Source organism: Anabrus simplex, chromosome 1, assembly GCF_040414725.1.
Source record: "Anabrus simplex isolate iqAnaSimp1 chromosome 1, ASM4041472v1, whole genome shotgun sequence".
NCBI lineage: Eukaryota > Metazoa > Arthropoda > Insecta > Orthoptera > Tettigoniidae > Anabrus > Anabrus simplex.
In genome coordinates this window covers 1,657,500,893-1,657,645,071 of record NC_090265.1, presented here as the reverse complement: position 1 = coordinate 1,657,645,071, position 144,179 = coordinate 1,657,500,893, and the positions used below count along the sequence as shown (strand labels likewise).

The 144,179-nt window shown below is 40.8% G+C and overlaps 3 protein-coding genes and 1 pseudogene across 3 annotated transcripts; 1 reads left to right on the top strand and 3 right to left on the bottom strand.

Moving 5' to 3' along the window:
- Positions 1-64,934: 64,934 nt before the first annotated feature.
- Positions 64,935-98,624, bottom strand: LOC136858663 (trypsin-1). Its single transcript, XM_067138377.2, has 5 exons — positions 98,172-98,624; positions 94,367-94,461; positions 85,762-85,850; positions 85,530-85,668; positions 64,935-65,376 (listed from the first exon to the last, which is right to left on the bottom strand). The coding sequence occupies exons 1-5, from the start codon at positions 98,215-98,217 to the stop codon at positions 64,972-64,974; spliced, it is 774 nt and encodes a 257-aa protein (XP_066994478.2). The 5' UTR covers positions 98,218-98,624; the 3' UTR covers positions 64,935-64,971.
- A 3,635-nt stretch (positions 98,625-102,259) lies between these two features.
- Positions 102,260-117,355, bottom strand: LOC136863489 (trypsin-2-like). The gene is made up of 5 exons (XM_068229440.1): positions 117,229-117,355; positions 114,741-114,832; positions 106,903-106,991; positions 106,671-106,809; positions 102,260-102,701 (listed from the first exon to the last, which is right to left on the bottom strand). Exons 1-5 carry the CDS (start codon positions 117,272-117,274, stop codon positions 102,297-102,299), a joined length of 771 nt encoding a protein of 256 aa, XP_068085541.1. The 5' UTR covers positions 117,275-117,355; the 3' UTR covers positions 102,260-102,296.
- Positions 117,356-126,803: 9,448 nt separating this feature from the next.
- Positions 126,804-139,837, bottom strand: LOC137498612 (trypsin-7-like). Its single transcript, XM_068226472.1, has 4 exons — positions 139,661-139,837; positions 136,403-136,491; positions 136,175-136,313; positions 126,804-127,208 (listed from the first exon to the last, which is right to left on the bottom strand). The coding sequence occupies exons 1-4, from the start codon at positions 139,835-139,837 to the stop codon at positions 126,804-126,806; spliced, it is 810 nt and encodes a 269-aa protein (XP_068082573.1).
- LOC136858864 (uncharacterized) lies at positions 130,439-135,203 on the top strand (annotated as a pseudogene).
- Positions 139,838-144,179: the final 4,342 nt, after the last annotated feature.

Sequence of the window (144,179 nt, the reverse complement as noted above, 5' to 3'; positions counted from 1 at the left end):
TACCACTTAAGCCTGCTACAGATCAGCGGTAAAGCACTCTTAAATTTAAAACCATTACTAGAGAAGTCTTGCTCGTGATAGCACGACATTTAGATCTGAAATCGTGGAGATAAGTTCTCTTTTGCTTTCTTTCTTAATCCGTTTACCCTCCAGGGTTGGTTTTTTCTCTCCGTCTCAGCGAGGGATCACACCTAGTGCTGGGAAAGGAGCGGTAGGAGCGGAGCAGTTGTTCGCGCAACATGAATCGGTATCTCCGATTACCTCCGTTGCCTCCGCTTCCTCCGATAAAACCGTTATGCAAGGAAAGGAGCGGTAGTACCGGAGTAGTTTGTTTTAGTATGACCTATTTTAAGTAGAGTGTCAACGCGGCCAAGCCGTTGGACTGTTACGTATGGTACCGTTTTTAAGCAACAGATGTAGTAGTGTTGTTTTGAATGACGAAACTACCGTATACTATATAATACCGATACATCATTTAATGTAACAATAATTCATAATTTTTGGTATATTAAAGAGAAGTATGTTATAAAAAGGCAACCTCATAATAAGTACACAAAATTACTTCGGAGCCACAGACATACACCAAATAAATAAATAAATAAATAAATAAATAAATAAATAAATAAATAAATAAATAAATAAATAAATAAATAAACAAGTAAATAAATAAATAAATAAATAAATAAATAAATGTTTCAGTCAAGAAGAAACGAAGTTCAAGGCTACATACGTTACATGAAGAAATATTTAGAGTTTCCATGTAAGAAAAGCAAAGTGTTTGCTCGTTCTGGCGATAAAGCATTTCTTTTTGCTATGATTATTTGCCCGGCAGCAGAAAACATTCTCTCAGCTGGGACAGAGGTAGCTTGAATATAAAGGTAGTATCCAGCTATTTCATGAAGCAGATTACATTGGTTCACCATTTGAGCCCAGTACTTGACAGGGTCAGTCAACCTATGCTCTGGCTCTAATTCCATGTAGTGCCTTAGTAGTATCGTGCTATTCGACGTAGGCGTCGCAGCACGTCGCTTCTGGGCCAGCTTTGCATCCAAAAACGCTAAGAGATTACGTCTGCCTTCGTTTCTTCCTGCCGTAGGCTTTTCTTCCAACGATGTAGAACTTGCTGCTGCTGCTTATAGCCTATCACGCCTTTGGATCGTAGTCCTTAGCTCGACTTCAACCTGAAAAATTGTCATATGCTTGGTTTTGAGAAAGGGATAAGCTATATAGACTGCCAGTTCGATTTTCAGATTATTGCGTACTTCGTAATGTATTTCGCCTAGAATTCCCAAAGAAAAAATTAATATAACATAGGTATCGATCACAGAAATAGCTGGCAATTAATTGTAATACTGTACAATAAATGGTGCAATATGAGTTCATTTTCCACCTACCTCAGACAGAGTTCGGCGACATGGTAGTTCATACCTCGGTTTTAAAACGTTAACAAACTTCCTGAAGCTTTCATCCCGGACAATTTCGGGCGGTTGCATACCTATAGAAACAAACATAGCCACACTCCGATTCAAGCGCTTATGCCCTTGACTGCCTGGGGCGTACACCTCGCTACTTTGTTCAGTTGTTGGTTCCAAACACTGCTTATGACTCATCTTTAACTGATCAAATAAATTAGATGTGCCGCCTCCCGTTGAAAAACTACGTGCACATAATTTGCACTTGGCAGATTTCTTCTGATCGCCTTCTGCATCGAAAAAATTCCGAACAACTGATCATTCTCTTGGCATTAGCTATACAGTGAAGGTAACGGTGCCAGAAAGTTCACCCGTCACACGCAGCAACTGAGAGGAAGGAGTATTTTGTCTGAATGAGCAGAGCACGTTCGCTCCGTTTCCTCCGCTACCCTCCGTATACCTCCGCAATTCTCCGCAGTAGTACCGGAGAATACCGGTGGAGCGCTTCACTTGCTACAACCGATTCAATCACTCGGAGGACTGCCTCCTCTCCCAGCACTAATCACACCTCTACCGCCTCAAAGGGCCTCCAGGGGTTGCAGATAATCACACTAACCACTGTACCATAGAGGCAGACAGCAAAGTTTTTTGCCAAACGTAACGAATTTCACCTTATTTTCTGACACGGCAAAAGCCCAAATGCTCATTATCGTATCTACATTTCACACCTTTTGATCACCCATTGCGATTCCTATAACGAGGAATTTAACATACAACCGTATTCTTACCTTTCCTATCATTTTCGTTTCATTTTACCGGGCGATTTGGCCGTGCGGTGAGTGCTGTTGTGAGCTTACGTCCGGGACATAGTGAGTTCGAAACCCACTGTCGGCAACCCTGAAGATGGGTTTCCATGATTTCCCATTTTCACACCAGGCATATGCTGGTGCTGTACCTTAATTAATTCCACGGCCGATTCCTTCCCACTCCTAGACTTTTCCTCTCCCCATCGTCGCCATTAGATCTATCAGTCTCGGTGGGATGTAAAGCAAGTTGTAGGAAAAAGATGTTCTTTTCACTATAAACCCATAACCACGAAAGTGCAGTACAATGTGTTAGCTTTGCTCACTGCCGGGAGTCAGGTCGACGAAAGAAAACAAGCTACTAAATAATGAACTGTTTGTTTTGGAGAAAATTAAGTTCTAGCATCTCGGTTCAAATCATGTGCTAACTCGCGTAAGTAAACTACGTTATCAGTACCACTCCGAACTTCATACAACTTAAAATTGCCTCAGGTGTTACTTTCGCAAGAAAGTTGCTTGCTGTTAAGATATGTTGATACTGTACCTGGGGCTCCATCAGTCTGACTGACTTTATGCAGAGGAATTGTATTGTTAGCGAATGATACTGTAGTCCAATACAAACAAATTAGAGCGATATCATCATTTCTTACTTGTATTTGCTTCTCGCAGTCGGGCGAAATGGCTCATGCTGTAGAGAGCTGCCTTTTGAAAGAACTCCTGTGAGAGAAAATTCTGAAATCGTGAAATTTAGTGGGACAAAAAAACGAATAAGATGTGTTTATTTTAAATTATTACTAGTGGACCCGTACTGCTCTGTAGCATTCCTCATAAATAGGTCAGAAAACTCTTCTTGATATGCCTGCCGTAGTCATATTGTCCAGTAGTTTTATGAGCATTTAACAGAAATCCACAGCCTGTTTCCAGTCATTCGACCGGGTCAGGAATGGAATGAATGTAGCCCCCATCTAGCGGCGAGGATAGGAACCGTGCCGGCTGCGGAAGCCTGTCGCACTCCTCTGAGGCAAGGATTAATAAATGGCAGATGAAATGAAATGATATTGGAGAGTGTTGCTGGATGAATTATGACAGGGAAAACCGGAGTACCTGGAGAAACACCTGATTTTATAATTTTCATTATTTTAATACTATTTGATTGAAAATGAAAACCTACAACCTGTTTTCTAGTCATTGACGGGTCAGGAATGAAATGAAGGAAGCAGACATAGGCTATTAGTACGATGGGGTCACCACTCCCAAAGTGATTTATTAATGACTGATAGATACTATGAAATGAGAATGGAGAGTGTTGCTGGAATGAAAGATGACAGGGAAAACCGGAGTACCAGGAGTAAAACCTGTCCCGCCTCCGCTCTGTCCAGCACAAATCTCACATGGAGTGACCGGGATTTGAACCACGAAACCCAGCGGTGAGAGGCCGGCGCGCAGCCGCCTGAGCCACGGAGGCTCTAATATTTAATACCGGTACATGATAACTGAATAATTCGTAATTAAGTTTTTTTTTTTTTTTTTTTTTTTTTTTTTGCAACTGGCTTTAGACGACGTAATTTAGTTTATAACACTTCCTCCATACGATATTCTCTATACTTCGACCATTCGGCCGTATCTGGATCTTAATACACTGACTGACAGAGCAAATGCAACACCAAGGAGGAGTGGTTCGAAAGGGATGAAAGTTGGGGAAAAAGCAGAGTCGGCACGGAAGAATAATTGATGTTTATTTCAAACCGATATGCAGGTTACACAATGCGCACGGCATCGACTCAGTAGGATGTAGGACCACCGCGAGCGGCGATGCACGCAGAAACACGTCGAGGTACAGAGTCAATAAGAGTGCGGATGGTGTCCTGAGGAATGGTTCTCCATTCTCTGTCAACCATTTGCCACAGTTGGTCGTCCGTACGAGGCTGGGGCAGAGTTTGCAAACGGCGTCCAATGAGATCCCACACGTGTTCGATTGGTGAGAGATCCGGAGAGTACGCTGGCCACGGAAGCATCTGTACACCTCGTAGAGCCTGTTGGGAGATGCGAGCAGTGTGTGGGCGAACATTATCCTGCTGAAACAGAGCATTGGGCAGCCCCTGAAGGTACGGGAGTGCCACCGGCCGCAGCACATGCTGCACGTAGCGGTGGGCATTTAACGTGCCTTGAATACGCACTAGAGGTGACGTGGAATCATACGCAATAGCGCCCCAAACCATGATGCCGCGTTGTCTAGCGGTAGGGCGCTCCACAGTTACTGCCGGATTTGACCTTTCTCCACGCCGACGCCACACTCGTCTGCGGTGACTATCACTGACAGAACAGAGAACAGAAGCGTGACTCATCGGAGAACACGACGTTCCGCCATTCCCTCATCCAAGTCGCTCTAGCCCGGCACCATGCCAGGCGTGCACGTCTATGCTGTGGAGTCAATGGTAGTCTTCTGAGCGGGCGCCGGGAGTGCAGGCCTCCTTCAACCAATCGACGGGAAATTGTTCTGGTCGATATTGGAACAGCCAGGGTGTCTTGCACATGCTGAAGAATGGCGGTTGACGTGGCGTGCGGGGCTGCCACCGCTTGGCGGCGGATGCGCCGATCCTCGCGTGCTGACGTCACTCGGGCTGCGCCTGGACCCCTCGCACGTGCCACATGTCCCTGCGCCAACCATCTTCGCCACAGGCGCTGCACCGTGGACACATCCCTATGAGTATCGGCTGCGATTTGACGAAGCGACCAACCTGCCCTTCTCAGCCCGATCACCATACCCCTCGTAAAGTCGTCTGTCTGCTGGAAATGCCTCCGTTGACGGCGGCCTGGCATTCTTAGCTATACACGTGTCCTGTGGCACACGACAACACGTTCTACAATGACTGTCGGCTGAGAAATCACGGTACGAAGTGGGCCATTCGCCAACGCCGTGTCCCATTTATCGTTCGCTACGTGCGCAGCACAGCGGCGCATTTCACATCATGAGCATACCTCAGTGACGTCAGTCTACCCTGCAATTGGCATAAAGTTCTGACCACTCCATCTTGGTGTTGCATTTGCTCTGTCAGTCAGTGTATTTTGAACGTACTTGCCCCAGATACTGCAACATACAATTGCTCGTAGCTGAATACTGCTTCGGGTAAGTAGACTACCCCCTTTTTTAAACGTTTGTCCCTGCGCTTTATTAATTTTCATGCAGAAGGCTTGACATCTTTCCGTCTGTACATACATAGACTGTTATCCCTTAGCAGCTACCATCTGCCCTCTGTTGAGTCTATTCAGAAGCTGGAGAAGATCATAGAATCAAAGAGTATCTAGCAGAGAATAGTATATAATAAAAATCGTCCGGGCTATTATGCCGTGGTCCACTCCTCTCGTTTCTTCCAGACGTTTCGACTTCTGTCATCTTCTGTGGCGTCGTGTAGATAATCTCTCCTGTATCCTTCTGGCGTAGTCGAAACGTCTGGAAGAAACGAGAGGAGTGGACCACGGCATAATAGCCCGGGAGATTTTTATTATATTGACACCGGCCGTGAAAGCCTTCATACTTTAATAGAGAATAGTATTCTCCCATCATCAGAGGACGTGAAACATGGCTGCATGCAATGACATTACTAAGGATGAACATTTATATCAGAATATTAATGGAAATATTAGTCGCTTAACAACCTGCTAAGTACAGAATGTATTGCGAGTTAGGGATAGCCTACGCCTGCAATTATTGGAGTGATCGTTTAATAATTTGATTTTATGATTACTCAAAGTTGGCTGAACTTAGACACCTACCAATGTCCCATGATCCACCGGTAGATAATTCCGGAGGGAATAAAGGAGGAATAAAGCAAATCGGTCCAGTAGAACGGACGGACGGATTTACCAAAGCTGTTTTTAGAAAAATCTTTTAATATGTATTATTATTACTATTATTATTATTAGGGAATAAAGAATCTGAACCCTCTTGTATTCCCCTTCAACTTGGTATAGAGGTGATTATGATTTTTGTAAACTTTAAAATTTCCTATTGTAATTTAGAAAGGTTTTCTCCATCTAGTCACCTCCGTAGCATAGCCCTTTCAGACCGAGTACGCACAATTGTGCGGGTTCGTATTTTGTTTATCCCTGACCGTATTTGATGTTTTTTCGGCGCTAGACCGGAATGCAGTGATTGTGCGGGATACGTGGCGTCTATTTCAATTGTTTTTAGTATGCGCTTGACCGCCAGGGCGAAGGAAGAAGAGTTTAAAAAGCACAGTTGATCGGCGAGATGGCGAGAAGCAGTAGTGCCAAAAGTAAGTATTTATTTATTGCGTTTATATTAATCTAGAAGCTTCACTGAATACTGGAATATATTCAATGAAGTGTGTACATTGGTTAGTGAACGTAAATTTTGAAGATACATCATCGTATGTGATACAACGAGGTTTTGAATTTTGATACGCACAATTGTGTGGGTCCTTTTTTTCGGATGTTAGCTTTTATTTTGTAAAATAAACTATCAATATGTGTATTGAGGAGCATTTTAGTCAGTTTTTGACATACAAACAAAAATTCACGCCTCCAGTTTTCTTTCAGGTCTGAAAGGGATAGGCTTTGCATCTGTAACTTCGGGCCCTAAGCCTACATAGGGTCTTTAGAATTTTCAAGTGAACTTCAAAGGAGTATAAGTGTTCGCCTCCTAACGTTTTGGTTTACGGCCGACAATATTAAATATTTTCTTTTTCCACTAAGGCCGTGCCTATGTTAAAAGCGTATCTGTTTAAGATTGTTGAACGGATAAGACAGTGACTACTGTTTGTTTCTTTTGTAAAAGTGAGACTGTGCCTGGGAGAGACTTGAATATTGTGTACCGAGCTCGATAGCTGCAGTCGCTTCAGTGCGGCCAGTATCCAGTATTCGGGAGATAGTAGGTTCGAACCCCACTGTCGGCAGCCCTGAAAATGGTTTTCCGTGGTTCCCCATTTTCACAGCAGGTAAATGCTGGGTCTGTACCTTAATTAAGGCCACGGCCGCTTCCTTCCCACTCCTAGCCCTTCCTTGTCCCATCGTCGCCATAAGACCTATCTGTGTCGGTGCGACGTAAAGCAACTAGCAAGAAAAAAATTGTGAATTTTGGATAATAGTTTTCTATTTAATTGTGTGAGGCTAAGAGGGGTAATTGAATGGAGCAGTAGTGCTCTTGTAAAATTTGTACCTTGGGAGCTTCAAGCTCATGCTATTAAATCGTTGTTGTCTGACTATTCTAGGCTTTTCTAAGATTGTTTCTCGAGATCACGAGATAATCTTTATCTATCTAATTTGTTCTTGTTTAACAAAGTTTAAAATCTGAGAAAAGGAATAAAACTTTTAAAAAATTTAGAATTTTAGAGTTTTAAATTAATATTTTGATATTTTCTACATCCAACCCTTCACGCCTGCACCTTTTTACACCTCTGCGTTCCACAGAATCACCGGAACAATTATATTATTATTATTATTATTATTATTATTATTATTATTATTATTATTATTATTATTATTATTATTATTATTATTATTATTATTATTATTATTATTATTATTATTATTATTATACCACTTTACCATATCTTGTGGGGTCGCTGGTGCGAATTGTGTCACATATGTGGATTTGGCCCTGTTTTACAGCCGGATACCCTTTCTGGCGCCAACTCTATGTTGAGGTATGTAATCACTACTGTGTGTTCCTGTTGTGGTTGGTAGTGTTGTGTGTTGTGTGAATATAAAGAGGAGAATGTTGGTACAAACACAAATAACCAGTCTCCGACCCAGAAGAATTAAACACACGCGACTAAAATCCTCGACTTGGGTGGGAATAGAACAAGAGACCCGAAGACCTCAACACTGACCATTTCAGCCAAGGATTCGGATATTATTATTATTATTATTATTATTATTATTATTATTATTATTATTATTATTATTATTATTATTATTATTATTATTATTATTGTTATTGTTATTATTATTATTATTATTATTATTATTATTATTATTATTATTATTATTATTATTATTATTACGCCAAGAGAAGTAGCGTGGATCGAGTCACTGGACACCAACCTTTAGTCTCCTTGAGATAATTGAGGCACTGGCATGGAAAATGTAGTATGTCATAACAAGTGAATTTACATGAGAAAGAAAAATAGTCTTGCCAGCATTGTGAGGCAGATGATAATGAACACATATCATATAAAATCAAGGGGTTATCCATTTATCAGTTTAACACACAAAGGTATGCTAATTATGATTATGAAAGATCAGTCTAATCAATTTGTCAGTTGACGTGTATGATCAAGCACAAATTTCACACCAAAACGCATGATTTTTTCATAGAAGAAATCCAGCATTGCCAATAAATCCAGCATGGCCAATAAGTCCTTTTCCTTCGGTTCGCTGGTGGTTGGTCTCCTTCCAAGTAGTTGTAAAGGCAATATGTTGTTAATCGCTTGATAGGACCGCCCTCTTTTGAGTATGTGATCCTTCCACGGTTGTAACTCTTTGAATGATTGCCTTATCTTGACTGATGAAAGTCAGCTCTGGAAATCTTGGTGTAACTCACAGTACAGTACTAATCTTGAGGTGTTGAGTATTTAAATACTCTTGCTTTCCATGGCGTTGTCACAAAAATTCCCAGATATCATCATGGTTACATGAAATTGTTGAACATGTTTACCCTCCCTGATCATTTCCGCAACTTCTTCTGAGACCGTTGTTCGACACCCGTAATGCATATTTATAAAATAAAGAACTAGGAGGAACTTGTCATGTCAAGATGCTGGTAATAACGACTTACCATTTTGAATAGAATGGGTTTCGGAGGCATTCTGGCAACAGAAATATAACTATGACGGACTATAATAGCTATAAACAATGTTTGCGTGCAGTTGACGATCAACAAATGGTATAGGTTATACCTAATTCAGCCAGAGGCACGGGATGAGTTACAACCTGCTCCATGCTAAACCTCGTGGACTTAACACAGGTTTCATCTTGCGTCAATCGTAGAAGCAAATCTACTCTATCGGTTGACGTGCTACCTTTTCCACGTCAATGGCATATTGCCAGAAGACAGGAGGCAATGGAAGTACTTATCATAGAGGGAAAAGTCGAAGGCCGAAGTCCTAGAGGACGTGCACCGTTACGATGGATTGACCAGATCAAGAGCTTGACCAAGATGAGCTTACAGCAAGCAAGTCACCATGCCCAAAGCTGAGACTTCTGGAGGAAGATCACCAAAAGGATTGTCGCATGATGCCACTACACCCTTACGAATGGTTGGACTGAAAGAGAGGGCATGAACGTTTAATACTTTCACCATGAAAATACGAAAGTTCGATTTTTTAAATTTATTCTTCTTATTACCTTTCCGATGTTAACGCCTCATAATGTGTAAATTACTTGTAAATGTTCTAAATATTTATCTTTTCATTGCCTCGTAAACACCTGTCGTGTTCCATACGTGTCCACCAATGCTAACCCTGCGGTCTAGGGGTAGCGTGCCTGTCTCTCAACATGAGGCCCCCCGAATCTGATTCACGGCAGATTGGGGATTTTTACGTGGATATGAGGGTTGTTTCTAGGTCCACTCAGCCTGCGTGACGATGAGATGGTGAACTCGGTCAAGAAAAGTTAGAATAATGGTGGAGAGGATTCGTCGCCCTGACCATGGGTCACCTGATAATTTGCAGGTCATTGGGTGGAGCAGCGGTCGCTTTGTAAGTCATGGTCCCTCACGGCTGTAACGCTGTTGGGTTGGGGAAAACTCCACCAAGATTAATCTCATGGCATCAGCCATCTGAAAGTGTAACATATAGACGGCCTTCCTGAAAATTTCGAAATTTCAAATTCCAGGAAAGCCATTTTTTACTTTTTCCGTTCGTCAATCAATCACTTATCACTGATCTGCGTTTAGAGCTGTCACTGAAGTTGTAAATTCCCTATTAACTGTTTACCTAGTATTTTCGTAAATGTTTTCAAGAAGTCGGAAATTTATTAAACATCTACTATGATCGATAGACGTTTCATTCCAGGCTTGGGTCAATGTCATACTTTCATATGTGTGTACACCTGTTATGTTATGTGACCTTCTCAGACTGATTCTGATGGTTCCGTCAGCTTCCGCTTCGAACGCTAGCGCTGTACCGCGCCAAGTGAGCCATCTGGTGACGAATATACGTGCCACTTCCACTTCTGTTATAACGTCTAAATTCAAACCTCACTGTTGGAGAATCCTTTCTCGTGAATATTCGACGTTTTCTTTTGAAAACACACAGTAAAATTATCTACGAAACGTAAAGAATTTCACCTTATTTTTCTTGACGCGGCATAAGTACATCTATACGTACGGGCCGTGAAAACATCAATGGCAACATATACTATGATAAATTGTTCTAATCTCCAATTCATTTTTTCTATAAACAATTATTCCTCTCTCGAATTCCAACTTTATCTTCTCCTCCCTTTTCTTTTTTTGCCTTTCATTGGTTAAAAGAGACACTGGTATTCATTAGCGAGCATTCATTTTTGTTCACGTTCTAATAAATGCCTGATTTTTAATTTGTTTTAAGATCATACATGGGTAAGATATTACACCGCACTGATTTATTCCAGGACAAATGAAAGTGACTGATGAAACTACCAGCAGATACTATAAACATATGCAATTGATATGTTCCTCAGAACAATTCCCTGCATGTGTGTTTTCTTATCTTAACTGGTCTAACGTACCACCAGAGTGTTTTACACGCCTACACTATAATAACGACACGGAGAACCAAGACTTTTGACTTTACTACAACGCAGAACGTAGTACGTAAACAGCCTCACATTCTCTTCATTTCCCACCATAACTGCCACAGTGTTTATAAGAATAATAGAAAATACTAAGATTATCAAACCGTGAGCGACAAGACGGTCGAAAGTACATGGTTTCAAGATACTGAACCCTTGAACTTACCATTCCATCGTTGGTCGGCCACGGCTGCTATAGTAGAACAATTTAGAACTCTTAAATCTTGGGTCGTTGCGGGAATAAATTCGGTCACGATCTTAACCAAACGATGGGGTTCAGAAGAAAGCCTAACTACTTGAAATGAGGAGCAAAAATGTGCTTACTAACTTTTATTTAAACTGAAAGAGCACGATAACATCGTTAATTTAATATGCATTCTTGCCACAAAACATAAAAACATTTAATTATTGATTTTTGAAAAGTTCCTAACACAGTCACATTACATAACGTCACTTCGTTTCTTCCAATGTCGAAGAGTTGCTTCAGAGAAGCTAATATGTTAGTGGACAGCGAAACTGAAAAACTGAAAAAGGGAAGACCTGAAAACCGGGCACCTATCATCCAAACGAGAACTGAGAGTTAATCCACACGATCCGTGGAAAATCTGACTTTCAACAATTAGAACGCCTGATTTTCTCTTAATTAAGGTTATCCACCAGTCAAATACCCTTCACGGATACGGAACATCCGCCGAATGGACCCTTAATCGAACCAAACTGACTATCAGTTGCTTTGGATAGGTTGCGAAATATTATAGGAAAGCATGGTGTTCACTACAAGTTAATGGCATCATTCACAATTGAAATAAAATTCCACCATATATTTGTCATTCATGACACCCTTAAGTGATAAGGTAGTCCCGATGCTAAACGTGCATCACCCCAAACAACTGTTCGGAAGGAACCAACAACAACATGATCCGGGAGGATCTTACGTTAAGTCGTTCTAAAGGAACAAAACTGCGAAATGCAGGAAACACTTACTAATCATGCATTTGGAAGAAATGCCAAACACTGAAGTTAATCAAAAAGTGAAAAGTCACTTGAAAATATTATTATTGAACCGATTTTCAGGTTAGAAATGGGTTTATTATGCTTAATAAATTTACCAGTCCACGCTAAAAATTTACTACAATTTTAAGGAATTCTTTCCCTTGACAACAATGCTACCAGTACAGATCTCTCTATTTACTGTCTGTCCCAACACACTACTGGTAAAGTGATTACTTACTTATTCTAACTATGAATACGAATGAAAATACGACAAGATTAAAATATAAAATAAAATTACTGGCTGACGAATCGAAACCGCATTCGCAACTCAAGTCTCATTCCAAAACACTGAGTGTCAATAATGCACACTATCAATGAAAACGGACGTCAAGACGAGGAAACAATAAAGTCCGTAAAAAAATAAATTAACATCTCGAAGTCATACAGCTTAACACGCACGAAGAAACACAGTAAAAATATAATCTAGATCGGGTCGATGTCCCACACTTGGACAGCCCTCGTTTGTCAACAGCAGTCCCGTTATCTCAATGAGAGCTTCGCATAGACCCTCTACAATAAATCATATCGCACATGTAATGGCTACCTTCAACCAGGCCACTTCACAAAAGAAACAAAAGAAAAAAAAAATCTAAACTGAGACTTGAGTGTGTACAGCTACCATCCCAGACCTATCGTCGGGCTCACTTGAAATCTGTACACCCTAAACCTAATCAGTATATACATGATGCCTTCCAAGTCCTATCGTCGGGCGTGAACTAGGACGTCTCATCATCAATGACTCCAAGAATAAACACGTGACGTCCTAAATCTATCGTCGGGCGTCAAAGTGGGTCGTACTGCGTCTCCCTTAACATATCAGGCGAAATGCAATTCTCAAACAACTCCAACAATATCACTGAATCTGGTCAGACAAAATACGCACGACGGAACCAACGTCTCTATTATCAACTGAATGCAAGTCGAAATACAGCAAGTGTCTACCTCTCGAAAAATACAGTAAGTGTCTACATCATTATAATATGTGAACTCAAAATAAATAGACGTGACGAACGATTCTCCACCTCGAACACAATCTCAGCCTGTGCACTGAAGTATTAGGGAAGCAAATGAAAATTCCCAACACACGGGTACCCTTTTAGTGGACGCCTTCAAAATAATAATCATCACCATCGCATTCGAAATTCTCAGATCGCCTATCATCAATTCCAACCATCTTATCCATGACCTCCCCAATGAACAAATTAAATATAACCCAACCGTGTGTCCAAAGTGCTCTGTGATCCTGGAGATCGTTCATTATCTTATCATCCATGCGGGCTTTTCGTAACAAAAATCACTGGATGTTTACTACCCAGACTTAACATTTACCAGAGTCGTTTTCACTTGGAATCTTTCTATAAATTCACACCATAGTCGTCTCAAATTCGGATTGATTGCGGAAAACAATACAGCCTGTTTCACACAGCCTGTTTCTAAATACTTCCTCTACAAAAATACAACTTGTCTCAACACACTTTCTCCTCGCTTTATTTCAGCGGTACTACTTCTCTCTCATCTCCACGTACATATCAATCCATCGCTCTCAATCCCCTTTCCTTCACGACCCTTTTTCATACTTCGATCCCCTGGTGAAAACGACGACCATCATTAAACACATCTCTTACCTTACTATTATTAAGACTTTCAGACCTCAAGAATCCAAGAGCACACCTCGACCTTTCGCAATTCAAGTATACACGATGTCTCACAATTTTCTTCCCATTAACGACTGTGACTCTAACAAATTTTATTGACATTATCTAAATATGCCTACGATCCTTGTAGAAATAACTGGTTAAATGTAATTTAACAGAGAAGAATTTCCTTATCCCGCGGTAAACATTATTATTATTATTATTATTATTATTATTATTATTATTATTATTATTATTATTATTATTATTATTATTATTATTAACCAGCGTTTCTAAATGCGACTGACACCTGAAATTACAATATTCGCCACGACAAATTTACACTTATAACGTTCACAAATCCGCACTTTGAATGATATCTCATCTCAACACAAAATTTTAAGCGTCGCATTTTACCGTTCTTGACATGAAATTTACACACTGAAATTTTCACACGCTGACCAAAATTTACAACGCCTTTCGCCTGATAATCACGCATATCACCCGACAATCATCTGGAAAATTTGGTTAGGACAGACAGTAACTAACTAGCTAACTACATAATATAAAATAGACAGACCTGCACATTGGTGACATTCTCAGCATTCTGATTACATCATCTCCAGCAACCTCGCACTTAGCCACTCATTTTCACAGATAACATTTTCATTTTTAACATTTCACTCATCCAAACACTACCCTTCACACACACGAGATTAAAATTACCATAAATAATGCACTTTCTTTGTAACTTGCACCACGAACTTCCCTCGTTCTGCAGTCGACTCTAACTGTCTGATGCGCCTCCCAGAGTGGTTTCTCTCCCCGTTGTTTCAACAAGAACAGGTGTTCGGCCGATAAGGGAGTAGAACTATTTTGAATCGCTTCCCCCAGACCTTCTTCACTTACAAGAGTACAGGAAATGATAAAAATAAAATCTGCTGTGTAATTTTCAACCAGCCTACACCTTCCCAGTTCGTCTGCAAACGTTCACAGTTTCTCCAATCACTTTTCTTCTTAACTAATATATGGACTTTAGCCACGAACATGTATTGAATTATTGTCGGTCAATCTGGCGCGAATTTCTAATGACGACGGGCACGAGCTCCCGCGGCTTCAAGTTCCAGATCGACACTGAAAAATCTACGGTGGGGGGTTTCTTTTATAATTTCCGGAAGGACGCTATCCCCTCTATGAGGCTTGGTTGTGAAATCTGCCAAATTTGCTTCTAATAGACCAATTTTGATAAGATTTGTCCCAGAACTCCGGACAGACTTGCACTTATGTTCGATGTTAATTTTATAATTTTCCTACACTCACAACAGGAGGAATAAATTGTTTCTGCCCGTGCGTTTCGCGCGTTTTCTTCTGCCCACGACCTTGGCACGTGTAACTAGCTCGCTGTTCTCACGCTAACACACACTTAGGCTTAACTGCATCTAAAATTGTCCCTGGTGTCACTACCTTCACAGAGGGTGTATGAATAATTTTGCTTATTTATTTCTTCCTTTACTATCTTGTCAAAATCCCTCGTTGTGCAGAATTCATTAATTTAGAAAATTGTCGGGCACTCGAGTTCCACCGAGGTGTCCCGGCAATCCACGAGCTCGCCTTGCGGGAACCTTCCCACGCAACATCGGGCTCTTGGGAGCGCAAAATGGCTGCCCTCAAACATACAGTAGTTTCTGAATACCAAATAAATATTTGTGAAAAATAAAAATTTTTCTCACCGTAGAATTATGGGTTCAATACAGGTTACATATTTGCACATTTCCCAATCTGTATGGGGAATACAGATAAATAACACAATAAAAATTTATTTATTTATTTATTTATTTATGCCCACTCCTACACTTAACCAGAATTTTATTACAATCTAAAATAATTTACAATAGTTGAAACTAAATACATTAATAGAATAAAAAATTAATTTAATAAAATTACAAACTAAATTAATATTAAAAACTGACATAATACAGGTTAAATTTAAGATTTAATATTAGCACGTAATGAAGATCATCAAAGTTGAGTATGAATAATACCGAATCATTAAATTTAAGAAAACTAGAACGTTCTCCATGAGCAAGAATTTACACAATAAATAACTAAATATTGCAATAAATCAAAGTATTAAATTATTGATCCTATTGCATTCTACGAACGAAATCAAAAGATAATAAACAATAATCTAGTATGTTTTCTTACTGCTATTATGAAACAGTATTCCGTAGGTCTTATTATTAAAATGCTCTTAAATGCTCAGTCACATATTCATACTTCAACAGTTCATTCAGCAGTCCTCAGCAGGTAGTCTCGTCAGACGACCATAAATCTTGATAAACAGTTAGTTTCTCTGACGTGAGTTGGCAGAGAATTCCGTAATCTGAGGCCAGTCACCACAAAATATGGTCTATTAACTTTATTTATGTGGCCCGCAGGAATATGAAAGAAACGAACACGAATGGGTATTTAAGTCGTGAAGAGATCACCAGAAAGGTGACTGACAGGGGCTGATTTACAGCCAACAATCTAAACCGTTAATATATGTAGCTTTCCAGGTTTATAATAAAGATAAAGAAAATGAAGAAGAAATCAAAATGAGGTGATGTCGTGTCCTGAACCAGAGACACCCACGTAGAAGTGGGACGCTGTCTACTGGAGCAGTAATGCTACAGGTACTCATACACAAGTTACCAAAAGTTATGCTGGCAATTTAATGGGTTATATTCTCGTTAACCAAGATTCAATGGCAAAATAACTTTGGATACGTACCGTATCTGTTTACTGTTGACGCAGATTAATCTTCCCCAAAGTTTGTACGAAATCGCTGACACCATATCCGTAGCCTCCGCTGGTCAGATAAAAACAATGACGGAAGGCCAGAATTTTTGACTGTCCTATAAAATTTAACTGCACTGTGTAGAGTAGGCTTCGACTTAACAGCTGCTAGTTTTGGCTAGCCTTGCCTTGGGGCTGGTCCCCACCGTCGGCAGTCCTGAGAATGCTTTTCCGTGGTTTCCCATTTACCTGATCTAAGTGATATGCCAGGACATATGTTTATTTAGGCACGGCCACTATCCACCTCACATTCTGCGCAACTCAAATCAACAATACAAATCCCTCTGACTTGAGAGAGAGCGTTATCATCTACGAGGGGCGCCCTACTTATGGGATCGAGACGCGAAATGAAGATCACGATTCAGCTTTCCCTATTTGTGGGTAGAAGTATTTAGACTAGTCATAATGCATTAAGGTAATCGTAGTTGTATGTCTGTCTTTACCCGTATCTACTCTCACTACTTGTCACCGTGTTATCATTGTCTAGTGTAGGTAAATGTGCTGCCAGCAGGTAACAGCAGTATTAATCAATTTCAAGCAGATAGGTCCTTCCATCCGAGAGCTTCACTAAGCCAGTCTTCTCTGGGTTGGCATGCTAATAATTAATCTTACATAATACTGTTTACATCGGCTGACTAATTATCTCGGTCAGCTGAGACTCTCTGTCATCCTTGGAACACTGATTATATCTATGACATGAATAGACACACTGTTCCCCTGTCCGTTATCTGTGTCACGTGTTGCAATTAAGTCGATAAGAATAGATCTGGTCGCTTCATTTGGGCATCAATCTACCACGACAGTTGTGAACGACATAACATTCACCCGGGAATGTATACACAGCCCCTGTCGATACATGCATAATGATTACTGACTCGAATGGCAACCCTCACCTAAACACAAAAATATGGCGAGAAAGAAATTATTTTTAAAAAATATTGTTTTATTTATTTATTTATTTATTTATTTATTTATTTATTTATTTATTTATTTATTTATTTATTTATTTATTTATTTATTTATTTATTCGGATGTACTTGCTTCGGACAAAGGTAACAAATCAGACTCGTAAGCGTGTTAAGGAATACTATAGATTACAGTATAAACGCGTTTATACGGGACTCGATTATCCGAGGCTCCGTGCTAACCAGGACACTCATTTCGGCAATGTCCTTAATTTAACAATAGCATTCGTAACAATGCGCTCTGCAAACTACAACCCTAAAACGGGCCTCTAACGAACAGTATTATTGTTGATCAAAAATGAAGTTCCCGTAATGAAATTTTCATTTATTGCTTTTATGGCTTAGTTTTAATGAATTTAGTCGGTTAAACACCAAATGTGTTACCAGAGTTCTTTTACATGCCTACATCGTAAGACATAGCGTATCAACTGGACTTTTCCGCCCTTAAAAAATGCGACTGCCTCTGCCGGTTTGAAGCCTCTATCTTCAGATCCACAGACCGACACTCTACCACTGCTCCACAGAGCGCCTATGAATCAATGATAGAAGATAGAACCAAGAGAGATGCTTCCATCCGATAGATACAATTAGTTGGTCGGTAGGTCGGTCAGTCAGTCGATCGGTCGGTCGGTTGAACGTATGTGACACACGTGATGATCAGAAGCTAACAGACAAGGCCAATGTTGAAGCTTTCCGTTCGGAAGACTGTGACGACAGCGATAACGAAGGTACTGAATACATTACTCACACAGGTGGCCATCGCGTGATCGAAGACAGCACTGACCTATAAAGGATAGCAAGAACAGTCCTCGGCATACTATTTCTGTTGGTTGAGACGGTGGGACAATGTAGTGGTTAGCAAGGGAACTAACAAGATCAAACAACAATCAATGCAGTATTTTGACGTAGAATCTTCTTCTTCTTCTTCTTTTTCTACCGCTTTTCCCACACCTGTGGGGTCGCGGGTGCGAACTGTGTCGCACATGTGGATTTGGCCCTGTTTTACGGCCGGATGCCCTTCCAGACGCCAACCCTATATGAAGGGATGTAATCACTATTGCGTGTTTCTGTGGTGGTTATTAGTGTAGTGTGTTGTGTGAATATGAAGAGGAAAGTGTTGGGACAAACACAAACACCCAGTCCCCGGGCTAGAAGAATTAATCAGAGACGATTAAAATCCCCGACCCGGCCGGGAATCGAACCCGGGACCCTCTGAACCGAAGGCCAGTACGCTGACCGTTCAGCCAACGAGTCGGACAGTATTTTGACGTAGAATACGTCCATGATTTCGAAACTGTAATTGGGCCGAAAAGCGTTACAAAAACATGAACTATTCTAATTATTTTCTAGAAAATTTGGGTGACGACAATGTTCAGTACCTCATTTTAAATATGAATGACCAATGTATTATTAATATTTGTCTGCCTCGGAATGTCGACGTCGGGTGATGCAATATTGCTGCCGTCTTAAGGAAATAAAACTGCTGTGTGGCGCAGCTAACAATACTAGTGTAACTCTGGACTCCGGTGTTGTAGCGCGTCGTGTGAGGTGTCATTTGATTATTTTCAATGGTTCTACACCTAGTTTATACGCGAAAAATATCAAATAGTGAACATTTGATAACTTTGTAGAGTGAAAATGTGGATAAAATATCTTCCTCTCATTAAATGCAAAACATGTGGATAATCAACGGCTCGAAAATTATTGAAAACATATTCGAGAGAATACAGCTGTTCGTCAGAATTCCAAAACCCACGGACGCTTCCATTCCACTCCTAGCTCTGTCCTTACCCATCGTCGCTTCAAGACCAGTCTGAGTTGGTGCGATGTAAAACAAAGAGCAAATGATCTACTTGCGGTGCCAGAGTACTAATCCTTGTCACACATAGTTGTTCTAATAACAGAAACAAACCATCTTTGTAGTTTAGTTTATAGACCAGGGCCATCCAAACAGCGCTCCCAGAGCGCTAGCGCTCTGGCCGCGCTCCAAGCCAGTGCTCCGAGCGCTTTGGGGAAGGTAGTGGTGGGAGAAGCTTGGCTGGTTGAGAGAGCGGTCTGCCCGCCGCGCCGAAGAGAGCAGTCGATACATCAGTCGTAGTCTAGTCTACAGTGACTCTATACATATAGTGTCACTGTATTCTAGTCCAATGTGCTTTGTTGACACCGTGTAACTAAATAACTAAATCAGTTTCGCAGTTGTCATGACTGAACATCATACAAAAAAGGAGTAGTGACGCAGCAGCCTTTAAAGCAGGATGGAAAATTTCATTTTTCTGTACAGCTTATAAGGGCGTGCCAAATTTTTAGTGTGCCACCGAGATTTAATGTGTTAAAAAAGCACAATTTGGAACGGCACTACAGTGCCAACCACGGGGATGATTATGGTGATTTGACAGACGCCAGTCGCCAATCGAAGTTGGAAGAATTGAAAGAAAATTTCAAGCAGCATTGTTTTGTAAATATTATTGTTTTAATTTTTAAATGCTTGTTTATAAACGGGAAAGAAGAAATGATTGAATTATCTGAAGAATACTAAAATTGTGACTTGCCGTAGTTTTGTCTGACAGATGATTGAGGAGAGTGAGGTTGGTGGACCCATTTTACGAACAAGCTACAAATGTTCGCCGCGAATTGCCAAAGCTGGGAAGCCCTTCACGGAAGGGAATGTAATCAAGGAGTGCCTAATAGATGCGGCGGCATGTATTTGTCCTATGGAGCTAGTTGAGAAATTTGATAAAATCTCTCTTCTCCTCAAACTGTGGCTCGCAGAATAGACGATATGGCCGTTGATATGGAACAGCAATTAATGGCGAAGGCAGCAAATTTTGTATCCTTTTCCATCGCCCTCGACGAATCAACCGACATTGCAGACAAAGCTCAGCTCGTTATTTTCATTCGAGGGGTAGATGACGATCTTCGGGTCACCGAGGATTTCCTAGACTTGGTATCTCTCGAAGACACCACTACCGGTTTCGATATTTTCCAAGCAGTGGAGGGTGTTTTTGAGTCAATGGAATTAAAATGGGATAAGTTGACGAGTGTAACGACGGATGGAGCTCCTGCTTTACGTGGTCTACGCACGGGGTTCCTCGGCTATGTAAAATTAAACATGGCTGAGAGCGGTAGTACCCTAATGGTGGCGATCCAGTGCTTTATACACCAGGAGGCAATCTGTGCAAAAGTCGCCAAGCTTAAAGACATAATGGGAACAGTTGTGCGAATGGTAAATTTTCTTCGCTCCCATGAACTCACGCACCGTCAATTCAAAGAGCACCGGGCGAGTTGTCCGTGCGGTTAGGGGCGCGCAGCTGTGAGCTCGCAATCGCGAGACAATGGGTTCGAACCCCACTGTCGGCAGGCCTGAAGATGGTTTTTGTGGTTTCCCCATTTTCACACCAGGCAAATGCCGGGGTTGTACCTTAATTAAGGCCACGACCGCTTCCTTCCCATTCCCGGGCCTTTCTTGTCCCATCGTCGCCATAAGACCTATCTGTGTCGGCGCGACGTAAAGCAAGTAGCAAGAGAAAAAAAATCAGAGTTCTTGGATGACATCGAACCGGAGTATCCGGATATCCCGCACCATGCAGAAGTAAGATGGCTGAGCAACGCGAAGTGCCTCATCGAGTTTTTTGCTTGCGGAATGCAATAGATACCTGTTATGACATGAAAGGGTGGCTCGAAGTTCTTTTGCGCGATCTTAAGTGGGTGGCGGACTTGACCCCTTGAAGTGACTTTACTGCCCATCTGAATACTTTGAACATTTCGCTTCAGGGCGAAAAGCACATTGTCTCCGATTCGGTGGAAAAAATTTAAGCGTTCGAAAGAAAATTGATTTTATGGGAAAACCAGTTGCGTGCAAGGAACACAGGACATTTTTCATTGCTTGAAACAGTGAAATACGGTGTCGATTTGGATGAGTATTTGCAGGTAATTCGCCAACTACAAGAAGAGTTTAAAAATAGATTTTCAGAATACAGAACTCCAAGCGGTGTTAGATGTATTTCTTCGACCATTTTCTCTTAGTGCAGACAGTGCTCCACAGCTATTTCAATTAGAGTTGCTTAAACTGCAGTGCAATGTTCGTCTTAAAGACAGCTTTCTAATGTCATGAAGTTTAGAAGAATTTTGCAGCGGCTTTCCGCAAGATGTATAAACATGCATGTAAAGTTCTGTCAATGATCGGCTCAACGTTCATTTGTGAGTGTTTCTTTTCGGTTCTTAAGTTTACCAAAAGTAAACATCGTGCAACGATAAGCGATAGAAACTTGCGCAATTGTTTAATAATAGCTGTGTCCAGAAATATTGTAGGCCTACTCAATTTGGAGATGACTGTTTGCTCCAAAAGTAAAAGCTCGTGAAAACGACTGACCAAAAGTCACGTTGTTGAATTTTCCTCTCAGATATGTTCAAATTTCAGTTTTGAATAAATCACATTAATGTATTCTTTACTTAGCACTTGATTTCGTTTCCTGCATATTCCGTACATCGGAGTACCTTTCGATTTGTAGATGCTGTATATTTTTACGGCAAAACAGCCCTATCAATATGATGTCAACAAACCCACAAAAGCCGTCGGACGCAAGACTGTACGTACGCATCTGGTCAGCGCGGTCCGAACATCGTCTGTCTCAGATCTCCTCGCTGCCACACTATAGTGGTGGTAGGGGAAGGAGCGCTAGTCTGACTGCCCAGTGCTCCCCGAGCGCGGGCGCGCTCTCGGAGCGCAATGGCTGGATGGCCCTGTTATAGACTAACGCAAATAGATCATACAGCCTGGAATGTAATGCCCACTTTCAACAAAGAATTATCACGACACCTATGGAATTGAATCAGGACCTATTCACGGGCAGCTCATTGTGCTGGCCACCAAGTTTCCGCAAAACACAACCTACCCGATTGGTTTACGTTGAGGAAAAGCAGGTGTACAGTTCTGGGTAAGCAACTGGAAGATATAAACTATCTTTAGTAACGTAACGAGTGCTCCGGAATTTATCTAGAAAGAATCTGGAGCTCGAGTTGTGTTTACCTTGAATATTTTGCGAAAAGCAAGAAAATTAAATAATTAGTAATAATCAAATAGTGGAGCCTCCGTGGTACAGACGGCAGAGCGTCGGCCTCTCACCGCTGGATATCGTGGTTCATATCCCGGTCACTCCATGTAAGATTTGTGCTGGACAAAGCGGAGGTGGGACAGAATTTTCTCCGGGTACTCCGGTTTTCCCTGTCATCTTTCATTCCTGCAACACTCTCCTTCTCATTTCATAGCATCTATCAGTCATTAATAAATCAATTTGAGAGTGGCGACCCCATCGTGCTAATAGCCTATATCTGCTTCAATCATTCCATTTCTGACCCGTCAATGACTTAGAAAACAGGTTGTAGGTTTTCATTTTCAATCAAATAGTATTAAAATAATGAAAATTATAAAATCAAATATATAGATATTCATAATATGTGAAAAGAACAAGACTTTCTGTATGGAAATAAAATGCTTTCATTTCGCATATTTTAAAGTCATCGGCGACAGTGTCCAAGATTTTGGAGAGCAGTTCAGATCGACGTACCGCGTGATAAAATCATTCAAATCTGTTGGCACAAATTGTTTCCTTTTTATTTTATTTCTTTTTGGCGTGTGAGAAAGTCTGCAAATATGTAAACTTTGAAGAATGCTGAAACGTAGTTGGCTATTTGTTGAAACTTTGGCAAAAAAAACTCAAACCATTGAAATGTGGAAAACTACAAAGCAAGCAGATTGCTTCATTTGTTCAGCGGGAGCAATAAAGGTAAGTTATTAAAATGTGGGGTTTTGTGTGTCTGTGAACACGTAACTGCGAGTATTTTACAGAAAGGCCATATTCTTTGTAACGTTGATTAATCTTTCTAGTAATATCAAATTTCAAGTATTAAATGTTTGTCTTCCCTGGACTGTACTAAAGTGTCTGTCAGAAGCGTATTGTTGAGTACATCATTTCTATTTGACTCCCGTAGTCGACCTGCGCGTCGTGGCTCTAGTCTTAATTTAAACGTATGCAATCAGTATAACAGCGTTCCTTCTGCTTACTTCAGTGTTCTACATTTTTCTCTATTTTGAAGCCACCTGTCCACTTTTCTAGAAATGCCATCTGGTCACCCTGTCCGAAGCTAAGAGACCAGACTAAGAAACAGACAGCCACAATATTACGTCCCTTTCCAGGGTTATGGTAAAGTCTTGAATGGCAACTGTGGCAGAGGTGATCTTCAGAATGACGTAGCTGGCGGAAAAGGCACTAACAAATAGAGGGAGAAGCCCTGTCTTGAGGAGATGAGGAGGGACCCTCAATACTCTCGATTCCCTGTTGACAACAAGGTCAGAACATTACTAATAACATGGACATGATTATATCTGCTTTTCCCTGCTTTTTCTTTAATTTCTAAGGAATTGTTAATATTAAGTACCTTTTATTTTTAAATTATTGTTTATCTTTTACTGTTAATAGTTTATAGTGTTACTCAGTCAGTATAAACAAGAGTATTTCTTAATTGTACCTAATTACTACTGTGTAGCCAACGTCCGTAGCCGTGTTGAAACACCGGATCCCGTGAGATCTCCGAAGTTCAGCAACATTGGGCGTGGTCAGGAGTTGGATGGGTTGCCACGCACTGTTGGTGGGGTGTCAGGGAATGGAGGAGCGGAAAGGAACTGGCCACCCTACCGCACGTAAACTCCGGCTCAGGAACACCTCTGCGGAGGTTCGGACCTGCCTTCGGGCAGAACAGCCCTTACCTACCTACTACTGTGTAAATAAATAAATTTATGAAGCATAGTCAAACTGATGCTAAGTTGAAGACGATGGCCTAAGATCGACAACAGGGAAAGAGTTGGAGAGGGATGAATAGGATCCCAAGCAATTGAGTGAGATAACGGAGCTTTGTGGATGCCCTACGTTCCAGTCGCAACTAAAGGTACGAAGTAGTATGGTTTATATTCTGTTCACTAAGATGGGCGGACAGACCCCTGCCAAATTTCTTCTTGTCGTCATCAATTCCGCATGTCGATTTCCTCAGTCCGCCGCCTCGCGTCCTCATGGTTCATCCCTCGTCATTGTTCACTAACAAACCCAGCTCCTCCGGAGATATCTGCTGGCGATAATGGAAATCGATAACTCGGACGACTTCTTTTCTTTTCCTTCTTGTAGAGATTCTGAACGCCTTCAGATCCTTCTCGAGCGACAAAACCATGCCACTTGTCCTTCTACTTTCAAAGACACTTAACAGATACGGCCTCATTGTGGTCTAGCCGGTTTGTAACATGCGTAGCGCTGGATTGGAATATTCTCCCATTAGTGATAACCAACTACCCGTAGTGTTCTGTAGTTGCTTAACTCAAGAATACTAACATCATTCGCTAGTTGCCCAATACTATCAAACGTAAAATTTACGTGTATGCCCGCATCTACGCTGAAACAACAAGCAAACTCCACATTGTTGCCAGAAATAATATGTATTATTTAGGAAATACGATGTATAGTTTGCATTATGTTGGTAGTAAAGAATAATTCAAAACACTTAAGTGGATCACCTTCTACGTTCGCCGTAAGTCCTGTTCGGAAGTTAACTATGTTCTTGTTTGGCTGTTTTACTGTGTTTTAATCAGCTATTTTCCATATATGCCCATTCCTACCAAAGAGTTTATCTACTTCACAGCCAACCAAAAGCTGTTTTAGAGGTTAAGAGGCTGAAGCTGAGTTGTTTTTAAGTAGTCACTTCTGTTATTTTCTTCCTATTTCCTTTTTGAGATTTCCCTTTCGATGAGAGCCCTATTCACTGAATTTCAACAAAAGCTCATAAATGTGGACCACAGTCGAGATTATCTTCGGAACCATCGGCACTGGGTGAATAGTAAGGATCGTCATCGGAGAGCCTTCGTGCTCAAATTCAGTTTCTAAACAGTTGTCTTACCTGCTCTCTTCTTTATCCAGCTCGTCAAGAACGCGGCAAATGAACTCCACTTATTTCACTCTTTGTTTATCCATTGTGTTCTGGAAAGCCTAATAACCATAAAACAAACATCCGGAATGAGCAACCTGCCCGCATACGACAACATCCAAGTACCTTTCACATACTAATAATACGTTTTAAGTACCAATGATAATGCGTTAATTCTAACAGTAAGTAAAAAAAGGCTCTGTGACTTAGCGAAAAGGAACTTTCCCTCGCTCCTCACACACGCATCTAAACGCTATAGTGACTTCATCCACAATGATTAGTGGAAGCACTCCATGGTCTCTTGGGAGTAAAGCGAGAAAGAGCAGTATGCAGTTATATGACGCATACATGTTAATTTTACGTGTATATTGGTATTCTAGGATTAACCCTCTATAATAGTGGTTTCAACATTTTTTACGCAAAATATAAATTTATACTAGAGAGCAATACAAAAATGGAACCAATTTCGCCTTTGCGAAAATCAAATAATCATCTTATAAATAAAGTTGTTCATGTCTGTCTGTTTGTTTGTTCCACCATCACGTCGAAACGGCTGGATAGATCTCAACCAAACTTCATATTTAGAGTATACTCACCCCGGGGAAGGTTTCGATATGCATATCATTTTAAAATCTTTGAAAAGACTGGGGTTTTATAGGAAAACCACAACAGTTTTATTTTCTCTTGTACTATTATAGGCAAAATATCGAATTTGTCCTATAAGGACGAGACAAAGCTCAATTTAATCCTCTTGACGCAAAGAACAAAACTCGGTAAGCCCGACGGGCCCGAAAACCATATTTTAAGGCCCTAAAACCAACCGTTACGGAGATATTGGCACCACACTACCCCTGCTCTAGGAATCGGATAAAGAAATGAACTGCCGTAACCATGGCAACGTCAGCTCCAGGATTCTAGAGCAGTGAGATTATGCATGTACGTTTGGGCATAGCTGCTAACCAAAATTGGTACAAATAAGACTTAATATCTGGAAAAAAATATACTGTTGTGTAAGGCACTCATAGGACTCCTTTGGGCGGGAATGGACAGGGGGTGAAGTACGAGTGTAAAAATCTTACTATATACAGAAATGGAAGTGTGTGTGTAAATGACACATCTCCAACTAAACCACTGGAGCAATTTCAACCAAACTTGGTACACGTATCACTTACCTGTGGGGGTTAAGCCATCCCTAGCGCCCTTAAGGGAGAGGGTCGGGGGGGGGGTAGTTACAATAATAATCGAGAAGTGTCGAATTCATAGTTTTCGGGGTCGCTGAGTTGAAAAGTAATACTCTAGAATTTTTTAAAGTCCAGCCCCCTTTTAGGTGAGGAGCAAAGGGTGGGGGGTGAGATATAGAAATAATTAAAAACAGTTTCGAATCCATAGATTTCAGGGTGTCTGAGATGAATAGTATTACCCCGGATTTTTTGCAAGTCCAAGTGGGGAGCGAAGGGGGTGAGATATAAAATTAATCGAAAAACTACATATAAAAATATTATCTTCTTCTTCTTACTATATATAAAAATTGATATATGTGTGTGCGTAGGTGTGTGGGTGTGGGTGTGTAAATGACACATCTCCTCCTAAACCACTGGAGCAATTTCACCAAACTTGGTACACTTATCAATTAGTATCAGGAGACAAACCACGTGAGGGTAAGACACCCCTAGCACCCTTATGGGCAGGGGGCGAGGGGGGTGGTATAAAAATAATCTAGAATACTATCGAATATAAAAATTATCGAAAACAGTGTCGAATCTACAGTTTTCTGGGTCACTGAGATGAATGGTGACAATCCAGATTTTATATCTCTTAGTGGTGGAGGGCGGGAGGGGGACCGTCTCATTGACAGTTGAAATCCTGTACATCGTATCTATAGTGCGACGGCTAAATACATATAGTTATCACTTATTAATTTTTGACAGGATCAAATACTTCCCAGTCGATTCGAGCTTCCATAAGGACGATGTCTTACTCGAAAATTAAATAATCTAAAACTTGAAATCAAACACATCTAAATAATTTTAAAACTACATAATAGATCATAACAAAAAGGAATTCTATAAAAATTCACATCACACATAACTAACTGGTAATGCAAATCTTAAAGGTAAATATTCAGAAGCTATCCGGGCAACGCCGGGTACTACAGCTAGTCTTAAATACGTCTATCGGTCATTGACATCCATCAACAGCTGCTAACTTCAGATGGCCACCAGCCATAAGACAAAGCCTGCATGGTTGCTAGGTAACATCGTCTGGTCATCAGTTCATACCTTAGATCACAGCCTGTACGGTCGCTAGGTTTACACTTCCGTCACACATCAAATGAGCCCCAGCCATAAGACATATTAAATTATATCAAAACATGGAATTATTAAAATAGAAATCATATCAAAACAAAACATGCTACGACATTATCCAGTATCTTGTTGTAAATAGCAGGAATCAATGTATCTAGCAGCAGGTGACTGACCTCGGTATGATGTCATCTGGTGTTGCAACAGTGCTGCCATCTCGAGGTGCTAAAATCACCGCACCGCTTGGGTAACAGTTCCTGTAGCTCTGGACTCAAGCCTGCTAGCATATCTTGTAAGGTGCAATTTATCTTTTCTCAGCCAGTTCTACAAATAGGTCTATACGGTGGAAGCAAATTTAGTAATAATTATCTGAGAAAATGTTGGGACTAAGACCCACGAAAACAAATTTTCTTCCGTAAAATGTCACGATTTAAGGAAAATAAACGGCTTCAAAATTATCGCAAACGTATTTGGGAGAGTAGAGCGATATTTCAGAATTCCAGAATGTCCAAATTTATCTATATTAGGTGTCAAAAGGTTTGCAGGGAGCGTCTCAAGGGCAAGGCGGTAAAGCATCCTGATTCGAGTTCCGCGCTGCAGGAGCCCCAGTCGAGTATACAGAATGTAACAACAAGGTAGGGCTAAACTTTCAGGATACATACTGTTGTAGTGTCCTCCGTCTGGAAGCATGCAACCTGCTCACTTATCGAGTCCGGGAATGTGCGTGGTATTTCCAGCCAGCGCACTGACTCAGTGCGTGTGACGTCAGCCACCCAGTATATATAGAAGGCTGGATACGACAGCAGTGGGCAAAAAAAAATAGTGTACAGTAATCATCATAATATCAAGCATGTATGTTCCTCATTGTTTATTGGTATATGTATATGTTTATCTCTAGATTAGAAGTGGCATGAGTGGCCACCACCGCAACGCCGGGACACACCCAAGGGATGAGAAAGGAAGAAGACGTTAAAGAAGACGCTAGCCCCAGCTATACAGCTGGCTTGGCTTATCCCTTCTCCGTAAATGGAGGCTTGGCACCAGGGAACAGTGGCGGCTGGACAATGGGACTCTTCCTGTAGTTCCAAAGCCCAGAAGCCATTGGACCCGCGCATGAAATCCCGCAGTGCCAAGGAGGCTTATCCCCCTATAACAAACAAACATTTCAGGAAAATGGACATGACTTGTGCATGACACATACTCCTCACTAACACAACCTGGAAAAATCCAACCCACATCCTTGCATGTGCTATCTACAAAATGTCAGGTTTTACATGTAGGCATCTTTCTATTTCCGCCTATGTGGTTTTTTCCTGACCCTTACTACCGGATTACACCACTATTGATACCCACCACCACATCTGGCCTAGTAACATGCTGAGCATGGGGACAGGCAGTTACTCCTGTAGTATCACTTCCCACTCTACCCAGCTATCTCTTTTCTTCTTAGAAATTAATAGCATGTCGGAGGCCATGTAGATTGAGTCGATGGTCACGGCGGGGGAGCGGGCTACGGGGGCCCCCCGTATAAAAAAACGACAGCAGTGGGCAGTCAGCTGTTGTCCAACGATCAGCTCTACGCCGTAGGTCAGCCACCGAGGCACCCTCTTGAAAATGTGGACTGAATAGGCGGACTGATCGGGATGTATCACCTCAGGACTGGCTACAGTCTCGTTATATCTCTGCATCCTTATAACTTTGCCAAATTAGATAGCAGTCTGCTATGATAAAACATTGTATAATATTCAAGCTAGGATTATATTCATAAACTGAGAGCTCTTAGCTATCAGTAGTCATATTATTTCGCATTGTGTTCAAACGACTAGAATTTCAGGTATTAGACAGTCATCAGTTATTATAGTCTTTCATATGTTCTTTACATTCAACATTGTTAATGCAAATCAATTTTGTACATACTAGGGTAAATCTGTATAAATGTACATATTTCTCAGTACAGCATCAAGCTTACTCATTGTATAATTTAATGTGTGCTCTGAATAAGAAGCAAGTTAAAAGACAATTTATTCTATTTATCGTGTGAAAGATCTCACAAAGTAAACTTTTAAGTTGTGTTTGTATATAGAAGAAGGACAACCTTTATATTGGATGCCCTAATATAACAGAACATTAAAAGTGAAGGCCTACAATATAGAAATCCCATACAAACAACAGTAGATCGACTTGTGATGTAGTTCTTCTCTTCTGCTGCCATTCATCTCCAACATATGGCATTATTGCTGTCGAGGGCCGCATGTGCTAAGGGAGTTACCTACACGAGTAATATTAATAGTAATATTTTATTTCCATGTAATTGCTTATTCTACTCTTGTTGTTGTTGTTGTTGTTGTTGTTGTTGTTGTTGTTGTTGTTGTTGTTGTTCGGCAAAAATTATTTTACTTCACTTTATCATCGCACTCCTGTGAGTGATCATTGTCACCGGGATATTCCCACTTGCAATGTATTTGTTGAAAATAAAAATCCACAGCCTGTTTCCAGTCATTCGACCGGGTCAGGAATGGAATGAATGAAGCCCCATCTAGCGGATAGGATGGGAATTGTGCCGGCTGCCGAAACCTGTCGCACTCCTCTGGGGCAATGATTAATGAATGTCAGATGGAATGAAATGATATTGGAGAGTGTTGCTGGAATGAAATATGACAAGAAAAACCGGAGTGCCCGGAGAAAACCTGTTCCGCCTCTGCTTTGTCTAGCACAAATCTCACATGAAATGATCGGGATTTGAACCACGCAACCCAGCGGTGCGGTGCCGGGGCGCTGCCACCTGAGCCACGGAGGCTCCAATGTATTTTTGAATAATAGTAATAATAATAATAATAATAGAACAGCCTGCCTGGATACTGGAGGGAAGTTGCATTCCTTTGGTTCATATATTATGTTCTGATAGGTATTCGTACATGACACACAGGCTCATCATATTATTCCAACTTTTTTTTTTTTTTTTTTTGCTAGTTGCTTTACGTCGCACCGACACAGATAGGTCTTATGGCGAAGATGGGACAGGGAAGGGCTAGGAGTTGGAAGGAAGCGGCCGTGGCCTTAATTAAGGTACAGGCCCAGCATTTGCCTGGTGTGAACATGCGAAACCACGGAAAACCATTTTCAGGGCTGCCGACAGTGGGGTTCGAACCTACTATCTCCCGAATACTGGATACTGGCCGCACGTAAGCGACTGCAGCTATCGAGCTCGGTATTCCAACTATTTGATCCCTGCAATGATGCGTTAATAAGATTAGGGAGTGTAGACACTTAGCGAGAAACTGCTACGCAGTGTTGAGCGGTGGTCACGGGTCTGCTATGACTCTACCCCTCTGCATTCGGGAGACGGAGAGGGGCTGGGCATCGGCTGTCCTGAGATTAGTTTTCCGTGGTTTTCCATTCTCCTTCACTAAGGTGCATGCCGAAACAGTTCCTATTATACGCCACGGCCGCCAACACTCTCAACCTCACCGCATATCTCCTTCTTTAAGTGAGATATCCTAGCCTGAGAGAAGGTGGCACCATCTGGGAGGACCGCCTTCCCCTTCAGAGGAGGAATTAAAACATCGAGTAGTAGTAGTAGAGCAATGTTCGCCGCTGTCTGTGGACGGGTAATTGCAGCTCTGGAATTTGGCATTGTTCGAAAAACAGCAGAGTACTGTTCATGAAAATTGAGAACTGTGCCGTTTTTCATTTGATCAAGCATTTTGTACGATAGCATTGCTTTTAACTGGGACATTGCAGCCGGTTAATATTCTATTGTGACAAGAATCCTGACGTCATTGCGATGACCTACTTCGCGTTCACCTAATTGGTCTTAGTTTGTAGCATCAAAGAAAAATGGATAGGAGGATTTTTAATGAAACATGTTTTTTTTTTCAGTTTAGAATAAGGTCGAGTGGCATCTTAGCCGTAAATGTTTCAGCAGGACGGTGTGCTTCAAAGGGGGCATTAAATTCGATGTATCTCTCGTACGGTTGGGTTTGTATAACTCCGCCATTGCCGGTCCAAACCACAGATGAAAAATAAGGATGCAGAAGTCTTCAACGCCATCTAAGGCGGAGGACCAGTGGTCCGGTACTGCGAAGGTGGCGGAAGGAGCAACCTGCAGACGAGGTCAAACAATCGGAACCCACTGGCTTGTGGGGAGAAGAAGAATCTTCAGAAGGCTAAGGGACCTACCCAAACATCAATAGACAGCTATCCAACAAATATGTGAGGGGCGACCCGTCAGAAAGTTGTGCGTAATGTTAGCTACTCTACCATGGAAAAAGGATTTGCTACGAAAATTGCACCAAAAAGGACAATCCGGACTGATTTACTTCATACTAGACCTTGCCTGGAAATGGAAATTAATTTTGGATTGGAACCTGGAGTGTTCTAAGCTTGCACCGAATTTAAGAGAAGTCAAGGGCGACGGAAAAACCGCTGGATGGACTACGTCGAGGAGAATCTCAGGATGCTTGGAGTCAGATATTGGAGAAGGCGGTCGCAGGAGAGGAAGGAACGGAAGACTGTGGGGGAGCAGGCTGCGGTCCTTCATGAACTGTAGCGCCACTGGTTAAGGTAAGTAAGGTTGGTTTTGTATGAAAATATCTCATGGAAACATTTATTTAGATTTGTTATTCTATACCATTTTTCCGATGCAGCGAAACATAAGGGTATCAATTAGAAGCAGTCGTGTGACCATGTTGTTTCTCTTCTGCACAAAATACTGCGAACAGGTAAACCAGATTACCTGAGAATAGATTTTAGCTACCTCTCTCCCTCAGGTAGAACACCCTCTAGGTCATCAATACGATCCCTGCTGTCCATCCCCTCTCACCACAGTAGTATGTATAACAACAATAATTTGAACCTGGGACCATACGTTCCTCGAATTCTCTCCCGGTCGAAATTAGAGACATAAAGCAACCTAAAGCTATTCAGAAGAATGTGCTGGAAATTTTACCTACATTCAGAATAATTTACTCTAAGAAGCTCCCTCCAATGTTAGATGAAGTCAAATGAATAAAATGTAAATGTAAGATTAGTAACACTAAAATTGGCAATTTTCGAGGTATAGTTTTAATAATAGTAAATACTATAAATTAATTTTAAAATGTTAAAAAAATTATGATACTTTACATTTCAGTTAAATTACATTTCACGTTAATTTTAAATTATATTAAACTTATTTTTAATTTTAAGTAGTTATAATGTTCAATTAGGGGCTGCCTGGCCGAGGCGGTAAAGGCGTGCTCGGTTCGCCCGGAAGGACGTGGGTTCGAATTCCCGTCAGGAAGTCGTAAAATTTAAGAAACGAAATTTCCACTTCCGGAGGTGCATATTGTACCAGGAAAGCCTAGGTCCTGGTCCATAGTTATTAAAAGAAATGTTGTTCCAGCATATAAGATCCGTCCGACGTACGAACATCTAAGTAAAAGAATGTTCCAGTATGTACCAGACTCCACGAGTGCGCTAGGCGGAGTCAAGTGACGTCACCTGTCGTTCAAAGCTCACCTCCCCTAGAGATATTTCTCGAAAATATCTTTCTTTTCGCAAGTTTTCAACGCCTGTACCAATTTTAATGGAACAAACGCTAAAATGTAGAGGACGTCATGAAAATTAATCTCTATAAATTCCAAATTAATCCATCCTATGGTTGCTGAGTTACAATGATTTAAAATCTAACAGAAATCACGCACTCACGGTCACATGGCCGAGAGAAACTACCCCTCCCAGCGCCAGCTATATATGCCACTGGGTCAAGGCTAACAGGTAGTTGTGTGTTGAGTTGAGTTCAGTTCATTGCAAGCAGTCCAGTCTAGCAGTGCAGTATGTGTATGAGTAAGAGAGAGGGGAGACTGGCCCTCACATAGTATGTTCGTGCAGTCTCGAAGACAGTACTTTTCGTCATGTTTCGCGGAGACGAAATTACGGACTAGTAAATCGCCATCGTACTTGAAAAAAAAACGTCGCACCGTAAGTAGTCTATTGTGCCGCGACTACGATATAACTTACAGACATTTCGAAGTATAACACGTACGAAATCAGTGAAGTTCGAAGTTATATTGAAACCGACAGGGGCATGATCCAAGGACCTTAGGTTGATATCGATATCCGTAATTACGCACGCAATGCTATTAAAGGGAAAGAACGCTGAAAATGATTAATATTCATATCATTAATAGAGGTCATACCGGAACTAATTAATATTCATACCATTGAGATAGATAAATTGTGTATTTTAAAATTATTTTGCGAGATTTCTTTGTCTGCGACTTATTGCGCAGTATTATCCTTTGTGTAGCGGGGGCCCCGCAGATGAAGCCAAGCCAACTTAGACCCGGGAGGGGTTACGAATGGGGATTCCCTGTGACATCACTCGAGAGAAGACATCCCTCCTCAAGGCTCACAGAATGAGGGGAAACTAACTTTTTCGAAACGGAATATAGGAGCCATCTTGGAATCGGACTGGCCAACTGAATTACCTACGAGATAGAAAATTAATAAAACTCGAATTAGGGGCTCATCTCCCGATTTAAAAGGGATAAATGTTACTGGGACATTTATTTAGAGTGTTTAATGTCCTCTTCCGTGATAACTTTCAGCAGAAGAAAGAATACTGTGTTGTTTCTGCGTGGAAAAGTACTGGGGCCATCTGGTTAGTCTCATGACACGTCCTCGACGGAGGGAATTCACCCCGTGTGGTAGGGGAAGCAGAACATATTTTAATTAATTTAAAGAGATTCACCGAAGGATAATTGAGTGGTTATGTCTCAATCGCACCAACTAGATACTGGTCACCGACCACCCGTACTATTTTACCTCGAGTACGCCGGGAATAGGCGCTACACAAATTAGTGGAAGGGGTATCGCCCCCTAGTAAAAACTACTGCAGGAAGGGAGAAGAGTCAGTCGGGATTTGTGGCTTACAGACGGCGAAGCTACGTGCCGTCGAGCTTCCAGCGATCTTTTGTTTGAGTGAATTTAAATTTAATTTACAAGTGAAATCGCGTACTGTGCGTAAATATTGCAGAGATTGGATAGACGTGATGCTAGTGTCTAAACTTTAAAGATCAGGGACGTGTCGCGAACATTTAATATAATTTGTAATAATATTAATATTATTATTATTACTACGGCGCTACTGTGTCGAGTAGTAACAAAGGTACGCGGAATCCGATACTGAATCGCGGATTGCGGAGTGAGGTCCGATATCGTGGCTGGACGTTCACACTGAATGTAACTAAACAAATCTTGGAATAAATAGTGACGTATTGTGTGCCTCAGGAATACTGCCAGCGGTTTCGTCAACCTAGAACAATGGACTCCCGGTTGGAAAGAAGAATGGTGCCTCCAGTAACTGCTTTGGTGCCTATGGGTCAGCACTAAACCAGCAATGGACTTCCTGAGCTGACAACGGGTCATCGAGATGGAGATGAGTATCAATCATAATTAATATGACGTAATCAGATTGGGCGGGGAACAGTTATCATTACCTGACGCTATAATGTTAAAGATTGTAACTTCAGTAATGTAGATGTGCTACCATGATACACGTAGCTTCTATTTACTTTATTTAATTAGTAACACGTCTGAGCAATCAATTGTAAATAAAGGGGTAATACGATAAGTTTGCATGCAGTCGTATTTTGACTTAATCATTTTATTTGGGGAAACTTGTAATTATTGATGCGTCAGGAGACCAATTTTTTTAGTAATTCAGAGTAATTCAAGTTAGGCTGTAGTTAGTCCAGCGATGATAATGCATGGCTGGTAAATAGTGTAATTTTATTCCGTGAGCACCCAGAACTACGAGATATGACTTCGGAACTGACACCCAGGCCTCCACTGACATATATTTAGATAGGAAGTGTACAATTTTAATTGGCAGGCTTATCACAATTTAAGTGCAAATTGAGGAATATTTAATTCATAATTGTATTACCGTGTGACGATTTTATCAGAAATCACAATTTAGATATGGATTAATTACACCGTTATTACGAGGAAGTTAATTATGATCACGCAGTATGGTCTAATTTCCAGGTAAGTCGTGTAGGGAGATAGTGTAATGATGAACCCAATAACAATAATAATAATAATAATAATAATAATAATAATAATAATAAATTGTAGTTATGGTAATCATGCAAGTATTGGTATCAGAGAAACCGGTGTCGCGTCGCGGGATCATGATATTGTAAACGAATGTGTGTGTTGAATTGAAGTGAAGTATTGAGAGCCGATGTAATTTTGTTTAATGAACAATGAAGTTCAGTTTTTTAGTGAACGATCCCCGAGATGGGGTGTTTTGTTAAGAAAGGGCGTTATGCCTGTGAAGGCCGAGGCCATTGACCACCTGCCGTGCAGGGGCTGGGGGCAGTTGACCTAGTGAGGAGAAGTGTTGGTTTTTTTTGTATGCTCGTCCGCTCGTGTAAGGGGAGCCTTGAGTTGAAGAGAATGAGGGCGGAAGAATCGCCTAATAATGAAATATTCAACACGCCAGAATGATGTAGTCGCTAATAAATGACACGGCGATTGTTACCAGTACTTGTTAGTTTACTGTCATTACACACTTGAGTATAATGTAGCTTAGGGTTTTCAGAGTCCCACTTCCATCCCAAGGGGTGTCAGTTCAGTTCCCGACAGCGGCATTGGTACCCCAATGCTCAACCGAAGGCTGGATGTCTCACGTGTTTACTGTATATAATTTGTGTTCTTTAAGGGTTTATGTATCTTGTTGTGATTATAATTGAGTTGCCGATGGTGGTGATCATCGGGGTGGTGAATTGTATATGAGTGAGGGTCGGTTCAAACCCGGGCGTTTGTTCCACCTTTTATGAGTTCCTTCGTGGTACTTCGTTGGGGAATAGTTCTGTGTTTAGTATAGGGATTGCTCAGATTCGTTGCATGCATGTTAATCCTATTGGTCAATGATATCACATAGCCTCAGTGTCTATGATAAGTGTTTTCCCGTTCGAATCTCGTCATAATGGATCGCTCTGCGATAGATAATACTCGGATCCATCACAAACGACTGAAAGTCGATAACAAACAACAACAATTGATAATAATCCATGTAATTCATTTGTATATAAATGCGTCATTACCATCATCATCATTAAGGCCTAATAAACCACTTGTATTAATCTAAACTTTAACCCGAATGTGTTCTCATTGTAATTAGGTATGATCCGTCTCCTACCCTGTATGCCTTTAAGCTTAGTCTAGTTAAGCGCCTATTTGTTTTATTCCAACCCGTTAACGCCCTGTAGATATCATGCCGGAGCCATTGTGTGTAGGGACGGGTGCAATATATTGGACATTCACAACATGACGTGTGGACTTAATTAATTGCACACAATATTAAATTACCAACAGAAACTGTCGTGTACAGTAACTTTAACTACTCTAGAACTTATTTTCTAACATAGCACATCCTTGGACTGTGTCTTTTTATTTATGTGCCATATTAGGACATGGCGTGTTACAGTGATAAACTTAGTGAAAGTTAAGAACTTTATCTAAAATAATATAGTTCTATCAACATTAGAGAATCAGTGTTATCTGTCAGGACAACGATTCAAAGACTGTGGTTAGAGACGGTAATGAGAAATATTACGTGTTTGCACTGTGTTGGACGTTCTCAGTGACAGTTTAAAATAGTTTTTTTTATTTTTGCAACAAGGACTGTGATCACTCATTTGACGTCCTAAAATTAACATAGCATCTGTAAATACTACTTGCATGTTCCGTGTGTTAAGATCATTTTCACGAGCAGAAGAAATCTTCAGAAAATTCTACAAGATCCAACTACCTTCAACATCATTTCATCTATGACGTCAACGTTGTTTCTTCGTGGAACTTCAAGTTCGAGTCATCATCCGCACCCGCGGAATGTTCCAGATTCTCATCAGTATTCGTAAGCCAAGTTTTTTAATAAGTGAGTAGTCACAAACTTTCTTTTTTTTTCTTTCTTACCAATCGTGAACAGTGGTTTACCCAGTGCTGCGTGTGACGATACTTCGTAGTTTTCCACCATTACTCAAAATTCATCTTTAAATGATAAATCTATTTTTAAAATCTATTTCACATAAGAAAGACTCTAGGAGTTTCAAGTGTTCTATGTTTCAAGGCTCACAAACTGAGAAACTCTCAACAGAAGTTCAAATTCTTATTTTCAATTATAAGTGTGTTCATGTCATGTCATAATACTTAGAAAGACTTTAGGTGAAAAACTGACACTTTATGTTTTCGCAAAAGACTATTGGATTTGTGAGATTTATTTATTTTCACAAATTGCATTCAAGAAGATTTACGTTAACCCTTTTGATTTCAACAAATTATTTGCATTCTATATCGACATTGCAGGGTGGTGAATGATTAACATTATTAATAAATTGTTTGAAAAGGGGTATAACCATCTATTATTCGCCCTGCGAGTCTATCCTGCTCTGTACCGGCTCCAAAAACCAACTTCCACTACCTGAGATCCTTCTCATGCCTTACGCCCCGAACTTTTACTGGTACAATATGGCCCTGAGGTTCACTCAGCCTACACCAAAAATGAGTACCAGGTTAATTCCTGGGGGCAAACGCGGCCGGTCGTAGAGCTAACTACCCTACCCCATCACGTGCCGCGGTTAACAATGGTGGAAGCCTTTACCTTCAACTCCTCCAAGGGCCTTCATGGCCTGTACGGAGGTGTCTTCTTTGTCTATAATGTTCAATAGATTATGTTTGTGCAGGTGTACAATTATACGGTTTGGCATAATAGCAGGCTACATAGCCTGAGCCCGCCATGTACAGAAAGAGATAAATGAATAAATAAATACCGTAAATTAATAGACTGTAAAGAGAGTCGCTATGGAGATCGTTCCGGCAACGTTCTAAAAGCTTTGTACATCTGTCAGTATTTTTTAATATTAACGCGATACGTGGCTTTTTTTAACCGGAAGGATGAAATCAAATGAATATCAGCAATAATGCAAGTAAAAGTGAAACTGCAAAAGGGCCGCAGAGATCAAGGAAATGAGTACGTCCCGACAAGCCGCTGAAAGGGAGAGGCATGGCCACTTATATGCCTCAGAATTTGAGTAACAATATGAGTGTACAAAAATGTAATCATGCACATGCTAAGTGGTTGTCCTGTCATCAACGGGCACTACAGCTAGTAATAACATAAACTAGAGAATAAAAGCATTTTTCCGATTTAGGTTTTTCACCACCAGTAAAGATGTATTGGACCTTAAAGGTAAATACGAATAATACATTACGGAGCTGTGTTAGAGCCACAAAACAACATTATTTCTGCCGGAAGACACCCTCGCTTCCTGAGGAACCTTCATCCCTTAATAACCGTTAAGGAGATTTACTCAGCACCCTGTTAACACCACTTAATGTTAGGCGAAGGAGGCGAAACACGTAAATCTTGCAGCCCTCCTGCAAAGAAGCTATCTGTTTGTGTTAGAGGTTGATCAGGAGGGGGGAAGCAGGCAGTCTGGAGGGGAACAAGAAAAGACCAACGATGGTATTGCGTACTACAGTTTATTTTCTTTCTCATAAGATAGAATGAGTATTTCGAGAAGACACGTTCACATATTCTGGGAATACTGAAATCCAATGAACGGCAAGCAGACATTGTTCCACATTTACCACGTTGATGATTAAGCCACCGTATATTACATGCTATGTTGAATACATACTAGCAAATGTACCCGTGCTTCGCTACGGTATTCTACATTGTATACGGATATCGAAGTAAATTACTGTACATGAAGTGACTAAGATTTTTTAAATTGCATGTCTCTTGACGTTATCCGAGAAGCAGCATAGGAAGATCCGCAGACGTTGTTTCCAATGTAAAGTGAGAGTTGAGGAGTTGTGATGATAATGACAGGTCCACTTGTCTACCGCAATTCACTATGCGTAACATCAGTCACATTTTGATGGGTATTTTTTTTTAATAATCGGTGGCACCCTTGCAGGAGGGCACCTATTTCAAACGATAAAGGGAATCAGCTAAAAGAGCTTTGAAAAATGCACGCTTCCTTGCTCTCTGCTACTCAAATCGAGAAGGGAACCCCCTGTGGGTGGGGGTGGTAGAATAACATCCACGGTATCCCCTGCCTGTCGTAAGAGGCGACTAAAAGCGGCCCCAGGGGCTCTGAACTTTGGAGCGTGGGTTGGCGACCACGGGGCCCTTAGCTGAGTCCCGGTATTGCTTCCACTTACTTGTGCCAGGCTCCTCACTTTCATCTGTCCTATCCGGCCTCCCTTGGTCAACTCTTGTCCTTTTCCTACCCCGACGCTATTAGGTTTGCGAGGGCTAAGGTGTCTTTCATTTTCACGCCCTTCGTGGCCCTTGCCTTACTTTGGCCGATACCTTCATTTTTCGAAGTGTCGGATCCCTTCCATTTTTCTCTCTGATTAGTGTTATATCAGGATGGTTGCCTAGTTGTACTTCCTCTTAAAACGTTAATCATCACCACCACTCACAAATTTACACATTGCAAAGGTGGCGTAGCCTGTACACAACTGGGAAAAATAGAGTCAATAGTTTAGAAAAAGAAGTCGGAGCTTCTATTAAAAATTTCCATCGGACGGGTCGCCAATCCTTTAGTTCAGTTTACAATCACATTAACAAACGCTGTTTACTGGTCAGGGATATTAAGTTCATGGCAGTTGTTTGACACCACGGACACTTGAAGCAGATAAGTTAATACCTTATCAAATAGGGGAGGCACTCCCACTGAAGATTCGAAAGACCGAGAAACATTACAGAGGCAGAAGCCCATACTACACGGCCATAAACAGAACCGAAGAAAAGAGAAAAGTTACACTAGAAAGGCCGATAACAAAATGTGAACAATGAAGCCTGAAACAATTAAGCACTCCAACATGTACGTTTAAAGTAAAACCTTACAGAGCATACGACCCGGTGACGCAGAGGATACGCCATTCTACTTGGTGACTAGGGAAAGCGAATTTAAAGTCCGAAGTAAGGCAGTGGAAAACTAGTCACCCAAAAGCAACAGGAAGAAAGTAAATGACTGCACACACTCGTGCATCCTTATATTTTAAAAAATCCTCATTAGGAGTGAATAATTTTAAGTTCCAAGACTGCCTAGCAGAACCCTACGTCTTAAGTTTAATTTGAAAGGGAAAGACAAATAAATTAAAATAAAGTAAACGCAGGTCGACCTAACTCTTACATACTACTGAGAAATTCTAAAATATTCCCTGTAATCACACGTCATTAGCTATCACGTGATTAGACAATAATTCTGCCTCTACCTTGCGCCTATAATTCCTCACAACAGCCCGCGCCTCATCATCTCTCGAGAGAGGTCTCCTTAGTTCGTTGTAAACTTAAAGTGTCACTGCGGTTAGGCACCTCAACAAAAAGAACCTCTCAATTTTCAGAGAGGGCTGGCAGATAGTTTCAGAACAATGATTTCATATAATTTTTAATTGCAAAAAATGCTTCTGATATCAAAGCACTTTGATACGCGGATACATTTATTAACAGTGATGATAAACAACTGAAGGGTGATTAGTAGGGCTCGGAAGTTGAAGACCAATAAATCGTCTAAAAAGACTTAAAAACGTAAAAATATCAAAAAAAAAAAGAATCTAAAACTTGCAAAAGGATGAAAAAATGCGGTGAGATTTCATTTATAATTTTAGTATTAATTACATATTTAATGAAGCAATATCATGATTTAAAATGCGATATTCTGGTGGTATGCAAATACAGTGCAAAATTATACGAGTGAAATACTACTTCTTCCAGCCAGTCCCCCTGTGGGTGGGGGCGGTAGAATAACACCCATGGTATCCCCTGCCTGTCGTAAGAGGCGACTGAAAGGGGCCCCAGGGGCTCTGAACTTTGGAGCGTGGGTTGGCGTCCACGGGGCCCTCAGCTGATTCCCCCTGTGGGTGGGGGTGGTAGAATAACACCCACGGTATCCCCTGCCTGTCGTAAGAGGCGACTAAAAGGGGCCCCAGGGGCTCTGAACTTTGGAGCGTGGATTGGCAACCACGGGGCCCTTAGCTGAGTCCTGGCATTGCTTCCACTTACTTGTGCCAGGCTCCTCACTTTCAACTTTCCTATCCGACCTCTCTTGGTCACCTCATGTTCTTTTTTGACCCCGACGCTATTAGGTTTGCGAGGGCTAGGGAGTCTTTCATTTTCACGCCCTTCGTGGCCCTTGTCTTCCTTTGGCCGATACCTTCATTTTTCGAAGTGTCGGACCCCTTCCATTTTTCCCTCTGATTAGTGTTATATAGAGGATGGTTGCCTAGTTGTACTTCCTCTTAAAACAATAATCACCACCACCACCACCACCGAGAAGGGAGTTATTCATTACAATTGTACACAGGCGTTGGAGAAGGTCCCCATTCCTACTGCCACTTAAAGTCGATGTGGGGAGTACTGATTACAACAGCAGACGTCCTCCAGCTGACAGTCACTATTGATTTGTAAAGTATTAATTACAATGTCAGACACACCTCCTTCTAGATCGCTACAAATCGACTTCAATGAATAAACGTAGATCGACATACGGAAGTGTATGCATGTTCACGTACATTTAGAGAATATCTGCTGCTAAACGGTGCATGATATCGAAAAGCTGATTGTACGGTAAGACACCTCTGGCCTCATTTAGCAATTTAAATGGCTGGCCCTCTGATATTTCCTCGTATCTCATCTATTTGAAGGTAAGATTGTTGCAGAAAAGTCGAATAGAGTGAAATTTGTGTAAGATTTTCACACAGTGAATTACTTTTCAGATACTTATGCGACAGCTTCAAACATAGAATTTGGCTCACATATGGCTACTGGGTGGGCCAATATTCGTGTAGAATTTGATGATCCCATCTTTCCTGTAAGTGAATCAAACCATCAATTATACGTGTACAAAGTGGAAAATTTAGATAAATCCAGAAATACAGCCAAATTTAACGTACAACAAAGCTATAATGTTGCCAAATTTCAATTTTCTAACTTGTCTGGGAGTTTGTGCCGCCATCTTCATATGGGGGAGCTGGTTAAAAATTAGGACTTTCAGGAACCTTTTAAGCCCATGAAACCTATAAGTTATCGTTCTGGATAAATATCACCGACTGTGTTCTTATGCAGATTTGAAACTCCCAGCGTGTCCCCCTCAGAGAATTTTGAGAATTTTAGATTTTTCTAAGGGATCCTGATGTCATCAGCTTGTCTGGTACCAAGTTTTAAGTTTCTAAGATGCCTAGAATTGTCTCATTGATTCACGTCTGTTTTCATTTTAATGCCTTAATTTATATATATATAGTACAGTATATATAGATCGCTACAAACTGACTTCCATTCATTAATACAGATTATATTTCACCCGCTTCCCTAGCGTATTACTCCCAAAGTATGTTTTCCAGGTAGTAAGTCATACTTGAAAGTCATACTGGAACATACACACGTCCACTATCTCGGTCATTTTTGAAGATTTATTTTCTCACCTTCTCACCCCCTATGCCGAAGGGGGCTGAAGTTGGACTTTAAAAATCCGGAATATTGCTATTCATCACAGCGACCCGGAAAACTATGGATTCGGCAGTATATTCGATTTTTATATCTCACTCCCCCTCCCCCACCCTAAAGGGGCTAAACATTGTTGTTTTTTTTTAAATTGGGTGTGTTAGTATTCATCTCAGCGACCCCGATAACTATGGATTCTACACTATTTTCGATTATCTTCATGTTCAATACCCCTCGCCCCCCATTTATAAAATATCCGGAGTCTCACTATTCATCTCAGTGACCCCGACAACTATGGATTCGACACTATTTTTGATTATTTTTATATATCACTCTCCCATCGCCACTCACCACGAAGGGGGCTGAAATTGAAAAAATGCCGGTGTGACATTATTCATCTCAGCGACCCCGAAAAGTATGGATTCGAGTTACTTTCGATTTTTTTTATATCTCAGCCCCTTCTTCCCCTGTCCGTAAAGCTTCCTGCGGTGTCCTACCCCCACGTGGTTTGTCTCCTGATACTAACAATTCGAAGTGTACAATTCACCCCGGCGACCCCGAATACTATGTCTTCGACACTATTTTCGATTAATTTTGTATATCACACCCCCCACCCCCACCCCAAAGGGGGATGAACTTGGACTTATAAAATATCTGGTTTCTCAATATTCATCTCAGCGACGCCGACAACTATGGATTCAATATTATTTTAGATTATTTTTATGTATCACTCTCCCATCACCACCCACCAAGAAGGGGGCTGAAGTGAGACTTCAAAAAATTCCGGAGTGTCACTATTCATCTCAGCGACTTCGAAAAGTATGGATTCGAAACTACTTTCGATGATTTTTATATCTCAGCCCCCTAGTCCCGCCTGACCCTAAGGGTTCCTGGGGTGTATTACCCCCAAGTGGTTTGTCTCCTGATACTAAAGATCTCTTGTGTCACTATTCATAGCAGTGACCCAGAAAACTATGGATTCGACGCTATTTTCTATTATTTTTATATATTACTCCCCATTGCCCCCACCCGAGGGGGGCTGAACATGGACGTTAAAAAATTCCGGAGTGTCCCTATTCATTTCAGCGAGACCGAAAAGTATGGATTCGACACTACTTTCGATGATTTTTATATATCATTCCCCCTCGCCCCCACCCCAAAGGGGGCTAAACTTGGACTTTAAAAAAATCCGGAGTGTCACTATTCAACTCAACGACCCCGAAAAGTATGGATTCGACACTATTTTCTTTAAATTGTATATCTGACCCCCCCCCCACCCGTAAGGGTTCCTGGGATGTCTTACCCGCACGTGGTTTGTCTCCTGGTACTAAAAATTCGGAGTGTACAATTCAACCTCGGCGACCCCGAAAAATATGTATTCGACACTATTTTCGTTTAATTTTATATATCACTCCCCCCTCGCCCCCTACCCAAAAGGGAGCTGAACTTTGACTTTAAAAAAATCGGGAATGTCACTATTTATCTCAGTGACCCCGAAAACTGTGCATTCGACACTTTTTCAAATATTTTTATACCTTGCCCTCCTGACCACCCACTCCTAAGGGACCTACGGACGGCTTACCCCCACAGTGCTCCTCTCCGGATAGTAAGTCATCAGTGTACCAAGTTTGGTTGAAATTGCTCGAGTGGTTTAGAAGGAGATGTGTCATTTACATACATACATACATACATACATACATACATACATACATACGTACATACGTACGTACATACATACATACATACATACATACATACATACATACATACATACTCACATACATACATACATACATACTGTGCCCTTCTGCTTATGGGTACATACATTTTTATATATAGTAAGATAAGATAAGATTAGAAAATTTCCCTCTAGTGCATAGATATTATTATTATTATTATTATTATTATTATTATTATTATTATTATTATTATTATTATTATTATTATTATTATTATTATTATTATGGAGGTACACCCACTCCGTACATTTAAATGAAGCACCTTGGAGAATGCCATCTAAAATGTAAAACCTGCAACAACTAGCGCAAGAAGTTTCTCAACAGGTGTCACTACTGTAAACTTACGTTATGCCCTCTGGTGTGAAGATGAACTATTAAAATTCTAAAGTAATTTTGTATGTAAAGGTTTCCTAAACTCAATTGGTTATTCTTCGTTTTGGTTTGTTAAAGTTTACAACCCTTCTATCTCTTCCCGCCAACTTAAGATATTGGCCAATAGAAAATTCTGTATAATTATTTTTCATCCAATCAACATTGTCTGGTATTTATTTAATTACCCAATAAGAACTGCGGATGTGTCAGGCCGTAGCCCAGAGTTTTCTGGAACTTTCCCCTCTACTATAAAATCTGGCACATTTTCGGACCAGGTTGTCTTATTGATCGCTTCAGTCTTTGTGTGTGTTCGTAAAGGGGTCCGCAGGCACCTCGTCCACCTTTAGGAGGTCCACCAGCTCAAGACAGCAGATCCAGTCTAAAATCTGATAGTCCTTACAAGTTAGCTCAAGGGGAAGGTTTCAAACCTTTAGTAATGTAACTTCATTTTTCTAGAATGTAACTTTCAATCTCTAAATTAAAATTTCAAACAAGTCGAACGAACTTGGCCGAAATCAGGGATTAGAGAGTGAGATACCCTCTCCCATCTCGAATTCCCTTTCAACTAACTTTTGAGGTGACTATGATTTTGTAATATTTTCTAAGTTGTAATTTCCGTAACTTAGATATTCTTTCCATCTAGTCACCTCAGCAGCATAGGCTTAGCCACTGTAACGTCGGGCCATAAGCCCAAATAAGATTTGATGAATTCTATTTTAAATTTCTAGGAGTGCAAGAGATCGCGTCCTTTCCATTTTGGTTTTTGGGCCTGCAAGTTAACCTTGGGTTTTTACCAAAGGCCTTGTAGAATGGGTACGTGCTACCCCTGTTACAATCAAAGTCATTCCTTTTCATGTTAAAGATATCACATTGTTGAGCATTCCAGGCAGTCAGTACTGTTTGACTTTGTAAAATGTAGGTTGTGCCTTTGACAGGCCTGGACATTTCTGGAAATAGGTTCCTAAGTATAAATTTAAAGACGCTCTTTCTATTAATGTAAAGGTTGAATGGTGCCTTTGGAGGGCTGTAATGTTTTAATGTTCGGAGAGTAATATCCTCGATAATTTTGTGGACCAATAGTGCTCTTTTAAGATTGTGTATTTTGGATACTATATTCTTACTATTGATGTAAAAGAAATTGAGAGAGCCGTCTCCTTGACTGTTTGTTGAAAGGAGCCTCAGCGCTCACGGAGCATTTATAATTATAATCAAGCTCAAATTGGTTAATAGAGTATTTTTCGATTTTCTAAAATTGTTACCCACTCTTACGAACCTTTGTACCTGAATTTGTAAAGTTGAGATTTTGAAAGGATACCAAAAGATAGCAGAGAAAGTAATATAGCTCTAATTTAAAGTTTTAAATTAATTTTCTGACTGTCTTATATCGACCCATGCATGCCAGCACCTTCTTTCACCTCTGTTCACCACGGAATATCCGTAACAATTATTATTATTATTATTATTATTATTATTATTATTATTATTATTATTATTATTATTATTATTGAGGGGCTGCCTGGCCGAGTCGGTAAAGACGTGCTCGGTTCGCCCGGAATGACGTGGGTTCGAATCCCCGTCAGGATGTCGTAAAATTTAAGAAACGAGATTTCCACTTCCGGAGGTGCATATGGCCCTGAGGTTCACTCAGCCTACACCAGAAATGAGTACCAGGTTAATTCCTGGGGGCAAAGGCGGCCGGGCGTAGAGCTAACCACTCTACCCCATCACGTGCCGAGGTTAAGAATGGTGGAAGCCCTTACCTTCCACTCCTCCAAGGGCCTTCATGGCCTGTACGGAGGTGACTTTGCTTTGCTTTGCTATCATTATTATTATTATTATTATTATTATTATTATTATTATTATTATTATTATTATTATTATTATTATTTGCTACTTGTTTAAAGTTGCACTGACACATCAATTTCTTTTCTCGACTGGAGGATGGGAAAGGGCTAGAGTTACTTATTTGGAGCTATTGACTGTACCCACATTAAAATAAAAAAAGTCCCTGGAGAGACGGCACAGTACTACATCAATAGAAAAGGTAATTATTCCCTGAACGTGCAAGTAGTGTGCGATGAGTCCTTACGCATAGGCGATATCGTTGCAAGCTGGAGAGGGAGTACTAATGACAGCCGAATTTTCAGGGAAAGTCGCATTTAAGCAACGGTTGGAAAATGGGTAAATCAAAGGACATTTTATAGGGGATTCTGGGTATGTATGCACACCGTATTTCACTCCTATCTTAAACACATCTGTAAAAGCAGAAATAACTGAGCCCATATACGTACCAGAAATATTGTTAAGAGGTGTTTTGGTGTATGGAAAGAAAGATTTCGGTGCTTATTAAGAGCATTAACACTAGTTTGGAGAACACAAAAACTGACCTTGTTGCCCTAGTCGTCCGGCGATATGGGTGAAGAGAATATAGCGGATCAATCCTTGCCTCCCGAAGAAGAAGAAATCGTAGTTCTTGTCCAACCTTCCAATTTGCATGGTCTAGCTGCCAGAACTGCTTTCATCAATAATTACTTTTGTTGTGACGAAAAATGAAGAGCAGATATTATGTGACTACAGACAATATTGTTTACAAATTCATCTTAATTTATATTCATTAATTTACTTTCAATACAATGGTGCCGATGAAACAACTAATAATGTAATAATAATGAATGTGGAATCACATGCTTCACTGCTTTCTGACAAGGAAAATTTCCCAGTTAGGGGCCCTTGTCCTTTTTTATAACTGTCTCCATTATTCGCAATTTTCTCAATAATCCCGCGGAAATTTGCTATTAACATCAGGTTGTTTGTCACCTGTTTCACACTCGACCTCACGAATATTTGTCGATTGCCAGCTGTTTATCACCTCGTTTTGCCACAGCCTTCTCGGTATGCAAAAATTAATCGTCCCACGACACGGCTTTTGGAAATGTTTTGCTCCCAGATAAGCGGAAAGAGCGATCATAAAGGCAGTATACGTGACGAAATACATCAGCGAACTACAGAAAGAGATTCCTACGGCTTGCAACGAGTGCATACGTGTGGTATAGTAATACAATGCTTATACAACGTATTAGTAAGAAAAATCTGCATCGCTTATACAGGGTTTATTCACCGTATAGCTGTACAAGTGTTAAACAACTGTGTAACGACTTTTTATTAGTAAGACTGAGAGAAATTTGGCTCCCGCTTTCCTTCATTATATACCAAGGTCTTTCACTGCGTTCAGTAGGATATCATCGGCATAAATATAACTGGAGGTTGTTAGTGACTTAGAAATGTAAGATTATATCCGTCTCCCATAATCTTGGAAATTACAGATTCGGGAGACGGTATTATTCATTGTAATCTTTTCTTATTTTTGATACATGCAGTACACTAAATTAGAAAACACAAAGTAAGCACAAATGAATAAATGTCCGGAAAATATTATTAACCGAATTTAACACTTAAATAAAAGTCGAAAATATTAATGGGCCCAGCACAGAAACTTGAAAAACTTCACAAGTAACATCACTCCATGAAGACGAACTTTTGCCAAAATTTAGTCCCTGATACCTCTTCCTGAGGTAAGAACTAAACCAATGGAAATGATTATCTCCAGAAAACTCCTCTATCCTCTCATCGCTGTTGTGAGAATCAATCGTAAAATGTCTGCGAATTTCTAAGTACTAAAGATGTTTGACAACGTTCTATATTGTCACGAGTACTCTTTCATATTTACGGTGAAGTCGTCATGAGAACTGCACTTGATGGATGGGATGGAGGATTTTTCACTGGAGATAAGAAGTTTTCAAATCTCCAATAAGCAGATTACATGGTTTTCATTGCCATAGATAAGATGGAAATGTGAACATTCTCTGTTCATGTAACTGATATAAGCAATGGGATGGGACTGAAAACCAACACAAAGGAAACGGAAGCTATACAAACGAACTGACGAGAACACCAACATTTGAAGAAATTGAAACGGTCTCTGAAATACGGCATTATAACTTGGATCAATCATAAGTTATACGTCTACCTGTGAGGTTGAAATAAAAAGGTAAATTGGTATTGCCAAAGGAATAATGACACATCTGTCACATTTAATGAAAAATCGTTCGTTCTCTTTTTTTCTTTAAAGTCAAGAATGGTTTGGACTTTTAATGTTTTATGTATTCCTCGACGGTGCTGGATTGGGGTCACTTCGTTGTTTCCTGCAAAAATCGATGCCCTTGAAATGTGGTGTTGGAGAAGGATGATTGGCGTTCCTTGGGCAGCTTTCTGGACCGAGTCAACTTTGAAGGAAGTACACAACACTACTATTCACCATTAAGCAACTAATTGTGACATCATCCTTTCAGGGAATTCACTTGACATAACATCGAGAAGGTTGGAGAAGTCTGCATCGTAATCCCCTCGGAGATCAGATTTGAGATAACCATGAGAGTGAGCCTCCTTTATATAAATCATTGCTCTCTTCTGGTCTCGAGAGTATTAGGAATGCGCGGGTTAGGCAGTATTTAATTTTTACACCTCTCACTCCTGTTCCCTTTGCTAAAATCATCGTTACAGAAAATAAATTTCATTTTAATCCCGTATTGGCAAGACTACGTACAATCGTTACGAATCATAATTAAAAGTTCCACCTTTAAAATATCAGTAGTTACTTATTTTTTAAAAATAACACTTATTCGTTAATTATGGACATGTTTCGTCCCCGTTAGCGACATCCTCAGCTAATGAGCTATGCCCACAGCACTCAGGCAGAGCTGAACTTCAATGACTGGTGAAGATGCCTATATTTTTATTCTATTGGCACAACGAACCATCCGGTTTACGCGCTTTTCAAACAAAACGTTTCTACTACAAATCCCCTTGTGACAAGACTACTTACATGGAATTGCACCGATTTTTGAGTCCAATATATTGCAACCGCTCATCCACTGAGTCCCAGGCTAGAATTAATCTCAGGAGTGACCGGTTCTTTAATAAATGTCAAAATACATCCGAATATAAATAAACACAGGGAAGAACCGGGCATGCAAATTAAGGTAGGGGAGGGCTCATTCATAGACACAATTTAAAGTACTCCACACTAGGACTGGAAAGTGACAACTTAAATTCCATGGGCATACTTGACTAACTACAATAACAAGATTGGTAACTGTTTCCCTTTGAAATTGCAATAAGGAGCAATTTATTAATTTCATCTGGCAAAATTTCATTTCATGACATTTTCACACCTTGCAATTTCCACCCTTGAAAATAATACATGGTTTCTCTTCCACCTCTGATGGTGTGGATAACATTATATGAGTTTGACCAGCTGATCCCTGGGGACCGAACCAACATCCGTATGAGTGGATGTTGCACCACTGACAATCCTATGAGGAGACGTGAGCACGAGGGTAAACTTGGATTACCGTCATTTTCACGTTCCATGTGATGAGTCACCTCCGGGTATTTACATTCAGATAGGCCGGATCCCCACCTAGGAAATGTTACCGTATCTAAAACGGGAACTAATTGGACGGACTCTAGCGTACACATCCAGATTCACGATCGTGCCAGGAATAGCTCGTCAACTCAAAGATTAACTCAATATTTACATTTGTCAATACGACAATAACGTACGGGAAGGTTGTTCACTATGCTTACATAATTATGACACGTGCCGTCCGTGGGTTCCTTCGCACATACTGCAGGTGAGCTCCCAAGTGGAGTACAAGTTATGGTTCTGACAAACCCGACACACGACTGTCTCTATTCTTATTCTTCTTATTCTATTATTATTATTATTATTATTATTATTATTATTATTATTATTATTATTATCATTTATCACCCCGGACATTATATGTTCCCGTTCGTCACCGTTTCAAATTTAGGGTCATGTTTCCTCGTAATTAATCTGCGCAAACTATTATTATTATTAAAATTATTATTGCAATAATAAGCATTGCCCCTTCTAAAGATCATTCAAACAAGCACATTTTGATTATTAACACTGGTTTTGAAGATTTAGTTAATTTTTATAGCCACCACTTTTATACTTGTCAATCTTCGTCAATACGGTCGATGTTACGAGTCTTCATAAATATTGTTATTATTATTATTATTATTATTATTATTATTATTATTATTATTATTATTATTATTATTATTATTATTATTATTATTATTATTATTATGAACCCTTTAGGTCCATATTGAGGGATACCTACCTTCCTTACCTATCAGCAAAGTTCATGAGATCTGTCTCTTGGGTCGTATCGGGTTCTTCGTCACTTGCTGAGGTAAAGGTAGGGTTCAGTAATTCTAATCTATCTACTGGAATGAAAGGTCTGTTTAAAAGATCCCTATTTATTCAGGAAATTCTGAAGTAATTTACTATGTCAACGGTGTCATAGTCAATTGTGTCCACTGGACACCACAATCATTTTTACATAAATGTCAGAACACTGGTGTGAGACTTTAACGTAATTGCCTCATGGGCATTCTTACTAGAAACCATTGTCTCAATTATTAATCATTTAAGAAAGGAAAGTCTGGAAATCCTTAAATTCGGCTTCCATGTGAGACCACATGTACCATCATAGTGATTCGTTATGGTCCAGCCCTCGTAACACGAACTCTGGACTCTGAGTATAATTAAGGCCGTCCAATCGGTGTGTGCCACACAGTGGTTCTACGGCATGGACCCTTAATTGAATCGATGTGACCTGCGTCTATGTCATGGACCGACATCTAATCTTCTAAGTTACTTTAAAGTCATTGTGGATGATGACAGCAAGGAAATGATGCTACGATGGCATATGACCCTAATCTAAATCACTGAGGTTGATGACCCCCTGACCATCCAAGTTTCTAGGCTGAAGGCTGAACACAATTAGGTTACATCGGTTTATGACCAAAGTTCCACTTTACTATCCCCAGCACATTCACTGCTCAATCAATCAAAGTTCAATAATTACAACAATAGCAATGCTCACAAACTTTGTGGCAGTAAAATCCATTTCCTTCGGATATGTCCCCTTAATCGTTACTTTACATGTTAACATTCCCCAGAAAACAAACTAAAATTTCCAGAATGCATCTCCAAGTTATTCGCTTGATTAAAGTTATTTCAAATGCGGTTTCACTGAATTTAATAATTAAATAAATTTAAATGATTTAACGAAATATTAACGAACAACAAATTTTATCTCCGCGGACTCTGGTTTCTTCACAAATTTCTACGCAGCTGTGATGTGAGTTCAATATTGCGATGTTTATCTGGCTGGAAAAGAATTTTACATAATTCATGTCCAGCTATATATATCCTGTCTCGTGATATCATGCTTAAAAATCTAATCTAGTCCTAACCGTTATTAACACTTGGATATCCTAATAATCTACGTACAAACCAAACAACTCGCCATATAATTACGATGTCATATCTCGTCATTACCATTATGAATTTTGCACACCCCTCACAGACAAACCGATCATCACGACCATCGCTCTATATTTTGAACAACCCTGAATTAGGTTACTCTGTTCCTTATACTCAAAGTTCGTGATTTCAAATGTTCATTACGTCCCCAATTACAGTATTTCACAATACTTAGATTATTACCGGCTATGAATTTCAACTAAATCCAGCATTTTAACGTTTCCCCTGGCCGAGAATTACAGTACAGTCTCAACTCCACTCCTTTCCCGTTATCATAGCTGAGGCCTCTCATCCCCCAAGCTCGCTTGGCAGTTACAGGAAACACCTGGTTTATTCACAGTTGACTGACTTCTCAAAATGCTCCCTTTAAACTCTGCCGACATAATTAAACAAATACGATATTCTAACCAACAAAATGCACAGGTTATGCTTCAAGATGCCCACACTAATTATACGCGTCGCCAATTATTAGCGCTATGGATTTCTATGAATTTCTTTCCATTCTCAACATTATAAAATATTCCTCGGGCTATCATGTCCCGGCTTCAAATGACAGGACTCTAACCTGATTCGCACATCTCATCTCAACTCATATAAAACATTCCTCGGGCTTCCGTGTCCCGGCTTCAATGACAGGTCCAACCTGATTCACAAACTAACCTCTGTTTCCCAGCTCCACAATTATCATCGACAAAGAACTGGAATAAAATCCTCACTAGAAATCCCGACGTCTAATATCGCACAATGCATTAATCATGAATAACTTCGCATAAATGATATCGTATTTAATAACTTGATTTTTACGAGAAATGACTGAAACATTCTACTAGATCTTTTTCTTGTCAGTCAGACACAGTTTAAAATGGGCATTAAATAAAAACGTTTCTCTCCGTGACCAAATTCATCACCCTAGGATCTCACCCGACAGCGCGCTTCCGCTCAATTGAAAATGAGTGACCATGGATTATTATTATTAACGTCAAATTGCAGACAGAAGAATTTTACGTCGAATGAACATCTTAATTTGACATCACAAAATATAGGCAGTACACTCACACGGATGACGATCTACATTGGACGTGATATCACTTCGGAACCCTATTCAATAACTTTTTACAACATTATACGGCACTCGCAAGACTTCAAACTTTTATCCAAGTGGATAATAAAACAAATGACTCTTTTAGTCGTACTCTCACATTTACAAAACTTAGTAGGGGTGACCACTGCGTCGTATATCCCCATTCAAATACACTTTAAGAAATCACGAGACAAGATATAAGAGGTAGTAAGATGGAAAGTCACCTACCTCATGTCGTCACGCCAGTATTCGTCATAGGGCTCACCTGTGACCCTGGCATTTTATTTAGCCATTTTTACATTCATGGCTTCACAATTTATTATTATTTCTTCAGGTTTCCTGGAATAAAGCATTAAAAAAAGAAAATACCCTTCACTTGTTTGCTTGAACGCACACGATGGACTATAATTATTTCCGCACACGAATTACTTAATCACATTAGAATTTATTCAGTACTTTGACCGTCCTATCTGGTACAATTATTTCACTCAAGAAAACTATCTCCTCATGGAGTCAAGACTTAGCCGCAATGGCTAAAATCTGCAGTTGAACTCAGTCTACTTTCGTTGGTTTGATTTCGCAGAACAGCTCAACAATTTTTCGTCCGCTTTGTATCACAAATGCCGGAGAAGGAGGCTTCGTCATGGCGTCCCTTCATATTTATAGCAGTTACCCCCTCTCTTCGGATCTCTCCCTTTGCCGCCAAGAAAATTTCTATAAATTTTCTGACTTACCTAAACTGCAATTTCAAGAGTTTTGAAAGTGACTACATGCTTGCTACATTTCTGGCGGTAGTGTTCACGGACATTTAAAATTTTCACGGGTTCGATTTGTGAGATGATTGACCTCCTTTGATAGGCACTATATTTTTTTGACTTGGCGTGGTCACGCCATGTACACGCGCTTTGAAATAGTTCATAAAAATGACTTGAGATTCTTCCGCCGTCGACACGTGTGGTTGACATCACGTACCCCAGAGCGTGGGACCGAAGGTAATCACCCCCTCGTCACGTGTCAAATCCATGCTATCAAGAATCCAACTTTTAGTTTAATTGTTACATTATGCATAATGTTCTTAGGGCACAAAGGTCATGGGTTCAATTATTATTATTATTATGGGCCTTATTTACCTTCATTGCAACTATCATGCTTTATTATTCGGGATATCATATGTTCATTCGTGTGGACATCAACTTGTATGATCTCTGGGTTCGTAACGCTTCATCAGCTTAACATGCAGCTATATCTTACTCGTACGTATCTCAACAGGTTTCAATCCCAGCCTCTCTGCATTCACTCTAACTATGTACGCGTTCCACGGGCGGATCATATTATTTCCAGTACTCGGACGCTAATAATTCTCTGTGTATCTCATCGTAGATTCCTTCTAATAATTCCTCGTAGACCCATTTAATATTTCATAGTAGCTTAGTTATTCCTATCCTCAGGCCTCAGGGTAATATTTCACATTCATCACTCGTGGAGTTCACGACTGATCATTTATGACATAGTACGATTTCATTCTTTCATTGGCTGCCTGTTACATCTCTTATCCCCCAACCACACTTGATTATATGATATAGGTCACCTTCCACGAATAAACATCGATTTAGCATTCATTCATTCATTCATTAAGCTTTAATAACGTTTTACCACACATGGATCTGCAACCTTTACGTGGCCCCAAACCACAATTTAGCATCATATAATTTATACCATTATTTATCGTTTATTATTTCCGCGAAATTGTTACAATGAATTCAGACGTTTATTAAATCCTATAATTAATTTACATTTAAATTAACATTATTTGGGACCCAATCAAAATTAGTATTTAATTAATTGCTCGTAATCACCTTATTAATTTATTCACTTCAAATTCAAATTTAACACTGTTCATATTTAATATCTGATTTTGTCTCCTGATAATTTAACAAAAAAACTCAAACAGCACATCTCGGCATTAGGTATTATTATTATTACTTCACACGACCTTCCGTCCGCAAAAAAACATAATTAAATACATTGGCACTTTCATGCATCTGGATTTCTCATAACAAACATGCCTAACTACAGTACAATAATCATCAAAGTGATAGATAAATCTATGCAAAATAAACTGGGTTAGCATAAGAAAACACTTATCACTTTAAATGAACTCAAATCAATGTGTAGACAATAAGCATGCATTAATTGAAAGATATAACCCATTCTTACATTATGTACAACAAACAAGTAATCTAATAATCAATCTAATCCATAATTAGTTAATATAAAAATAAATTAGTCCGTCCGTCTATCTTAATTAAATCATGGATTCGTGAAACGATCCATGCGTTACGTTAAGTAACCACGATTGATTTACACATCGTCTTATCGCTATAACATCCCCAAAATTAAATCAACTTGGGTACTTATCACTCTGTAGAATTCCTATGGCTAAGTTGGGTGGCTCCTATTCGTCTTAGACGTTCATCTTGCTGGCCGTCATGACGTGGATTAATCCTGGGCGTTTTCCCATCACAAACATCTTAATTATTACTATACAAATTTTACACATCAATTCAATTATAGGTGTCTAGGACCCATTACACTTTCACTAATTTTATATTCGTTCTGCCCGAACCAGAACCTCAATACTCACGACCCTGTGTCGTCTAATTCGAGCCAGCGATATCCGGGATCCTTGATTCGGCACTTCCGAAGTGGTACTCGGCCGCCTAGTGTTCACCGCGCTTAGTCAGTTTCCTGCCCATGATAATGTTTTACCGTCTCACATGAAACTTACTACTTCAGGCTATGCACACTTCATTCTTAAATTGCCATCGGCTTTTGCCGATAATTGATATTAAATCACTGAAACTTTCTTAGTATACTTCATCGTAAAAAGTAAACTCATTTAACACTGTCCGTTTTGGCGCTCACAATAACTCGCGTACATTCGGCTCGGAACAGTCTACACAGATTCACAGCTCTGACTGACTGAATTACTGAGTTACTGACTCAAAGTGAATGAGGGTCGTTCCAGTCAATCGTATATATGGATGATGGGCCCTTCCGCTTGGTTCATCAGGGGTCCTTCACGAGTGAGGGGGTGGTTTCCGTCAATTGGCACTTGCAAGTCGATTTGGATGTTTTAACTTATCCCACTTAATAGTCTAGTAATAAACACTCTCGTGTCGTAATCTTATTCAAAATCGATCGTAGACTACGAAGAAATTACTGGATGTCTGTCCTCCAATTTTCGCGCTCTAAACGGCGTCCGTGTTAGCGTAGTATCTTCTGACCAAAGCAATCCAGCGGGGGTCAATTCCTAGAATTCAATATTTTAACTCACCAAACTTGCAATCAATTAACATTGGTATGATATCTAAAATTTCTCATAACTGAAATTCGGTGGTTGGAATACTTTAATTATAATTAATTCAGAAGATAGCTGGAGTTCAAATTTTACTCTGTCACGCTGGTGCACTTGTGGCGTTATAGAAATGTTGTCATTGGTCAAAACTGCAGCGGCGGGTATTTTAAATGTTTCTTCTCCTCAACGTGACGACCAACATACCCGGAGGCTCGGGGAATTTTGTTGGGACATTTCTGAGAACCTGTGTAATACTGAGAATGGCCAAGTTCAGAAATAACAGTCTCTACTTCCTGGTAGCAATTAGCTCCTTTGTGGTGATTTTCCACCTTTCCATTTTCGTAACTCGTGGAGCAGATACTTCTTTTTTGCTAGTTGCTTTACGCCGCACCGACACACATAGGTCTTATGGCTACGATGGGACAGGAAGGGGCTAGGAGTGGGAAGGAACCGGCCGTAGCCTTAATTAAGGTACAGCCCCAGCATTTGCCTGGTGTGAAAATGGTAAACCACGGAAAACCATTTTCAGGGCTGCCGACAGTGGGGTTCGAACCTACTATCTCCCGAATACTGGATACTGGCCGCACTTAAGCGATTGCAGCTATCGAGCTCGGTGCAGATACTTCGTGTACATTGTCGTTCGTGTAAGCCTCTTAAATTTCGACATGGAAATACACCATTCATTGTACCGGCAGAATCCCGCTGGCTCCAACTTGTCGCGTGTAGACTTGCAAATGTTGAAATCTTTCATCAGCCCAAGTAATTTCCAATGAGTATTTCTTTGTCTCCATCAATCCATCAATTTATTTCATTGTATCAAATCCTGATAAAATATGGCCCAACCCACACGGGTAGAATATCAAGGATCCACCCAACAGTCATATGTTAACAAATACGTTTTATGTGTGCTATCAATACTTAGCCGACAACATTTGTCCCAAAAAGTTATGTATATCATCACTGTTTTACAATTTTAAACATTCACATGTCTGACATTTCTCTTGAAAAACTGGTGTATGTTTAATCTAATACCATTGACTGATGCGGCAAACGAATCGATTTTTATCTTTTAATCTGTCAAAATAGCCTTGTTTAATTTTTAACTTGTCTTTTGCACATTAGCTGAGGATGTCCTTAATGAGGACGAAACATCTCCTAAATTAACGTATACATGTTATTTAGGAAAATAAATCATTTCTGTTAATGTAAAGGTGGACCTTTTAATTAAGATTCTTAACGAATATATATCATTTTTCCTTAGTTGTTCATGACGCCCCTTTTTCATTGAACATGGATAGGTTTCTCAGCTGGGGGTCTATCAGGAATCATCGTCATCAATTTCCCGACACCAGTGTAACCATGTCAACCAGTGTTCTTTTACGTATACTAGGCAGGAAGCGCCCTCTTTCCACTGTGTGCTTTCCTCTTATAACTAAGAACTTGAGAAAATCTCCCAATGAGGGAAGCTCGTACTACTCCTCTCTCCAGAATTAAAAATTTTGAACTGAGCGGAAAACGAACCGAGGGCCTTGGAATAAGAGACAGACATGCTACCTCTACACTGCAGGTATGAATAATAATAATAATAATAATAATAATAATAATAATAATACCCCTCGGCACTTAACGCCCTTGAAAGGGCTTTGGCCTGTCCAGCAACCGCTGCTCAGCCCGAAGGCCTGTACAAAGGGGCCGAATAATAATAATAATAATAATAATAATATCGTATGGCCTCAGCTACCGTTTGCAGACATTTCGATTTGACGCCATCTGGCTGTCTGCTCGTCAATTTCGACGTTCCGGTTTACTCTGTCTGCCATCTAGTGGACCTAGAGTAAACCGGATCTCTCTTGGGCGTCTATGGCTGAGATTTTAATTAATTTTGTCGGGTAAATACCAAATGTATCACCAGAGATCTTTTACATGCCGACATCGTACGACATGGAGTGTCGATTGGACTTTTTTCCGCCCTTCAAAAATCCGACTACCTCTGCCGGGTTTGAACCCGCTATCTTGGGATCCGGAGGCCGACACTCTACCACGGATCCACAGAGAATAATAATAATACAGTATATATACTAGGAATATAATGTATTTCGTTTCCTCACAATTCATGAGCCCTACCATTTTTGTAGATACACTCATTTCTTTCGATTTATCAGAACACATTTTATCTCCACTATGGGTGGAGTCGAAGGATACATTATCTGTACCCCTGCATGTCGTAAGAATCTACTAAGAAGAAAACAACAAGAGAATTTGTACTCGTCTTATCGCCTTCTAAGCTCAAAAGTCATAACCGTGATTCTGTGCTTTTCCGTAAAGCGTAAAAAATATATATGACAGATATTTCTAATCCTAAATGGCTGTGGAAGTAAGGAGAAATTGAAGGAACTTACTAGAAAATTGTATCCAGCAAGAAAGTCAGCTAAGGATAACATGATTGCAAGCATAATCGGCAGTCATACAAAATATAGTGAAAAATTGAAGGTTATGCATAGGTACTTTAAGGCAGAAACAGGTTTCAGGAAGGACATACCAGAAATCATTAATGAACAAGAGGAGTGTGTATGTGAGGATCTTCAAATGGCAGAAGTATTCAGTCAGCAGTATATATTGTTGGTTACAAGGATAATTTCCAGATCGAGAAGGTGACTAATGCTAAAAAAAATGTATTAAAATTTACCTATGACATGTTTTACAGTAAGATACAAAATTTGAAAGCGACTGGAAGTGATACGATTCCTGGAAATATACTAAAGACGATGGGTTGGGATATACTACAATATCTGAAGTAATTATTTGCTTATTGTTTCAGTGAAGGAACTTTACCAAATGAATGGAGAGTTGCTATAGTAGCCCCTGTATACAAAAGGAAAGGATGATAGGCATAATGCTGAAAATTACAGGTCAGTAAGTTTGACATGCGTTGCATGTAAGCTTTGGGAAAGCATTCTTTCTGATTACATTAGACATGTTTGCGAAATTAATAACTGGTTCGATAGAAGGCATTTCGGTTTTAGGAAAGGTTTTTCCACTGAAGCTCAACTTGTAGGATTTCGGCAAGGTATAGCAGATATCTTGGATTTAGGAGGTCAAATGGACTGTATCGCAATTGACCTGTCAAAAGCATTTGATAGAATGGATAATGGGCGACTCTTTGCAAAAATTAGTGCAATTTAACTAGACAAAAGGGTGACTGAATGGGCTGCTACATTTCCAAAAAATAGATCTCAGAAAATTAGAGTAGGCGAAGCTTTATCTGACCCTGTAATAATTAAGAGGGAAATTCCTCGAGGCAGTATTATTGAACCCTTATGTTTTCTTATATATATGTAAAATGATATCAGTAATGAAGTGGAATCAGAGATAAGGCTTTTTGCATATGATGTTATTCTGTATAGAGAAATAAATAAGTTACAAGATTGTGAGTAGCTGCAAAATGACTTCGATTATGTTGTGAGATGGACAGCAGTCAATGATATGATGATAAACCGGGTTAAAAGCCAGGTTGTGAGTTTCACAAATAGGGAAAGTACTCTCAGTTTTAATTACTGCGTTGATGGCGTGAACGTTCCTTATGGGGATCACTGCAAGTACCTACAGTATGTCTTAATATAAGGAAAGATCTCCATTGGTGTAATCACATAAGTGGGATTGTAAATAAAGGGTACAGATATCTATACATGGTTATGAGCGTGTTTAGAGGTTGTAGTAGGGATGTAAAGGAGAGAGCATATAAGTATCTGGTAAGACCCCAACTAGAGTATGGTTCCAGTGTATGGGACCCACGCCGGGTTTACTTGATTCAAGAACTGGTAAAAATACAAAGAAAAGCAGCTCAGTTTGACCTGGGTGATTTCCGACAAAAGAGTAGCATTACAAAAATGTTTCAAAGTTTGGGCCGGGAATACTTAGGAGAAAGAAGACTAAGTGGTATGTTCCGAGCTGTCAGCAGAGAGATGGCGTGCAGTGACATTAGTAGACAAATAAGTTTGAGTGGTGTCTTTAAAAGTACGAAAGTTCACTATATGAGATAAAGTGGGAATTCAAGAGGACAAATTGGTGCAAATATTCGCTTATAGGAAGGGTAGTTAGGGATTGGAATAACTTACCAAGGTAGATGGTCAATAAATTTTCAATTTTCTTGAAATCATTTAGGAAATGTCTTTTAAAACAACACATAGGGAGTCTGCCACCTGGGCGACTGCCCTCATTGCAGATCAGGATTGATTGACTGATACCTCCATTAGTCATCTCTTGTTCTTTTTCGTCCCATGTTGTATTGAATTTGTAATAACTAAAGAGACTTTCGCTTTCGCATCATTCACTTTTCTTCACTCCATACCGTTATTCTATAAAGAAAGAATACTCTTACATTCCCTCGTGCAGTTTTTAAAATATCAACGAACACAACAACGTTTTCTGATACTAATCTGTGATTTAATAAAGATATATAAACATCGGAATTAAACTAATTACATTATCTTCTTTGAAGTTCGATGCAGGTATTTTGATTACACTTCTTTATATGATTTATCTACATTATTCATCGCGTTTTCTTACTTCACTAATCCGCTCAGATAAAGGTGGTATGTATTTTGTTCAGAGACAGGTTTTAATTATGGATTATTTTGTTACTTGAAAACTCTTACCGTCCTTAATCCTACTTTTCACCAGATCTTGTTGAACTTTGCAGCGAAGTTTAGACTTCACACAGGATAATTTGTTGTAATCTTTTCTGAATTACCAAAAGCGTACTCTCACATCGGAGACTTTCCAGGCCGCAACGCCCTACATACAATGGAGTGCACATCCATCCATTTGGCAGAGAGTACTCGATGTACCAGGATTTATTGCATTTCATTTACTCTGTTAGCGAGGTTTGCGTGTTTATTTGGCTTGTTTCACGTTGTTTTGTTTGCTTTTGTTCCACAGAACCTTACAGAGAAGAAAAAAAGTGGTATGTTCTTTCAAAATAATTCTGCAAGCATGTTTTTCATACATGCCTCAAATTTATATAAATAACAATGTAAATTTGTCTGTGCATTTCCAGCTTTTGCCATATACTTCTTTACGTCAGATTAGGTAAACAAAAGTCATGGGAGGATGGTAGGGGACGTGATTAGTTCAGTGGCTTATTACATGCCTTTCCACTAGAATTGCTAAAGTTCGATTCCCCGTTGAGATTTTCATCACAAACATCACGTGACATGGCATCCGACCTGGTAAAGCTGAAGAAAATTAAGTACGTACACAAATGTTGAACGTTTAGATCCTGGCTCAGTTTCGGTGTACTCGTATGTGAAGATGTTCAAATGGCTTATTTTTTATTATATTATTATTATTATTATTATTATTATTATTATTATTATTATTATTATTATTATTATTATTATTATTCCACCGCTTTTCCGACAGCTGTATGGTCGCGTGTGTGAACATGTGGATTTGGCCCTGTTTTCGGTCGGATCTCCTTCCTGACGCCAACTCTATGCCGAGGGATCAGCCCCCGAGTCTGAAGTATTAATGAGACGCGATTAAAAACTCGGCCCGGCCGGGAATTGAACCCGGGAGGCTCTGAACCGAAGGCCTCAACGCTGACCATTCAGTCTAGCAGTCGAACTCGAATACGCTACTTTCATGTCAGTATATTTAGTGGCACGTGAAAGAACTCCTGCGGAGCAAAATTCTGGCACCCCTGCGTCTCCGAAAACCGAAAGAAGTAGTTAGTGAGACGTAAAACCATTATTATATTTGTTATTATCATTATTATTATTATTTGGCAGCAGATTCAGTTTAATGGTTGGTTGGTTGGTTGGTTGGTTGGTTGGTTGGTTGGTTGGTTGGTTGGTTGGTTGGTTGGTTGGTTGGTTGGTTGGTTGGTTGGTTGGTTGGTTGGTTGGTTGGTTGGTTGGTTGGTTGGTTGGTTGGTTGGTTGGTTGGTTGGTTGGTTGGTTGGTTGGTTGGTTGGTTGGTTGGTTGGTTGGTTGGTTGGTTGGTTGGTTGGTTGGTTGGTTGGTTGGTTGGTTGGTTGGTTGGTTGGTTGGTTGGTTGGTTGGTTGGTTGGTTGGTTGGTTGGTTGGTTGGTTGGTTGGTTGGTTGGTTGGTTGGTTGGTTGGTTGGTTGGTTGGTTGGTTGGTTGGTTGGTTGGTTGGTTGGTTGGTTGGTTGGTTGGTTGGTTGGTTGGTTGGTTGGTTGGTTGGTTGGTTGGTTGGTTGGTTGGTTGGTTGGTTGGTTGGTTGGTTGGTTGGTTGGTTGGTTGGTTGGTTGGTTGGTTGGTTGGTTGGTTGGTTGGTTGGTTGGTTGGTTGGTTGGTTGGTTGGTTGGTTGGTTGGTTGGTTGGTTGGTTGGTTGGTTGGTTGGTTGGTTGGTTGGTTGGTTGGTTGGTTGGTTGGTTGGTTGGTTGGTTGGTTGGTTGGTTGGTTGGTTGGTTGGTTGGTTGGTTGGTTGGTTGGTTGGTTGGTTGGTTGGTTGGTTGGTTGGTTGGTTGGTTGGTTGGTTGGTTGGTTGGTTGGTTGGTTGGTTGGTTGGTTGGTTGGTTGGTTGGGTGTTCGTTCGTTTGTTTGTTTGTTTGTTTGTTTGTTTGTTTGTTTGTTTGTTTGTTTGTTTGTCGCTGGCATGCTCGCAACAAGTGCGATTCAACAGTGAATGATAAGAATGAAGAATTATGTATTCTAGGTTCCTGTTAACTACAGACTTTTCGAAGCAGAAGGGAATATCGTGGACTTAAAACCACGCAAAAATATCACATTTTAATTTTGGTTTGTGTCGTCCGATTTTTGGGACGCTATGCATTAATGGGTTTTAAACACTGTAGCAATATCTAATGCCTTTTTTTTCCTTTCCTTTCTGTGTTTTATCCAGATATGTTTATTGAGGTAAATTGTCTTGTCCTTCTGTAATATATATATTGTATGAATCTTTACACTGTGGACAAGCATGTAATGAGTTTCCCCTTTGTTTTGCTACTTAAAATAGCATTGTACGGTTGTACAATAAATAAATAAATAAAAATAAATTAATCAATAAATTATCATTTCATTCCAATGCTCGACCGCATAAATTGTTTAACCGACTGGAACCTGAATATTATTCGCGGCAAATGGAGAAAATGAATGCATTTTTAATACATTAAAATATAACTCAATATACAAAGCTATTTTGTTCCCAGATCAATATCGGAAAGCTCAGTAATTGTCAATAAACCATACGTACTGAATTAAAGTAAGTTAATTTTATTTGTCGAAGGTTTTTGGAAATGGTGAGGCTTCCACCACGGCTGAAACTTAAGTCAGTAAAATTACTTTCAGGGGAACTATCCTCGTCACTGAAATAACTTACAAATATTACCCTCCCCTAACATGGATGAATTCTTACAGTTATTTCCTTGCCATTTCGAAATATTCGTATTGCTTTAGAAAACTGACGGACGTTGAACTTTTAGGCTTTAAAGTTTATTTGAAGCTTTCAAGTGTGTGTTCCACTTGGAAAACTATTAAATTGTTCTGGAGTAGATAATAATAACCAAATGCCGGATTTTGTATTACGATAGACGTAAACAGGACAGTTCCGAAAGTGAGTGCCGATGAATTAAAGCTATTCACGGGGGTGGTGAACAGCAGTTGGTTAGTCACGTAGTGACGACTTTAGGTGGTAAAGGTATCCTCAAAATAACCCAAAGATATTTCATGAGGAATAATTTATTTCCATCTATAGTAAACTTATATTCCTGTCTTTTCGGTGACCCACTTCCTGAGGTGAGCGACATCTGCGGCGACTCCAGGATACTGAGGGCGAGCGCAGCCCTTACCCCACGACACAATTCCCACAAGTTGGCCGTTGGCGACGTAGGGACCGCCAGAATCTCCTTGGCAGGCGTCCTTGCCTCCTGTTGAAAGACCAGCACACAGCATGGTGTCACTGACTCCACCATACTGCTCGTAGTACTCGCTGCATTTAGCGTGATCCACCACCGGTACCTGGACCTGCTGTAGCTGCTTGGGGTAGGTTCCCCACTCGAAGGTAGTACCCCAGCCGGAGATGGTGAGAATCGTACCGACAGTGGGAGTAACAGAAGCTAGGGGAATGGCGGCGATTCCATCACCAAACTTGAATTTGGTAGCAGCCTGTAAAAAATAAACAAGAGGTGTCCATGTTACTATTTACGGCAAAAATGTTATTTTTAATTGCATTGGTACAGTATTTGATCAGTATCTGTACCATCAAGTGTCACATGTTTTTCATAACTTCTGAAGATTATTGAGCATGTTGATGAACATGTTTTAACCCACCTGTAGATTTAGCAATTGCGCCTTGAGAATGCCCATTTGAATTCTCCCACAAAGCGATCTGACTGGCTAATTTTAGCAGCTGATTAAATGAAAACAGCGCGAGATATCGAATTATTTTTTTCAAATTATGTATCAGTATGACTGACCATCCCTCTAACATTCATATGCATGGTTCATGTTGTTTCCGACCATCTTGTATAGCACGTTGTAGCGCTCCTTTGTATACCAGCGACCAGGCATCTCGTTCATCATTATTGCATGCGGGACACTTATAAGTAGAAAGTACAGACAGGGCTGCAGGGCCAGCTGGTACATAATGAATAAATACTTCGTTGCTAGGGAAACGTGGATAGCAGGAGAACAAGAACTGCAGTGTCGTTTCGTTTGTTGCAAGCCATAGTATTCATTAATGCGCATTAATATGATGTTTGGTAGTGTAGTATATTGGGGGTGAAAGTGAAAGGGGGAGTATTAAGACGAACACAAACATCCAGTCCCAGAAACACAGGAATAAATCAGACCTTACCGGCAATCGAACCCGGGACAGGGCCGTAATGTGTTTAATTATCAGCAGCCTGTCAGGGTTTTCCAACGTGAATGCAGCAAAGGGACTGCTAATTAGGGCCTACTCCACACAACTGTGTGATAAGGATTGTCACAACACGTCCCCTCTCTCTTGAACTTTTTCGAGGTAATATAGATCTATAGATCTATAGATCTATAGATCTATAGATTTTAACATACTGTAATTATTCCAACTGTAGACATCCATCATTGATGGAGCTTTTTTTGTTATACTAACTGCTTGTTTGCTTGCTTGCTTGTGACATGCAGGTCACTGAGACGAAGAAAGGCAAGCCTTGTACTTATCCTTATCCTTTATATAATAGATACTCTTACAGAAATTTACGGAAAAGTCAGGGATGCTTCGTGACAGGGGTGTTTTTTACTGCTCGATTTACGTCGCACCGACACAGATAGGTCTTATGGCGACAATGGGATAGGAAAGGGCTTGGAGTGGGAAGGAAGCGGTTGTTCCGTCCTCTTAGAAAATTTATACAGAGCGGGCTCTTGTCCGCGTCTCTGTTGAGTGTCCAGAATGCATCTGGTTTCCGGCAAGAAAACGAGACAGACTCGAACAAGACAACATGTCGGCGAGAGATGCATTCGCGGCCACATGGCCTCTAACTTAATCAATAGCCATCCAGGCATTTCAGTTTATTGTTAATGTGTAAATAATTACTACGCAGTTTGTTAATCATGTTTAATTGTAATAAATGTTTTATTTACGTGTAATATTGATGCATGACTCGGCCCTATGGTCTTATCACGTGCTTAACCAAACTACAGTCCACTACCAGAATAATCATCGCTGTTTAGTAATACAACATGTGTGCTACAGCATTCAATTCGTCATCCAACATTTTGGTCCATTTCCGGGCCCGATATTACACGGTAAAAGTGAAACGCGTGTGAAATATCCGCAGGATTGGAAACATACAATGCAACGTGGGACTCTTCTGTTTACAAGGTCAGATTCCCTTTAATTACCTTTTCCTTGCATTATTTACATTTGTGTGAGCCAGTGCTTTACGATGGACGAGAACGAAATCGCAAAGCTGATCAAGCAACGGGGTTATCTGAAAGGTAGAATCACAAAAATCAAAACTTTCGTCGAAAAGTACGACACTACTCAAAACCTAGCAGACATTAGGGTTAGATATGATGCACTTATTGATTTAGAAAGCAAATACGATTTAGTTCAATCGCAGCTTGAGGTGGAGGATAGTAAACGAGATCATGGTGTAGATAGAGATGAAGTAGATGACATTGTGTACAGTTTGAAGGCAAAAATGCAGGTATTATTGTCGCCAGACCAACACGAAAATGCCGGTAGTACCAGAAGTAACACTTCCAATTCGTCGCATGAAAATATCAACATCAAATTACCCGCGATTAAACTACCCATGTTTAGTGGTAACTATGAAGATTGGATGTCGTTTGAAGATAATTTCAAACTGTTGGTGCATGAAAATTCCAGTCTAGCAACCATTCAGAAATTTCACTATTTACTAGGAGCAGTTCAAGGTTCAGCTAAAGCATTAATTCAGAACCTTCCAACTACTGAAACAAATTATACGGTAGCTTGGAACCTATTATGTGATCGGTTTCAAAACAAGAGACTAATAGCAGCAAAGCATGTTAGAGAAATCTTAAACATTGCAACAGTGGAGAATGAAACCGCTGAAGACCTCAGGCAGTTCATCGGCACATTCTCAAGCAACTTACAAGCACTTAAAGCATTGAAATTAGATACTCCTCTCGAAGAAGTAATATTATCACAACATATTGTTGATCATCTTGATTATGAAACCAGGAGGGGCTGGGAACTAGAAGCAAACGCCAACAAACATTCCTCCCTCAAACAATTAACATCTTACATTGAACATCGCTGCCAAGTCCTTGAAAGCATGCAAACATCTGTCAGTCAAGTCAAGGTGCGCGGTAGTAAAGAAAGCTCACACAAGAAAAAACCGTCGTCCTATACACATGTTGCATGCATTAACAATCAGTGCTCTTATTGTAAACAAGGTCATACACCAGGACTTTTTGCATGTGAAGCATTTCTCAAGTTAACAGTGTCAAATCGCATTCAATATGCTCGTGACAACAAACTCTGTTTAAACTGTCTTAGAGCATCACATAAAACGTCAGAGTGTACATCCAGTCACTGTCGCAAATGCAACAAGGCCCACAACACATTACTACATCTTGAAAATCACAAGTCTAGTACAACTAACGAAACTACTTCTAACAACAAGTTGGTATTTGCCAGCGTTCACACAACCACCAAGAATGAACATCCATGTACTCGAAACAAACCATATGTGTTGTTATCCACAGTTATTGTCAAAATCAAGGATCACAGTGGTAAATTTCGCAAGGTTCGAGGACTCTTGGACAGCGGCAGTCAGACTCATCTCATTACTACAGACACTGTCAGCAGACTAAATTTAAAATGTAAAGAAGACACCACTTCTATTGTAGGCATTAACAATTCTTCATCAACTCTGAAACACAGTGTGTATATTCACCTCCAGTCCACAACATCAGATTTTAACACTAACATAAATTGTTTAGTGGTTCCTGCTATCACAGGAGAAATGCCTTCCATGGAGTTAGACTACAAATCGTGGAACCTACTTAATGACATCACACTAGCAGATCCTAAATTATACAGTCCAGGCAAGGTAGATTTAATCATTGGTGCAGAGATGTTCTTTAACATTTTAAAGACAGATGGGAAAAAACGTGCAGGTGATTACCCGGTATTGCAGGACACTCATCTGGGTTGGATAATTTCTGGTAAATGCCCTCAGTCAAACAGCCATCCTGCATGCAACACAGTCACTTCTCTCTTTGTCAAAAAGGAAGATCAACTCGACACGCAACTTCGTAAATTTTGGGAAATAGAAGAATTGCACACTAAACCTAAAACTCAGGATGAACAACAGTGTTTACAGCACTTCAAGGAAAACACCACACGCACTCCTGAAGGAAGATTCGTTGTCAGGTTACCTCGTAAAGAAACTCGATCACCCTTGGGCAATTCTCGTGATATGGCAACACAACGATTTCAACAACTGGAAGCAAAATTCAAGAAAAATCCAGTATTGCATGAACAGTACGCAAACTTCATGTCCGAGTATGAACAGTTATCTCACATGAGGGAGGTAGGCCTACATGCAACAAATGATTCTGGACAGTATTACTTGCCACACCACGCAGTATTTAAACAAAGCACAACTACATCAGTCAGAGTAGTTTTTGACGCATCAGCTAAAACTACTACTGGAGTGTCGCTTAATGATACATTGTTAGTAGGGCCTACTATACAACAAGACCTTTATTCCATTGTGTTGAGATTCAGGACACACAACATTGCATTTACGGGAGACATCACGAAAATGTACAGACAAGTTCGGGTTCATGAAAATGACACGCAGTTGCAAAGAATTATTTGGAGGGAATCGCCACAAACAGCTATCAAGACTTACGAACTATTGACTGTCACGTATGGTACAGCTTCAGCTCCATATTTGGCAACACAGTGCCTCAAACAATTGGCAGAAGATGAAGCAACTTCATTTCCACTGGCATCAACGGTTTTACAAAGGGATTTTTATGTTGATGATGCCCTGTGTGGTGCGTCCAACATCGCTGAAGCATTAAAATTGCAAAGTGAACTCATAGCCTTACACAATAAAGGTGGTTTTCCCATCAGGAAATGGTGCTCAAATCATCAAGCTATACTTGCCGCTGTTCCACCTGAAGACAGAGAAATTAACTTACCTTTCCAGTTTGATAATGATGACACCATACAAGCTTTAGGATTATCATGGCATCCTACGTCAGACAAATTCTTAGTGGCAAACAGAATCAAACACATTCCAGGGAACAGTAACATTACTAAACGCACCACTACGTCAGTTGTAGCATCTATATTTGACCCATTAGGATTGATCAGCCCATTAGTGATACTATACAAGATATTTTTGCAGGACTTATGGTTACATCAACTTCACTGGGACGACCCACTTCCAGATCCATTAGCATCAGACTGGGCAAAATTACAAATGCAGCTAGCACACATTGACAATATACAAGTAGAACGCCACGTATTAATTGAGGGTGACTTGGCAAATATTCAAGTTCATGGATTTTCAGACGCTTCCGAGCGAGCTTATGGCGCATGCATCTACCTTCGGTCAATGAATCAGGAGAGTGAAGTATCAGTCAAACTGCTATGCTCTAAATCGCGCGTAGCTCCGGTTAAACGAGTCACTCTTCCTCGTCTAGAACTTCTCGGTGCAGCATTATTAGCTCAGTTGGTACACAAAACCATGCCAGTCTTAAACTTGGCCATTAATGAAACACATTTATGGACAGACTCCACTATTGTACTGTCATGGTTAGCATCACCAGCATCACGTTGGAAGACCTTTGTAGCAAATAGGGTAGCTCACATTCAACAATCAACGAACACTAGTGACTGGCATCATGTACCATCACAAGATAATCCAGCGGACTTGATTTCTCGAGGCGTCAGACCAGCAGATCTGCAAAACTCAACCATTTGGTGGTCAGGACCCACCTAGTTGTCCACTTCTGAGTTAAATTGGCCGCAGAACAACAATGTTGAGGATTCGCTCGCCATAGCAGAGCAGCGACAATCATCCACACTATTAGTAGTGACACAAGCTGAAACTATTATTGAGAAATTCTCATCATTAATAAGACTGCAAAGAGAAATAGCTTATTGTTACAGATTTTTGCATAACACTAAGCATGCCAGGGACAAGAAAATTGGACCTTTAAATGTTGAAGAATTGGAACATTCATTAGAAGTCTGCATTCGTATTGCACAAAATGCAGCCTTCTCAGAAGAGATTGGAGACCTGAAAAACGGAGGCGTAGTCTCTAAGAAGAGCCAGACAAGGAACCTATGTCCCTTCTTACACAACAATATTCTAAGGGTCGGAGGCAGGTTGAAGAATGCATCGATTCCGTTTTCATCCAAACATCCAATACTGTTACCATCAAAACATCACCTGACGACTCTAATTGTCAAACATGAACACTTACAACAAGCTCATGCAGGACCAGAATTGTTGTTAGCAACCCTTCGTCAACGTTATTGGATTCTGAATGGCAGAAATGTAGCCAGACAGCAAGTGCACAAATGCGTAACATGTTACAAATTGAAAGGCGTAACTAGTCATCAACTCATGGCTGACTATCCTGAGCATAGAGTTCAACCAGCACGTCCATTCAGTGTTTGTGGCATTGATTATGGAGGTCCTATTCTACTTCGCCCAATTAACAAGAGGAGCAATGTCCGTATCAAGGCATACATCGCACAATTTGTTTGCTTCACGACAAAGGCTGTACATTTGGAAGTAGTCAGCAGTCTTACTACAGATGCCTTCTTAGCCGCACTTCGCCGTTTCATAGCCAGAAGAGGAAAGCCCGCAGATATCTACAGTGACAATGCTACTACGTTTATTGGAGCCGATAGAGAATTAAAAGATCTTCACCAATTCATGGCATCACCGCAGCATCAAGAGGAAGTTGTAAGCAATCTGGCAAACAAGGGTATCAACTGGCATTACATTCCACCTCGTTCACCCCATTTTGGAGGATTATGGGAAGCTGGCATCAAGTCAGTTAAATATCATTTGCATCGAGTTGTTGGAAACTCATCATTAACATTTGAAGAGCTTAGTACTGTGCTCACACAAATTGAAGCCTGTTTAAATTCACGTCCACTTACAGTCCTATCCTCAGATCCCACTGACCCTCAACCCTTGAATCCAGGTCATTTTCTTACTGGTAACAGTTTGAATTCCATTCCTGAATCCAATCTGACACTTGTACCCAGCAATAAACTTTCAGCATGGAAACGGTTGCAGCAAATGGTGCAACACTTTTGGACCAGATGGCATAAGGAATACTTAAACCAACTACAAAACAGGCCAAAGTGGGCCTCCCAGCAACCTTGTATACAACTTGGAGCAGTGGTGGTTATCAAGGAGGACAATTTACCCCCGCTTCAGTGGAGACTAGGTGCGGTTGAGGAACTTCACCCAGGTCTCGATGGACTTGTGCGAGCAGTCACCATAAAAATTGCTCATGGAAATTTCAAGAGACCAATAGTGAAGTTGTGTCCCCTTCCCATCGAGTAATGTTTTCTTTTTAATGACAATATGATTCCTTACAGTGTCAGTGAGTTGATTGGTGTATAAAGTTGTATTTGTAGTTATATTGTACAGTCATTTAACAAATGAACAATTCAAAACCTCTCATTGTGCAGCTGTAAACAAAACAATGCATCAGCCTGCACACCAGTGTACAGTTCTGTTTCATTTTATCTATGTTAATTAGTGATTGACGTTCATTTAAGTGCAACATTTATTATTATGTATTTGTATTCTGATGACATTTTGTTTTATGTTAGTGTTATTTTCATTAAAACTGCATTTTATCTTGATTGAATGCAATCAACAGAGGGGAGAATGTTCCGTCCTCTTAGAAAATTTATACAGAGCGCGCTCTTGTCCGCGTCTCTATTGAGTGTCCAGAATGCATCTGGTTTCCGGCAAGAAAACGAGACAGACTCGAACAAGACAACATGTCGGCGAGAGATGCATTCGCGGCCACATGGCCTCTAACTTAATCAATAGCCATCCAGGCATTTCAGTTTATTGTTAATGTGTAAATAATTTCTACGCAGTTTGTTAATCATGTTTGATTGTAATAAATGTTTTATTTACGTGTAATATTGATGCATGACTCGGCCCTATGGTCTTATCACGTGCTTAACCAAACTACAGTCCACTACCAGAATAATCATCGCTGTTTAGTAATACAACATGTGTGCTACAGCATTCAATTCGTCATCCAACAGCGGTCGTGGCCTTATTTGAGGTACAGTCCCAGCATTTGCTTGTTGTGAAAATAGGAAACCACGGAGAACCATCTTTAGAGCTACCAACAGTGGTACTCGAACCCACTATTTTCCGAATGCAATATCATCTTTTGGCGCAATCATTATATAATTACCATTTTTCAACTTATTTAATCTAAACATTTTCTTAACATTAGGGCCTAGTTCTGGAATCTTGTACATCTAATCCGAGCGTACAGACAAAAATTATAATTTTATTTATATAGGTGAAAGTAGGATGAGTGTCCGCGCGTTTTAACGCATTTCGGCTATGGAGTCAAGCTCTGCATTCGGGAAACGCGTGGGTTCGAACCCCACCGTCGGCTGTTCTCAGAATAGTTTTCAGTGGTTTAATATTTTCACTTACAGGCAAATGCCAGTACAGTTCCTATCCATAGGCCAGAGCTGAGTCCTCGCACCCCTTAGCCAGTTTCATTCACCATAACACATTTCATCTTCATTAGCTTCTCAACTGAGGTTACTGCCAGGAAGGGCGTCCGGCCGTACAAGCATGCTGAATAAATTAATATCGTCTCATCCCGATTCGGTACCAAGAAACAAGACTGAGAGGTAGACATACATACAGACAGAGGAAAGTAAGCTAATTATATTTTGAGCAGCTGCTTACTTAACGTGTCAGTATGAATATAGTATTTGAACAGTTTGAGCATTATGTAAGCATTAATTTACTATTGTCCCCTATTGTAAAAGAAAGTGTAAATTAACTGTTAAGTTTGAGATGAGCTACAATTGCTTCAAAAAGGGTAGCACTGTCGAAGAAACAAAGTGTTGCAACAAAATTTGTTTTGGAATCGGAAAGTGTAAAATTCAACGGTTTTAATACGCCAAACTTTTGTCCTACTTATTAAAACTCATTTAACCGCCTTTACACCCGCAACTATCTGGTAACTCTAAATAAAAGGTTTATTTGAGTCCTATTTATTCTCTGTCGGTCCCGACATTAATGCATCAGTCTCAAATGGTAAATATAAGTAAATGAGTTTTAACATACGATTAGTAAGAATCCCAGTATTTAGATTCGCCAGTTACTTGAGGGATGTCTTCCTGTATCCGTCCTTTCGTAAGGAATTCCCTCACAGACCTGACTGTTTGTATAAGAGTGATCGCAAATGGGACGACACCGTCTGGCCAGGTACTCTACAACAGATCACAGCGGTCAGAATGAACGAGGAAACACGTGATCCGGAAGCGAGGGCTAAGAGAAAGAAATGCTGGAACGTGGCAACATCGTGAAATGGCACGTGCAATGCTCCTCCCTCCAGCCCTACCTGTCAGAATTCATCTTTAGTTATTAGAGGCATCGTCATCCGGCTCCATGGCAAAATGATTAGTGTCCTTGCCTTTGGTCACAGGGGTCCCGGGTTCGATTCCCGGCAGGGTCGTGAATTGTAACCATCATTGGTTAATTTCTCCGGCACGAGGGCTAGGTGTATGTGTTGTCTTCATCATCATTTCATCCTCATCACGACGCGCAGGTCGCCTACGGGTGTCAAATCAAAAGACCTGAAAATGGCCAGCCGAACCCGTCGTGGGATCTCCCGGCACTAAAAGCCATACGCCATTTCATTTCAGCGGTATCGTCAGGCAGCTGTGCTTGTTCGTACACTTTCGAAAGTGCTTTTGTCTGAGCTGAAGCACTTCTCAGTTCTCACCTTCTCTTTCAGGAGATTTATTTCAGGAGGACCATAGCGGACAACGGCGTGGGCAGCCCGATAAAACCGAAGACGCCCCAAGAATGTGCGACGAAGTTTGGGTGCTTGGACAGAAACCTCTTCGGCCAAGTTCCATCAGCGCTGGAGGACAACACGGAGCCGGCGACGCTGGCACCACAGCCGAAGCTGGAGCAGGAGGCGCCGGAGCTTGAGGTGGAGACGTAGCCGTACAGGGACGGGTGTGAACCCCCTAACGGCTTTTTCTTCTCCGAGGGCTACACGAACCCGGAGTACGAGGCGCTGCTCGTCTACTACAGGCTGGGGCGCCCTGTACCTTCTGAACGGGGCCAAGTCCCGAACAGAATGCGCCGCCCTCGCCACGGATGCAGGATCGTCTCGTCGAGCATGTGCATGGAGAGCTTTCTACCAGAAGGCCTCATCATCAGGCATCACAACCAGGAGCGGATGCACGACGTGGAGAACAATCTCTCTAATCTGTTTCAGGTCGTCCGACTACCAGGGAGGGACGGCGTGCCAGGGACGAGCACCGGCGCCCTCAGGAGGAGGGCCGAGATGGAGACCAGTTCAGCTGCCACCCAGAGGGCCAGGAAGGGCCGATCGGCAAGGAATAAGGCAGTTAATACCGACTTAGTCCTCCCGTCCACGCCGGAGACCACCGACGCTACCACGGTGTTGGAGTGCGCCGCCCCCTAGCGCCGCGATTGTGCGACCCAGGACGAGCGGCTCGGCACTACGAAGTGGACGCAGACCGCTCCTCCATGGACCATCTCTGCCAAGTGGACGCAGACCAAGGCCTACCAGGAAAGGCCTATCACCCGGGCGCAATCCAGGAGGGCGCGCCGGACAGCGGACGGCAGCACAGCAGTGGAGAACCCCCCCCCCCCCTTCCTTGGCGTTCGGAGGCTGCTATCCAGGCCCGGCCCACCAGCGTGTCAGTCGAGATGCAGACATCGATGTGCGCCCCATAGGACAGGCAACGCAGTCGTGTGTCAGCACAGATCGGCGCCATCGCCGTCAGCCAGGAGGAGGCAGACGCCGTCTCTACAGCGGGACCGCCAGCGATCCCAGGGTCACCAGGCCGGGAGGAGTGCCACCAGGACGAGTCCTCTTCCCCTGCCGAGAAAAAACCTGCACCCCCGAGAAGGAGACGCCACCTCCGGACCACGAAGAAGAAGACGACGCGGCCCACCAGGTGAGGGCCGCCCAGCCGCAACCCAGGACTTCTCCCAGGATAGCAGCCGACCGAGGAGCCAATCAAGAGAGGACCTCAGCGGGAAGCGGCAAACAGGTGAGATTGAAACGTCCCCCTCAGCAGCTCTTGCAGTGTTTCTGCTGTTTGAGTGGGACCACAGGCAGGAAATGTGTGGGATCTTAGAGAGGTGCAACCGGTGTGGGGGTGATCACCACTACACGGCTTGCGCATCACTTGAAGAGGCGCTGATGTGCGCCAACTGCACGGGGGCCACCCGGCTTCTCATCGCAGTTGCCCTGTTTACCGGGCCATGGCGCGGGCGGAGAGGAAGGAGTCCCGGCGTCATGACCCACCCCCATCCAGGAGGCCGCAGCTCCGGCGGGCTTAGTCTCATTCTCCAGGATCGGAGACTGGGTACGAGGGTCCCTAAGGAGGTAGTGCTGTGCGACGGGCTCTAGTTGTACTTGACGCATGGTTCCGCAACCGACAAGGCCCACGCTAGTCACGGCAGTGCCCAGACGGACTGATCCCCTGAGAACTGGAATGGCGTAATCATGGTTCATGGCTGGTGCATGATACCTTCTTCTCAATTAACACAAACACCTGGATCTATCCAGAAACCGCATCCTTGCATTCGCTATCAAAATTCGTCAGGTTTTACATGCAGGCTCTTTCTTTTTCCACCTATGTGGTTTTCTCCTGACCCTTAATACCACGCCTTAACACTACCTTACCTACACAAACCTTGCCTGGTAACGCGTCTGACGTGCAAACAGGAAGGTACTCCTGTAGTACCATTCCCACTCTTCCCTACTCTCTCTTCTTAGAAATAATAACATGTCGGAGGCAATGTAGACTGAGTCGATTGCCACGGGGGGAGCGGGCTCGCCCGCTCGAGACTCGATTGCGGACCACAGGGGCATGGAGGTAAGCTTTCAATGTCTGTCAGGGTGAACAGGGGATGAAGGGAGGGATAAAGTTACTTATAATGTGAACTACTTTATACGTATATCCCGGTACGTTTGAGGGCCCCTCGTAAACTTTAATATTTAATTGTTTAAGGACTTTTCTTATTTTAAAATTGGTTGTAACACTCAGGAACTCTGCGTATCTAGTAACTGTCAGTATGGACTGGCCATTGTTACATAGTCGTTTTGCCACCTTGGTTTATCGGCCCCGATTGAATTATAACTGTCGACCTGTATCGGTACCCGGGCTTTCAAAAGCTTTGATGGTTAAGTTTACTTTGTATTTCCTCATTGAAGCCGTTTGGAGTAGGCTAATTACTGTGTAATTTACTATTTGTAAAGGTATTTGTAAGGTACCAGTGCTTTCAGGAAATTTCTGAGTTTCTTCAAGCTTCCTCTCCCCGGATTGGAAGTCTTATCATGCCCGGGCTATTCCTATGTAAGATTAGTAATTTGTACGTCACTGATGCAGTTTACAGTAGGCTTTAATGATTTGATTAGTAAGTTGGTATTTTTCCAGAACTATCTGGCACTCGCCCCATGATCTAAATGTGGGAGATCTCTCTCCGAGAACTAGTTAGAAGTTTGAGAAGCTTCATTTTATGAGGGCTGGTTTCCCCATTGGATGCTATGTGTTCACGGCTCAAAACCCTCTTCTTACATTGCTGTGTAACATATTAGAATTAACTTGGTGTGTATTTCTAGTCATAAAAGGGAAAATAACCGAAGCAAAGCGAATTAGCCCAAGTATTTGAAATAATTTGATGTGCAACTTTCAACCTGGTGCAGTTACGTCCTGATCCTGGGCCGCACCTTCTTCCGACTGCTATCCACAAAATTCCGGTACAATTTTATTTATTCTTTTCCGATTGCTGACCAACAATCATTTAAGTATAGAAACACGGAATGTATTCAAACGGAAAAGCGTTCATTTGGAAAGTGCTTCTCTTTGGGAGTGCCAGCTGGACCTTCAACAACAAACAAGCAAAGAAACAAACCAACAAAGAAAAAGGTAGACTAGAAGCAGTAGAAATGTGAATATGGAGGAGAATTAATCATATCAGCTGGACAGAGAAGAAAAGCAATAACAAAATGTTGCGAAAAGTATGTGAAAGTAGAAGCCTCACCAGTGAAATCTAGAGACGTAAGGTGTAATGGTCACATCGTATGACCCAGCGATTTCCTGTGGCTGTGAAGAGATGAAGAGAATGACTCACTCTACCGAGCAATTTACTCTAGAGTGTGAATTATAGATCTTACTCCGAGATGAAAAGAAAAGCTGATGGCAGAAACCTATGGCTGCAGTGGAAAGAATTTAATGATGATGATGATGATTATTATTATTAATATTATTATTATTATTATTATTATTATTATTATTATTATTATTATTATTATTATTGTCCAAATCTGATTTTGTCTACTAAACCAAAATGTAAGCTAAACTTCTAGTTAGACTAACAGGAGCTCAAATACGAAAAGGAGAGGGATGTGATTCAGGCATGGTCTTAAGGTTTAAGGCGTAAGTTAGAATACGTATTTCTGACGGAAGAAATGGGTCGAACTGAATGAATACAATATTTATTGAATAAAATTTCTGAGAGAATTTCCGAGCGACTAGTTCGTAATCTGCATCCGACTGCAGGTCTATAGGCTCCACAGGCGCGGAATCAGTGCTGGCCAGGCTGAGTAACCAGGGCGAAAGAGCTCTAGCCTTCTTAGCTCAAGCGGTTCAATCCCGGCTCAGTCCGGTGGTATATAGAGGAGCTCAAATACGTCAGCCTTGTGTCGGTAGGCTTACTGCCACGTTAAAGAACGCCTGTGGAACAAATTTCCGCCACTTCGGCGTCTCCCAAAACCGTATAATTAGTTGGTCCGTCGTAAAACGAATGTTATTATTAATAAATATATAATAATAGAAGAAGAAGAGCTGAGCTGTAGGGCCCTCAAATTTCTTGCGTTGCCCGGAACTCTTAGTTACGTTTCACTGCAGACTTCCTGGCCTTGCTCAGTTCCTCATATTCCTTTATCAGCCTGAATGTGTCTAAGGTAGTTTCTGATTTACTCAGACCACAAATGTTTAGACATTTTGCAAATTTAGCATAATTTTCAAAATTTTCAACTGACCTGGCCTCGGAGTTATGGAAGTTATAGTGAGAAATGGTACCTGATATGAAAGGGTACTACGATACACGTGCAACACTTAGCACCAAGAAGTCCCGAGCTTCATTAATTTCACTATGTAGCGACAATCTCGATTTCAACACAAAATTGCGGACGTTCCAAACAGTCGCCATGACGTCATCCATGTGTGAAATTAATTTGAAATAATATGTGTATCCTTCACCTTTTAACCCTATACTAATCATTTATAGTTCGTAATGTTCCATGTTTCACGTGGAAGTAAGAATGTAAAGCAAAAATTTACTTTTAGAAAATGTAAACAGTGAATAATATTATCAAAACTTTATACTGTTCTAGATTTTCTCCGGGCTGAGTGGCTGAGATGGTTAAGGCGCTGGCCTTCTGAACCCAACTTGTTAGGTTCGATCCTGGCCGAGTACAGTGTATTCGAAGGTGCTTAAATACGTCACCCTCGTGTCAGTAGATTTACTGGCACGTAAATGAACTCCTACGGGACAAACGTCCGGCATCAAGTTGTCTGCGAAACCCCCTAGAAATAGTTTCTGGAACGTAAAGCAAACAACATTATTATTATTATTATTATTATTATTATTATTATTATTATTATTATTATTATTATTATTATTATTATTATTATTTCTTCGTTATGCCCATTTATAGAGCGCGTTTGAACTTGTTAGTTGGTTTGATGGTTTGTGCCTTCTTATCCTCCCAAAATCTCTTCATGAATGCACTGTGTTGCATCTTGCGTTCTGTCGACCACTTCCTACCAGTTGTCTTTTTTGGTTTCTCCCTAAATTTATGATTGGCTACTTTGGTTCTAAAAGCTCCACGATTTTCCATGATGTCCTCTGTAATATTTATTTCTTGGAGGTCCGCCTTAGTTTCTTCTAGCCATTTGATTTTGACCTTCTTTGAGTTGATTACTTTGAATAATCTTTTAGATAGTCTGTCGCTGTTCATTCTGTAGATATGGCCATAGAAATTAAGGCGCCTTTTCCGTACGGCATCAGTAAACCTGTCGGTGAAGGAGTAGAGGTCCGCTGTTTTCCTCTTAATCCACATTATTATTATTATTATTATTATTATTATTATTATTATTATTATTATTATTATTATTATTATTATTATTATTATTATTATTATTATTATCTTGCTTGCTTGCAATAAAACCAAATTGTAATTTTGAAATATACTTGAAAGTGTGCCATTAGGGGTTTATTTTAAATTTATAATACTCTACCAAGCCTCTTGGTGGTCTTTTATAGTTGCTAAGTTCTGAAGCCGAACTCCACACACATTTCTGAGTGACGTTCGAAATTCTATACGATGCACAGTACACGAACGAAAAGAAATACCATCCGTACTGGGCAGCTGTAGGGGATTTTGTTGTAATACAAAATTACCCGTTATGGAGATGCGAAGCTTCAGAAAGAATAACACTGTGCTGTTTAAGCATAGATTAGTTTTTCAGTCTCTCCTGTTATTCAATCAATTTCATCTTGGTATGTTACTTTGTTATGCAGATCGATACAGCTGTTTCCCCGTGATGAAGTAACGAAAGCGCAGACGGACAGACATACCAAAATTTAGTTTCCGATCGTCATTAAAATAACCCAAACATCGCAAATTAATTTAATGCATTCTTTAATTCTCGATACAGGTTACCTAAGTTACCTGAGCTTTGAATAGATTTTGCAGAGTGGCATAAGTACACACACGCCGGATGGAAAGAATATTCAGCACATCCTTTGGCAACTCTAGAAACTTAACGTCAAATTTCTCTTTGAAAATCCTCCCGAGTCCTGACCAGGAGTAGTTTAATTTTTCGACTGGATATCACTGTTTCAGTTCATTTCTTTAATTGTCGCTCATTCTTCAGTGCTCCATTGTTAACAATCCTTTTTCAGTTGGGAACGATTGTGCTGCGATAAGATGTTAATTTCTTCGAATATTTTCACACGCTGCACATTCAGTCACAACATCAAGGATGATTCATTATGGTTTCCTGTTGCTCCTTAGCCAAGAGAAATATCAATCAATCAATCAATCAATCAATCAATCAATCAATCAATCAATCAATCAATCAATCAATCAATCACTACTGATCTGCATTTAGGGCAGTCGCCCAGGTGGCAGATTCCCTATCTGTTGTTTTTGCTAGCCTTTTCTTAAATGATTGCAAAGTAATTGGAAATTAATTGAACGTCCCCCTTGGTAAGTTATCCCATTCCCTAACTCCCCTTCCCATAAACAAATATTTGCCCTAATTTGTCCTCTTGAATTCCTGCTTTATATTCATATTGTGATATTTCCTACTTTCAAAGACATCACTCAAACTTATTGGTCTACTGATGTCATGTAATGCCATCTGTCCACTGGCGGCTCGGAACATAGCACTTAGTCGAGCAGCTCGTCTTATTTCTCCCAAGTCTTCCCAGCCCAAACTTTGCAACATCTTTGCAACGCTACTCTTTTGACGGAAATCACCCATAACAAATCGAGCTGATTTTCCTTGGATTTTTCCAGTTCTTGAATCAAATAATCAAATAACCATACTCTAGTTGGGGTCTTGGCAGAGATTTACATGCTCTCTCCTTTACATCCTCACTAAAACCCCTAAAAACCCTCATAACCATGTGCAGAGATCGGTACCCTTTATTTACAATCATATTTATGTGATTACCCCAATGAAGATCTTTCCTTATATTAACACCTAGGTACTTACAATGATCCTCAAAGGGAACTTTCACCCCATCAACGCAGTAATTAAAACTGAAAGGACTTTTCCTGTTTGTGAAACTCACAACCTGACTTTTAACCCCGTTTATCATCATACCATAGCCTACTGTCCATCTCACAAAATTATCGGGGTCATTTTGCAGTTGCTCACAATCTTGTAACTTATTTACTACTCTGTACATGTCTGATTCCACTTCTTTACACATATCATTTATAAGCTATATACAAGAAAACATAAAGTTCCAATAAACTGCCTTGAGGAATTACGCTCTTAATAATTACTACTCTAATTCTCTGAGTTCTATTTTTTAGAAAGCCACCCATTCAGGCACTCATTTATCAAGCCCAATTGCACTCATTTTTTCCAGTATTGTCCCATGATCTACCTTATCAAATGCCTTAGATAGGACAATCGCGATACAGCCTATTTTACCTCCTGTTTCAGGATATATGCTATATCTTGCTGCAATCCTACAAGTTGAACTTCAGTGGAATAACCTTTCCTAAACCCAAACTGCCTTCTATCAAACCAATTCCTAATTTTGAAAACATGTCTAGTATAATCAGAAAGAATGTTTTCCCAAAGCTTACATGCAATGCATGTAAAACTGACTGCCCTGTAATTTTCAGCTTTGTGTCTATCACCCTTTCTTTTATATACAGGGGCTACTATAGCAACATGCCTGCTGTCATTTCTTGATGGATACAGTACTTTTGCATCCATCTCTTGGCACAGGCCTGAGCAAAGTGTAGCTTCCACTGAAGTCCCAGTCTCATCCACGGCTGTGACAATATGGAAGCTGCTGGGGTATGGGTGGTGCTGATTAATGACATTCAGAGCACAACCAGTGTGTCTGAGTGTCATGAAAGGTGTTGCTCATAGGGTTAGTTGTGCTACAATAGCACTGTCTGGCCCAGTGAGGAAAGCAATGGCAAACTACCTCACTCCTCATCTTGCCTAGTACGCCTCATTATGGTACTGCCATTGGTTTTTCTTGGTTTCCCTATAACGGTGATCCTATTTGAGGATCCAACCAGCGTCTGGGCTGATGACCTACAGACAGACACTATAGCAACTCTCCATTCATTTGTTACAGCTCCTTCCTGCAAACAATAATCAAACAAGTACTTCAGATATGGTACTACATCCCAACCCATTGTCCTTATCAATTCCAGCTGTTTTTCTAGTTTTCAACTTTTGTAGCTTACTGTCAATGTCATTGCTGTCATAGATGATTTTTAATACTTCTGTAGCATTAGTCACCTCCTCTATGTGGACATTACCCTTGTAACCCAATCTTTACATACTTTGACTGAATACTTCTGCCTTTTGAAGATCCTCACATACACACTCCCCTTGTACATTAACGATTCCTTGAATATTCTTCTTGGAACCTGTTTCTGCCTTACAGTACCTATACATACTCTCCCATTTTTGAATAAAATTTATATGACCACCAATTATGCTTGCCATCATGTTAACTTTAGCTGCCTTCAGGAATTCAGTTTCCTAGTAAGTTCCTTCAGTTTCTCCTTACTTTCACAGCCATTTCTAACTCCAATTCTTTCCAACCTACACCTCCTTCTTAGTCTCTTTACTTCTCTGCTACCTTTAAAGGTACAAACCTATTTTCACATTCTTCAGCAATTACTTTAAACTCATCCCAGAGTCTGTTTGCCTATTTATTTATCGTTTTCCAACGATCATAGTTACTTTTTAAAAACTCCCTCGTGCCTCTTTTATCAGCCATATGGTACTGCCGAATAGTCCTAATTTTAATAATTTCCTTTCTTTCACATTTATTTTTAACTACACAGAAACAGCTTCTTGATCACTAATATCATTTATTACTTCGGTTACACCTGGTTTTACCAGCATCACATCCAGGATATTCATCCCTCTAGTTGGTTCCATCACTTTCTGAATAAGATCCCCTTGCCATAATAACTTATTTGCCATTTGTTGGTCATGCTTCCTGTCGTTCGCATTACCTTCCCAATTGACATTTTATAAATTGAGATCACCCGCTACAATCACGTTCCTATCCTTTGTGTTTCCCACGTAACTGATTATCTTATCAAATAATTCTGAATCAGGGTCTGATCTACCTTTCCCGGTCTGTACACTCCGAAGACATCAAGTTGCCTATTATCTTTAGAGATGAGCCTTAAACCTAGAATTTTAAGTTTATCATCTTTAACTTTTTTGTAGCTTAAAATTTCTTCTTTCAACAGAATGAATACCCCCCCTCCTACCATTCCTATCCTATCTCTACAATACACACTCCGGTTCTGTGAGAAAATTTCTGCATCCAAATATCATTTCTCAGCCATGATTCAACTCCTATTACAATATCTGGTGAGTATATATCTATTAAATTACATAATTCTATTCCTTTCTTTACAATACTTCTACAGTTGAGCACTAACATTGTTATGACATCCCTACTTGATTTCCAGTTCCCTGCTCCCTTATCACTGCTTCCTAGGCCACCCCGTTTCCCTGAATGTACCTCCCTATAACCTTTCTAAATAAATTTGCTAACTTATATGTACCACTGCGCGTTTAAGTGAAGGTCATCTGAGCGCAGATCCGTAGCTCCTACCCACCCATTAAGATCTAGAAATCTCACTCCCAGTTTCCCACATACCCACTCCACATTCTCATTTAAATCCCCAATCACCATCCAGTCAGTATCCCTCCTACACAGTATTCCACTGATAACAATGTCCGCTTTCTTAAACTTCACCCCTGCTGCATTTACCAGGTCCCACACATCCCCAACTATGTTGATACTTACACCTGCTTGTCTTACTTTGTTAGTACCAACGTGAAACACTACCACCTTCTCCTTCCCCCCCCCTTCTCTTCTACTTTCCTCAGCATCTGCCTTAGCCTAATTCCTGGATAAAACTCTACACTGGTACCCTTTCCGCCACACACTTTCCTCACATGCCTAACAATGGAATCCCCCATGACCAGAGCCTCAACACTACCCACCTCATTTAATCCGCTCCCCTCCTTCTTGCAATAAGTTTTTACAGACAAATAATTTCCAAGCATCTTTTCATCTTCTCACGGGCCGATGGCATAGTTGTTAGGCCCCTTTAAAAACAAGCATCATCATCCATCATCATCATCATCATTTTCTCACAAAATGGACTAAAGAACGAAGTGTGTTATTTACGAACCAGCACGCACATGAGATACATTTATCCAGTATTGAAGTTCCGAATATTTTATATAGAAATAGAAATAAGTACCTACGTAAAACACCAGTTCACATGATAGAAGGTCCAGAAGATCACCGACAGTGAACAATATTAAGACAACTTTAGATTCTTCTAGATTTATTAGTGCCTTTGATATAAACAAAGGGTATTTTTTCTATCGGTTTGAAAATGTTCAAGTAGTTTTTTCAGATTTATAATATTCTACGAGTGCATGTTGCGTTTATTTTTAAAATCCCTGGCCATTTCACTACACAAATAAGAAAACATGTTTTTCCCTCATTCGCGTCAGGGATGTTGACGACCCACCGCAATAACCCATTTTCCACTAAGAAATTGCCTCATAGTATCTGTAACGTCATACCCAGTTATCTGATATAAAGACAGTTATAACTTATATTGAGGAACAAAATAAAATTCTAAAAAATTACTAGCACAAATGTTTGAAGTATTCTGTACGGAAAGTGAGTAGGTTAATTTCTGGGTAATGTACTCATGGGTGAACTTACCTTCAGAAGACAGATGTCATAACCGATGGTGTAATATTCGTATTGCTCGTGGATAATGATATCTGTTACTTGGTACACCTCACCACCCTTCCCTGATGTGCTGCTGCCGGCTCGAAGACTTACTTCATCTGCAGACATACTGTCAGTATGGACACATAAATATTACATGAGACTTGATTTTGAATGTAAAGCTTGATTATGAGTGTTAATAATAAAGAAATAATCTCCTTACTCATCAGAACAATGAGCTGCTGTTATGGCCCAGTCTTCGCCGATGATGGAGGCTCCACACGAGTGACGGCCGCGGTACTGGAACGACAGCTGTGGAAAGAAAACAATTATGAAATTAGAAAATCTTTAATCCAACAGAATATTGATTCAAAAAGTAACTATACTTTATTTCACTGATCAAAAGAAAAACAAGCCTGGTGTCAGATCTTTGCATTGCAGCGACATCTGTCACTATAATTGTTCAGTCAATCAATACTGATCTGCATTTAGGGCAATCGCCCAGGTGGCAGATTCCCTATCTGTTGTTTTCCTAGACTTTTCCTAAATGATTTCAAAGAAATTGGAAATTTATTGAACATCTCCCTTGGTAAGTTATTCCAATCCCTAACTCCCCTTCCTATAAATGAATATTTGCCCCAGTTTGTCCTCTTGAATTCCAACTGTATCTTCATATTGTGATCTTTCCTACTTTTATAAACGCCACTCAAACTTATTTGTCTACTAATGTCATTCCGCGCCATCTCTCCGCTGACAGCTCGGAACATACCACTCAGTCGAGCAGCTCTTCTTCTTTCTCTCAATTCTTCCCAGCCAAAACTTGGCAACATTTTTGTAACGCTACTCTTTCGTCGGAAATCACCCAGAACAAATCGAGCTGCTTTTCTTTGGATTTTTTCCAGTTCTTGAATCAGGTAATCCCGGTGAGGGTCCCATACACTGGAAAAAATACTCAAGTTGGGGTCTTACCAGAGACTTATATGCCCTCTCCTTTACATCCTTACTACAACCCCTAAACACCCTCATAACCATGTGAAGAGATCTGTACCCTTTATTTACAATCCCATTTGTGTGATTACCCCAATGAAGATCTTTCCTTATATTAACACCTAGATACTTACAATGATCCCCAAAAGGAACTTTCACACCATCAACGCAGTAATTAAAACTGAGAGCAATTTTCCTATTTGTGAAACTCACAACCTGACTTTTAACCCCGTTTATCAACGTACCATTGCCTGCTGTCCATTTCACAACATTTTCGAGGTCACGTTGCAGTTGCTCACAATTTTGTAACTTATTGATTACTCTATAGAGAATAACATCATCCGCAAAAAAACTTTACCTCCGATTCCACTCCTTTACTCATATCATTTATATATATACGAAAATATAAAGGTCCGCTAATACTGCCTTGAGGAATTCCCCTCTTAATTATTACATGGTCAGATAAAGCTTCACCTACTCTAATTCTCCGAGATCTATTTTCTAGAAATATAGCAACCCATTCAGTCATTCTGTTATCTAATCCAATTGCACTCATTTTTGCCAGTAGTCTCCCATGATCCACCCTGTCAAATGCTTTAGACAGGTCAATCGCGATACAGTCCATTTGACTTCCAGAATCCAAGATATCTGCTATATCTTGCTGGAATCCTACAAGTTGAGCTTCAGTGGAATAACCTTTCCTAAAACCGAACTGCCTTCTATCGAACCGGTTATTAATTTCACAAGCATGTCTAATATAATTTGAAAAAATGCCTTCCCAAAGCTTACATACAATGCATGTCAAAATTACTGGCCTGTAATTTTCAGCTTTATGTCTATCGCCCTTTCCTTTATACACAGGGGCTACTATAGCAACTCTCCATTCATCTGGTATAGCTCCTCCGACCAAACAATAATCAAATAAGTACTTCAGATATGGTACTATATCTCAACCCATTGTCTTTAGTATATCCCCAGAAATCTTATCAATTCCAGCCGCTTTTCTAGTTTTCAACTTTTGTATCTTATTGTAAATGTCATTGTTATCATATGTAAATTTCAATATTTCTTTGACCTTAGTCTCCTCCTCTATCTCGACATTATCCTTGTAACCAACAATCTTTACATACTGCTGACTGAATTCTTCTGCCTTTTGAAGATCCTCACGTACACACTCCCCTTGTTCACTAATTATTCCTGGAATGTCCTTCTTGGAACCTGTTTCTTCCTTAAAATACCTATACATACCCTTCCATGTTTCACTAAAATTTGTATGACTTCCAATTATGCTTGGCATCATGTTATCCTTAGTTGCCTTCTTTTCTAGATTCAATTTTCTGGTAAGTTCCTTCAATTTCTCCTTACTTCCACGGCCATTTCTAACTCTTATTTCTTTCCAGTCTGCACCTCCTTCTTAGTCTCTTTATTTCTCTGTTATAATAAGGTGGGTCTTTACAATTCTTTACCACCCTTAAAGGTACAAACCTGCTTTCGCATTCCTCAACAATTTCTTTAAACCCATCCCAGAGTCTGTTTTTCGTTTTTATTTACCGTTTTCCACCGATCATAGTTACTTTTTAGAAACTGCCTCATGCCTGCTTTATCAGCCATTTGGTACTGCCTAATAGTCCTACTTTTAAGACCTTCCTTTCTATCACATTTATTTTTAACTACGACAAAATCAGCTTCATGATCACTAATACCTTCTATTACTTCAGTTTCCCCATAGAGCTCATCTGGTTTTATCATCACCACATCCAGTTGAATTACGTCATAAACATTACTTCATTGTTGACCGCACAGACGAAGTGAAAAGTTTCCTGAAAGATCACTGCTTTAAAAATAGAATTTTCATGTTGCCGAAAATTAGCATTCATTAAAAAGTAATTTCTTGTGATTTAAAATAATTTGCAAACTTCCCTTCAGTATCACTAAATGCAGGAAGATCAATTTTTCAACGAGAAAAGATGAAATACATTTCACGTACACAATATTAATGGTACCGAACAGGAACAAGTAAATGAAATTAATGATTTAGGAATAATATTAACTAGTGATATAAATTTTATAAAACATACCGGAACCTTGGGTTTGTAATTAGAAATGTTTATGGTAATGCAATAGGACTCTATTTCGTTTGTATTTTGCATTAGTTCCTTCAAATTTACAATACGCCTCTATTGTTTAGAATCCAGCGAAAAAGTTACACAGAGATCTGATTGAAAGGAAAGTTCTTGAAATACGTTTATTTCAGAGAAAGCGGAGAATATCTTAAATATTTATCTTATTACAAAATTACTGAAAAATTTGGGTTTGAAAGGGTAGATACCAGAAGGAAATGTCAATTGATGATGTCTCTCCATAAGCTTCTTAATAATGACATACAGTAGATGATAAAGAACTATCTTGTCAACTTCTATTTTACGCACCTAGAAAACTGGCAGGTAAATTTAGGAACTTGTTTTTCTTGGCAAGAGTTAATACAAACTAACATTTAAATCCACCTCTATATATAACGGTGTCATTGTATAATAAATTACATCCTCTTAATGTTGATTTATTTCAAGATAAAAAATCTGATTTCTTGAAATCTTGTAGGTATTTATAACAGGTAGTTGATTAAATTAAGGGTGCAATGTTGTCTACTTTCATATAATCATTATTGTGCTCGTTATTTTATTAATGTAACTGTTACGTAATAGATTAACCCATTTTTAATTATTTATAAGTTTTCAAGGTTTTTTCTTTTTGTTTACTTTTTCTTTGTTTTTATTTGTGCGCATAATAATACTAGGCGTTAAGACGAATTATTGCAATTAGATGAATGTATATTTGCATTCAATAAATAAATTAAATAATTCATAAATTAATTAAATGATGCTTATTGTGTAAATATTGCAATTAGATGAATGTATATTTGCATTCAATAAATAAATTAAACAATTAATTAATTAATTAAATGATGCTTATTGTGTAAAGGAGCCTAACATAAATAAGTAATTAAATAAATAAGTCTTATCTCTATTCCAAACTTCTCGGAAACCTCTGTGCAGTGTTATTTCATTAAGAAACAAGGATGCTTCCGACCTTCACTATAATTTCCTATCAACAAGCATATGGTGAAATAATAAATTTATTCTTCCCGAAATGACTGAGGTCGCCAAACCAACAAACAATATCATACCAATTTAACACCTAATCGAATTACAACACAGAATAAAAATAATTATTATATTGATAATATAGAGATAAAAATACTTGGTCACAAAGAAGCAGATTCAGGAGTAGTTACTAAGTTTAGTTCAGGCTTGGTTGTTTCTTCTAACAGAAAATTTTGCGACAAGCTTGAACATTTCCAAACGTTTCCTTAAGTATAATAAGTTTGACTCTGGAAGAGCAGCGTTCACGTTCCTTATCCCGAGCGCCTGCTTTCGATTCCAGTCTCATACATCTACGTTTTGAGACTGAGTTCACTCAACTTCACAAAAATTTGTTAGATATAAGAGGCGCGAGTTAGGTTCATGGACCGTATGAGCCATCAATTTTGGGGAAGTTCTTCCCTAAAATTGTATGAAGTAAACAGACACCATCAAAATTTCTCCGATTTGAATTGTGATTGCAAATTCAGCGAAGCACAGCAGAGAACATAAGGCTCGATCGATTTACTCGGAAGAAACTTGATTCATTTTTAAAACGAAAATACAAGATTATCCCTTCTTTAGAAGGGACTAAGTAGTTGAGGTGATAAAGACGTGATTGATTCTCCCATAAGGAGGTTTGTTGTATTCGCTGTCATGAAGTCGAAAAATTTACAAACGAGAGCTCCACGCCTTGAAAGGGGCATGCCTATGAGGTTCATTCAGTGCCATGAGTACCGGTTAATTCCCGGGGGCACATACAGCCACTTAAAGGGTTAACCACTCTATTCTACGAACAGTGGAAGCCTTTCTTCCACTCTTTCAGGTCCCTTCATCGCTTTTACGGTGAGAGCTTCTCCCAGTTGCTTAGGCACTATACTGAGATTCAGCCCCGCAATGCAGCTAGGTACTCTTCTCTAGACTACGCTTTACAAGGACACTAAATATCAAATATAAAATGGAAATGTCCAAATTTTATAATCAGTCCAGAGTACTTGGAGTCACTTGGTGCAGAAGTCTCAGATCACGGTTAAAAGCTAGAAATGGGCACTCTTTAACAATATGTTTCATTGTCTGCTCCTCCACTCCACATTCGCAATCAGCAGATGAAATTCCATTTCTTCAACATGTAACCCCACCTCCCTTGACCTGTTCTAATTCGGTTCAGCTTGGACCAGGTTTGACGCGGCAGTTGGAATCCTTCAGCCATCTTTGTTAGATCTTGAACCAAGTGAGCGTTGTTGGGTGGATGTTCATGCCAACGTTGTCGCCCCTCGGAGGTCACATCGCAAGAACTAAAATTTTAAAATCAGTCCAGTTTGCTTTGGGTGATTTCAGACGAGTTGTTGGTGGGTCTTGTAGGGCATCGTACAACGGAGAGTTCTTGTGAGAAGAGATCTTCTTGAGCAAGTTTACCTTAGCTGCTTTCCTTCTTCGAACTTGCGGGGCTGTATTAGCTAAGGCAGGTAACCACTGAATGGGAGTAGATCTGACAGTACCAGTGATAACTCTAATGGCTAAACGTTGTTTTGCCATACTGGAGCACAGTATTCACCAGCATAATAAACAAGAGCGAGTGCAGCAGTGGGTAGGGTATTGGCGCCCGCACCCCAGCTACTTCCGGCAATCTTGCAGAGTAGATGCACTATGGAGCCAAATTTCTTAGATAACATAATACACCGTTGTTTGGATGTCAAGGACCGAAACAGGGTGATTCCTAGATATATTGGATTGTAGTTATGCGATACTTTGGTTCCGTCGAAAGTCACATGTAGCTTCTTTTGGGCTTCCTTATTATTTATATGGAATGCAGTAACCTTAGTTTTATTTGGGTTAGGTTGAATGCTCTATTTATGGAAGTAGTCACTCAATTTCGTCATTGAACTTGTCAGTACATTCTCACAGTGCATAAGATCTGCACTCTGGAAGATTAACGCTAGGTCATCTGCATAATGGATTTTCAATGAGTCTGTGTCTGGCACGTCATTGAAATACAAGTTTTAAAAAATGGGGGCCAAAACTGATCCCTAAGGTAGGCCGTTATTTAGGGTCCTCCATCTTCTAGACTGTCCATTCAGAAACATATTAAAGCGTCTTGCGGGGCAGTATTAGCTAAGGCAGGTAACCACTGAGTGTGAGTAGATCTGACAGTACCAGAGATAACTCTAATAGCTTCATTAAGCCTACATCAATCTTGGTTGTGTGAACTTTGTTTTGCCATACTGGAGCACAGTATTCACCAGCAGAATAAACAAGAGCGTGTGCAGCAGTGGATAGGATATTGGCGTCCGCACCCCAGAGAACATGTTGTTCTTTAGAACCGCCAGCTTTTAACATGGGATGATTTCAATAAATTTCGCCATCAAGCCACCCCTCCAGACAGTATCATAAGCTGCTGTAAGGGCCACAAAAACTGCAGCTGATCGGAAACCTTGTTGAAATCCAGCTTCAAATAGAGTTTTCAAGGATAAAACCTGGTCGCAGCAGCTCCGATGTTTCCTAATCCCACCTTGGTCAACAGGGATGATTTGATCAATGGCCTCTTCAATGCGATTTAGAATAAGTCTTTCTAGTGGCTTATAGGTCATGCTGAATAGCGATACTGGTCGGTAGTGAGAAGCATCGGTTTCGTCTTTGCCTGGTTTCAGGATGGCGATTACCTTAGCCTGCTTGAAAAGCTTTGGTATTCTTCCAGTTCGTAGAATTTCGTTGAAGAATTCACTGAGCCACAATTTTGTTTTCGGTCCAATGGCTTTGAGAAACTCTGGATATACGCCATCAAAGCCAACAGCTTCATTTACCTTTAGCATATTCAAGGCTATATCAAGTTCCTCAATACCGAAGTCACCTGAGTAGTCAGGATGTGGTGTTAGATTGGATGTCTTTATGTACAATTCATTTTTCACGATTCGTGTATGTGTCCTGTCAGTTTTAGTTTTCGAATTCTTCATTAGTCTGGATGGAACGGCATTGGCATTCACACGTGGGACTGTGCTTGACAGCCTTGGATCTGTACTAAGTTTTCTTATAACGTTCCAGGCTTTGCTACTAGAATGTGTAAAGTTAAGTTCCGACACTGTTTCATGCTAATTTTCTCTTCTATTCTTATTGAAAGCTCTCAAAAGTTCATCATCTCTTGTATCATCGTGAGGTTCTTGATATTTAGCATATAACTCATTGCGTTCTTGAGACTATCATGGAAAATATTCCTCCCGAAACCCACGTGGAATATATGTTTTGGCATTAACTTTAACAGCGTGCACAAATCGTTCAATACTGGATGGAATTGGGGAAATCCACTGAATAGTGTAATCAAGACCTTTCTGAAACAGTTCCCAGTTCGCAAATTGAAAATTCCATCGAGGTTGTGAGATGGAGGTGACTAGTGGAATTTCTGTACCATAATGAATAAAGACCTGTCTATGTTGGCTGTGTGGGAAAGACTTGATGAAATTTCGTGTGTCATGGCATTATTTCCATATTTAGATATGATGCACAGATCAGGAGTATAATCCTTTAACCATCTACCAGATCGGAACGTTCCTGGACCTTTAGCGTTGTACACAAGCTGAAGATTGTACAGATCCATCCATTCATTTAGAATTGCTTAATTGCCGTCTTCATTCTGATATCCCCATACATGACTATGGCTGTTGAAATAACCGGCATACACTACTGGGTGGCTGAAGGATCTTACAGAAGGATTTGGTCAACTGACTGGAGGAGGTTTGTAAATATTTGCCGGCGATCTCAGCGAGACGGGACATGACATATGTAGCAATACCATATTGTTCATCATTTATGGCTCCAGCCAGACCATAACGATATATCCTTCCTCTTCTGTAAAAATATGTGTCATCCTTGGTGTGAGTCTCCTGAATGGCTATTACATATACAGTAGTCTCTAGCATCAGGCGTGAGAGATATTGACTCTTAGCAGGTGAAATCGATTCGATGTTCAAGTGACATATCCGTAAATTGTTACCAATGGAAACTGATGATTGTCCCGTGCTTGGTTTGTCCTGAAAAGGACTATTCGTAGATAAGTTCTCTTGCATACTTGTCGCTGTGTAGCAGCACGTTCGAGAAAGAATTAGCCAGTTAAACCATTGCCCAGGGAACGCCCGATTGCAGTAACACAATCTTCGGGGTTTACATCCTCAAGGCTGACGGTACTAGATATAACCATACAGTCCCTCAAATTTACGCCTACACCATCCACTGGCAGGTAGTATAGGGGGTAGCGTACATGACTCTTACCCGGAGGTCCCAGATTCAATATCTGGCCAGTCCAGGGATTTCATTTCTGAACTGGAGGCTGGAATAGGGTTCGTTCAGAATTTTGAAAACGTCAGCGGAGCTTTCGACACGAGAAGCAGTGGACCCGGTCCATAACATCAAGCAATATGACTGAGTATATCAACGCGTTGTTGAAGTACCTGTACGACAACTGGATGGGCAGCAGCTGTCTTGTAAGGCCAAGGGAGATAACAGGCTGTAGGTCACGGATTTGTCTCACTCGATTTTCCTTCTGCTCCTACAGGGCCATTTATGGCCTGTTTGTAGATGGATTTGGTGGTTATCTTTTAATAAAATATGCAATAGTACGTAACTCAATCAATTAATGCAATCTGTTATAACAGTACATGGTAGGCTACGTATGAAACTGTTACAGTTTCAGTAACACGTTATACAATTACGTACCTGGTAAGGAAAGTCCTTAATGTCGGCATCAGTGCCTCCTACGATGCGGCCGCCTCCTCGAAGGTCAGACCTTCTCAGTGCTCGTGGAGTTGCCTCTGTGGGAACGATAGATGAAGTCTTAATTTAATATGCTCATCTTACATACAACTAGCGGAACTATTTTTCTCTCACGAATGTTTGTAAACGAAACATGCTTGGCAAGAAAAATCTTAGGTAAAAGCTTAAAAATTATCGTGGTCTATATACAATAAAAATGTCTATCGATCAAAATAAAATTAAAACATCCCAAGACATTGGTTCAACCACAGGTGATATACGGAAGCGGATAATTAGCATGAACATTTCGGAATTGTATGAATGTGTGTGATAGTTGAGGTTGGTATTGTTTGCTATGTGGAGAGGTGAATGGTATGCTGTGGGCAATAAACCTGTTCATTGGGGAAAAGATATTGCCGTCTGATCATCTTATAATGTATATTTGTGCATTAGGGAATAAAAGCATGTTCATGACTTTGACGAATTAAAAGTGCGGTATTACGCACTACTACACAAAAAAACATTACGTGATGACCAAGCAGCACTTCCCCTCCCCTCTCCATCGAACAGAGTTATTGCCTACAGCTTTCTCTTTCCCTCTTAAATAACAACCACGACCGGAGCAAGGGATCTGACTTCAGTCCAAACGTAGTCGCTTGAGGTAACGGACGATTAACAGCTTAGGTTGAGTGCAGAAAACTTTCCCAAAGTCACTAAAGTGAAAATGAAGGACTATTATATCCATAATTTGCCTCGTTTGTTCATAACATCGCCAATTAATAATCATTGACAAGTTCACGCAACTTAATATTGCAGGCTACATGATTTGAATTGATTTGATAGAATCTGAAGATGTTCTTGTAGAACAAAACACGTCATTCTCGATTTATTTGTGAGTGTATTTTTTACAGGTATGTTATAAAGTGTATGCTTAGTGTTTTCGATACAGCGAAAAGCTTTAAAGTTAAATTAATGTAGATAACCTTGTATTTTCACCTCCATGTTTTTATTATTTGATCGGTGGCTGCCTATGTTACACGATTAATTCTGACTGAAGGAACATAAAATCTACTCTAATGAGAACTAAGACCTAAGGAAGACCACGCAGGATGTAAATCTTCAGTAATATCAACATGGTTGGCAGTCCGCCTTATTGTCTGAATGGTCAGCGTAGTGGTCGTCAGTTCAGAAAGCCGTACATTCGATTTCCGGAGGGGTCGGGGATTTTAACTGCTTATGGTTAATTCCTCTGGCTAGAGTACTGGATGTTTGTGTTTGTTTTAATGCACGTATCTTCATTTACAAGCATTATAGCCCTTTCAGGCCGAGTACGCACAATTGTGCGGGTTCGTATTTTGTTTATCCCTGACCGTATTTGATGTTTTTTCGGCGCTAGACCGGACTGCAGTGATTGTGCGGGACACGTGGCGTCTATTTCAATTGTTTTTAGTATGCGCTTGACCGCCAGGGCGAAGGAAGAAGAGTTTAAAAAGCACAGTTGATCGGCGAGATGGCGAGAAGCAGTAGTGCCAAAATTAAGTATTTATTTATTGCGTTTATATTAATCTAAAAGCTTTACTGAATACCGGAATATATTCAATGAAGTGTGTACATTCGTTAGTGAACGTAAATTTTGAAGATACATCATCGTATGTGATACAACGAGGTTTTGAATTTTGATACGCACAATTGTGTGGGTCCTTTTTTTCGGATGTTAGTTTTTATTTTGTAAAATAAACTATCAATATGTGTATTGAGGAGCATTTTAGTCAGTTTTTGACATACAAACAAAAATTCACGCCTCCAGTTTTCTTTCAGGTCTGAAAGGGATAACAACCACCACAGAAAGAAGCAATAGTGAGTACATAGCATTATGGTCAGGAAAGACCACCGGTCGCAGAACTGGTCAAAATCCACACTGCTTGCAGACCTCATGAAATTAGCGAAGAAGGTCAGAAAGAGGAAAATCAATTTGGTGGCAGACACAAGATGCCTTCAAGTCAGTATATATTTTAATCTAGTTAGTTTTACCTTCCTTATTGATGTCTACACTCATGTTTCAATAATACATTTACAAATATAGAAATTCAATTGTAATGTCAGGTTACGTGAATGTTCAATACCTCTTTCAACAGTAACGTGGAGTGAATGACCTTCTTAATGCTAAATATTATTAATGATAATCGTATGGCTTCAGGTACCATGTGAAAAATATTTAATTTGACTCCATATGGCTGCCTGCTCGTCCATTTCGACGTTCCCTTTCATTCTATGCCTACTAAATATCAGAATAAACCTAATCTCTATCGGTCATCTATGGCTGAGTTTTAATGAATTTTGTCGGGTAAACACCAAATGTACCACCGGAGATCTTTTACATGTCGAATGGACTTCTTTTCTCCCTTCAAATATCCCAGTTGCGCTGCCGGAGACCAACACCCAACCACTGATACTCAGAGGGATTTTTCGTAATGTTAAATCTGAGCTATTTAGACCATTGTATATTAAGAAGGAAAGTAAACTAATATATTTTATTTCGTTTAGTATTCTGCTGGAACTGAAAAGATTGTGAATGTCGTGTCCTTCAGCGTTCAGTCTGTGAAACTGTATATTAATCTCTGTACGCCACTCATTCTCTTTATCCTAAACCAGTTCTCTAGTCTTGTTCTTCTGTCTAATATCTTCATCGCGCAAACTTGCTACTTCTTTCCGTTCGCAGAGGCTGATCTGTACCATTAAAAAAAATCTCCCAAATACCCATGCATTCCTAACAGTTTTTCTGCATTCAAACTCAGTGATGATATGGTATATTGTGGATATGATGCACTATGTTCTATAACAATGAAATGTTTGAAAGGAAAAGGAAAGTTCTCTGTGCATAACCAACACCTGTTGGTATTTCTTAACGGATGCAGTATTTTTCATCGGTCTCCTGGTACAGGTCAGAGCAAAATGTAGCTTCCACAAAAGTATCAGTCTCATCCATGGCTGAGACATTATGTAAGCTGATGAGGTATGGGTGGTGCTGAGTAATGACATTCGGAGCACAGTTGGTGTGTCTGGATGTTACGACAGATGCCACTCATAGGGCAGATCGTGCTCAGCAGTATTTTCTGGACCAGTGAAGAAAGCAACGGTAACTACCTCGCTCTTCATTCTACCCAATGTGCGGTTTCCGTATAACCACACCTATTTCGCGGTGCTATTTGAAGATCCAGTCAACATTCAGTCTGATGAACTTACTAACTAACTGACAAACTAACAAGCAGATAAACAGAAAGACGTAGAGAAAATAACCTGGGTAAAAAGTACATACAGTGCCCATCTGACTCCTTAGAGAACAGTACCCGTAATATTAAAAGAAGCTTTTGGACAGATAGGGCTGAAGGGAGAAGCATTGCACATGTCATTGCATGGTGTTGCCACATTCCTGCATTCCTTCCTCCTTCCCCTCGCTTCCGGATCATTTGTTTGTTCGTTCAGACCGCTGTGTTCTCTTGTATATAACTAAGGCGTGAGAGGTTTGACAACTCCAAACTACCCGAGCCGGAGAACAGGATCATCTCCATGGCAACCGCAGTGGGTACGCCCACGCTTGCATGGCAACTATACATCTTACTCCCGTCTCTCTACCCAGGCAGGCAGTAAACGGACCTCTCTCTAATAACTGTCAGAATACATCTTTCAATATAAGATTATAGAACCATTAATATCATTACTGACGATAACTATCAACTCCTTCTATGCGGCATGTTAAGATTGAACTTACCCAAGCAGCACACCAGGGCAGCAGCGATGACAAGAATGCGAAACATGTTGGTATGTTTCGACCAGTGACAGGCAATCAATTTATACTTTGCGCTATCTCAGTTGTCTCAAGTACCTCCATGATTGTCGTATCTGCCGAATAGTTCATTTGGCTGGGTCCAAAACGCCCATTCGTTAAGTATATGAAATGACATCTTCAAGGTTACAAAATGATTAATGGCCTGTCAGAATGGATTGGACATGAATACACTTCTTTTAATTACGTTAAATATCCAAAAGAATTAGTGATGAGCAAGGTTATTTTGAAATATTCGTACAAATATTTGCGCAACTCTACTGTCACTATTAATCAGAGCATGTAGATTCTGGGATGATATTTTACTTTATCTCTAATCATACGATTCATATCTTGATCGCCATTTGAAAAAAGTTTACGTCCACAGTTCCAATAAATAACACAGGGGAAAACCAGTCTAGAACTCAGTGTCGACATATAGTATTGACAGACATACCAAGGCAACTAATAATAATAATTATTATTTCGTGTGGCTATTTCTAACCGAGTGCAGCCCTTGTAAGACCCTCCGATGAGGCTGGGTGGCATCTTCCATGTGTAGGCAACTGCGTGTTATTGTGATGGAGGATAGGGTTATGTGTGGTGTGTGAGTTGCGGGGATGTTGGGGACAGCACAAACACCCAGACCCCGGGGCAATGGAATTAACCAATGAAGGTTAAAATCGCCAACCCGATCGCGAATCGAACCTGGGACCCCTGTGACCAAAGGCCAACACGCTAACCATTTAGCCATGGAGCCGGACACCAAGGCAACTGAAATTCACGGACATACAGGATAAATTTTTATTTTAATGGTCTTAACTGTGTCTTTTAGGAGTGATTGAATGCGATGTGGGGTAATTAGAGGCACTCGGAAGAGATTAGTTAAGTCGGGATTTGAAGAGGGACTAATTTTAAGGTTTATTGAAGAGACAGTGGGTGAAAATGGAGGCGAGGACTTGTGTACCTAGTTGTCTGGAGTAATGTGGCTTTATTTCCATCTTGTAGAATAGTGTTGGCTACTGAATGCATGATTCGAAGCAGTGTATCGATTCATTCAAGTGTCCGAGTGAATCGATTCACAGGAACGGCGAGCTCACGGCACACGATTCAGCTTACTGCCAGCGAGCCGAGCTTCCGCTGCAGCAAGACAGTTAATCATGGCACACAGAAAGAATCTACGCAAGCACGGCTCAGTGAGACACAACACACACACGGTTCATTATCGGTACACTGGACATTAGCGGGGAGCCGAACTTCCCCTGAAGAAATACATACAGAGCCATGGTACACTGAAAGAATCGTATGCTATAATGGACTCTCGATCTCATTTCATTTGAAAATAATACCCACTGTCCTCTTCTTACAGGGAGGTTTAAATAATAGATGGATTTATTTGCAGTGTTAAGAAGGTAGTCATAACATAATTCTAAAGTAGCTAGTAAGTAGGTAGGCTATCAGGTTATACTATTTATTAGTTTAATGAATCTTAGTATTATAACTTAGTCGACATTTGAAAATTAATTAAACTCGACTTTAGCCTGCCCTATGACTATGAGCCATGCTCATGACCACTTAAAAGTACCTGTTTCATATTGGGAAGAACGGCTCAGTATTCTCTCAGTTCGTATGCCACATCGTTGAACAAAACTTCAATCATATATGGACAGTAACTGAGTAACTTAACCAACAGTATGTTCAATCAGAAAACCAGGGGGCTACTGTACATCTCGGGTAGCCTATACAAAATATGACGATTTAAAAAATCCTCTGCTGATAGAAAAATACATATTTTCAAAAATGACTGAGCGAGTTGGACGTGCGGTTAGTATCGCGTAGCTATACGCTTGCATTCGGGGGATGGTGGGTTCGAATCCCACCGTCGGCAGCCGTTAAGATGGTTTTCCGTAGTTTCCCCATTTTTACACCAGGAAATGCTGGGACTGTACCTTAATTAAGGCCATGGCTGCTATTTTCCGAATCGCAGACCTTCCCATCCTGCGTCGCCAGAAACCTTCGATATACTAGCATTTTTTTTTTATAAGAAAGGACTTCATAGTGTGAATAACAAATGGCAGCAGCGTGCACTGAATGCTGTTGCTGCTGTCTTACCAGTACATGCTACACAGATGCAGTAGGAGCGGTGACTCTAATGTGCCGTGAATCGGATCACTGTATCGATTCAGTAACAAGAACAAAATCAAATGAATCGATTCAGTAAAATGAATCTAATGTCCCATCACTATTGTAGAAAGGTCAGCCACGAAACGCAGTGGCATGTTTGCCAAATCACTGGGCACACTTCGCCTGCTCCTGTGGTATCGAACATTCAGTGTGATATTGATGGCCACCACATCTGTTGCAATTGGTGGCGTTAGTGCATTCAGCAGCGGAGTATTAGATATTTTGGCAATGGTAACACATGGTGACCAGAGGAGGCGATTTGAAGTATGAAGTGGCTTCTTTTAGATGGTTCGGGTTCGATTCCTGGGTGGTGAGATGCTTTGGGTGGTTGAGTGTTCCTGTGGTTTTAGTGAGGTTGTGGGCAGTGTTGGTTTATCTGCTGTTTGTGGGTGAACTGGATTGATGTAGGTCTGTGGTTAGGTTTCTTGTGTGGCGGTGGTTGGTTTTCTTGGTGGTTGGGTTCGGTTCACTTGCTTTGAGTGACCATTTGTTGAGTGATGCAGAGTTTGGTTTGTGTTTTCAATAGTTTCAGTGGGTGGAGGTGGCGGTATCTGAGTGCTTATGGATACATTTTGGTTGGGGCGGCTCCTCTTATTATTCTTATTCTTTATATCTTGACTGGGAAGTGGGGGAAATTATGACAGCTTTAAGAGTTTTCTTTGGTGGTCGGCAACTCTTTGAAGGATACATATATCTGAGAGTGACCATAAACATGTTATTCTGCGATTCTTCAATAATTGCAATATGAGAATGGACGATGTCTGGAATGGCTTCCAACACAGCGCACCGATTCGTGGGAGCTGGTCCGGTGATTGAAATGGGAAACTGAGAAGTTGGAGTTTGTCTTCACGTAGGTGTATGAGCTTCCTTAGTAGTTTACTAGTTCGGTGTCGGAGGGGGTATTATAATTTCAAATTAGTTGTAAGATGGTGCTGGTGACGGGGTTCAAACTGGCTGTCGGAGGAGTGATTGTGGGAGGAGAGTACTTGGTTGACTCTTGTAGCAATCTCGTCAACTACAGCGAAGTTTTGAGCGTGATCGGGGAGGGGAAGGGGGGTTGAGTCAGGGACCTGGTTACTTGGTCTGCGGTGATCCCGGCGCCTGGGCATGGCAGGATTGGATGCAGGGTGTTTATTTGGCTGGAAAAGAGGGATGGGGTAGATATGAAGTTGGGGGTACGTTTGAAGCTAGATATATCAACAAATGCCAGTGGGCTCACTCGCTGGCGGTAATGACTGGTCATACGAGAAATGACCGAATTGCCCACGCGGTTTTAGTCAGGTAGCTCTGGCCTTGCATTTAGGAGATAGTGTGTTCTAGCTCCACTGTCGTAACTCGGAAGATGGTTTTCCGAAGTTTCCCATTTCACACCAGGCAAATGCGGGGCTGTAAGGCTGTACCTTAATTAAGTCCACGGGCGTTTCTTCCAATCACTCCTAGCTCTCTCCTCTCCCATCGTCGCCATAAGAACTGTCTGTAGCGGTGCTACGTAAAGCAATGTGTGATTTTTTTAATGAAATAATCTTCCTTTTTAATTTTCTTTCATTCTTTCTTTCCTTCCTTCTTTCTGACTTTCTTACTTGATTTGATATACGCATGTTAGTCATTATGCATGTATATAATGTCGTTTCCTTCCTTGTTTCTACTTAAAATATTATGCCTAGTGCTGGTCCACACAAAAATAAATAAATAAATAAATAAATAAATAAATAAATAAATAAATAAATAAAAGATATGTTCGGCAACGTGATATGATTAAAGAGTTTTGGGTGAGTGGTTGAGATTAGTTCGTTCCCCATTGGGTGAGGACTTCAGGCGATAAAGGACTTATTCAAATTAATCCAATGATGTCTTAACAGGAATCATTTATTTCCGACCATATCAAGTCTATATTCCAGTCTTTTCGGTGATCCACTGCCTGAGGTTTGCGACATCTGCGGCGACTCCAGGGTAATCAGGCTGAGCGCAGCCCACACCCCATGACACGAGTCCCACAAGTTTACTGTCGGCGACGTAAGGGCCACCAGAGTCTCCTTGACAGGCGTCCTTGCCTCCTGTTAGAAGACCAGCACACAGCATGCTGTCAGTGACTCCACCATACTGCTGATAGATCTCGCTGCATTGGTCGTGGTCTACCACGGGCACTTGGACCTGCTGTAGCTGCTTGGAAGCGGCACCCCACTCCCTGGTAGCACCCCAACCGGAGATGGTGACAATCGTGCCGGCAGCGGGAGTAACAGAAGCCAGAGGAATGACGGCGACCCCATCACCAAGCCTGAACTTGGTAGCAACCTGTATAATAAAAACGCAAAATGCGCACATTATTATTATTATTAAACTCAACACACCTTCCTGGAACCACCCGGTAGAGGCTTTGGATTTTGGCAGCTTCTTCGGGGTCGAACTGAGGCACCACCCTTCGTCCTGCAAAGCTTCAAAACCGAGCTAGCCCCACCAACGCGACGATACCACGACAATGACTGCAACGACTGGTAGCTTCCAAGGAGTGGAACTTGGCACCCACGACGTCCCGCAACACGATGCTACCACCACAACAACTGGACAAACCAACGCAACCCAGATCAGCTTTAACTCCAGATCCAAAGCACCCCGATCAGCGCCCAACCCACCCTTGGCATCCTCTTACCAACACCTAACTTTCATCTCAATTTCTATAATCTGAAAATCAAGACTGCCGCACGTGCCGACTGGTTCGTCACCTAGTCGGCACTGGGTGGAGCATTAACTCTTCCCCTCTTCTCCTCACCTACAAGACCTTTGTTTGACCTCCTATTACCTCTGGTCTTACCACCTGGGTAGCCATAGCCCACTCCAACCCCAACCTCTACCGTTGTCTCGACTCCAATGAACGCTGTACCATAGGCCATGCCCTCCGGCTCCCCTTCCGTTTTCATACCTCCGACTTGTATATTTACTTCCCTAAACTCGACTCCTATGTTCTAATCCACTTCCAGCGTGCCTTCCTTCGAGCCCACAACCGAGCCCACCTCTCCCTCAACGAAATCCTACGTGATACGCTTCCCCCTTCCCCACACCTTATACAAATTCTCTACATCTTTACCGGTCCTTCCCCCCACCCTACGGTGATGCTTAACTCTGATCTGTGACGGAACGTCCAAAACCCTAATTTCCTCCCATCTCCAAGAACAACACTAACAACAAAAAATGGACAATATGATTCACAAACACAATTGTTATGCGAAACCTTGTATATAAATAAGGTAAATAGACACTTAAAACCAAATATATATTATGTACAACATCTTGATAAAACTTAAATTTTAAAGATCCCAAATTGTGTATTTTGAATTTTAAAAATTGAAATTTTAAAACGAATACAGAAGAAAGCAAAAACAAAACAAATACGATTAGCCAACAGACCAAAATCCTCAAATCTCCTTATTTCCACACATCTCTTATCCAACTCCTAAATCCTTCACTTCAACTTTAACTTGCCTGAATCTCCTGGCCAGAGTGAAGGCAATACTTCCTACGTGGCCCGCACCCCTTTCAAGGAAGAAATAAAAACTTTCTTTAAAGGTCAATTTTGAATATTTATTCATACTTTACTATAGTAATCGTCCATTTTATGTCACGCTCTCACTCTTTCTTCTCGCAAGTACATTACTTCCCCACATCTACCTGCTACCCCCCACTCAGTCCTGTCTACGCGGTGCTTAAATGAGCAAATTTGACACCAGGAAACAGGAGCTAATTATACGACTGAGTATGTAATTTTGATATGGATGAATAAAGCATTCCTACTGAAGTTGTTGTACTCAACCTCAATCAGATCGGAGACTTACAATTTCCTTGCATAAGAAAACTCACATTACATGTATTTCAAAATATCCTTTAACTATCGAAAACAGTTTAAACTTTCTTCGTATTTCTAATTGTTTTCTAGAAATAATGTTTTGTGGGTCTTGGCGTATGTTATATCCATGGTGTCTTTTCTTGGCTTGTCCTACGTAAGAACTACTTGACGGACCGTGCTCAAATTTTGCAGGCATACAACTGAAACACTCAGTTAATATATAGGCTATTTAGTATTACAGTGTATCTTAAGGAAGCCGAGCGGGATATAAAATGCGTTGCAAGTGATAGGAAAACGTGCGCCTGAGTCATTTGGTTAGAAAAGAACAAGACTTGATCACGGGAGGTCAGACGCGATGAGACTGGCACTAGTAAGTAGAAGCAATGTCAGACTCAAAATGGTGACCCATAGTCAACTGTTTGAATGGTCAGTCCTATTATATAATAGTCAGCGAGTGTACTTCAAATTCGATTTCCCAATAAAAGGTTTCTAAGCATTTACTGTACTTCGTAATTCTAATATTTTTTTTTTCAAAATAGATTCTTTTCTCTGTTTTTCTATCACCCTATCCCTTAACCGGTCCATGTAGCGAAATGTGAAGCAAGTCAGAGGAAAACGTCCGCCTGGGACCCTGCCTGAATATTTAGCCCTATTTAGGGTTACCGGGGGATTACCATACTGGAACGTTAACAAAATTGGGGATTTCACATCCAGTGGTTTATTTCATATATTTATCACTAATCAGAAGAAAAATGGAAGAGTTACGACATCTGGAAGTTTGAAGGTATCGGCAATTTAACGAGAAGACCCACGAATGGTGTGAAAACAAAATACTCCCTACGGCTCGGAAATCTAATACCGTTGGGTTGGAAAAGAACAAGAGCTGATCAAGGGAGGTCAGATGCGATGAGACTAGCACAAATAAGTGGAAGTAGTGTCAGACTCAAATTGGGGACCCATAGTCACGAACCCACGCTCCCAAGATGAAAGCACCTAGGTCACAGCAGCTGGTGAAAAGAATAGATAGTAGAAGAAACAGATTAATAAATCACTTTCTAAGACATTAAAACGTGTGAACCAATCTGATAGAGAGATGGATGGAGACCAAAAGAAGAAGAGGAAGGCCAAGAAAAGAATGTATGACGGACATCAAAAATGGCCGACCGTACGCAACAATAAAGGCGGTCAAAGACGGTGAAGAAAATATCTCTATCGTGAGGATGACAAGGCTGCCCAATAATCAGTAAAGATGAGATAAAAAAAGAAGAAGCACATGGGATATTTCCTGTGATTCGTATTCCACTTAAACTGGAGGTCCCGTGGACATAATCACCATACCAACAGCTACAAATTTGCTTGTGGTTCGAACCCAGTATCTCCCGAAATCAAGCCCACATCTACGTAACCCAAACTGACTCTGTACCCCCTGCGGGTGGGCGTGGTTGAATAAGAGGTTACTGTCGTAAGAGGTTACTAAAAAGGAACTGAGGAGCTCTTAACTTGGTAACGTTCGTTGGTGACCGCGGGATCCTTAACTGAGTCCTAGCATTACTTTCACTTACTTGTGCCAGGCTCCTCACTTTCAAATCTTGCTCTTTTACGATCCCGGCGATATTAGGTATCACGGCCAAGGGCGTTTTTCATTTTCACACTCTTCACACTCTTCTTTGACCTATATCTTTAATTTTCGAAGTTTTGGACCCGTTCCATTTTTCCTTCTGATTAGTATTAATAGATCGCTACCACCACTACTAACTATAATAATAATAATAATAATAATAATAATAATAATAATAATAATAATAATAATAATAATAATAATAATAATAATAATAATAATAATAATGTTATTGGCTTCACGTCTCAATAACTACTTGCACGGTATTCGGATAACTTGCGCCGAGATGCCTGGAATATATTCCCGCAGGAGTTCTCTTACGCTGCAGTAAAATCTCCCGACACGAATTGACGCATTTGAGCACCCTCTACCATCGGACTGAGCCAGGATCAAACCTGCCAAGTTAGGGTCAGAAGGCCAGCGCCTCAACCGTCTGAGCTGCTCAGCCCGGCCCACTACTAACTCATCCGGTGTATGAAGAATATTCACCATACCATTACCTGTTGCCAGGTGCAGTATACGAAACTCAGATTTCCGTGTGAGAAAGATATCAAATTCTATAAAAGTGTTTTTTGAAGCTAGTTTTCAGAAGTTTTAGCATGTTCACACCAGGCAAATGCTGGGGATGTACCTTAATTAAGGCCACAGCCGCTTCCTACCCACTCCTACGGCGTCCCTGTCCCGCCGTCACGACGTCTATGCTACTTAAAGCAACTTGCCAAAAAAAATAGTTCTTTACACAAATTTTCTGTTCGGAAAGTGAACCAAATAACTCCATTAAAAACTTATTTAACACTGAGCCTACCCTCAAAAGAGAGATGTCGTTGTCGATGGTGTACCAGTCGTATTGCTCGTTCATGATGATTTCTGCCACGTCGTACAATTCACCACCCTCGTTTATAATGCTGCTGCCGGCTCGAAGATTCACTTCATCTGCATACACTCTGTTAACATGGACACAAAACATCACATGAGACTTAATCTTCAATTATGTACTTCATTGTGAGGGTAGATATTAAGAAAGATAATCCCCCTACCCTTCAGAGCAATGAGCTGCTGATACAGCCCAGTCTTCACTGATGATGGAAGCTCCACACCAGTGGGAGCCTAAGTACTGGTACGACAGCTGTGGAAAGAGAACATTTATACAATTAATGCATTAATTCTATCAAACATTGATTCCATGCTGTTTGATGATAACCTATCTTTCTTAGGAAAATACACCAGAAGTTACTGGGCGTGATTTTAGAGGTCAAAGAAATTGCAAATGTGGTTTTCATAGACGCAAATGATCCGGCTTCAAGGCTGAGTGGTCAGTCATAGCCTTCAATGTTCAGGACCTCGAGTTCGATACCCGATCTGGCTCCGAGCGAGGTATTTTTGCCGCCCAATACACACACCACGCATAACCACATTCTCCGGCATACTAAAGCAGTTTACCAAACTCGGCAGACGTTGCCCACCCTCTCGGGGAGGAGGGAGAGGAGAGTTGTCTTAAAAAGATTGCACCTGGCTGTAATTAGCAATGCAAATTATTTAAGGAAACATAATTAGGTACCCAAACATCCTCGTGCTACAACCCTGATATTTTCACATACTCAGAAACAGGCACATAACATGTATTAAGGGACGGCTAGATGGGAATGTGGATGATTCCATCCTGGATCATGGCAATTTGAGACGAGTTACAAAGATTGAAATTATAATGCAAAATAAAATTAACGGTCCATCTCTGTGGTGTAGTAGTTAGTGTGATTATCCGCCACGCCCGAATGCCCGGGTTCGATTCCCGGTCTGCCATGAAATTTTAAAAGTGGTACGAGGACTGGAACGGGGTCCACTCAGCCCCGGGAGGTCAACTGAGTAGAGGGAGGATTCGGTTCTCACCTTAGCCATCCTCGAAGTGGTTTTCTGTGGTTTCTCACTTCTCCTCCAAGCAAATGCCGTGATGGTAAGTAACTTAAGGCCACGCTGCATCCTTCCCTCTTCCTTATCCATCCCCTCCAATCTCCCCATTCTCCATCAAGAAAAAATTGAGAATGTGATAAATATTGCCTTAAATGTTAACAAGTTTTCTAGTGGAGGATTAGCGTTCTATACCGAGATCACGCTTTCAATTACCGGATCATCCAAAGATTGGTTTCCTGATCGAAGTTTTGTAAACATTTTCAGTCAAATTCACGAGGAGCTCTTAATAGCCTGTGATTACCACACAATTTTTGGCTGTTTATCCTTAAACTGCAGCATTGAAATTCCGCAAGATTGAAGTTGTGAATTAGAAATCAGGGACGCCCAGTAGAGAAGATGAAAACTCGATCGATTGGATTCATTATCTCGTAAAGAAATGTTGAAACGAAATACGAGATCATTTCTGAATTGGTGGTGGGCAGACCTCGGTCCTTTGAAAGGACGTGGGTTCAGTTCAGCGTCAGGAAGTCGAAAAAAATATAAGAGAGAGTTCCATTCCTTGAGGGGCACGTGACTTTGAGTTTCACTCAGCCAACATCAGAAATAAGTATGAGGTTTATTCGTGGGGGCAAAGGTGGCCAAGCATATCACTTAATGAAGAGGTTATACATAGTGGAAGCAATTTTCCCTCCATTCCTCCAAGTGCCTTAATAGCCTCTGTGGAGGTGGCTTTTCCCAGTTCCTTGGGAATTGTAGATGGATTAAGCCCAAACCTACAGCCGGGTACCCTTCTCTGGACTTCACCAGGTTTACCTCCTCAGGGCCACGGCTGCCTTTCATAGATATAATCACGAAGTACCGAATAGTGTACACCTCATTGTACAGGGGCAACTCTCCTCGCTCTTACGTAGAGACTTGGGAGAACGACAAAGGAGCTGTCTGATACTAGAAGCAATGGACTTGGTCAAGAAAGCCAAAGAAATACGGCTGACGATAACATTACGTTGACCACATAGCTCTCCAGTACTTACACGCCATCTAGCCTGGCAACACTCGTCCTGGCAGGTCGTAGTATCAAGAGTTTGTTTTAATTTTTTCTTCCTTCTATTCCTATTTAAGTATGATGACAAGGATATTCACATGAAGATATAAAATTTGAAAACTAGGAAAGCAACTGGAATTAATATTTCTGGGGATATTCTAAAGGAAATGGGTTGGAATATACTGTAGTACCATATCTGAAGTACTGTGCCATATCGTATATGCCCCAAATAGTAACTAAGTGATATGGTGTAATACTGTGCATTTAATACAAGAAGGAGTCATGGTGCAATATAGAAGTTGCGTAATGCAAGATCTTGGCAGCGCGTGGCTTCAGAAATAACTTCTTATCTTCCATAGTGACAGCGAGCAGCACGGGTATTCCGTACGATTCAATCGGGGAATTTACGAGAGTGTTTGAGAGCGGCCGATTCAAAAGAGACAAATCACAGCCCTGGAAGCGAAGTTGCGGAATGATAGGAATATACAGACAAATGAAGCCAGTCCTACCAACTTCGAGATTTACAGTGTTGTACTACTCTTGATTTTATTAGGTAATCTTTTATAAAGCTATACTCCACGTTTTTGATATGAAAAAGAAGCAAGTTAGACGTTAAAAACTATCTGTAGACAGTTACAGTACTTAATTCTGAACTAATAATGTAATAAATACATTTCTATTGAGTCAGCGCTTTGCCGAGCAAGCGACCGAGCCATGGCATCATCACATCAGTGAAATCCCCGATGATATTACTAATACCGGAAGTTTGGTGAACGCAGCAGTTTCTGGATATGGGAAGCTCACTCTGCCTTGAAGTTGTTAACCGCGCGCGTCGGTGTTTCTTATATGAAGCCAGTGTTATATGAAAGTAACTTTTACAGTGACGATTTTTAATCAAACAAGTATACATATTTTTGCTAAAGCTGAAACGTTATTTTATAAGAATATATTACCTAAATGCAAGTTATATAATGTAATTATGAAAGTGTATTGCACAGGAACAAAGCAATTATTTTTGCTATATAGATAAGATCACGTATGATGATGCAGTATGCGAGAGTGCGGTTGTGGCAAAGGATTGACAATAACTAAGACGATAGTTACTATCGATATTTCCAAACCCGTATATATAATTTGCATCTGTATAGCGCAAATATTGTGATCGGTACGCGTCCGGTAACGCGAAGAACGTTTGCGAATCGTCGTTATCGTTTCGGTATAATTTAATGGTGTGTGCGAAGCACCACATTTCAAAGATGATGGAAGAAGAAAGGACCTGCAGTGTATTTGGTAACGCCATGCATTTTGTTGCTATAATGGCGTACTTTTTGCAGACACAGCGGCCTGGAACTATAAAGAAGCTGAGACAACACCAGATGAGTTCATCTTAAAAATGTAGGCATGCTTAGATAGAAGAAATTAGGCTAATTCGATCCTATAGTAGTTTAACTGTAAATGTCAGTCCTTTTGTGGCTGAGCTTTCTTTTTATAGCTTAATGTCATGTTTCAGGGAAAATGCATGTTTGAACCCTGATGTTTTTATATTATTTTATTTCATTTTTATAAGATGGTAAAGGGGGAAATGATTAGATGAGGATTTACGTATGTCAAGAGATAACTGTGTATTCCATTTTTTGTAATAAGATGTAGACTCTTTTATTAAGAAGGCTGCATAGCCTAAAGCTTGTTTGGGAATAAATTTCAGTAGGGAACCTTTTTTTAAAAAGCATGTAGCATGTTTACAGGAATGGATGGCAGTTGTAACCAGCGTCAAAGTGAACCGTTGAACTAGTATCTTTTAGATCGGCAAAGAGAACTAGGAAATTGGTATTGTGTTATAAATTTACGAGAAAAAGGCAAGATTAGCCTGATACAGAGATTACAATGTGTGTTAATACAGGACATGGGTGTCTGGTATATAATAAAGGGGAAATATAATGGTGCAGCTGCATGATGAGAGAGAGGCTTGATTTGCCTTGAGTGTTTATTAATACTATGAGAGTCGAACGTATGGACTCCGAAGTGTTAGACCAGATGTGCCGTATGTCGTATAATAGCCGTGTTAAATTGGAATATGTATTTAAGGCCATATGGATGTGTATTGTGATGCCTTAAGTTGAGTTCGAGGCCTTGTGTTAGTTTAATGAACAGAGAAGTGAATGGCAGCGTTAATGTATGTTCCCAGATATATTAGAATCTCTCAGGCAGGAATTATCAATCCAATTAGTTAGTATCTTTTCTTGCAAGGCAGGATGTTTCATAGCTGGAGCATTAGAAGTGTCACTTGATTTATAGCGTGCTAAGTGAAAGACCAACACATGGACAGCTGAGCCAGGAGTTCCGTGTTCTTTTTAATATGAAGGAGTTTAGCATATTTTTGCTTGTATTTCAGATAATTTTACAGGTTTCTTTGGAGTGTTTATTTTATATTGCATTGTGTTACACGTATTTATTGCTGATCATGTCATTGTCATCGTTGATAAAGACTTGTTCTTAAATATGAGTCCGGAGCTCATTTTATTGGGAAGTAGGCTTTCAAGGCAATCAATTTGTAACAGAGCGGTCTGTTAGTAAACTCAGTGTAGCTATAAGTTAGGAACCCTGGAACATTGATTTGTTAATAAGTGATGTAAATATAATGTTTAATTATGGATCGGATTTAGCATAATTTTATTCTGTCGCGGTATGTCCTATATTCGTAAATAGAACGATATCCGTCAGGATTCGATAAGATGAACTTAACTGCGTTGACTCGATGCGAAGTGTGTACTTCTTCCCCAGGTTTTGTTTTCGTTTTGTAAATATTTATATTTTAAAAACGGGACATTGCCCGTCTTTTTGTGACATGTAATAATTTTGTGCTAATTATGTGCACGGCACATACTGGAATTTCTGGCATTTATTTAAGCCATGTTTTGAATCGTTTTCATATCAATTTGGTTTTCCCGAGTTTCAATAATGTTTTCTTAGATAATAAATCTATCTTACCCTCCTATTTTGAATTTTATTTCGGAATTATGTTACTGTTTCCTGTTCACATACCCATGGTGTAATTTATCCTGAGATTTTTAATTTGTTTCGCCCTGGTCATATTTTTACGAACCGAACACGCAGCTCTCCGAAGGTGCCAGTAAAATATTGTTTTAGACGGGAACGGTACATTACTTACAATATTTGATTACTGTTTGCATGAAAGAGATATACCAAATGAGTGAGGAGTTACTTGAGGAGTAATTACTGTATTGATGGGGTATAGTAAAACATGGGGATCACTATAAGTAGTTAGGTGTTAATGTAATTAAGGATCTTCACTGAAGTAATAAAAATAAATAAATACAGGTTACAGATCTCTTCATAGCCTAAGAATATGAGGATATTTAGGTGTTGATGCAAGGGAAAGGGTATATGTCACTGGTAGGACTCCAGTCGGAGTATGGTTACTGTGTATGGAAACCGCACCAGGATTACTTGATTCAAGAAATGGAAAATATCCTAAGGAAAACAGCACGATGTGTTCTTAATACTTTCCTGCAAAAGAGCAGTAGCCGCCGGTCCATAAGAACTCCCTGACGGCGTCCTCCCTAGAAAACATTTTTTTCTCTCGATATTTGAAGTCAATAACTAATAATAATAATCGTATGGCCTCAGCTACCGTGTGCAGACATTTCGATTTGACGCCATCTGGCTGTCTGCTCGTCAATTTCGACGTTCCGTTTTACTCTAGGTCCGCTAGATGGCAGACAGAGTAAACCGGATCTCTCTTGGGCGTCTATGGCTGAGATTTAAATAATTTTGTCGGGTAAATACCAAATGTATCACCAGAGGTCTTTTACATGCCGACATCGTACGACATGGAGTGTCGAATGGACTTTTCTCCGCCCTTCAAAAATCCGACTACCTCTGCCGGGTTTGAACCCGCTATCTTGGGATTCGGAGGCCGACACTCTACCACGGATCCAATGTACTCGAATAACGCTATGACAATGACATATCATCATAAAACTGTAAGTTCTCATCAATAAGGAAGACTGTTAGGCAATATCAAGATTAGATGAGGGACTCTTAGCGCGCAGTTCACTGTAAACGTTTTCAGGATGAAGATACGGCACGCAATCTCGAACTTCCGTCCCAGGATATAGTGATTGTGAGGTGAGAGAGATGTAAGGGGGAAGCACTCTGGTGTATGGTTTCGGAGGGACTGCATATAATAACATTAAATAACAATCCATGACCTTGTTTACGCTGTTATTAATTATATTTGAAGACGAAAAATAATAATGAATGATAATGAAATGTAACATTTGAGATCAGTAATGTAGGTTCAAATTGGGAAAGTGAAGTAACACGGGCCTCCGGCTTGCATCCTACATTTCGTGAGGGTTGGCAGCAGTGAGGAGTTCCTTTTCAAGCGGAAGACTTGAATGAGTGCGGTGACACTGGTCCGTAGTTGTACTCGTTGGTAGTAATCTTCCTGTATGTTCGTGCTTCATTGTGATTATTCTGTACGCTATTAAGCTTTGAAAGTAGTGTGGGTCAATTTACCGGTGCGGTTGTGATTTGGAACCGCTTGTGATAACAGTGATATCCTTGCGATTCATTTATCTTTGCTTGTTGATGATGATGATGATGATGATGATAATAATAATAATAATAATAATAATAATAATAATGTGCTCTAGAGTTGAAACTGGTGAGTTGTGCTCACAGTACTTAAGTCCTAACTGTATTTCCATTTTTTTATTTTCATACTTATTCTAACTATGCTTATATCTTAGGGTGGTTAATTATTCCTGCTTTTGAAAATGAATTCTGTGGAAGTTATTTTCAAGAGCGGACGTCTTTCTCTGTAGAAAATTCTTCAACATTACAATTTTAGAACATCATTTCACTTGTTTGTTTTGGATTGCACATAGCTCGATAATCAAGTTCAATTGATGGGCGTAACAGTGAAAAAAGTGTACATTTTTGTACAGCCTTCAATCTTGCCTGCTGTGTTGCCCGCTTATCACATTCGAACCATCATAGCTCTGAGCTATTACTTTTCCAGTGGACTTATTTACCTCCAGTTTATCTAGTTCGGCAAATAAAGCTTGACTAATTCCGTTTATAAATAATTTTCACATCTGATCTTCAGTGATGTTATTCTTTAAATGCAATCATCATTGCATATTCAAATGGCAAGAACAGCTGATAAGGGCAGCCTTCGATTTCAATTTGCTCTTCTCTTTTCTGCACTGTTGTCAAGAAAGTGTTGTGGTAAAAAGTATTGTGGCCGCTAACATTCCACCAGCCGCCACTGCAAAACAGTAACGTTACGAAAATGTTGCAAATTTTGGGCTGGGAAGACTTGGGAGAAAGAAGACGAACAGCTCGATTAACGGAACGCTTGGAATGACAGTAGTAGACAAAGAAGCTTGAGTGGAGTTTCTAAAGGTAGGAAAGATCGTAATATGAGGATAAAGTTTTAATTCAAGAAAAAACTTGCAAGAAATACTTGTTTGTAGGAAAAGGAAATAGGGATTGGAATAATTTACCAAGGGAGATTTTCGATAAATATCGATCATGTTTGAAATAATCTAAGAAATGGACAAACAACTGCGAGGGAATCTGCCACCTAGGTGGCAGCCCAAAATGTAGTTGATTTATTTATTTATTTATTTATTTATTTATTTATTTATTTATTTATTTATTTATTTATTTATTTATTTATTTATTTATTTATTTATTTATTTATTTATTTTTCTATAGAGGCATCCATGGTCTATATGCAGATGGATTTGGCTGCTGTCTATTAATGGGCTGTGCAAGCGTAAATGACCCAATCCATCAACTTTGGTTTCACATAATATGTACAGTATATACCGTATAGTACGTACTATGTAAACAAGGGATTGCTTTTAAGTAACGCTTGACACGATTACTTACCTGATAGGGGAAATCTTTGATGTCTGCATCAGTGCCTCCCACGATGCGGCTGCCTCCTCGAAGAGGCCTTCTCAGCGCACGTGAAGCTGCCTCTGCGGAGGAACAATAGAAACAGTCTTAACTGAATATGTTCACCTTAAACTCTACTAGTGAAACAATTTATACTCACGCAGAGTTTCTTGTTAATGAGACTCGTAAAGACACAACGATCCACCCACCCTCAATTAAAAAGTGGTACCGAATACGTTAACCCTAGATATCTCATCTCATAAGTTGTTCTGCCATCCGGCAGGTCCAGTCATGGCTGTGACCTCCATATCTCTCGATCTTGTGCCCTTTTCTTCACTGCTGCATAATATTCCTTTCTTTTTCTAATGCTGTCTAATAACTGGTATCGTCTCCTTCCCCTTCCTCGTTTTCCTTTTATAATCCCTTCAATTGCTATTTGTAGTAAAGTGTTGTGTCTTAGATTATGCCCTATCCAATTTTTCTTCCTATTTTGGATTACGGACATCATGCTCCTAACCCTAGATATAGGAGCTAATTATTCACCTTGATCTGATAGAATTCACCAATCGGTGTGGTTGAATACGGCTTGAACCTACACTAGTAGGAAGGTACCTCGTTTACTACACTCACCTCTTGGCTACAATTGCCTGTGCTCTGCAAAATAAGAAAGCCATGAGTGAAGACAACTAACGTCTCTCGTTACAGTCACCACACACTGAGAACCTGCTAATTCTTTAACAAAGACATTCCAATGATGGACTCAAAACAGGAACAGCGCAGTTGGAGTAACACTGAATGTGAACGTGACACTGCTTGTAAAACTGCGGGCTCTTGATGAATGAGAAAAAGGCCAAATTCATGAGAGTGAGAAAGCAGAGGTCCAAAGATATCGAGTGTGTTCGACAGTACAAGTACCTTGGTTATATCCTGAACGAACAATATCAGTTCAGCCAAGAGATCAAAGCAAGAAGAGAACATGCGCGACACACCATTAAAATTAAGAAAGGCCTCAGCATCCGCAATCTCAATTTAGATCTGAGGCTGCGAGTTGTCAGGGGTATGTATTTCCCACACTATTGTATGGAATGGAAGTGTGAACTCTAACCCAGGACCTGTGCAAGAAGTTGGAAGCCCTTTAAATGTGGGGAATGTGCCACCTGGGCGACTGCCCTAAATGGAGATCAGGATTGATTGATTGATTGATTGATTGATTGATTGATTGATTGATTGATTGATTGATTGATTGATTGATTGATTGATTGATTGATTGATTGATTGATTGATTGATTGATTGATTGATTGATTGATTGATTGATGGATGGATGGATGGATGGATGGATGGATGGATGGATGGATGGATGGATGGATGGATGGATGGATGGATGGATGGATGGATGGATGGATGGATGGATGGATGGATGGATGGATGGATGGATGGATGGATGGATGGATGGATGGATGGATGGATGGATGGATGGATGGATGGATGGATGGATGGATTGGGTCTATCGGCGTATGTTATGTATCTCACGGACTCAAAGAGTAAAGAATACTGAGGTAATGAAAAGACTAAACAAGAAGACCGAGGTATTCCTTTCCATCAAGAAGCGAAAACTTGATTATTTCGGACAAGTAGAGGATGCTACAGTTGTTGATGCAGGGGAAGATCTCAGAACAACAAAGACCAAGCCCAAGAAGAATCTCCTGGCTGAAGAATCTGAGGGACTGGTTCAAGGAAAACACGATGTTTTTTTACGTGTGGCAGACTCAAAGACTAGAATAGCCATAATAATCACCAATTTCGATAGGAGACGGCACGGCAAGAAGAAAAAGAAGTGGAATGAAAAGGACCGCGGCCATACGGCACCGCAATGAGGTGCAGGGATTCGTCGTTGCTTTAGAGAACCTCAGCACGGATTTGTGGGTTCATGGCGTGAGCGATGGAGATCGACATCCGTAGGAGGAGAGCTGAATCATAAAAAGAAAAATACTTCTAAACCTTAAATCTTGGCATTGCCATCCACGAGATGTATCCTATGCCACAGAACTCGCACATTTTATCCCCTTTTCTGTTGGTCCTTCATGCTCCCCTACATACTTGTTACTAAGCCTGTAAACTTATTGCATGCTGACATAGACCAAAAGATAGCCTTGCTGCACATCCATGCGTTCCAGTGCCCTATCCAAGAATGGTTTTTGATCCTTCTGTATTCCACAATGATCCGGTATTCGATTTCATAAAATCCCTCTCATCTACTCGTTACGATCAGATTAAGATATTATGAAATTCTTCTCAAATGAGAGCTGACAAAACCAAAATGAATAGGAATTTAGAAGTATTAAACCAGGAAGTTTCTGAGTGTTGACCAATTCAATTAATGAACTTCTCCTTTGACGTTACATATCACTCTGAAATGACATTAGTATAATCTGGGCTAATTGTTACTGACGATGAAATTGATGTCATGATGGAACTTACCTAAGCAGCAGACGAGAGCAGCACCTATGACAAGGATTCGAAACATTTTGTTGTGTTCTGGCCAACTAACAAGCAATATACACTATTTATACTATTTGCTATCTCAGCTGTCTGAAGTGTGTCTGTGTTTTTCATATGTACAGTACTTAATAGTGTATCAAGGATAATGATCATGAGCCCTTATCAAATATGCAATTTTTCCAAAAGGTAAGTAATTGAAACAGTATCTTTAGTGTTACAGAGAGATTCATTGTCTGTCTAAATTAATTGGACTAAAGTTCACTTTAATGAATTGAATATATGCAAGAATTAAGTGATAAGCAAGGTTATTTTGAAATATACATACAAGTACTTGCTCAACTCAACTGATACCATTAATGAATGCATTTAAACTACGGTATGGTATTGCAGTTTCTGTATAATCATGTCGTCGCTGCACCGGCAAAACCTCGTATCCCACAATGCCTTTCCTATCCATTATTCTCCTTAAAACTGGTCACGCCTCTCAGCCAAATAAGGATACGCTGTACACCAGAACAAGTTTCGTTGTGTTCATTTTCCTCTGATGATGGGTAAACGGAAATGAACCTCACATGCATTGTACATTAGCAATGTGTAAATACGTCATGCAAACATACACTCCTACAGCACGGTACAGTAAGGTGCATTTTCTTTTACACATTGGCATACAAAAATGAATTACCGAGCAACTGGCCGAGCTCTTAGAGTCGCGCGGCGGTGTGCATGCAATTAGGAGATAGTGGGTTCGAACCTCAGTGACGGTAGCTCTGAAGATGGTCTTCCGTGGTTTGCCATTTTCACACCAGGAAAATGCTGGGGCTGTACTTTAATTAAAGAAAAGGACGTTTTCTTCCCAATTTGGAACCCGATTTTGGTCGCTATTATTATTATTATTATTATTATTATTATTATTATTATTATTATTATTATTATTATTATTATTATTATTATTATTATTATTATGATACTCGTTCCGGTCTTCTATGGACCACGCTATTTCAACTGCTTTCTCCTACTATCTTTCACATTTGCCCAGTGTTCCCGCATTCTTCTCGGTGAGCATACCTCCGTCCACTTGTCGCCGGGGTTCATATTGGACTTCGGCTAAAAACTCTGTACTTTCCCAAGCTTCTTCTAAAAAAGAGTCACGTTCCAATATGTCCTCATGTTAGATCCCCAGTTCTTGTAGGTCTTATTCCACCTGTTTAGCCTTCGCACATGACCTTGCAATTCTCTCCAAATCTCTTGACACGGCCACACAACAAATCAGTCAACTACAGATGCAAGCAGCAAAGGCAGGGCTTCATATTTCGTTTAAGAAAACACAGTTCATAACGAACGTCGAGTCAGCACCCAGAGAACTTAAGGTGAACGAAGGGAAATTAAAGAAGGCAGATAGGGCACAGATTCGATTGGACGGTCTTCCGGTGTTCATTCGTGTCAAGTGTCCATAGAACAAGGTTCTCCTTTTGGACAGTCTTCCGGTTCTCATTCGTGTCAAGTGTCCATAGAACAAGATTCTCCTTTTGGACAATCTTTCGGTTCTCATTCGTGTCAAGTGTCCATAGAACAAGATTCTCCTTTTGGACAGTCTTCCGGTGCTCATTCGAGTCAAGTGTCCATAGAACAAGATTCTCCTTTTGGACAGTCTTCCGGTTCTCATTCGTGTCAAGTGTCCATGGAACAAGATTCTCCTTTTGGACAGTCTTCCGGTTCTCATTCGGGTCAAGTGTCCATAGAACAAGATTCTCCTTTTGGACAGTCTTCCGGTTCTCATTCGTGTCAAGTGTCCATAGAACAAGATTCTCCTTTTGCGTATGGTGTACGTTATCTTCCCCACGAGTAGATATAGTTCATCGTTGTGTCGTCTTCTGCTAGGCTACTCTCTTTGTTCTTTGACCGGGTCCAAGATCTTTATGAAAATCTTACTCTCTGTGGCTTCCAGTTGTTCTGCCAGGCCTTTCTTATTCATCGCAAGGCATTCTGATGCATACGGCGCCTTCTGTCGAATAACGGTAGACTAATGCCTGACTATTGCCTTGAAGGACACTGATTGTTTATTGTAGGTGCATTTGGTTTATATTATAAGCCATTTCCATTTTGTTGATCCTTGACATGAAAGCTTTCTTTCCAGGACTTGATTCTGGATTAACTGGCATAATTTCTTGAAAGGAAAATTTTGATATTCGAGCCTCACGGTTGAGGAGGGACTCAAAGTAATTCGCCAGGGTCTTACAATTGTCTTTGTCACTGTAAGCAACTTTACCATCGGAATTCCTAAAGTGAAGACTCGGTGGTGTGTATTTACTGAGATTTTTCTTGAAGGTTTTGTAGAAGTCGCGAGTGTTGTTCTTTTTGAATTCTTGGTCTATCTGTGCCATATGATGTTTTTGAATGCTTGTTTTACCCTGCGTATGGTTTTGTCAGCCTGGATCCTCGCGATCAGGAACGTCCACTCACCCAAGTATTAGAATTTATCTGCCTTCTTTATTCTTTCTTCGTTCACCTTCTTTTCTCTGGGTAATGACTCGGTGTCCGATATGAACTGTGTTTTCTCAAACGAAATCTGAAGTTCTGTCTTTGCTGTTTGCATCTGTAGTTGCGTGATTTGTTGTGTGGCCGTGTCAAGAGAATTAGATAGAATTTCAAGGTCATCTGTGAAGGCTAAACAGCCTATTGTCAAGTCCTTGTTCTTACAACCTACACTCCATTCTCTATACCTTCCTTACATAATGTTTTACGTCACACGCGAATAATTTTCTCGAGAACACTGTAGAATAGCAGAGGTAAGAGCCCATTTTTCCGCCCTACCCCTGTCCGTATTTCGTATTTCGTAGGACTCAGAAATCTCTACCCTGAATTTCACTTTGGAGGTCGTGTTCAACAGGCTTTTTCTGAATGATTGTTCTTGCCTTATTATCTAACCCAATTCCTTTAGAACCTTGATCAGGGTACTTCGATCTAGCGAGCCGAAAGCCTTCTTGAAATCAACGAAGGGCACTACGAATTTCTTACTTCCCAGTTTCATATGCGATAGAAATTATTTTACATTCATGAGTTGCTCAACATAAGATCGCCCTTTCCTAAACCCTCCTTGGTATTCTCCCAGTTGCTGATCTATCTGTGCTTCAGCTGTCCTTTGAAGTCCTTTCGCGAGAATTGTGTATGTTATCGAGAGGAGGGATATGCCACGATAGTTGTTTACGTCCGCTTTGTCACCTTTCTTTTTTTGCTATCTGCTTTACGTCACACCGACACAGATAGGTCTTATGGCGACGATGGGATTGGAAAGGCCTAGGAATGGGAAGGAAGTGGCCGTGGCCTTAATCAAGGTACAGCCCCAGCATTTGCCTGGTGTGAAAATGGGAAACCACGGAAAATCATCTTCAGGACTGACGACAGTGGGGTTCGAACCCACTATCCCTCGATTACTGGATACTGGCCGCACGTAAGCGACTGCCAGCTATCGAGCTCGCTGTCACCTTTCTTGTGCAGGGTGTGAATTAGGGCCGATGCCCAGTCACTTGGCAGTTCCTCCAAATCTCACGGATGATATCCATAAGCTTGTCAAGTGCCTTGTCACTTACATACTTCCAAAGCTCAGTAACTATTGAGTCCTCACCTGGTGCTTTAATGTTCTTAAGTGATTGAATGATCTGCCTTATTTCTTCTCTGGTTGGAGGACTTGACTCTGGATTAACGGGCATATTTCCTTGGAAGGAAAATATTGATGTTGGAGCCTCACAGTTGAGGAGGGACTCAAAGGATTTCGCCGGGATCATAGAGTTGTCTTTGTCACTGTAAGCAACTTTCCCATCGGAATTCCTAAAGTGTTCGATGGTGTGTACTTACTGAGATGTTGCTTGAAGGTTTTGTGGAAGTCACGAATGTTGTTCTTTTTGATATCTTGGTCTATCTGTGCCAAATTATTTTTGTTGAATGCTCGTTTTGCCCTGCGAAAGTTTTTTTCAGCCTTATTTCTCGTGATTAGGAACATCTCTGTGTTTTCTTCGTTCTTCCGTTTGTTCCATCGCAGCCAAGCAAGTCGCCTTTGGTTTATGGCATCATCGCATTCATTGGTCCACCAAGGATGCTTCCTCGATTTTGTCAATGGAATGGTTTTTTTTGCCGTTTGAACTATGGCTTCCTTGAGTCGTTCCCATTTCTGTGGCTCAAGTGACACAAGTTTCTGACTCAATTAATTTTGTGTCCTTCTTTTTTCCTCATCAAATCTGTCGATCTCTCTTCCCTGAAATATTTTGGTGGATCTTGGAATAAGCTTCATTTTCATCTTTGAGAGATAGTGATCAGAGTCAAGATTCGCGCTTATTAAGACTTTTACCTGGATTTCTCTCTGAGATTCAGAAGAAATAGCAGCGTGGTCAATTTTGAATTTGTTGAGATGGGGATTTGGGGATGTCCTTGTTTTCTGTTTCTTAGAAAGGCGTTTGAAATCAGTGGACTTCACAACTAGGTTGAACGCCTTGCACAGCTCTACCAGCCTTTCTCCATTGTGGTTTGTTCTCCTGTGGGCCGGATAGTCTCCACCAATGCTCTTGAACTTCTTTTCTATTGCGAGCTGAGCATTGAAGTCTCCGAGAAGGATGATGGTGTGTTTTCTGTGAGTCTTGTACAGTATATCTAAAAGCTTTTCCCAGAAGATTTCTGTTCCTTGTGGGTCCGTCCTGTTAGCTTGATTAATTTGTTCATGATGTTCACCATAGCGTAGATTTTATTTGTGATTCGAAAAAAAGCTCGAGATTCGACTGTTGGAGGATGTGAAGTTGGTGTGACAGACTCTAAAGTATTCTTGCTGCCACAAATCCTGTACCTAGGTGGGGGATAGACTTTATTACACGTTTCCTGACTTTACCCTTGAAGACCCTGTACTCTTGGGATTCAGAGGCTTATTATTATTATTATTATTATTATTATTATTATTATTATTATTATTATTATTATTATTATTATTATTATTATCATTATTATTATTATTGTACCGAGCGGTACACCTCCACAATGCAAATTCAAATATTGCGCCAGTTGAAACTCCTCTACAGGAGAACGCCTGAACTTTAACAAACTATATTAATCCGATGGTTTCTCGAAAGATGTCACCACCGTAAATTTGGTAATTTTGAAGTGTCTGAACGGTGTCTGTTTCGACTTGTGTTTGTTTCCTCTGGATCAAGAAGTTTGGACGTTCCCTAACAGATGTCTCTACTAAAGCTATAATAACCCACTCTGGTGTAAAGGAATGAACTGTCCTGAAGAAATTTAACATTCATAAGTTTTGTTTTTGCTAAATTTTGTTCTGTGGTTTGGGAGTTGGCAATGTTAATCCTTTCTTTCCGCCAGTTTTGAAATAAGCCAATCCCGAATTTCTTAAATTAATTTTCGGCCAATCGGGGCTTTCTTCCCCAACCTGCTCTGTAACTATGTTCTGTAACCAATAAACTGCTGTGGGTGTGTCTTATCATTCATGAAAGGTCTCGAATGTTCCACGAGGATATATAAACTGCTCATTTTCTTGTCTCGGTGCCACTTCAGTAACATCTCTCCTAGTGTGATTATGTAGCAGGGGGCGGGAAGCGCCTCTTTCTTCGGGCAGCAGTTCATCCATAAGGTAATGGCTATTTAATAACTTCATTTCTCGCTAGCTCAGCAGTTTAACCCTCGGGGCAGGTTCGAAACTTTTCTCATGTAACCTATCTTTAAAATGTAATGGACACTTGGTAAAACTTCGTCTAGTTAACTATTAATTGGGATAGAGAGTGCTAAACCCTCTCGAGCTCCCACTCCTATTGTTGAGGTGACTTTGTTTTCACAACCGTTTCTTCCTTTCTTAATGTAATAAAGTCTTCTTGTACAAGTCACCTCTTTAGTATGGGATTAGCCCTTGTGTATGCGGCCTAGTACCAAGTAGGTTTTAAAAGTGTATTAGGAGTGCAAGTTACGCCTCCAGTCAAGTTGGTATTTTGGGCCATGTAATTAACCTGCTTCTTTACTGAATAGGCCCAGTAGGTTGGGTATTTATTACCCCTGTTCTTGGTATGCCTTGAGGGCAGGTTGAAGTATGGTTTATTGTGGCCTTTGATGGGTTTGAACCTTGAGAGCGGTTGCTCTTTCTTAAATTTGGTTTCTGTGTGCCTCGAGGAGGCTTAATGTGGTAATCAGGAGCCAGTGCTCCTTGGCATGATTGGGGTTTTCTGCCCCTTTGTTTGAACTTGGTATATAGGTAAAGCTGGGCTCGCAGCCCAAATTTTGTAATGAACTAAAATTGTACTTTTTTAATTTGTTGATCTGCTACTTGGTACCTGTTATATTCTGTTATTGTTTATCTTGAAAAGAAAATATAACCTTTGTTAAAGTTTTAAATTAACTTTAATTTCGTAAGTTGAGACCTATTCCACCCAGCAACTTCTTTCACCTCTGCTGTTCCACAGATACCTCGGAACAATTATTATTATTATTATTATTATTATTATTATTATTATTATTATTATTATTATTATTATTATTACATTAAAACTGGGAGATATTCTGGTAATAATGCTTACTTTCGGTAGTATGGCAACGAACTAAATTCTAAACATAAATTAACAAAAATACGACAATTTCATGTAAACCAAATACAAGAAATTGAATCGAAACAATAAAATTCATAATAAGTAAATAAGAATGAAAAGTAAGTTCAGTGTATTTAAACAAGAAAAGACTTGACAATTAAAAATGGCACAGAAGTAGTGTAACATAACAATGAAATGTAAACACAAGGTAATTAACACGAAATTTACGGAAAATATCCTAAAACCGGTAAACCCGAATGAAAATTTCGTACATTAAACTATTCCCTGCAACACCCACACTCCAAAAGAAAAAACAATTAATCTGTTGTTGGGTTCTTGAATTCAAATACTCAGCGAAGTGTATACATAAAATTGCCAAGGGAGTTTATTAATGTGAACATATTTACAATTTGCAATACCTGTTGTATAATATAATTTATGTCAAAATTAAATGGACACAATAATATTGTTGACAATTTTGACTCTTGAAAAGTGTACTTGGATTTGTTCATTATCAAATACAGAATTTGACAAATACAATTAATGTGAAGTATTTGCCCCTGAGACTTAGTGATAGTGCGACTTTCAGTGGTTACTTACTGTCTTCTGGTCATTTTGAAATGCATGGTTGGGTCGGATGGGGTGAGGTAAATTCGTAGTTTGACAACACTTTTTCCACAGTTAACTTACAGAGGGTTTAGGGCGTATTCATGGAGGTGCGTGAGAACCATTCATGTCCCATTGATAAAACTCTGTTTAACGTTTAAATTGTTGATAAACATGATAATAGTATTTGACTTCAAAATTGACGTATATGTTGGCATGCTTAGTGAGTTTAAACTATTTAAGAATTCTAGAGGATACAACTAGATGTCTGTCCCCTCGTCGGATTGAACAGATTCACAACTATAGTAACCTTTGTAAACTTCTTCTACAATGTTTTGCAACGTATTCGTTGGCTTTTTATGTATTCTTAATTATTCGGGCATTCCCGGCAGCCGTACAGTAAAATCCAATAACATGTGAATTAACGGACTCGTTCTTCCGCATCCAGCTACCGCAACTCGTGAATGGTATTTGTCTTGTACTGCCACAGTTTCTCTACCTTGGTCGCTCTTTGGCGTATGAAATAAGAATATCCCACATCATGAGACAAGCAATGTGTCGATTTCTTAATAGACCGAAGCAAACGAGGCCGAACATCATCTACCCAGTCTACCAAACCACTTTCCTGACTCGCTTAACAAAGAATCAATTGTTTCCTACTTTCTCTCTGTTGCCAGAATCGTGTCTCTCTTAGTTCTAAGTCATTGACAATGTAGGCATTGAAGCTGTGAGTTAGGAACACTTTCAAAATTATCTCAGTGAGATGAATAAATCAATGGATACATGTAGCTCCAGAGCGGTACAGGATGCTCAATCCAAATCATGCGCCAGGAGGCTCTGATTTACTTCAACGGATTTAACCGCCACTGAATCTATTTCGTACAACACATGGCCGATGTGAATACTCTCAACAAGTGAGGCTTCTGGAGAACAACTGACCGTGATTATGCAACTTCACAGCAGACTGTGGAACACATCTTCCCAAAATATCCACTGGAATCATCCCAAATACCCCAGACAGACCTTATAAATTGCCTTTAATCATTAATCCAGTGGTTGAATGAATTTAATGTCAAAGTCTAAAGTAGTTTTTTTTCTAGGGGCTTTACGTCGCACCGACACAGATAGGTCTTCTGGCGACGATGGGATAGGTTAGGCCTAGGAGTTCGAAGGAATCGGTCGTGGCCTTAATTAAGGTACAGCCCCAGCATTTGCCTGGTGTGAAAATGGAAAACCACGGAAAACCATCTTCAGGGCTGCCGACAGTGGGATTCGAACCTCCTATCTCCCGGATGCAAGCTCACAGTAACAGTCATTCTTATGGTGAGTGTGTCAACACCTCACTGCAGTATATAATTTATATATTGTGACGCGCAAGGCATTCGCTTTCTCCATTTTGTTGTAAATCATAGGGAGGAACAGCCGTGCCTGCACTGGATTGGGAGTGACGTCACAGAGTTGGGGCCTCGCTACTCGCCAAACTGCGAATCTATCGGAAGAGAGCCGGGTGTGATGTTGCCACTTCCTACATGGGCCAAGGCGATGAATATTGATTTTTCGCTACCACTATCGAAACTGGCTTTCAACTTTCATCGACTTGTTCCACAACGGGCGACTTGCACCCACTCTACAGTGTGATGGCAGTAGTGCCAGACCTGTAGCTTTTTTTTACGGAATGATATGACCTAGGCCACCATAGATGTATGGTAGATCAATCGACTCAAATTCGGAAGGTTGTGGGATCGGATCTTACTGGTGTCAGGTGGCAAATTTTTATGTACTTAATATCTCTTCGACACATATTATATGTACGTAACACGAACTAATAGGTTGAAAGTCAGTTTCAATTACATTGCGGTCGTAAAAGTTCAATAGGCCTATTCACTTCCTCTCTTTCTTTCTTTTTCTTTATTTATTTATTTATTTATTTATTTATTTATTTATTTATTTATTTATTTATTTACTTATTTTATCTATAGCACTAATATTAAAAGAAGCGTTCATACAGCTAGTTCAGGAGAGAGAGTGAAAAGTCTGCCAATTGCAAGCAACTTAAAGTGGAAAGCATACTCGTATCAATGGTGACCGATGTTTCCATGGCAACCATATCTCTACTCCCTTCTATGCTGCGAAAGCTGTCAAAAAGCTTCTTTTAATGTTAGGACTATACATATGTTTGTCATTATATAATTATAGCTTACTGATATTTTCCTACTTGTTCCTGCTTAAAATAGTATTGCATAGTATTGGCTCTCACATGAATGATTCAGTTGTCATTGTAAATCAATGTCCAACTGTGTGATATGGTTAAAGCGTTTCATATGAGCGGTTGTGAGTAGGTAACTTAAGAGAAATCATTTATTTCCATTAGTAACAAATCTATATTCCAGTCTTTTCAGTGACCCAGCTCCTGAGGTTAGCGACATCTGTGGCGAGTCCAGGGTACTGAGGGCGACCACAACCCAAACCCGATGAAACGAGTCCCACGAGTTCGCCGTTGGCGACGTAAGGGCCACCAGAGTCTCCTTGACAGGCGTCCTTGCCTCCTGTTGAAAGACCGGCGCACAACATGCTGTCGGCGACTCCTCCATACTGCTTGTAGGCTTCGTTGCATTGATCGTGATCGACCACTGGTACCTGAACCTGCTTTAGCTGCGGAGTAGAGACACCTCCCTCAGAGGTAGCACCCCAGCCGGTGATGGTGACAAGCATACCTGCAGCGGGACTTAGAGTTGCGAGAGGAATGGCGGCAATTCCATCACCAAACCTGAATTTGGTAGCAACCTGAAAAAGTTAAACGAGGGATGTGCAGATTATTATTAAACTCAACACCAATTTTCAATTTTTATTCATACTTTACCATAGCCATTTACCACTCTGATTTGCAGTGCATTTAGATTTATTATTACGTTTCTTACGTCACTGTATTATAATTAAGCCACGCCTTGCTGGCTATAATTGGTATCTATATCGTCCGACACCAAGGTTAGCTGATTCAAGTCCCGTTGGTCGAGAAAAGTGTTATCATCATCAGAATGTTGGTCGGCAGGGTAAGAGAGGTGGTCATAAAGGCTAACATTTCTAATCACTAGATTGCGTGCCACAATCCTGGATTCAATTTCAAACCTCTCCGCAGTGTTACGCTGTCGATGGTGATTCGTCCGTCGGATGGGGACGTATAGCCTTGAAGAGACCCCTTGGCGCTATTCGACAGGAGTTGACTATGTGCCGGCCGATGACCTTCGATGTTGGGCCCCTTACAGCAACAAGCAAGCAAGACTATGTGCCGGCGCCGGGTTTCACCCTCTCTCTTCCTACCATTATATCAGGTCATTAATTTCATCTCATTAACTCCTTTGATGAGGTTGGCTTCTGGAAGGGCATCCGGTCGTAGAAACTCGCTACGGAGTTTCATCCCACTTACTATACCCGATCGTATTGAGAAACGGGACAAGTATTGTTTATGCATACATACATTATTGTGATCTTCTTCTTCTCCTTTCGCTACCGCTTTTCCCACACCTGTGTGACACATGTGGCTTTGGCCCTCTTTTACGCCTGGATGCCCTTCCAGACGCCAACTCTATATGGAGGAATGTAAACACTATTGCGTGTTTCTGTGGTGGTTGGTAGTGCAGTGTGTTGTATGAATATGAAGGGAAAAGTGTTGGAAAACACACAAACCCCCCAGTCCCCGGGCCAGAAGAATTAATCAGAGGCCGAGAATCGATCCCGGGACCCTCTGAACCGAAGGCCAATTCAGCCAATGAGTAGACACATACATTATTGTGATACTATTTTGTAAATATATTGTTGTTGTTTGCGTCATCAGACCATAGACAGATTTGATGCAGCGCTCCAAATCACGCTATCCTATGCTAAAATTTTGATTTTTACATAACTACTATATCCTAGATATCTAATCTGTTTGTCACATTCGTAAATTGGCCTACCCCTGCTGTTATTACCACCTACACTTCCCACAAGAACTAACTGAACAAATCCTGGGTGTCTTAAGATGTGTCCTATCATTCTAACACTTTTTCTGGTCAAATTTCGCCAAATCGTTCTCATCTCACCAACTTGGCTCATTAGCACTTCATTCGGGATGTGGTCTCCCAGTTAACCGTACTTGGATTTTCCAGCCACCTACACTATGTTGTCCGGACCGCGTTTCATGTTTTATATTAAGGGCCTTTCAGTACTGTGGTACATTGTATAGCATTATAGCTTAGCCTTTTCCCCCATTTCCTGGTTTCGGAAATTTGTACGGAACTATACCAGACTTTCGACCGGATGCCCTTCCTGACGTCAGCACTAGGTTGAGATATGTATTCACTATTGTGTGCTTCTGTGGTGATTTTCTCGTGGGCTGTGTTGTATATAAATGCAATTTTGTATTACCACGAATGCTAACACCCAGTCCCTTAGCTAGACGAATTAACCAGAAAAATTTGAAATCACCGACCTTGATTGGAATCGAACCCGAGGCCCTCTGATCGAAATACTCCTACACTGACAATTCAGCCAAGGAGCCGGATTGGTAGACATACAGTACTGTACTGTATTTCACTGTAAGACAATCCCCCTCCCCCACTCACTCTCCCACATGGCGCAAGACCTACAAAGCGACCGCTGATCAGCCAGAAGACCTGCAGATTATGAGGTGTCGTGTGGTCAGCATGACGAATCCTCTCGGCCGTTATTCTTGGCTTTCTAGGCCGGAGCCGCCATCTTACCGTCAGATAGCTCCTCAATTGTAATCACGTGGGCTGAGTGGACCGCGAACCAGCCCTCAGATCCAGGTAAAAATCCCTGACTTGCCGGGAATCGAACCCGGGGCCTCCGTGTAAGAGGCAGGCACGCTACCCCTACACCAGGGGGCCGGCGCTGCAAGATAAGTTATGGCTTATTTGTATGTATGCCTATTCTGTTGTACCATTTCCTGATACGGGGTCGGGAATAAGGTGAGATATTATACGGCATATTTTTATGGCTGGATGCCCTTCCTGACGCTAACTTCTGTTGAGGAGATAGTGAATGTGAGAAAGTAAATGGGTAAGGAAGTGGGAGGAATCGGCTGTGGTCTGTGAATAGAGACTGCCCAGACATTTGCCTGGAAGTATAAATGGGAAAGCATAGAAAACCATTCTCTCTCGAGTGCAGAGCTTGTCTACAAAACGTAGTGCGCTGAGATGCGTGACCACTCCGCTCGGTTGAATTTATTATTATTATTATTATTATTATTATTATTATTATTATTATTATTATTATTATTATTATTATTATTATTATTATTATTATTATTATTTACAACTCTGTGATGTAGTATTAATTGTGACTGGATACCTGTCATCCCCGGAAGCCAGGGATTTGATTTCCGTCTCTGCCGGTAAATTTGCACAGTGTTGCGAATATTGGAACGGGGTCCACTCAGCCTCGGGAGGTCAACTGAGTAGAGGTAGAGGGGATTCGATTCGCACCTCAGCTATTCTAGAAGTGGTCTTATGTGATTAACAACTTCTTCCCCAGACAAATGCCTGTATGGTACAGGGCCCATTCAACATAGCACATGAGGTCACCTGGCTGAGGTACTGGTCCTCGTCCCCAGATATATCCCCGATCAAATGTCTCACGCTCCAGCACATTGCCCTTCAGGCATAGAGGTGAGATCATTCGCTGAGTCCGGGGGAAATACCAACCCTGGAGGGTAAATGGATTCAATAATAATTAGAATAAATAAAAATGTTGCAAGTGTATTCTCTTCCGTACAGGCGAGTTCCTAGCGGGCTACTGACTCCCCGTGCCTCCATGCTCTCCTCTTGCTATGATTATCATTCAAGATACCGACCGTAGACGAGATGTCTCTTTAGGGACACTCGATAGATATGAACAGACATGACTCGTAGTGAAACAGGTAGGCAGAGAGGCACCGAAAGGGAGTCACACTATGCAGGGATCTCCAGATTAAGGCCGGCCGCAAAATGAGACGCAGGTCCGTGAGGTGACGCAGGATGACTCGGTGAGTTTCTGGGAACCACAGAACTGACTGGACACGCGCATGTTACGGCGGAGGGTGACGTGACGCAGTTGCTGCCCGTGGTGACCGTGCGGACCGCTGTTTCTCTTCCGCAGTTTCCTGCAAGACGCACGCTGATTTTGGTTGTTCATATTGTGTTTTGTAGTTCGAAATGGAAAAGAAAATTAATTGAAGCCGTGCGTGTTCGCGAAGTTCTGTATGATACAAGCCACGAAGATTACTTGAAAACGAAGCTGAATGCAGAGAAGTGGGAGGAAGTGGCCTACGAAACGGCCATACAAAGTGATAAGTAGCATTTTAATTCTTTGTTAACCGGTGGTGCTGATTCTTGTTGCAAGAGAAAGTGCAACTAGGCAACCATTCTCTATATAACACTAATCAGAATGAAAATATGGAAGGGATCCAACACTACGAAGAATGAAGGTATTGGGCAAAGGAAGACGAGGGCCACGAAGGGGGTGAAAATGAAAGATTCCCTAGACCTCGAATGCTATAATATCGTCGGGGTCAGAAAAGAAGAAGAGTTGACCAAGGGAGATCAGATAGGATAGATAAAAGTGAGGAGCCGGACACAATTAAGTGGAGGCATTACCAGGACTGAGCTAAGGGCCCCATGGTTTCTAATCCACGCTCCCAAGTTCAGGGGTCCTGGGGCCCCCTCTAGTCGCCTTTTACAACAGGCAGGGAATATCGGGGGTGTTATTCCACCACTCCCACTCACAGGGGGACTCTTTGTTAACCTTTCATCTGGTTGTTATTAAAACTCCCGTTGCTAAACCACTTTTACTGACTCAGGAATTCTTTTTTGAAAAATCATACTAAATGTATTTTTTGTCCAAACCACCATAAAGTATATATTATGTTTTGAGCAAGAAATAATGTACAATATAAAGCAACATAATGCCAATTTATTGCAGTTAAATGTTTTATCTTTCGATGAATGCAAAAATAATTATTTTGAAATGAGAAATTCCAAAAATAAACTCAAGTGACAAATAAAAATCAATTTTAATGGCTAAACTGAGATATACAACTTGAAAACAACTTATTTCCATACAAAAAAGTGAGTTTTAGTAAGAAAAATAAGTAACAAATAATGTGACGAAGTTATGACGAGGAGATATGAGAGAAGGAGGTAATTATGAGTCTTTTTTTACATGTTGCTGTACGTCGCACCGACACAGATATGTCATACGGCGACGATGAGATAGCAAAGGGATAGGAGAGGGAAGGAAGCGGCCGTGGCCTTATTTAATGTACAGCCCCAGCATTTGCCTGGTGTGAAAATGGGAAACGACAGAAAACTATTTTCAGGGGTGCCGATAGTGGGGTTCGAACGCACTATTTCCCGAATGTCCGACTCGTTGGCTGAACGGTCAGCGTACTGGCTTTCGGTTCAGAGGGTCCCGGGTTCGATTCCCGGCCGGGTCGGGGATTTTAACCTTAATTGGTTAATTCCAATAGCACGGGGGCTGGGTGTATGTGTTGTCTTCATCATCATTTCATCCTCATCACAATGCGCAGGTCGCCTACGGGAGTCAAATAGAAAGACCTGCACCTGGCGAGCCGAACCCAACCTGGGATATCCCGGCACTAAAAGCCATACGACATTTCATCTCCCGAATGCAGGCTACCAGTAACGTGATCCAAACCACGCGGTCACTTGCCCGGTAAATTGTTATTATTATTATTATTATTATTATTATTATTATTATTATTATTAATTTATTTTACATAGCGTCGCTCAGGCTATGGGGCCTGCAGTTATGACAAACCATATCATACATACTAAATTGTACTTCCTCAGTGTCTTAATATATTTAATTCTATGTCCATGTAAGTAAATTAAACTAGCTTAAACTGTAGCTAAAGACATAATTTTAAGCGAAAGAATCACTCTGGATAAACGCTGTAACACTACCACGAGTTAACCCGAGAAGTGCAGGCATTGACTTAATCAGTTATAACATCATCCATCCTTCAATGACACGTTCATATCAAGTATGAAACTGAAGGAATTTTTTTTTTTGTTGCTATGGGCTTTACGTCGCACCGACACAGATAGGTCTTATGGCGACGATGGGATAGGAAAGGCCTAGGAGTTGGAAGGAAGCGGCCGTGGCCTTAATTAAGGTACAGCCCCAGCATTTGCCTGGTGTGAAAATGGGAAACCACGGAAAACCATTTTCAGGGCTGCCGACAGTGGGATTCGAACCTACTATCTCCCGGATGCAAGCTCACAGCCGCGCGCCTCTACCGCACGGCCAACTCGCCCGGTTGAAGGAAAAATTAAGTCTTGCATAACTTATTCTTCACTAACCGTAAATGGCTCATTTAAGCACAGGGAACGCAAAAAGCCAGCTGTTCTTCCCAACAACCCTTGCAGTCTCAGTTGTAGTGAAGAATTTCAAAAACATTCAAGGATTGCCGATTTAAAAACAGAATGTTCCTACTGAAGCCGCTATCCTTTATTTCCACAAGAATCGCATTACTTGGGGATAAACTTCTACAGAGTTCTCAATGTAACTGTACGCAAATTCTTAATTCTTCAGTATTTACCTTCTGAAACACTTTTCCTCCGCAAACGAACCATTCCTGTAGAGTTGAAGTATGTAGTCAAGTTCTGTCGAGTTGTAAAAGCTCTCTGCGAACTTCGGGTTACATTTGTTTGTAACAATGGTCCCATTTGATATTTTTTCTTAATTTGCTTTACGTCGCACCGACACAGATAGGTCTTATGGCGACGATGGGATAGGAAAGGGCTGTGGCCGTGGCCTTAATTAAAGTACAGCCCCAGCATTTGCCTGGTGAGAAAATGGGAAACCAAGGAAAACCATCTTCAGGGCTGCCGACAGTGGGGTTTGAACCCACTATCTCCCGGATGAAAGCTCACAGCTGCGCGCTCCTAACCGCACGGCCAATTCGCCCGGTCATTTGATCATTTGGCATATCCTCTATAGTGTCGTTTGCACATATTTTAGCAGCATACCTCCTTAAATAGTTGTGCAACATAGAAGCTGCCTTCACAACATTGACAACACTATCTACTTTAATTTTAAATGGTGCTCTAAAAACTCGAAAACGTGAAGCAAGTATACCAAAACTGCATTCTACCGTTTAACGTGCTTTTGTCAGTCTACAGTTGAACACTTTGTTTTCGTAATTGTCAGTAACGCTTCGTTTCGGATAAGGTCATGTCAAATTCTCCGATAAAGGATATCTACAAACACGAAAGGCATCGGATCCTGTACTGGATGTAGTACTTCAGGTGAGGAAGATGTAAAGTGTGTCTTATCATATATTTTTGCCACAACGCTTGTGTTAAAAATGCTTTCATCACTGAAACTCCCTTGTGACCCTACATCAACAGTAATGAATTTATAGTTTGATTCTACGGTAGTCATTAGCACAATGGAAAAAGTGTGTTTATAATTGAAATAAGAGGATCCACTTTTCCCAGGTTTTCTTATCACATGTTTCCCATCAATGGCGCCAGTGCAATGCGGGAATTGTCATCTTTGTTCGAAACCAGACACGATTGATTCCCCCTGTTCTTTTGTGAGTCCTAGCAAAAATAATGTTTGCATTACTTTCCATATAGCTTGAGATATTTCCAGCACTATGTTAGAGACCGTTCGTTCCCCCATTCTGTAGCTGTAGGCAATAGTTCTGCATGTGTTTCCTGTCGCTAAATAGAGCCTACCTAAAACATATAAGAAAAAATTAAATAGCAGGGAATCATTGTTTTATGGCTGTATTTGTTCATGTATTTACTTAAAAAGTAAATATTTTTACATATCTAAATATTCTTTTGGCACCATTGTTGCAGTTGCTGAAGCGAAGGCGATGTGGGAGAACTGAAACATTCGCTGAGATATGCTTACAGAAGATAGCACAAATACACGAAAAGTGGAGCACCGGCTGAATCTGTTAAACAGTGGAAATTTCAAAAACAGATGGGATTTCTACAACCATATATGGCCAATACAACACGAGAAGGGAAACTAAACGAATACATTGACGATAGTGAAATCTCGTCACAATTTTGTGACATCGATAGTCCAAATGATGTAGTCGAAGAGCGTGAGGAGTCATTGAACATGCAGCAGGGAATCAGAAGTAATTGAGACGAAGTTCAATCAGAGGCAGTTCGTGATATTTCACCTCCGACATCTGCTAAGAAAATTAAGAAAGACACTGTCACTAGCTTACTCAAACGAAGCATGGAACAACATGAAGAATAAAGAGAATCGAGATCGGAAGAAAGGATAAGTATGTTGGTACAAACAAGTGCGCAAGTGATCCTCTCTACCACTTCTTCATGTCTATGTAAGAGGTGACCAAAAATATGCCTCCGTCATCTCACTTTGTCGTCAGAAACAATATTTTCCATGTGGTGACGGAAATGAAGGCCACGTTGCTGAACATTCCCGCGGGAACTCCTCAGTATAACAAAATTCAGCGGCCATCATATGACGAGGTGCCCCCGTAGAGTAATCGAACACACAGTCCATCCTACACCAGCTTATCTACTCCAGCCCATTCTTCATATTACGACAGCCCATTACCAAACCAACGGAACTCTGTGTTCGAACAAAACACTTCAACTACGGCTTTAAGTCGGATTGATTTGCTCACGTTTATTAATCATTTTCCTGAAAATTGAATTTCTGTAAGTAAAAGTTTCACTATTTACATTTGATGTACAGAGGTTATTTGTGTGCTATTTAAGAACATCTTTGCCGTATGAACATCATTCTGTTTATTAAATAAAGGTTTTTATATAAAAGCTACCTTTTTTACTTTCCGACGATAATGAAGGTACATTAACGCCAGGTCGTAATATAGGTTACTTAGAGTAATCGACTATAGGTAAAACAGGTAACGTATAATGGCTTACCTTAAAAATACAGCTAGTTTCTCCTCAGTCCCAATGGGCTTGTAGCGTTGCATCCCTCTCTGTCACTTCCATTCTTTCTCGGTCACTTATTTTAACTGATCACGGTTCAACCTAAAATAATTCGTAAATTTTTCATCATCAAATTCCTTAGTTAAAGCGAATTCCAAATACCTTAGTCTTGTTTCATGCAAGCTCTTCTACCTGTTTTTTTGTTTCATACCGTTTCGGACACAATCTCGGTATCGGAATCCGATCCTGAATTAAAATCTATTAACATAGCAGTAGTATTTGCCATCTCAGCCATCTCTTCCATGGTATACTGCATGCTGAAACTACATTCCAACTTGCGACGATTGTCCCCGTGACTCACTCTGCCTGATGAATTCGACGTGAGTCACTCTCCGTAACCTCACGAACATGCGCTTCATTTTGCGGCCAGCCTTTAATAGACTGCCCGCAATCCATTGCTAGACTCACCGGAAAGCCGTAACTAGAGATGTGCGTGACATGACTCCATCGACTCCGAACACCGCGGAGCTTCGCGACTCTGACCAGGGTACGTGTTAGCCGAGTGATAAAGTCAACGGCTTCTCATTAAGCGACAGCTGTTCGATTCCCGAATGCCAGCCCACAGATACATACCCAAACCGCGTAACTAACTCACTCGATGTGAGATGAATATTCAGCATACCACTACCCGCTGTCAGGTCCAGGCTTGGAGTCCTATCAAAGATATTTGCATAAAGATTGTTTTCGGAAAGTGAATTGGACTCTTTCTTTCACGACCTATTGATTTATGAGTGAGCCTACCCTCAGAACACAGATGTCGTTGTCGTTGGTGTACCAGTCGTATTGCTCGTTGATGATGATTTTTGCCACCTCGTACACCTCACCACCCTCTTCTATAATGCTGCTGCCGGCTCGGAGGCTCACTTTATCTTCATACACTCTGTCAATAAGGAAACATGAACATGAGACCTGATCTTCATTTAAGTACTTCAGTATGAGGGTAGATAATGAAGCAGATAATATCATTACCCGTCAGAACAATGAGCTGCGGTTATAGCCCAGTCTTCGCTGATGATGGAGGCTCCACATACGTGGTAGTCGAAGTACTGGTACGACAGCTGTGGGAAGAAAACATTTATGAAAATGATGTATTTATTCTAATAGAATATCAATTCGAATTTGCGGGATGCCATTATTCACAGGAAACCACATCAACATTTGCTAGCCGTGACTTTACAAGTCAGAGAATATGCAAGCGAGTGGTCAGAATTTCCAATTTGCAGTGCCGTCAGCGAGTTTGATCTTTGAACTACGTCAGTGGTCAACAAATTGGCGGGTGGAGGCGACATCTAACAACGAATATGAACTTCATTTCATTTTTGAACATTGATTGATATCGTCAGATTTCCAGTACAGTAAGCCAGGGATGAAGAGCTTCCATTTCTATTCAAATCCAATATTGGGAACTTATTGGCCAAGGTTCGATGCCATCTCGTTCCAAGCCACGCAAACGCCGCACTAGGTTCCCCACCTTATTTTTCAATATAGGTGATGTAGGAGTTGTACAATATCGGTGGTGAGGCCAAAGTGTAGTCAAGAGCTAATGCGACTAGCTATCACACGGGGAAAGTACTCCGATCGTTGATTAAATTAATATCTTCGTTAGCATAGTGACGCTCTTTTCGACCCGCCCATTTTGCTTGTGGTTTCATTGCTAGCGTACTGACGCCTACCTTGCCGTCTACGACGCACTTTGAGTAATAGTGAATTACAATAAGCTTTATAATCTTAATTGAAGTATAAAATGCACAGGTCTGAATTGCCGATCTGTTACGTAGTAATTTGTGCAGTGATCTAGGAATAATCAGTCTCAAAACAAGTTATCAAATTGACACTAACTGTATTTCCGCCATTTTGGTGGGCGGACCGATATAAATTTTATCTTCCGTCTCTGTTCTCTGAACAGGATGACGCTTTTCCTAGCGTCATCAAGCCACAAATTGCTTGAGACTCGGCACAATGTTGCGCAATCGGAAGCATAAAGAAAACTGGAACACATCTTGAATCTCTTGTTCATTTGCATATACGGTTACTATATACATTGCCTTACCTAGAATTACACAAGTGCTGACCAGAAAGGCTGGCTATTAGATTCTGCCAGCATGAGTTCGGAGTCTAAGTGCTGTCATATGTCTTTGACCACAGCAATTACCACAGTCCCGTGACACTTAAAACAGTCGACTAGGTTTATCTAAAATTCTTGTGAATAAATAGGAAACACCATAATTTGAAACCTTTAGAACTTGCAAGACACTTCCAGACAAAACTTCCAAAGCATATGAGTAAACCTATTGGCTTTTTTAAGCGTCTCGGGTAAATGTCAAAACCATACTAAATCATGCTACAGTATCTAAGAACACACTTAGAGCTCACTGGAGGTTTTTTTATTTAACTTTCAACAGAGGTGACTGCTGTCTTGCGTCTTCGAATCTTGGAGTAGGATAGTACTGTTTAGGGTTTCATCGTTTTCACAGCACAAGATTGGCTCTTCATGGAGCTACCTTTGTACTCCCCCAGTTGACTGTCCAGTAGATTATCTGCCTTTGTTAATACAGCCCTAGACTGGACCGTGTATGTTAGTGGGACGAGAGAGATCCATCGGTAGTTGTTGGCGTCGTAATGTTCTCCTTTCTTGTGACAGGAGTGAGTCAAATATTAGGTCTATTCAGATGACAACTTCTCCGTTTCCCCGATGTTCTGAAGAATATCCGTGATCTGGTCCACAACCTCGTTATCAGCACCTTTCCAGCGTTCGGATACAATGGAGTCCTTTCTCGCTGCCTTATTGTTCTTAAGTACATTACGATTTTAATACCTTCTTGCACTGAAGGTAGTAGTGAGGCAGGGTTAGTGTCATTTGCCTCTAATCAATATCTTCACTGGTTGGATCATAATTGAGTAGGTCCTCACTGTAATCTGGTAGGAGGTCACAGTTGCTCGTATTGTTTCAAACCAGCTTGACCTGTGAGTCTCTGAACTGAAGGCTTGGTGGCGTGTATTTAGTGAGATTCTGCATGAACGGTCTGTAAACGCTCTGAAGTTATTTTTGTGAAGGTCTCTTCGGTCTGTGTCAGTGGTTGTATGTGAATGTTCGTTTGATTCCTCGGGTTACCTTGACAGTGTGCTTCTTCTGTTCCAAGGGAGGTACATCTCAGTAAATGCTGTTTGTCTTCGGGCAATTGCGCAGTCACATTCGTCAGTCCACCACACGTATTTCCTTCCGGCTGAGTTCATTAGGAGTCTTGAATAGGGCCTCATTCTATTGACACCTCTTATTCAGTTCGGTGTTGTTCAATCGCTAACCTCTTGTGTCGAATCTGATTATCCTGGGTGCTCTATACCGGCTAGTATTTTTGGACTGGAATGTCAATTTGATCCTTGAGAGGTAGAGATCCGAATCACGGTCTGTGCCTCTCAGTACCTTTCCCGATTTTATTTACATCTGGGACTTTCCTGGAGATAGCCACATGGTCTATCTTGAACTCACACAGATTAATACTATGAGAGATACATGTCTTCATGAACAAGCCGAAAGTCCTCCCAAGTTCCATCAATTCTTCTTTGTGGTTAGTTCGCATGTGCGCTGGATTGTTGACCCCCCCCCCTTATGTTCCCCCATTTTATCTCTCTTCCCAACTGCTGGACTTTGAATTCACATAGCAGTATGGTGATATATCACTCCGGAATTTTTCAGAAATCCTCAAGTACCTCTCAGAAATGTGTCCTTTTATTTCGAGTTCCGCCTGTTGTTCTGATTGTTTGGGGCGTAAAAACTGACTGAAGTGTAGCCCATGATAAAACAGAGAGAGGATCGATACTCTACTATTGGCCAAAGCCTGGGCCGAATGTCGAGTGCCTTGTGGAGGACTATAAATCCCTTACCTAAGTGTGGTTATGTTCTGCATTATCCGCTGGAAAAGGTTTTCTTTAAGAATTCTGTAATCTTGTGACTCGAAGGCGTGATAATTCGTCAACTTGGTTTTCTGTAATGCTGTCTGGAATATACCATGCTATATCAGTGCTTTTTTCCTACTCCTATAATGTCCTTCATGGGCTGTATGCAGATGGACTTGGCTGTTGCCTTTTAACAAACTATGAAATAATACATGTCCCAATCTATTAAGCTTGGTTTTACTGAAATGCATGTAATGTATAGCGTAACGAATGATCGATTAGGCTATGTAAACAAGAAATTCTTTCTCAGTAAAACATGACAAAATTACTCACCTGGTAGGGGAAATCCTTGATGTCGGCATCAGTGCCGCCTACGATACGGCTCCCACCTCGATGATGGAACCTTCTCAGTGCTCGTGGAGCTGCATCTGTAGAACGATACAAACAGCATTTAATTAAAATGTTCACCTTATATAATACTAATACAACTATATATTCTCGCACGGGCATTTTTTAAACGAAAGTCGCAAGGAAACAACTGTCCACCGAACATATTAAGTCTAGATATCTCAGCAAAGTACTCTACCTTACTGTTATAGGAATGACCATTCGGTGTTGTAGAATGCGGCCTGAACCTTTAGTACAGGACCTCTCAAACGCCGAAAATATCACGCGTGCAAACTGAGGCTCAGAGGTCCTGTGCACAGTGCATCGGTCGCACACGGCTCGGCTCACACCAGCGCGTACTCTAGGGTCGAGTCGGCTAAGCTCGGCTAAACTCGGCTCGGATTTGGAGCGCTACGGAGCAAGTGAAGAAGAAGGAGATAGGCGGAGCGAGCGAGACAGGCATGGGGAAAGAGAGAGAGAGAGAGACAGCGCTATTGCTCCTAATCGAGTAGTGGGGGTCTGCACTCTGGTCAACCAAGCGAAGTCGTCTTTTGTACCGTGCACCGCGCAATGCACTGGTGCATGCACCCTGAGAGGCTCTGCTTTAGTACGTCAACTAGAAGACACCTGCTTTGCTACGCTCACTCTAACTTCTTAGTTACGCTTGTCTGTGGTCTGAAAAATAATACACTACTACTAAAATGATTTCATTCCGTACCTTGACGGGGCACGACGGACCTCCTAGAGGACGAAATGAGAGGCTATAAAAGGAATTGCACCAGCATTCGCCGTAGTGAGGAGAATGAAAAACCATTCTCAGGACTGTCGAATGTGGAACCAGCCCATCGCCTCCTGAAAGCAGAGTTTTAAAGCCACGGTAAGGCCGTGGCCGCTAGGAACCTAAGCTACTCCACTCCGTCAGTTTATTACTACCACTAATAACAATAATTCAAATACCACTACAAAAGTTACCATTCCTCCCCTGGGCAATTGATAAGGCAGATCATGAGAGACTACTGGTAAAAATGAGTGCATTTAGACTAGACAAACGAGTGACTGAATGGGTGGCATTGTTTCTAGAAAATAGAACTCAGAGAATTAGAATAGGTGAAGCTTTATCTGTCCCTGTAATAATTTCAGGGAGAATTCTTCAAAGCAGTATTATTGGACCTGTATGTTTTCTTGTATACGTCTATGATATGTGTAAAGAAGTGGAAACAGAGATACGGTTTTTTCAGATGATGTTATTCTGTATACAGTGTGCCCATTGCATTCTCTGGCCTGTTATAAAATGGCGTCCAGTTGATGTATAGCCCACACAAGTCAGAATTATGTATAGTTAACTATGATTTAAAAGTTTACAGGAGGCCAAGTTCGAAAAGAGAGAGCACAATTCCGAAGGCTGTTAGTACAGAACATTAAAATATCTAGTGGACTGTATAAAAAGAAACAAGATAATATTATTATACACTGACTGACAGAGCAAATGCAACACCAAGAAGGAGTGGTCAGAACTTTATGCCAATTGCAGGGTAGACTGACGTCACTGAGGTAGGCTCATGATGTGAAATGCGCCGCTGTGCTGCGCACGTAGCGAACGATAAATGGGACACGGCGTTGGCGAATGGCCCACTTCGTACCGTGATTTCTCAGCCGACAGTCATTGTAGAACGTGTTGTCGTGTGCCACAGGACACGTGTATAGCTAAGAATGCCAGGCCACCGTCAACGGAGGCATTTCCAGCAGACAGACGACTTTGCGAGGGGTATGGCGATCGGGCTGAGAAGGGCAGGTTGGTCGCTTCGTCAAATCGCAGCCGATACCCATAGGGATGTGTCCACGGTGCAGCGCCTGTGGCGAACATGGTTGGCGCAGGGACATGTGGCACGTGCGAGGGGTCCAGGCGCAGCCCGAGTGACGTCAGCACGCGAGGATCGGCGCATCCGCCGCCAAGCGGTGGCAGCCCCGCACGCCACGTCAACCGCCATTCTTCAGCATGTGCAAGACACCCTGGCTGTTCCAATATCGACCAGAACAATTTCCCGTCGATTGGTTGAAGGAGGCCTGCACTCCCGGCGTCCGCTCAGAAGACTACCATTGACTCCACAGCATAGACGTGCACGCCTGGCATGGTGCCGGGCTAGAGCGACTTGGATGAGGGAATGGCGGAACGTCGTGTTCTCCGATGAGTCACGCTTCTGTTCTGTCAGTGATAGTCGCCGCAGACGAGTGTGGCGTCGGCGTGGAGAAAGGTCAAATCCGGCAGTAACTGTGGAACGCCCTACCGCTAGACAACGCGGCATCATGGTTTGGGGCGCTATTGCGTATGATTCCACGTCACCTCTAGTGCGTATTCAAGGCACGTTAAATGCCCACCGCTACGTGCAGCATGTGCTGCGGCCGGTGGCATTCCCGTACCTTCAGGGGCTGCCCAATGCTCTGTTTCAGCAGGATAATGTCCGCCCACACACTGCTCGCATCTCCCAACAGGCTCTACGAGGTGTACAGATGCTTCCGTGGCCAGCGTACTCAGCGGATCTCTCACCAATCGAACACGTGTGGGATCTCATTGGACGCCGTTTGCAAACTCTGCCCCAGCCTCGTACGGACGACCAACTGTGGCAAATGGTTGACAGAGAATGGAGAACCATCCCTCAGGACACCATCCGCACTCTTATTGACTCTGTACCTCGACGTGTTTCTGCGTGCATCACCGCTCGCGGTGGTCCTACATCCTACTGAGTCGATGCCGTGCGCATTGTGTAACCTGCATATCGGTTTGAAATAAACATCAATTATTCGTCCGTGCCGTCTCTGTTTTTTCCCCAACTTTCATCCCTTTCGAACCACTCCTTCTTGGTGTTACATTTGCTCTGTCAGTCAGTGTATTATTAACACACATAACTTATTTGCCGAGATACTGGACGGTCACAGAAGACACTAGCTGCGTACGAAGAGAAATAAATAACCAAATTCCAAGTAAAAGACATCAAAATTACTTGTCTTGAGAGGAAGATACGGCGTCATTTAAATATTCAGCGCATATGAACAGAATTGCGGCGTGAAATAAGATTAAATTTAAATAACCTAAGCAACTGGTCAAACAAGGACCGTAACGTAACGTCGAAGGCTACTGAAGATAGAAATCGAAGGGCAGAAAATAGTCAAGAATTTCATCAAGAAAACAGGTTTAAGAGATTCGAAAACATTAAAGAATGGAATAAGTATCTGTGCTGGGCGCAGGAAGGGTGCAACAGTAATAAATAAGTTACAAGATGGTGAGCAACTTCAAATGACCTCGATGATGTAGTGAGATGGACAGTAGACATGGTATGATGAATAAAAGTCAGGTTGTGAGTTTCATAAATAGGAAAAGTGCTCTCAATTTTAATTACTGCGTTGATCGGGTGAAAATTCCTTTTCGGGATCACTGTAAGTACTTAGTAGTTAATTTAAGGAATGATCTTCATTGGGGTAATCACATAAATGGGATTGCAAATAAAGGGTACAGATCTCTCTGCACATGTTTATAAGGGGGATTTGGGGGTTGTAGTAAGGACGTAAAGGTGAGGGCATATAAATCTCTGGTAAGACCCAAACTAGAGTATGGTTCCAGTGTATGGGACTCTCGCGAGGATTACTTGATTCAAGAACTGGAAAAAATCCAAAGAAAAGCAGCTCGATTTGTTCTGGGTGATTTCCGACAAAAGAATGGCGTTACAAAAATTTTGCAAAGTTTGGGCTGGGAAGACTTGGGAGAAAGAAGACGAGCTGCTCGACTAAGTGGTATGTTCCGAGCCGCCAGTGGACAGATGGCATGAAATGACATTAGTAGACGAATAAGTCTGAGTGATGTCTTTGAAAGTAGGAAAGATCACAATATGAAGATAAAGCAGGAATTCAAGAGGACAAATTGGGGCAAATATTCGTTTATAGGAAGGAGAGTTAGGGATTGGAACAACTTACCAAGGAAAATGTTCAATAAATTTCCAATTTCTTTGCAATCATTTAAGAAAAGTCTAGGAAAGCAACATATAGGGAATCTGCCACCTGGGCGACTGCCCTAAATGCAGATCGGTATTGATTGATTGATTGATTGATTGATTGATTGATTGATTGATTGATTGATTGATTGATTGATTGATTGATTGATTGATTGATTGATTGATTGATTGATTGATTGATTGATTGATTGATTGATTGATTGATTGATTGATTGATTGATTGATTGATTGATTGATTGATTGATTGATTGATTGATTGATTGATTGATTGATTGATTGATTGATTGATTGATTGATTGATTGATTGATTGAAAATCAAAAGGTTAGGAGGCGCACACTTGCACACCTTGAAATTCACATGAAAATACTTAAAATACTATGTGGTCTCATGGCCCGACGTTACAGGGGCTAAACCCATACCACGGATATGACTAGATGAAGGAAAATATTTAGGTTCCAGC

Excerpts from the sequence above, each read along its gene's own strand:
- LOC136863489 (XM_068229440.1), bottom strand. The coding sequence starts at position 117,274 with ATGTTTCGAATCCTTGTCATAGGTGCTGCTCTCGTCTGCTGCTTAG. Across the intron at positions 106,810-106,902 it reads GCAGCTCATTGCTCTGAAGG|AGTGTATGCAGATGAAGTGA; the intron begins GTAGGGGGATTA and ends CCATGTTAACAG. Across the intron at positions 102,702-106,670 it reads ACGACATCTCTCTTTTGAGG|GTTGCTACCAAGTTCAGGCT; the intron begins GTAGGCTCAGTG and ends TTTATTATACAG.
- LOC137498612 (XM_068226472.1), bottom strand. The coding sequence starts at position 139,837 with ATGCCCGTGCGAGAATATATAGTTGTATTAGTATTATATAAGGTGAAC. Across the intron at positions 136,314-136,402 it reads GCAGCTCATTGTTCTGACGG|AGTGTATGAAGATAAAGTGA; the intron begins GTAATGATATTA and ends CCTTATTGACAG. Across the intron at positions 127,209-136,174 it reads ACGACATCTGTGTTCTGAGG|GTTGCTACCAAATTCAGGTT; the intron begins GTAGGCTCACTC and ends TAACTTTTTCAG.
- LOC136858663 (XM_067138377.2), bottom strand. The coding sequence starts at position 98,217 with ATGTTTCGCATTCTTGTCATCGCTGCTGCCCTGGTGTGCTGCTTGG. Across the intron at positions 94,462-98,171 it reads TGCCCTGGTGTGCTGCTTGG|AGGCAACTCCACGAGCACTG; the intron begins GTAAGTTCAATC and ends TCGTTCCCACAG. Across the intron at positions 85,669-85,761 it reads GCAGCTCATTGTTCTGATGA|TATGTCTGCAGATGAAGTAA; the intron begins GTAAGGAGATTA and ends CCATACTGACAG.